At 35.7% G+C, this 144,179-nt stretch overlaps 6 protein-coding genes, 1 long non-coding RNA gene and 1 pseudogene across 8 annotated transcripts; 5 read left to right on the forward strand and 3 right to left on the reverse strand.

The window, feature by feature from the left end:
• The first annotated feature begins 1,687 nt into the window (after positions 1-1,687).
• LOC132632495 (protein PLASTID TRANSCRIPTIONALLY ACTIVE 10) lies at positions 1,688-12,049 on the forward strand. The gene is made up of 12 exons (XM_060348457.1): positions 1,688-2,518; positions 4,310-4,369; positions 4,481-4,510; positions 5,473-5,546; positions 5,860-5,941; positions 6,627-6,700; positions 7,076-7,142; positions 8,530-8,622; positions 9,200-9,376; positions 9,448-9,498; positions 10,314-10,465; positions 11,262-12,049. Exons 1-12 carry the CDS (start codon positions 1,784-1,786, stop codon positions 11,692-11,694), a joined length of 2,028 nt encoding a protein of 675 aa, XP_060204440.1. The 5' UTR covers positions 1,688-1,783; the 3' UTR covers positions 11,695-12,049.
• A 3,426-nt stretch (positions 12,050-15,475) lies between these two features.
• On the forward strand, positions 15,476-23,631 carry LOC132632497 (uncharacterized). Its single transcript, XR_009579427.1, has 5 exons — positions 15,476-15,946; positions 19,043-19,099; positions 19,189-19,295; positions 22,672-22,775; positions 22,945-23,631. It is a non-coding gene; the product is annotated as an uncharacterized LOC132632497 (long non-coding RNA).
• Positions 23,632-23,899: 268 nt separating this feature from the next.
• Positions 23,900-25,931, forward strand: LOC132631347 (3-oxoacyl-[acyl-carrier-protein] reductase, chloroplastic-like; annotated as a pseudogene).
• Positions 25,932-26,007: 76 nt separating this feature from the next.
• Positions 26,008-33,463, reverse strand: LOC132632496 (transcription factor GTE10-like). Of its 2 annotated transcripts, XM_060348458.1 has the most exons (12): positions 33,341-33,396; positions 33,113-33,185; positions 31,370-32,728; positions 31,213-31,261; positions 30,932-31,087; positions 27,823-27,896; positions 27,662-27,725; positions 27,450-27,524; positions 27,251-27,366; positions 27,081-27,147; positions 26,773-26,903; positions 26,008-26,692 (listed from the first exon to the last, which is right to left on the reverse strand). In XM_060348458.1, exons 1-12 carry the CDS (start codon positions 33,379-33,381, stop codon positions 26,414-26,416), a joined length of 2,484 nt encoding a protein of 827 aa, XP_060204441.1. In that variant the 5' UTR covers positions 33,382-33,396; the 3' UTR covers positions 26,008-26,413. The 2 variants fall into 2 exon arrangements, with proteins under 2 accessions (XP_060204441.1, XP_060204442.1); XM_060348459.1 differs by lacking the exon at positions 33,113-33,185 and having other exon boundaries at positions 33,341-33,463.
• Positions 33,464-54,520: 21,057 nt separating this feature from the next.
• Positions 54,521-56,893, forward strand: LOC132632498 (uncharacterized). The gene is made up of 3 exons (XM_060348460.1): positions 54,521-55,986; positions 56,080-56,231; positions 56,310-56,893. The coding sequence occupies exons 1-3, from the start codon at positions 55,918-55,920 to the stop codon at positions 56,686-56,688; spliced, it is 600 nt and encodes a 199-aa protein (XP_060204443.1). The 5' UTR covers positions 54,521-55,917; the 3' UTR covers positions 56,689-56,893.
• A 429-nt stretch (positions 56,894-57,322) lies between these two features.
• On the reverse strand, positions 57,323-61,516 carry LOC132632499 (monooxygenase 2-like). Its single transcript, XM_060348461.1, has 6 exons — positions 61,264-61,516; positions 59,902-60,048; positions 59,475-59,540; positions 58,699-58,864; positions 58,353-58,584; positions 57,323-58,237 (listed from the first exon to the last, which is right to left on the reverse strand). Exons 1-6 carry the CDS (start codon positions 61,335-61,337, stop codon positions 57,687-57,689), a joined length of 1,236 nt encoding a protein of 411 aa, XP_060204444.1. The 5' UTR covers positions 61,338-61,516; the 3' UTR covers positions 57,323-57,686.
• Positions 61,517-115,951: 54,435 nt separating this feature from the next.
• LOC132631348 (uncharacterized mitochondrial protein AtMg00810-like) lies at positions 115,952-116,826 on the forward strand. Its single transcript, XM_060346930.1, has 3 exons — positions 115,952-116,101; positions 116,270-116,580; positions 116,700-116,826. Exons 1-3 carry the CDS (start codon positions 115,952-115,954, stop codon positions 116,824-116,826), a joined length of 588 nt encoding a protein of 195 aa, XP_060202913.1.
• A 2,817-nt stretch (positions 116,827-119,643) lies between these two features.
• LOC132632500 (uncharacterized) lies at positions 119,644-121,145 on the reverse strand. Its single transcript, XM_060348462.1, has one exon. It carries the CDS (start codon positions 121,026-121,028, stop codon positions 120,078-120,080), a length of 951 nt encoding a protein of 316 aa, XP_060204445.1. The 5' UTR covers positions 121,029-121,145; the 3' UTR covers positions 119,644-120,077.
• Between the last annotated feature and the right edge of the window lie 23,034 nt (positions 121,146-144,179).

Raw genomic sequence — 144,179 nt, forward strand, 5'->3', positions numbered from 1 at the left:
GACAATCATATAACTTATTGAGGAGTATATACTATTCTTGAAATTTTTAGTAAGCTTTAATTAGGAGAAACAAATAAATAATTATTTTCACTTTAATTTTTTATTTCAGATACACGTACAATAAGCTCATTAAATTTTATAGACATTCGAATATCCAATCATTTAGAGATTTTTAAAATGGTTGGAGAATTTGAGATGTGGATAATTTTCACTTTCTTATACTTTTATTCTTGCACCTTCTAAGAACATACACAATTTTAATGTTGATGCAAGTTTTTTTGTTTTATTTTTTTGTTTTACAAACTCTCTCCCCACCAAAATCATTTAGTAAAGAACAAAAAAGAGAAAATGTTAACATTGAAATTACGATAAAATTTGTAGATACTATCTTCATTTTTAGAGGCTCTATTCTTTTCAAAGAAGAATTAATTCAGGTTTATTGCAACATCAATTTTAGTATTCTTCCAAGTAAAAGTTTCATTAAAAAAAAATGCAAATAAAATACATATTTGTTACACATAACCTAAGTAAAACGAGTTTTTATATAACCGCGCGATGCGCGGATTTATTTACTAGTATATAATACATAAAGTTGGTGTAAGAGTCGTTAGGAATGATAGTTGGATGTGTGTAGTAGCTGCTTCATGTATAGAATTCAAAGAGAATGGAGTATTTTCTTGGATGTAATTGCACCATTATTTCATTGTGAGCAGTTACACTCTTCCTTTTGGAGGAAAAGAGTAAACATATATTTAATAAGATCAGAAATGAGAAATTACGGCCGAGAAAATTAATCACTTTCCGTTTCTTTTTGTGACGGAATAAAGAAAGAGAAGGAAGAGGGAAGGATCTCAAAAAATGAAATAAATGTCAATAATGAGAAAAGATATTATTAATTTTTTTTGGAGGATTTTAGGACAAAAATTGAGGAAAAAATCCAAAATTATTAGAAAAAAGATAAATAGTAATGCTGGCTAATGAGACATGCCACATCACCGTGTTCATTTCCAGCTTTATAGATATATATAAATTATCTTAGGAAATATTATATTGAATATCATGCACACTCACTCTCTAAGAGTAATATAAAAAACTTGAATTATCGATGAGGCTACACATTATGCACTCTCACTCTCTAAGAGTAATATAAAAAGCTTAAAGAGTCATTGACTACAAACGAGAATAAATGTGTAACACTAGCTAGCTATATATCCCTTTCTTTTTCTACCATTCCTTTCAAACTAAAAATGCTAAAATGATCTTAGATTTAATTATTCTCTACATTTCAACAGAACCATGCTATTCATAATTGAAGCATGTGGTTGTTAAGGCTCCGCTAATTTGTATTAACATTGTGTAAGATTCACAATATTCACTTTGAAATTCCAACTACGGAGAAAGTACTCCTATAGTTTTGAAGGAGATGAAATCTAAAGAATAGAAAATTAGAGCGGAGTACCAAAAACTAACTAACATAGTTGTGGTCGGACTATTGAGGTCCCTCCATCATTAATCAAAGATTTCGGGTTCGAACTTTAGGATTGAGAAAAATCCTGCTGGAAACGCTGTCTCTAACTAAGCCCTGCAATGCGGGATTCGAATTTAATTGAACTCCCGAAATAGAAAAAAAAAAAAAAAGGGAGTACCAAAAAATAAAAGCAAAGATATGTCCTCTCCTTTGACCCCAAATAAAGAAAAAGAAAAAGAAAAAAGAATAGAACAAACCAACTTTATCTTGTATCAAAACGAAGCAAATCTTAGGCTCCCGCTGTCCCTTGGAAAAATGCAAACTCTTCAAAGTTGTTCTTCTTTCTTCTTCACATTCCCGTCATCTCCTAAAACCCTCCTTAAACCCCATTCTCTTTCTTTCTTCAACTTGAAGGCTTCTACAACTCCTTCCTCTCTTACCCTTCACTGTTTCAGTTCAGATGAATATCCAGTAGGTGATGACGACGCATTTCTCGAAGCATTTGGTCCCAAAGAGAAACAATCCGAAGAAGAAGCCCGTTACCAAAACTGGGTCGAACGTGGTTGGGCCCCATGGGAAGAAATCCTCTCACCTGAAGCTGATTTCGCAAGAAAATCACTTAATGAAGGTGAAGAAGTAGCACTTCAATCACCTGAAGCAATTGAAGCTTTTAAAATGCTTAGTCCAAATTACAGGAAAAAAAAGATTCAAGAAATGGGTATAACTGAAGATGAGTATTATGCTAAGCAATTTGAGATTAAAGGGGAAATACCTGAGCCTTTGGAAACTATGTGGGCTGGACCATTGGTGGTTCGACACGTGCCGCCTAGGGATTGGCCACCGAGGGGGTGGGTGGTTGATAAGAAGGAATTGGAGTTTATTAGGGAAGCTCATAAGATGCAGTCAGTGAGAGTTGATTATGATAAAGTGGAGGAGATGGTGAAAATGGAAACTGATGATATGAGTTTGGAAAGGTATAAGATGTTTTTGAAGCAGTATAATGAGTGGGTAGCTGCTAACAAGGATAGATTGGAAGAAGAATCATATAAGGTACAGGATAATTTTGTATCAGTTTATGCACAGGTGGAGCTAGAATTTTTGAGTTTTGGATTCTAGAAAACACAGCTTATATTAGGTGAATTTTGAAATAGAAATACATGTTTGAGCCTAACTGATAGTCAAAGTTGTAGCTCCGCCCTTGAGTTTATGTGGTTTTAATGTGATGCAGGATGTAGCCAGATGAGGAGCTAGATCATTTGCTACGTGTCCATTAACTTTTGCTTAGACCCTGGATTTGTATTAGGAAATCCATTAAATATGTATAAGTATTTAGTTGTACTCCCTCTGTTTCAATTTGTTTGTCTTAGTTTGACTTATAAGGAGTTTAAGAAGGTAAAAAAGAATTTTGAATCTTGAAGTCTTAAACTAAAGATATGTATAATGTCAAGAAGGTAAAAAAGAATTTTGAATCTTGAAGTCTTAAACTAAAGATATGTATAATGTACTAAAAAGTCCTTTAATCTTGTGGCATGCCACGTGGGATGTTGAAATTGAAGAGTTGCCAAATTAAGAAATACACATTCTTTTTAAACAGATTAAAAAGGAAAGTAAGACAAACAAATTGAAACAGAGAGAGTATCATATAGCTTTTGCTTAGAACCTGTATTTGTATTTGGAACTCTAATAAATATGTATAAATATTTTGTTGCGAACAAAGTAAACTTCAAATTCTAGCACTGCCTCTGGTCATGTAGCTTTTGTGCTGTAAAGAGTTTGGGTAGTTTTAAGCTGTTGATAATATGTTGACTGAGAAATTAAAACATTTTTTGGACTTGCAAAGATGCTTGAACTACCAAGAATTTCCTTGTCATGAAAAAGGAGGCTAGTGCAACTAGAAAAGAGTGGGTGTAACAATTGATGAAAGTAAATAGCAACTAGGACTTGTGTACCGTTTACTGGTTTCATCAACTGAGCATATTATTTTGGTTTATGCACGTTTTTTCTGGTTGAACAACCCCTATCTTTTGCGTGATTGATGCTGAGGCCTGAAATTAGTCAAGGTACGCGCAAGCTGGCCTCGACACCATAGTTAATTTAAAAAAAGAAAAAAAAATTATTTGTAGTTATTAAGGTTTAGAGGAAAACCATCCTGAGAAATATCAGATTGCAGGAGTCGTCTTTTTGTCAGTGAAGCAACTAATAAGTCTAACTCTAGAAATAATGACCTTTATTCTTAAAGGTCAGGGGTTAAGGAGTCAGACAACTATCAATTTTTCTGTTTAAATTCAAATGTTAATTCTAATACCTGAAACAAAATCAAATCCAAACCCCACTGTCGTGGAACGCGCGGTGTCCCCCCCCCCCCCCCCCCCCTCTCTTTTGCGGGAGAAGGACATGTTTGGTAGTTCAAGCACCTACAAGAGTCCAAATAATTCAAATCTCATACATGGAAATTGAAAAAGTTTAAAAACTACCGAAATCATTGACACAGCCTGATAGAAAGTAGTGATTGCACAGGATATTGAAAGTGAGGCTATTAGCTAGCAACTTCACCTTGCCTTATCAAAGAAAAAAAAAGCTACTAGTATGCAACTTAAAGTGAATGATTTGCTGCAGTATTTAATTCATGCTGTGCTATCGCAAATATTGTATCTGTAAGAAGCCTGTATTAGTGTTTAACTTCTACTTGCTTTTCTCTTTTTAAAATTGAGTCAATTTTTCAATGTAAAGATTTCCCTTTGGTTTTTCCCCTTCTCTCTTGTCAGAAAAAATGATTCCAAAAGAATGTATTTTGGGTTCATCCATAATTGTACTTACCTGCAGTTTATGATGTCTGTGCAGTATGACCAGGACTATTATCCTGGAAGGAGAAAAAGAGGAAAGGATTACCAAGATGGAATGGTACAATAGATGTTACATTTGCAGTTGCTGTTGAATATTTTTTACTGTTGTTATGTTTATATGGGCTATTGATGTTTTTGTCATAACTTTCCCTCCTTCATCTGGTTGCAGTATGAACTCCCATTTTACTACCCAGGACAAGTAAGTTGCTTTCTTTTTCCCTTTCTGTGATGACAATAAGGTCAATTTACTTTTGATTCTTACAAACTCCGTTTTCATACATCTAGAATCTAGATGGATAAATATGAGAAACTGAGCAGTGATTGAAGAGATTATGAAGTGTTCTAGCCATACTTGACTTTATAGTCTGAGCAGGATGATTTGATTCTTGTTTATTCTTACTAAACCGATAATGTTTTTCAGTTATCTTAGTATGTAGTTCTATCTTCTTCTTCTTCTTTTTTTTTTTTTTTTTTTTTTTTGTCGTTTGGATCTTTTATGTTTTCTCCCCCTAGCATGAAAGTATATCTGAAAACTCTGCCATAAACTTAAGTATTTCCATCCCACAAAAAAACTTATCATGTCTACAAGTTTACTAGCTGTGTTTCAGTTGGTTTCTAATATTATATCTTTGAGTAGTTTCTCCTACAGTTTGGCGGTAGAAATAAACATGTCTGCACTATTGTTTGGGTTATTCACAAGATTGAAGAAAAATGATAGAGCATTATTTTCTTATTTTAGCTTAAGCCCCTTCTTTATTGTTGGTATCGCATGCTAATCCTTTTTGTAAAAGTTGCATCCGGTCTTTTGTTATCTATACATGAAGTTTTTTTTTTTTTTTTTGAGAAAGTAACAAACATGCACATGCACTTCTCTTTTAATTATTAGAGCAATTTGACAATTGACATGCATGTTCAATGTCTTTGTAATGTATTCTCTGTAAATTTATGTCTTACAGAAAATCCGTGAAACTGTTAAATTAACATAGAACTAAAACGTCATCTAGGATTAGCGTAATCCACTTCATGTTATTCGGACATAAAGCTACTTTAGCTAATAGGCCTCGCATACCTCAATTCAGTTGGAACTTATGTCAGTTTATTAAACATTGCGACACATGAGTTTTGAAGAAAGGCAAGCTTATAAGGAAGTGTTTTTTGCAGATTTGTGCGGGTAAAGTTACAGCCATACATCTTTATCAAGGAGCATTTGTTGACATTGGAGGTGTTCATGATGGGTAAGCATGTTCATGTTACCTGTACAACGAAATTCTGGACATGTTACCTAACATCCATATAAAAAGTAGGAAGGTTCCTCAACAGTTTCTTATTGTGTTTTGGAGTTTATTGAATTACTAAGCTTTGCTGTTGAATTTACTAGAATCAGAATTTTAAAATGGGTCCAAGGAATCTCACTATGCTCCTTTGCTTGTTCAATGATTTTAGTGAGGCAGCCAGAGCCCTAGCAAAATAGGACAGAATCAACCAGTACTTTAGATGGTGTAAACTTCTTATTCATGTGTTTGATGATTTCTTGTCAATGCATTTCAGATGGGTTCCAATAAAACGAAATGACTGGTTTTGGATCCGCCATCACATAAAAGTTGGTATGCATGTCACAGTTGAAATTCTGGTGAGTGATGCTTAATATTATCTGAATTTCGATTCATCAAAGAACAGCATCTGAATTTCTAGCCAGTATCATATCATTTGACTACCAAGTCGCTTCTGCCATGTAGTATATCTGCATTATACTGCTGAGGGTCATGCTCTGTTATGCACTCATCATCAGTGATCTTGTTAGTTTTTGGCTTCTCAATAAAATTGAAATTAAATGTACTATTTAAGTACCAAATTACAGATTTAGCTAATCTTCATATGTATTCAGAGATTTTAAGAATCTAGGTTGATATCATCCTTTATTTAGAAAAATTTGATTAGATTTAGGGTGTAGTAGCAGCCTTTTCTCTGGGATGGCATTCAACATACACAAATATGCATACATGTATACGATTTTAGGTTACAAGATATATAGCTGCTGTCATTGTTCCAATCATTTTTTTGGTGCATTTATGCTTATCTCTTTCCTTCTTTCTATTAACCACCTTCGTGGAATTGAGATAATTTTCTGGAATTCTGTGATAAAATTGAAAAGACAAAGGGAGGACATTTCTGTATACTTAATGTAAGAGTTTACTTATGTGTATCTTTTAGTTTCATCTCTCCTTTCTGGTTCACAGCTATTTCAAATAGTTAAGAGACAATCACAATTATGGTGGATTGATGCCTTACAGATTTTTTTTAAAATTCCTTTTCAGGCTAAACGTGATCCTTACAGGTTTCGGTTCCCTATTGAGTTGCGCTTTGTTGATCCTAACATAGATCACCTAATGTATGTAGCTTCAGTGTATTTCTGATCTTTCTGAGACAATCCTTTTTCAAATTTCTTCATATTATTCTTGCAGAGGCACATAATATGCTTTTTTGGGCCTCTCTCTCTCACACACACACGCACGCGCGCGCGCGCGCACACACACACATGCACATATATATGGGAAAATTATGGTCTATGTCTATTTTTGAAATGTTTACGCCAGCCTATACTTTATGTAGAAGCATACGATTTAGTGCAAAATTTGTGTATAAACACCTTTTATACACTACTTATTATACACTTTATACAAGGTTGATCTATATAGACAATTGTTTGAAAGTCCCATATCAGTCATTAATTATTTGTCTCCGCATGTGTTTCCTATCATTGCAGCTTTAATAGATTCGATTCTGCGCCTATATTTCACCGTGAAGAGGATACAAATCTTGATGAATTGCGTGTAAGTACCATTTTATTATGGCCAACTGTTATATTTCCTTTATAGTTCAGTATCTCTATTAAAATTAGGAATTCTTATTTGAGTTCTAACTTTTTATCAACAATACATCAAATCTTGAATTCCAAAGCTAGGTTTTTTTGTAACCCAGTTTAACATTAGAAATAGATGTATTAAGTAATTTAACATTGACACGTTTTATTGATGAAACTTGATTATATATATCATATTACTGATCTCAAATGAACTTTGAATGTATTATAAGCCAACGTATTTAAGTCCATGCAACTTAGTGAAGAACAGATATAATTGAAGCGAAAAATTTGATAGAGGTAGAGGATTATTGCGATGGAGACACTTCGATAGGAAAGTAAGCAAACTAGCTTTGCTTACATTCTTGAAATGGTAGCTTCCGGTACCTTCCTGCCTACTGAAATTTATGTGATTGATAGTGACAACTCTTAAAAAGTTAAAATCCTATTTAGTCTGATTACTTGTGTAAGTGAAACAATGTGATCCTGTTGTCTTTGTATTAGGATATGTTATTTCCCGGGTATCTTTTTAGTTCAGAAATTTAGATTACTTTATGGATAGAGTGTGAGATCTAGAACTTCTAGCTTTAGAGAACCCCTAATTTAAGTGACTTATTGGTTATTGGAACAATACCGGCTCAAATACAGAAAAATATCATGCATATGATTCATATATTCGACCCCAACTAGTTTGAGATTGAGCCGTGGTAGTAGCAGTAGTTGTTGGTTTTTTTGTGAAAATGCAGTTTATGTTTCTGTATCTGCTCAATATATCGATAAATTTTAATAAACTCTTTAAACTAATGTTTTAGAGAAGAAATAATACGTACTATTAATTACATATAAAGATGTGAAAAATGAAGGCAAGTTTGACATTTTAGGTTCTTATCTATATGTAGCAGGAGACAGATGCTAAATTCTTGTGTAGCATTCAAATAATACATCAAAATATTTACAGTTCTGAAAGCCTGAAAATTCATCTGACTTGTGGAAAGTGTTCACTGATATGAATATCACTCTTTAGTATTAGTCTTCAGAGCTCAAACCCATCAGTGCTCCCATCTTAAAGAAAGTAAAAAGGTTCTCTTGTAAGTGAAAAGTAATATGCAATGTTTGTTTCAAGGTTGAGCACGAAATGCTTTTTTTTTGGGAATAACTGCCCGTTTTTGGTGTAAACAAAAGATGCTCTAAGTTTTCTGTTAGAGCTAAAACTTATCAACACTAACAGCATCCTTAAGCATACGATCTCTTGAATCTTCATCATCTACAGGGATTTGAACTTTTTAGTCGTCCTATTATATTATACATGCATTGGTTCATATTCCATAGGATGTTGTCTGACTCATTTCCCTTCATAGCGTGACTGTGGAAGACAACCTATTCCTAGAAAAGATCCTGGAGTCAAAGTTGAAGAAGAGCCACTACTATCAAATCACCCTTATGTGGACAAGGTATTCCTCTTTGCTTTAAGCATTTATACAGGTTTACATGCTGGAGCTTATTTCTGCATGGCTCTTCAAACTAGTAAAGTTTAAGTAACCATTGTTATATACCTGTATACCTATCATAGCCAAATAATTTTGCTCAAGCTTCTTTTGCACTTTAACTTAGTTGTTCGATTAAATCTGCCCTTGCAAGTTGATATGTGTTGCATGAATGTGTTTAAAAATGGGACCAAGCTAATATTAATGTCAGCCCATGTCTTGACTGATTCATGTTTTCATTTTTGTTTAACTGCTTTCGTGAAACTTTATTTATTTATCTTTTATAACCGGGGTGTCCGGAACTCCAGGCCAGCTTGCGCGCACCTTGACTAATTCCATGGGGTACCTGCTACCTCCCACCAGCAGACGTACCGGGTTCTGTCCACCAAGGCTTGGACAGATGGAAGAAATCACCTAGTGTTTTTGTCTCCGCTGGGATTTGGCTGTCCTGAAACTTTATTTCTTACCTATATGAGTAGTTAGGGTACCTTTTTAGCCATCTCAGCTAACAAATCACGATTAACATTTCTGTTTTATTCTGCAGTTATGGCAGATCCATAATGCTGAACAAATGATTCTGGATGACATGGAGGCAAATCCTGATAAATATGAAGGAAAAAAATTGACAGAGTTAGCCGATGATGAAGATTTTGATGAAGAAAATAGCATTGAGTACTCCAAAGCTTATTATAAGAAAGCTCTGCTTACCAAGATGATTACAGTGAGCAGCTTATCAAGTCTTTGTTTGCTGTTTTTTCATGCATGTATCTGACAAGATTTTAATTTTGGCAGAAAGTCAGCGTAAAAGAGCTTGACTTGGAAGCTGCACTTGCTGAGCGTAAGGTTTGAGATAATATTGATTACTTTATTGTGACTATAGCCATATATCATTATTTTCATGTTTAGCGATAAAATCGATTTTGCGATTGAAATCAGGTGCTTACAAATCTAGCCTTTGACAATAAAATAGAGATTAAAGAGAAGCTACATATGATACATGCTACAATTTGGAACCTTATCCGAACACGTTAAAGAAATTTTGAAGAATCTTAATCTAATTTTTATCTCTGACTTTGGGAAGAGAACTTTGGGACAGTTGGAAAATTCATTATGGGTATATACATGTTCTTATGGAAAGTCAACATCTTCGATCTACAAGGTGGGAAGACTGAGTTGTCTAATTCAATAACAATAAATAATCAGCTTTTACTTTTAGTAATGTAAAGTTCAACAATGATTTTTTGTGGAATAAATATTTACAAAAAATAACAATCATTATGATACTTTGGCTAAGAATACAGAATTAACTAGTTCTGCTAAAAGTATCAATTTGAAAAGAGCCTGCATTTACCGAACTTATAAAGAAAATTTTCCTTCACAGAGTTGATGTGGAGCAACAGATATACATGAGAAGTGCAAACTCATTTATATTTCTCCCTTGATGCACCTACCCTTTTGTCTTACTACACCTCTTATTTAAGATAACCACACCAAGACCTATATCAAGTTCATTCGTGGCAATATCATTGGAAAAATTCTGCTTATTGTTTACTTTAGCAATGTAAAAGGTTTTTTGTATCAAAAAGATCTCTTCTCAAGGGTATCTAATTGAGAAAATAACCTCTTTGTGCTGTTTTCTCCTTGCTGCTGTGATGCAGCACCATAATAAACTGAGAATGGAAGCAAAAGAACGAGGAGAGGTGTACAAAATTCCCAAGCTGAGACGAAATATTGAGATGGATGAATACGATTTTATCCATTGGCGTCGGTCCCTTGAGGAAAGAGAGGCTCTGTTAAGAGATATAAGCTGGTATTCACACTGGCCTTTCTCCCTTATCCTAACAGTGCCCGAAAAACCTTTCCTTTACAACCGCCACTTGAGAAAATGGAGAATAGTTTGTTTGATATACAATTGATATTCATTTATAGTACTAATTTCTCAACTGAAAGACTTGTTTACCTTTTTTTTTTTTTTTTTTTTTTTTTTCTCTTTGAAAACCTGAATTCCCTTAGTATATATAACTTGAGGGATTTTGTCTGTATCCCATTAATTTACAGGGCTTAGTGACATCACTAAATGTGAAGCATTTGGCTTTGGATATAAAGACTTTAGTGATAATTGATGCTTTTAGTATCTCAAGAATTCTTCTGATTTAGTTATGAATTCCCAATCCTCCAGAAGTCAGCTACTTTATAGTTTTGCTTTGCTCTAGTTTATCTAAGAAGACTTTAAAGCATTTAATGTTAATTTGTGGTTCTACTTTTATAAACTGAAGTTCTCCTTGAATGAAGAATATGTGACTACCTTACTACTGCCATTGGTGTCAGTATTCAATACCTTCATATGTCTTACAGCTCTTTTGCTGTTTCTCCTGCTTTTACTAGTCAAGTCATTTACATCCAAGTGGCTCAGATAAATTTCATGTTAAGCATTATTAGATTATCTGAACTCAGACCAACATGTTGCCTTTCTCCTTTCATCTGCTTAAAAACAATGCGTGTGATTTTGTGTTATTTTCATTTGAAGAGACGACTATTCCATCTAAGTTTGTGTCTCTGGATTCTGAACATTTTTCTGATTTTGTACTTGCTTGATGCTCTTGCAGTCGCCGAGCCCTTGGGCTCCCACTGGAAGAGCCTGGTAGGTATGTGGATCCAAGTGCTTTCGGAAAGGATCAGTATGATCCTGAAAGTCCCTTGTATAGATATGACTACTGGGGCGAGCCAAAGAACTCAGAGAAGAGCAAGCAGGAGCGAATGACAGATGCTCACAATAAATCTATTGTTGGCAAAGGTACTGTTTGGTATGAGATGTCATATGATGATGCCATCAAGGAGCGGATGCAGATGGAGGCCCAAGGATTTGTGCGGGAGTTGTATGATGAAGATTCTGACAGCGATACAGATGATGAAGACGATGATGAGGAAGACTTTGATTACAGCATCCTAGGCAACCCAAGCGCAAATATAGCCAACCAGCCTTATGTCAATGGGACTGAATCTTCTCGGCTATCGGATGAAGGAATGTTTGAAGATTAGGTGACAAATAAGAGACTGATTAGCAGTTCTGTATTGGTAGTTTGTACAGGTAGGTGCATTATCAAAACGGATGCAATTTTCGTAGTTTTTTTTTTTTTTTTCATTTTGGTATGTGCTAAAGGGGGTTTGATTTTGTTGCACCTGGAGAAATGTATTTGTTCTGTGCCTTGGTAGAAAAGAAACAATTTTGCAATCAATTATGCCCTGTTGGCTTTGGTGTCTTCATATTTAGGTGGAGTTTCATAATATTATGTACCTTATCAGAAAAAAGTTGTTGGTCCACTTTCTTGATGGATTATTATCCTGCAAGATAGCATGTTGCTGGTTACCATGAAAAGATACCTTTACAAGTGTTGATTATGTGTTGATTACCCTATGTCTCTCCCGTAGTACTTGTGGGGAAAACGGATGGTAGTTGGTGATTATGTGTTGATTATAGGGAGTTAAATCAGTTGACAGTCAAGGATAAATTCCCTATTCCTATAATTGAAGACTTGTTGGATGAATTGTATGGAGTTGTTTTCTTCTCTACGATTGATCTTAGAGCAGGTTATCATCAACTTAGAATGGATGAGAAGGATACACATAAGACAGTTTTCAAGACTCATGAGGGACATTATGAATTCCTTGTCATGCCCTTTGGTCTCATCAATGCACCCTCTTCCTTCCAAAGCCTCATAAATGTTGTTTTTAAGCCACTACTTAGGAAATCAGTGTTGGTTTTCTTTGATGACATCTTAATCTACAGTAGGAATGTAACAAATCACCTTGTGCATGTTCAAGCTATGTTTGATCTCATGCTTCAGTATCAGCTATATGCTAAGATGTCCAAGTGTGCTTTTGGTGTGTCTAGAGTGGAGTATTTGGGGCATTTTATTAGTGCAGAAGGTGTATCAATTGATCCTAAGAAAATAGTTATTGTACGGGATTGGCCTGTTCCTGTCAACATTAAGCAATTAAGAGGTTTCTTAGGCCTTGCTGGGTATTACAAAAGGTTTATCAAAGGGTTTGGTGCTATTTGCAAGCCTCTACATGACCTGCTTAAGAAGGAAGCATTTGTTTAGTCAGATGAGGCCATGCAGCTTTTACTCAGTTGAAGCAAGCCTTAATTTCTGCTCTTGTTTTGGCCATGCCTGATTATTCTTAACCATTTATTGTTGAGACTGATGCTAGTGGCAAAGGAATTGGTGTTGTCCTGATGCAGAAGGGGCATACCATTGCTTACATTAGTAAGTCATTGGCTCCAAAAAAACCAGGCAATGTGTGTGTGTGACAGAGAACTATTAGCTCTTTCTTTGCTGTCACTAAGTGGTCCCATTATTTGTTAGGCAAGCAATTCATTGTTAGAACTGACCAAAAGGCCTTGAAGTATTTGTTAGAGCAGCATATACATACTGATTTTTAGGTGGCTGGTATCACCAAACTAATGGCTTAAAAAAGGGTAGATAATAAAGCAGCTGATGCTCTGTCAAGGAAACCTAATGCTGAGCTTCTAGCAATCTCCTTATTGAGTCCTAATGACACCCTTTATGAGCAAATCAAAGCCACATGGTCTTCTGATCCTACAGTAAGCAGTTGTTACAAAGGTTCAAAGTCAGCCCTTCAAGTATTATACTTGGTACAACAACCAATTGAGGTGGAAAGGTAGATTGGTGGTTGGTTTAGATGAACAACTAAGGCAATCTATTATTGCTTTGTGGCACAATTCTATGCAAGGTGTTCACTCAGGCATGGATGCCACTATCAAGAGGCTACAATCACTATTTTTCTGGCCTTCTCTTGTGAAAATACCTGGGATTTCATCAGTAGGTGTGATGTTTGCCAAAGACACAAGACTGATGTAGCTGCTTATCGTGGTTTATTGCAGCCACTGCCAATCCCTGAGGGTGTGTGGACTGACATTTGTTTGGATTTTATTGATGGTCTTCCTAAATCACATGGCAGGGAAGTTATCTTGGTTGTTGTGGACAGACTAAGCAAGTATGGTCATTTCTTGGCCTCATCACATCCCTATACTGCTCATTCTGTAGCTCAGTGTTTCCTTGACAACATTTTTAAACTACATACCATGCCTACTACCATTACGAGTGACAGAGACTCAAGTCTTTTTCAGCAATTTTTGGTAGGAGTTATTCACTATGCAAGGAGTACAACAGCAAAGGTCCACAGCATATCACCCTCAGACTGATGGACAGACTGAGGTGTTGAATAGAACACTTGAAAATTATCTCAGGTGTTTCTGTTCTGATCAGCCTAAAGAATGGTGTTCTTACTTACCACTAGCTGAATGGTGGTACAACACTATCTATCATACTGCTATCAAGTATACCCCTTATGAGGTGTTGTATGGTCAACAACTACCTATTCATCTCCCTTACTTGGTTGGAGAAGCTACTACTGAGATGGTTGATAGATCTTTATATGCTAGGGAGGTTGTTATTCACTTACTTAAGTTTCATATTTCAAGAGCACAACAAAGAATGAGAGATACTGCCAATAAACACAGATCTGATAGATGCTTTGAGGTTGGTGACGGGGTTTATTTGAAACTTCAGCCCTATAGACGGATTTCTGTGGCTGAAAGACCTTTCAACATGCTTGCAGCTAAATACTATGGTCCATACCCTATTGATGCTAAGGTTGGGTCTGTGGATTACAAACTACTACTACCTGCTGATGTGATGATTCATCCTACTTTCCATGTTTCCCAATTGAAGAAGTGCAGAGAAGTCCCTACTGTTATAAACCATCCTCCAGTATTTCATCTTTCTAGTCCTTATTGTCCTATTCCTGAGGCTATATTGGAAAGGAGGCTAGTTAAGAAGAGTAATAGGGCTGTCAGTCAAGTTTTGGTGAGGTGGACTGGTATTGATCCTACTCAAGCCACTTGGGAGTATTGGACAGAATTGCATCATAGGTTTCCTTCCTTTGATCCTTGAGGTTAAGGATCTTCTTCAACAAAGCAGTATTGATACAAGAGTAGCAAGTTGTTGGCATCTGCAGAATCAATTATGCTAAGGTGGCGAGTAGTTTGAGTTAGTTACAGGTTGTTGAGGAAGTTATAGTAGTTGTAGCTAGTTGTAACCAGTTGTAGATGGTAGTTAATCCCTTCAAATTCAGTTGTAATTCAGTCATATAAATAGATGATTGTATGTGTACAAAAACTCATTCATGAGTATACAAGTTGATTCTTCCTCTCTACTTACATTTCCTCTATTTCAGCTATTATCTCGGATTAATCCCTATTTTAGCTATCATTTTCTTCGAGTTTACTCCTAGATTCACAATTTCCCATTGCAACTGGCATCAATTTCCATCGATTACACGTCTTACTAAAATTTGAAGCCATTTAAGTGGGGGGAGTGACTTAATATTGCTAAAACCACCGAGATAAATGAGATCTCGTCATCTTTAATCAAGGGTCGGAAGTTTAGATCTTGAGAATGGGGAAATTTATAACAGCACTCAGTGGATAGTAAATACTACTCCCTCCGTTCCAATTTATATGGCTCTCTTTGACTTGACACGACGTTTAAGAAATATAGGAAGACTTTTGAAATGTGTGGTTCAAGACAAGTATTATATAAAGTTAAATTGTTTCTGAGTATAGAAATGTAACATTTTCTCTCAGACAGACCAAAAAAAATGATGTCACATAAGTTGAAACAAAGAAAATAATAATAAGAAGCTACTAAATAACCTTAATACTATTTGTAGACGACCTTATCTTTAATTAATAGTCTGGAGTTCAAATCTTGAAAATAAATGCATGTCAGTAAATAAAAAGACCTGTTTATTCAAATTGCCAATTGAATACATTACATATTCATACGAAACATTTTCTCGTAACGGTAGAGTACAATTTCAATTTTTGACTAGTGACGTAACAATGGAGATTAATCGATTTCTCTGAATCTTAAATAAGTTTGGTCAACCAAATCCTTTATTTTGGTTTTTACGCCCACTAATTAGATTCTATAATAATTACTAGTATAACGTAATAACAAAGCCCCAAAATTAGCTTAGTTGGAAACAGATGATCTTCCCTTGATTTCATCGGAAAGTTTTGGCATTAAACAACACCCATTCATCTAATTTCTTCCTTACAATGCCGGTGGTCCTTTTCCTCTCCCACCCTCCATTTTGCTACATTTATGTAATGTGTTGAGGGATAATCCGGTAGTCATATAAGAGCTACTGAGCAAGCTGGTATGGCAAATCTAGAAGCTTCTACAGGAATTGGGAAAACCAGGTTGCCACGTCATCCATTCACATACTTTGTCTTTATCTACTTAAACTAGCCTTATGATTTCAGATTAAATTATTCTCGACTCCCTTTGCCCTTCAATTTGTGAGTATATTTCATAGATTAGGACTATTGACAACCACATTGATATATTGCCTGGATGTAGGCCTATTCAAAACCCTACCGCAAAATAGGTTTATTGGTTTATCTGTATAAGAAACGTTTTGGAACTTTCTTGTTAATGGTTAATCCGTTACCCCTATTATATTTACATTTCTATCACTATGTATATAAATTATCTTTAGTCTATAGAAACCCTATATTCCACTCCATTTCCTTATCATTGTATCCCTAATTTCGGTCCAAAATCAGGTAAGTTGTTGATGATTTAGTGTAGATCTTGCTGAATTTCAGTGCCGTTGTGTTGTTACTTCGCTAGCATTCCAATTTTGAATTACATTTTTTTCGGTTGTACTGTATCTTGCTCAAAATTGATATGAATTTATTGCTTTAATGCTTGTATATCAAATACAGTTGTTATGGTAAGAGGAGGTGCTAACAGGGAGATTCCATACAAGTCATTTAGCTTCCATGTTATAAGATAATTGTTAAGTTAATCTGTAAAGATATTATTGATATAACTGATGACTGCTAAACCCACACCAACCACCAATATCTTATTGCTTAGGTTAGCGAATTAATATATTTAAAAACCGATAAGTGGAACCATTAAGTGCAAATATCTAACTGAACCACCCTATAAACACCCCTACCTGGATGATTAGCTTTCTATCATACGTTACATATTTGTAAATAAGATGGCTTTACTGGAAACCCGTGATTTTGTTGTACAACAACATCAACTTTTATAAATAGAACTAATAAAGAACAGTTTTAATTTTAAGATACAGTGGTGGTTACTTAAGTTGTGTTTTTTGGGCTATAGCTCAAAAAGGAAGTATTAAAAGCAGGGGCGGATCCACTAAGGGCCGAGGGGGTGCCACGCCACCCTCGAGCTTCACGGGAAAATCTATTTATAGGTGTATATACATATAAGAAATATATAAATATCTTCAGTGCCACCCGGAATAACAAAAGTTAACGATGTGCCAGTACTGAAGGGTGAAAGATTCTTTCTGGTTGGCGGGGGATCGAACCTATTGGAAATACTTGTTTAAATGTTCTGGCTTGTGTCAAATAGACAGCACAGAGCCACAGATATAATGGTTGGAATTTTTCTTTGCTGTTAGGAAAAAAAAAAAAGGTTTGTCCCACAACTTTGTAATCTTGTGCTGCATCACATAGAGATAACAAGAAAAGATCCAGTTCATTTGTAATTTGTAACGTGAATGACTAGCTCTGTCCAATTCATTTATTTTAGTTTCTTCCTTTTTCCCCATGCCCAGTTCCTTTGACAGTTATGCTCATTGAATAAGATTTGCCAACCCACAGCTCTTACTTGTTTTCTTTAATGGAGTACTACGTTTTACTCAAGCAGTAACATAGGAAAATGTGCAAGATGAAAAGAAAATTTGGAAACTTGAGAAAGACCTAAATCTAGCGACATAGGTCTGACTTTAATATCATGGTACAAAGAATTAGTTGCTAGCTTCTATCAAATTGACAAGTACCACCTGGTTTCTCAAAATTTAATTTCTTTGTTTCTTTGTTCATGTACAATTAATGTTGAAATTGAGAAGCAGGGGTCACAAATTTTTCACTTATTATATAGTGAGTAGTGATTTGTTTCTTGGGATAGTTAGCTCGAATTCAACTAATTCCTTTTTAAATTTGATGAGGTCAGAATAATGACTTTGGTGAAGTGTTATCCAAATGAGTTTGACGAATTACAGACTCGGGATCTAAGTTACCAAATCAATACTTTCGTAAGTCGTAGTTAAGGTGTTAATAATGGATCTTGAACCTAATTCAACCCCAAAAGCTAGCTCATGAGGGAGGATTACCCAAGACCATATAAGAGGACCACCTATCCCATTAACCACCGATGTGAGACTTCTTCATACACACCCTCACGCCCAGGGCTGGACATCTGACTAACTCAACCCCAAAAGCTAGCTCATGAGGGGAGGATTTCCCTAGACCATACAAGGAGACCACCCATCCCATTAACCACTGACGTGGGACTTTTTCATAAGGTTGTAATTCCAAGTTCTCCAACTTGCAAGGAATTGGTGATTTGGCAAAAAGTATTGGCTCAGACAGATCTTGTGGAGATTTATTCACTTGTTTATTTACTTGTGAAGTTGACATTGATTTTACCTATTGCTATCACAACTGTGGAGGAGTATTCTCATTCATGAAGTAGATAAAAAATGAAGTGTGGAATAGCATTTGGTAATTATAATTTGAATAATTACTTAGTTTGTTACATAAACCGTGAAGTATCTGCAAATGTAACATTATTGACTCTTTTTAGAATATGAAAACTCGTCACGGAAAATTACAAATGAATATATATTTATTAAGATTGCTCATATTATTGGAAGTTTTATGCTCTGCGCCAAGTATAATTATTACATTTTTCTTTCGACTGGTTTTTATATATAAACTGAAAAGACGAATAACCCAAATCGAAGCCCAAAGTTGATCAAACATCCAGCCAAATGTTTACTCTAGTTGATCTGTGTAAATAACTACACGTCTATGTTCAAAGCAATATGGCACCCCGAACCTCCAAATCCTGGACGCACCTCTAATTAGAAGTACCTATATTTGTTTTTGTGCTCCCAAATTCGTTTTGGCAGTTATATGATGTAACGCGGAGTGAAACTTGGATAATTCGTCGTGGTTACTGTTAACCCTTTGCTTGAATATCTTTTTTCCGCTCTATCTTTTCCATTGCTTTCAACTTTTAGTGAGACATTTTAACCCAGCCAAGCTTACCATTTCGAATGATTATTCGTCTTTAAAGGTGGTAGAGGTGCAATTTCCTTATACACCTTGAATAATGCTTTTGGCGTGAATTGTATGTTAAGTTATATGTTCCCTTTAAAGAATATATTCTAGATCATTTATGCTACATCATTAAATCTAAGAAATCTCTCACGTACTCGTCTAACCCACTTGTTAATTTGTTGTTAGGTCCTCCTAGTGAATTATGCGAGATCTTCAAAGGAGGCAGAAGAAGTTTCCAAAGAGGTGTGTTCCTTTTTTCAGTAAATTTTTGGGGTGATTTTGTTATTTTACTAAATCCCTCCAATTCCATGTGATATATTTCTTTTGTGTAGTTGAAAGTTGAGGCCATGGAACAGTATTTCTGACTTCCGAGTGATGTTTGGAAGAGTATTCCCGCACTTCTTTCACCATTATGAGTGCTGAATGATTCATATTGAGGGTGGGTACTTCTTGTTCACTTTTTTGGTTCTTTTGGGGAAAATAAAAGTTGAGAGACCACAGTAAGCAAATTTCATCTGCTATACCAACGCAAAAGTCAATTTTATAAGTTGGATCTCTTTCTTTAGGATCTGAAACCCTCTTTCCCTAGTTGAAAGCATTCTTGTTTGTCTTCTTCATTCTTACTGCTCTTGATGGAGACCTGAGTGAAATATGAATCTCCAAGTCGTTGAGGGAAGTTCTGTGCATGTTAGGTCAGTACCAAAGCTATAATTTTGAAAAGTTGGACTCTTATCACATGACCTATGCTCAGAGGCAGGAAAGAGAATACTCCAACAACACCATAAAGTTGGAATATATGTAAGGTCTAGTTTCCGAAGTATTTCTGGCAGATGACTTGAAATTGTAACATTAGCGTTGCATGACTGCAGGAGTGCAGCTGTGCAAGACAAATACAGTAAAAATATCACGGTGCATCTTTTCAGAAAGCTTACTTTTATTTATTGTCTTTCTATTTTTGGTAACTCAAATATCATTTCAAGTAATTTGCCTAGATGATAATAAAAAATATGTACAACCGTTCATGTAGACTGCACTTGGTCTCTTACTAATTCTTAAGCTCTTCTCCCTTCCTTGAAGTATCCTCTTGGTCTTTTCTTTCCATATAGTTTTAAAAGGTGACTCACTTGCTATATCATCTCTAGCATTCTCTTTAAGAGTGCCTAATAGATGTCAAATAAGGAGGATATCATTGCCCAAAGCTGTGAAGTGGCTCTACAAGGTAACAGCAAGCTGATCTTCATCTTTGCCTCTCTTTGATTCTCTGAAAAAGGAGTTCTGCTTAGTAATGATCTTCAATTCTCCATCTTAGAATTCAACTTCTGGTAGTACTGGGTTATGTCTTCTCCATTCCCCTCTTCGCTGAAAGTTCTTGGCCATCCATTGATTCTTATTATAGAATTGTATTTCCTGTAAACATTGGTCATTGCTATCTCCTTTTTTAGCCAGGTGCTTGTGATCTTTGTCTCTGAATCACTTCGTCTGCTACAAGTAACCTTCCCAGTTGATCGTTCAATTATTTTCTTTGCATTTCATCAGCTTTTGATCTCGTTTCACTAATATCTTTTCTTTTCCTTTATCTCCAATTCAAAAAGCAAATCTGACATGGTAATTTCCACTTTACCACACATTTCTCAATCCCACCTTTTGAAAATTCTTTAATAGTTTCAACTTTATCGCCAACTTAGCGTGGTCTCCCCACCACCTCTTTCCTACAAGGCTTGACGATCTTTTTGAAGATCTCATGGTGTAGTCACATGTTTAAATCTGAAAGGAAACAGTCCCTTATACATCACCCGAAATCTAGTATGATTGGACTGTTTTGATATCGATCTTGGCAGGGTTTGCTTACATGAGCTCTATAATATCTCCTCATTCCATGGATATGTTACCTTATCCACAGGGACGCATTGTAGATCTCTGATCTGACTGGTTGCTAGAGTTTCTTTGCTCCATTGCATATCTTAGTGCATTAAGATCACCTGCTATCACCAAGGACATGATCATCTTTGTTATGTTATGCAGTTGTTTCCACGAGACCACTTTATTAGTTACGCTGTCTTTAAATATCCTCAGAAACACTTATTCAAAGTCAGTCTGTGACACCCTAATTTCAAGATACATTGCCTTTATCAACAGATAATACGACCGCCAGCGATATCCGCATACTTTTTGCACTACCTCTCATGAATATTAAATAACATAGGTCTAAATTTTTTCACCGCTCTCATTACATGGCTTTTTGTTGGGCTTCAAAGTTCCTTCACTTCCAGTAACAGGATTCTTAAATTCATTGGTTGCATGTTTGACTAACTTCCCCTCCCCTGATCTCCCTTTTCTCCCTACCCCTCCCTCATAGTTCTGATAAGACTCTAATATCCTAAACGCCAATTGCAAATCCCTCCTGCCTTTATAGCTTTTTAGCTTTTGGCATATCTCCCATATTTTGTGAATTCTCTTTCAGAGTCTTCTCAAATCGCAGCACCGATTTTATGCTGAGCGTAGCTTTTCTTCTCCAGAATAACTCTTCGCCTGTTCTGCTCACTTTTCCATTTCTGGTTCAGCATTGCCATTTTTTCCTGAAAACCTTGTATTAGAGGGGGAAGGGGTACTACCACAACTATTGCATATTCCGACATGGTTGGTGATAGCAGGGGACTTTCATGTTCCAGCTCTGTCTGTCTCTTCCGTTCTGCTCTGCTTCTCTCTAACCTCAAGTGTTGCTGATCATTTATCCTGAGCTTATCTTGTCCGTGATAGGTAACAGCACAGCATTTGGTGGGAGGTTGATATCACTATCATTTTCTTATGCTTCAGCTTCGACTTCGACTTAGTAGTATTTAATGATTTCCCCAACGAAGTGGCTTAACTCCTGATAGGTTATCCAACTTACTGGGGGTAAATACAGGCTTCATTTTGGATTGTCTAGGCCACTATCCTTTACTACTTTCTATATATCTTCAATTTACTTTGTCTGCCCCTCTGGTTGATAGACACATTGGGCATGTGACGCAGCTAATGGACCCACTGTCCAGTACCCTTTACTATTTGTCAGTTCCATTAGAAATTCAAATCAGTTCTCTATCAATTTAGAGTTTGGTATCTTTCTCCAAGTCCGTCTAAGAAATCGTTGTGTAGAAAGTCGTGCTTACTATCTAGGATCTCCTCCATCGAAGTTACTTTTTTCCTTTCCTTTTCATCTGTTAACAACCATAAAGTCTAATTTCATGTTGTAAATTGTAACTGAGAATTGCTGTGATTAGATTGTCTTACTCACTTTCTTGAGTATTCAGTGCTGTCCTGCATTGTATGATATACTTAAAGCCAAAACATATTTCTTAAACCTCTGCCGTGTCTTTCATGGTTTGATCATTGTTGCACATAAGATTTGAGTAAAAGCATCAGAATAGGGAATTAGGAGCATTCATTTGAAAGTAACAGTTTTGTTTAGATTAAGTTTTACTTGATATAGCCTTAAAGAAGCTTTTCGATAGTAAGTTTCCAGAAAGGTTTCCGGGGAATTTTTGTTGTGTGGCAACTTGTTTGTTGTTTTCCTGCCCCAACTGAAAATGATGCCATATACCACTTAGACTTACCCAAGATTTTTTAGGTTTAAAATGAGAGAACTCCACTCAAATTTGAGTCCTTACAACATGCTGTACCAAGCTGTTGCTCCTTGTATAGAGCGTTACCTCCACAACTATGCTATAAAATCATGATAGTTAGTGTAGCAATTGCTGGAAAGCAGAAAACAAGAGTAGTAATACTTCTGAAATTGCAGAAATTTAAGTAGGAAATTTTTGTTTGGACTTTTATAGGACCTGTGGCAAATGCATCATATATACTTGGATGCCTTAAAGGATACTCTCAGTTCTACATTTTCTGAAGTGAAGAGCAAGGTCTCCTATAACTCCGAAAACTGGTAAGCCATGGAAAAAGTTATTCTGCTCTGGCTTTTAGATAAAATTCAGAATTGTTCTGATGAGGAAATAGCTAACAACTAATCTGATGAGTTCATATACTGAAACCAATAGTACTGTGAGAATACCTTTTTGGAGCACTTGTACTGATTACTCTCTTTTTCATGAAAGGCTGAGTCCTAAGTAATGTGGAGATGTCTGGTGACCAGTCAAGTCATGATGCTTGTTTATTTTGTGCAGCGAGAAGATTGGCTTGTTCTTGTATGTGTTTGTATTTAGTAGCTGATGCTACTAGCAGGACTAAGTTTTTATTTTGTGCGTAATGGTTAATGCTTGTTTGACAAATAACAAAAGCTTACCAGGAGTGCCAAAAAACTCTAGTGTCTCCAATTCCTGAACACCCCACCCCCCGGCTAACCCAATGCTATTATACTATGACTTGGGTTCTCCTTACCCACATGAAAGTACCTTTCCTTACCAATTTGCCTTCATAAAGAAAAAGATTGAATGCCATGCTTCTAAAATGTGGGGGTTCAATGGGGAGAACAGATTGGCATTGTTAGCGGCACATTATCAGGAATGGATTTAATCAACAGATTCCCCGTGCTTGCTCAGGTTGGATTGTTTTGTATTAGCTGATGCTTACCAAATTTTGTAAGGTTAAGTTTCTATTTCATGCGTAATAACAGTAGACTGTCTAACAACTTGTTTGCCAAATCCTTTCATTAAGTGCTATGTAGAATGTTTAACAGTAGCTCATGGAGTGCTTGTTTCATCCGCAATCTGAGAACAGCTATAAGGTTCATCTGTAGTCCTTTTGACGTCTTCCCCTAAATTGAATTTAATTTCCTATTTTGTTGGCAGATCGAATCATATGGTGGCCAAGCTATGAATTTTGGTGGTGATATTTCACAAGAAGAAGATGTAGAATCAATGATGAAAACCGTAAGCAAACTCCTTTCCTGGTGAAATTTGTTTTAAATTTATCTTACTGCAGTTGTTTCCGGATAATTTCACCATTTAAGGATCATGTATGCAGGTGGTTGATCGATGGGGAACAGTTGATTTTCTTAATAAATAATGCACGTTCACAACAGTCATACCGTCTCGTGATTAGTTTATTATAATGAGAATGAAGAAATCTCAGTGGCAGGAGGTTATTGACTTGAATCTGACTGGAGTATTCCTCTTTTTTTTTCTTTTTTTTTTTTTAATTAATTACCACTAAGTTGTACCTAGTGGTTTACTGGAGTATTCCTCTGCACGGAGATCTATACAGTTTTCTTAATTTGAGTTGAACCTGAGTCTTTTTCAAAGAAGACATTTTTAAGAGAGATCTTTTTCCTTGTTGCAGGCTGCTGCTAAAATTATGATGAAAAAGAAAAAGGTAAGTTTGATTGGTGCCTTTTTAGTCAATTTGAAGCTGTATTTATATATACAAACCAATGGATTCTTTTGTATTGTTCCATGTACTCTAGAACTTTATCGATAAGTCTTCTTTAAATTTTTGTACGGCAGAAAAGTCAACATACCCTCTGTGGTTGGTTGGCAAATGCTGGGCAAGCCAACTATAGTACAGCAAAAGCAGGAGTGATTGGATTGACCAAAAGAGTACGCCAGCAGGAATATAACTGTAAGTGCTCCTTAATCCGAGCTATTATTCACTTGAGTGAGAGCCTTTTCTGTTAATATAAGCAACCTTGGGACATTGGAGTGTCAACTACAGAGGAATTAATTCTTCCCAACATGTGACGTTAACAAGCTACTGACTATTGATGGCATTTGGCAAGTTATTTACCCACAAACTTTGGTTTCATCAGGTTAATGCTGTGGCCTCTGGATTCATTGCATCAGATATGACTTCCAAGCTAAGTGAAGACATTGAGAAGAAAATTTTGGCAAGCCTCCCTGTAGGTCAGTGCTGATCTCCTTAGACTATGATTGACAACTGTATCTCATATGTGACACTGTCCTGCACATCAAATATGGAAACATATAGAAATTGACGTCTTAAGACAACTGATAACGTGGCAGTTGTGCGAATGATGGAAATTTTGGAAATGTTTGCAAAAATCGTTTAAACAAACACTTTCTGGAAAAATTCCAAACTCTCTCATAGATGCCACCAGAGACTCCCAAGTTGAACAAAAGGGAATAATCCAACTCACAACAGTTACTGTGCATTTATTGCAAGATCCCAAACCAACAAATATATGTTGACCTTTTAAATCTGAAGTAATTTAGTGAATCCAACTCATAAGTCACGAACTAAGATTTAAAAGATCAGATAATGTAGAATGATTGTGTTGTGATCATAAATTTGCTCCTTTTTAGTGTTAGTTTTGGAAGTTTGCCGCGATATCCATTTCTGATTGACTATGATCAGTTAAGACCACCTATTCAGAAACTTGTACTTTAAGCACCGTAACTCAGTGGCGGAGTCGGGGTTTTTTACTGAAGTTCAAAAATATAAAAGACCAAGAAACGAGGAAGCCTAGGGGGTTTTAACATCTACTATTTATACATAAAAGATAATTTTAACCTTGTCTATACATGATAATTTTTCCCTGAAGGGGATTCGGGTGAACACCCTGGCCACCACTTGGCTCTGCCCCTGCTGCAACTATTGACAAATTTTGTTGCGATGACAGGACGATACAGCCAACCAGAAGAAGTTGCTGGATTGGTAGAATTCCTGGCACTCAGTCCTCAGCAAGCTATGTTACTGGACAGGTACTGAGATCATATCCAACGCCTCTCTTTACCCTTATTTCGTTCTCGTTGACACAACGTAATAGCATGTATTTTCTTTGCAGGTTCTTACTATTGATGGTTGAATGGTTATGTAGGAATTTTCAGCATTCGCATTTGGTTTTCCTTGACTGGGACCGAAAGGTTGATTGATTATACCAATGTTGTAGGTATAGAGGAAGGAAGGTAGACTCAATAGTTAATATCATGGGAGTAGGCGGCTTCCTAATATCCTCATCCTATATTTCCTGCTTGCCTTGTTACTTTCTGTTAACCTGGGGAAGCAAATTTTTGTAAATTGCTTGGCTTTTTGCATTATCTTTGTCCTGTTCCAACAGCAAAATTCAAGTCTTGGAATGGACGTTATAAATACCATGCACTACTTATATGGGTTTAACAACTCTGAATTCTTTTTATATGGTCATTTTCTTCAAGGCCTACACCTCACCTTTTATGCTGTAACAAGATAAAGGAGAGCTACACTTTTGGACGGAAAAGCAAACTTACCTTTTTAGCAACATTTTTTCTTTTACTACAACACGGCAGCAATCTAATGCTAAACTAAGTAACAAAACTGTTTCCAACTAGCGCCTAGCCACTCCCTACGTGCTTCCACTGGACAGATAACCAGCAGCTTATACACAAGCAAAAGAATCTGGAATATAAATATAAGATGGCTGGCAATGCTGGCCAGACCTGTCAACCGAGTCCCCTCTTAACCAAGTTCAGAAAGACCCTTGCATCAGCTTAGGAGACCCAAAGTCATATAAAGGTTATGACTTCACTCATGTGGACCCTGGGACGACAAAATGAGAGTTATATTAAGGAACTATGCAAGGATTCAGAAGAAAATCCCAACTTGTCGATTGGCCAAAGTACTAAAGAGACGTCAATCAATCTCTCCTTCCTCCGGATCATTCGATATGTCAGGGTTGCTATGTGGTTCAATTTCTTCTTCGTCCTCCTCATCTTCTTCCTTCATATATAATCCGAGTTGCTCTAACGGGTTACTACTTGCCTTAAATTTGAAACTCCCAAGAACATTCTCAGATTGACCAGGACTTGTCTCCTCAATGAAGCTCTCTAACTGTTCATCTGGACCAGCTCTAAACAATTCCAGATCTTCCATAAATCGACTGTTCTCATTGATTTCAACAGTCTTCTCCATCTGTTAACATGTGATTTATTAGTTAATATAAAGTGACAATTAAAAGGATGATCCTGATAAATGCAACCCCATTGGTCTACCTTCTGGAGTGCCTGACGGGCAGCTTCTCTTTCAAGTTCCCGTTTCCTTTTGGCTTCTGCAGCAGCTTCTGCCTCGGCTCTTCTACGAGCCTCTTCAGCAGCCTTAGCTTCAGCTTGTAAACGAGCTTTCTCTGAATAAGCGATAAACAAATAAAGAGGTGGTTAAATCAGAGATGCCATTGTGGAATTCCGCACATGCTAACAAAAACTAAAGCACTTCCTCTCAATAAGCAGATAAACAAATAAAGAGGTGGTCAGGGAAGTGATTGTGGAGACTTCCACACATGCTAACAGCAGAAAACATAAACCTTCTCGCCTTCGCCTTTCAAATTCCTCTCTCTCAAGCTTTAGCTTTTCAGGGTCATGCACTTCACCCTAAAATTGTAAAAAGACTTGTTAAGCCAAACACTCGTACACCCCGGATGAATGGAACTAAAGAATCTAACTTAAAAGTGACACTAGCTAAAGTTTGGCTGACCTTTTCGATGCTCTTCTCCTGAGCTTTTAGTATGATATCCGCAAAGCGACCTCTTAACAGAGCTGCACGGTAAAGCTTCTCAGGAGAGACTTGCCTCTCAGGTTCAGCACTCTCCTCTAAAAGGTTACAGCACATGATGAGTGAGATGATGCTGCAAAACTAGTAGCAGACATTTTCTTCATCTATTACCATTGCTTACCCTCTCGATGATCATCGGGCTCACCAGAAACGGACTTTTGCTGAGAAGTCATCACTGTTGGGCCAGCCAAGGAATCTGTAGGACACAAACACTATATCAGCACACATACAGACCAAAAAAAAGCTATCAAAATCTCCCCACTACCTACAGATCTACAGAAAAAGAAAGCAGCAGTGAAAAAATCATGTCATTTGTTTCCACAGATTGACAACCTCTAGTCTCTGGAGGATCAAGCTCATCTTCCTGCTCCAATCTCCCCCCAGAAGCTGCTGTTGCCTGCGGAAGAACAAATGAATTTAGAAGGCAATAGAAATGATCAGTCATAATAATAACAATCCAAATAAGAGAACCAAATAGCTTATAATATCCACACCTTCTGAACAGTTAAGGCAACTGAATCTTTACCAGCGTCTGATTCACCACCAGATGAGCTACCGGAGTCGGTACCTGAGAAAGCAAGCGGATAACAGTTTTAGGAAGTAAAAAGGCATAGCGCCTTAAGTTCACAGTAAATATGGCAGCAAAGACAATACTAACTTTCCAACAGGCCAGACTCGCTACACATAAAAGCACAACCATCAAAGACAAGTAAGAACTATTGAACTTTCAACTCCATGCAAACCTCCTAACACGCAATTTAAAAGCATCTACGGCCATAGACGAATCTAGGATTTCACTAAAATGAATGCACCACTACTTAAAAAAAAAGGAGAGGGGGGGGGATGGGGGGTGGGGGGTGGGAGATGTATTAAGTGGGAATTGATCCCTACAACCAAGTGCACCTTTCAGCCTTGTAGCACGAGCGCCAGCAGATAATATTGTACCAATTTTAGAAAATATATACATAAAATACCTAGTTTTACAAAGAGACTATGAGTTCACGTGCCCCAAATTTAACACGTAAATCCGCCGCCGTCTATGGCTATTCGACCAAATTCTCTCAATTAATATGGCTAAAAAATCTAGCCCATTGCTGGACAGAGTAAAAAATTTGCTTGGATAAGCAAAATCTTGGACAAGTAATACATCTGATTTTTTATACTTTAGCTATCCGCCCAAATAAGAGGAAAATGAGCAAACAAGCAAATAACATGCAACACAACATCTAATCAAATATCTTTCCCAGATCTATTTGCCAAAAGGACACTAACCAATAGGTTTAGAATATGATACGAGGTATGATCCATCAACATTTGAGCACATAACAAAATTTGTTACCGCAGGAAGTGCATACACAAAAATTCAGAATAAAAGATCAAGAATCAATGTTTAGAATCTAGAGGCCATAGCGCAAACAAAGCTTGCTCAAAACCCAGCAACGGTATTGCTAACGGAAGTATGAGTGGGAAGATTCAAGGGTCAGGCTTTCATTGCCAAAGATGAACAAAAAGCACAATAAGCATTTGCAAGGTTGTCAGAGAAAAGAAGAAAATTATTTTTCACAATAACTCCCTTTACTTTTTAAATAAAGTAACTTCCAAGCAACCATAATGTATTAACTTATGAAATTTGCCTATACGATATACTTCAACTTCAACTTCTTCGGCCAAAAGAATCACACTCCTGACTTATCTCTTCATACATCCCCATCCATCGTAGTTGACAGTTCAAATAGTTACGACAGATAACTACCCAATACTGCTAATGTGATTCAATGACCACAAAGCCTCATTATCATTCATATAACATGCTAACGAGCTCTATTTTACTTAAATGTCGTATAGTTATGTCTAGTTCAGCCAAATTTATGTAGCAGGGAGACACCAAAACTCCCCCCTCCTGCCCAAGCAAAAAGAAAAAAAGAAACAACCAAAAACAAATCATCTATACCTAATTCATATCAAATTAATATCAATTATCAAGTTAAAAGTTTCTCATTACCTAGCCTACATTTTCCACGGCCTACTGACAATCATGACTGCAGCAAGGTGCTTCAGTATCAAAATGTCAAAGTACCAATACCCAGCTTTATTTCTATTCCACAAAAACGTTTGGCAACATGAAAGAGAAAGCGGGAGCACAAAAAGTTTCTACACATCACACAGCAATGACTCAAGTGTTAAGAGTTCAAAACTGATGAGCAAGATGTAAAAAAAACTATTTCCTAGAACTTTAAAAGAAGGTGCTTTCCCAAAATAGAAAAAGCAATCCAGTTATTTCTCTCCATGTTTATTTTTTTTCTTCTATCTTACTTTTGTTGCAACGTACAACACCTCAATTAAATAGTAATTCAGAAGTGAAACATCCTACAAAAGCTGCAAAAAGTTGCAACATGTCACTTTTTGGCTTTACAATGGATATGTCCTTTCCACAAAAGCTGTTATAAGCAAAAAGTGACATGTTGAGTAAAGCACTAAAGCCAAAATAAACATGTATTTGATGGGCATTTAACAAACAATTAACACCCTAATCTCCTTTAGGCTGTTCATTTTTCCACCAAAAGTTTCTGCCATCGCTTCAGCCCATCCTTGAATCCTCTTATTTCCGTCTGCTAGTAACTTCAAAGCATAGCAGTTGTGAAGGCACTCCTAAACAGCAGCTACAGAGGGACATATTTAATACAGACCACACAGTGGGGAAACATGACCAATAAATGAGGAGACCCCCCCCCCCCCCCCCGAAAAAAACCTCAGTATGCTTTTCCGAGTGAATGAGAAGGCAGCTGTTTTTGATGGTATAGTGATTACAATAGAACCTCGTGGAGGCAAAGACAAGTCTGGGGAAAGTTTGGAAGCTGCAAATGTTATATTTGCTCAGAAAAAAGAACAAGCAGGATATGAAAGAGGCAATGGTAGACCTCTTCTTGCACTTCTGGAGCATGGTAGTTCTACTAGCTTGGTGCTTGTGATAACATTTCAGAAGATAGTTCTGAAACGTCTGTCATAATGTCAGAGTAGAATGGCAGCAGTGATCATACGGAGGCAATGCTATGTTTAATGGTGGTGGAAGATCAGGACGGGATCTATTTTTTTTGGCTGCTAACACAATTCTATGGACAGCATTTCAGAATGTTGACATCGGAAAATACTCAAGAGTCAAGAATTAGCATTTATACAGATTAAGCTGGGAGGCAATTGTAAGAAATACAGTGGTTGTAGATTCTGTCATCAGGCCATTAGAAACACAAGGGCATGCATGGTCTGATAATCATGGAAAGAATGAGCAACACACAGTTCAAAACTCGGTGGATAATGGGCCTGCCCTTCTACCCTTATCCGCCCCATCCTCTCTTTAACATACGGAAACCAGCTAAAAGCATCTAAATTTCAAACCCCTATAAAATGTTTCTGAAAATGCACAAAACAAGGTCATAGCTGAAGTACTCCTCTTCTCGGATGTCCCATTATGCCACGAGACAGTGAGCATGTTCATGCATAAAAGGAACAATTAAAATGTTTGATTATTTACCATGATAAATTTATATAATGAACATGCAAGAAAATGGCTACAAAGCTACGTAAAACTTTCTTAATAGCACCAACCACTAGATGAAGAGCCAGAATCACTACTCGAACTACTTGAACTACTGCATTTATTGCTCCTGCGAGCTCTATCCTTCTCAATCTCCACAGGTGGGAAGCTTGAAACAGGTGGATCGTTCCCACCGATATCCACCTCCTCATCTGCCGGATCATTTCCTGTATACAGAATGAAAACACAGAAAAGGAAAAAGGGGGGGAAAAACAAAGGAATCAGAAACTACATACTTTAACAATCACACTATATCCAACTCAAATACTTCACATCTAATGATTAAACTCACCTTTGCCGGGTTGCATGGATGAGTTACTGAATCCAGACTCATTGTGAAGCTGTAGAACAGCAAAAAGAATATGACATCATAATTTGCATACAAGGAGTACTAATGTAATATATAACATATGAAGCAACACACCAGGCATCCACATAATGATATTTACCTCCATCTCACAAGGTTCACCTTTTGCCTGATTTTTCTGTTTTTCCAGTAGATAGTCATCCAAAAGCTTCCGTAGCTCGTACAAGACATCGTCAGAAAGAACATCAAGATCAATCTCGATCTCATCTTCATTGACTTGACTTCCATTGGAACTTTTTTCTTTCAGGAAATCAACTATATGTTCAGGTAATTCAGACAGTAAAGATTCAAGCTCGGCAGTGAGTTTATGTTTTTCAACATCACTCATGATTCGCTTTACGGGTTCTGGTTTAACCTTGTTCTCCAGTGGAGCAATTTTCTTCTTCTTTGAAGGCGGCATTGCTAAAGGAGTATGAGTTTCAGTTTCTATGATAACACTAGATTTAGAAGGTAAAGATTCCTCTATAATAACAGGAATCTTCTTTTCTATTGGTTTCCATCTAACCTCAAAAAATTTACTAAGTGTTTGAGCCATGATATGAACATCATTTCCTGGCGGATTGTATGTCATTGCATTTTTAAAAGTGAGCCTCACATCGGAAGCAAACTGCATGGGGCTCAAATATTCTCCCGAATGTAACTTTGATCTGATAGTCCCTAGGTCCATTGGTTGCTTAATAACAGTGAAGTAGTCGGGGATTTTTAACTTTACGACATCAACTGGACTATTGAAGACCCAACCATGCTGATGTGTCATCATTCTGTTTAGCAATGTCTCGCACTGTTTCATCAACATGACAATGTTTGTATCTGAGGGGACAACCTGTTGCATTGGCTTAGGCCGCTTAGCTCCAGGTCCTTTAGTAAGAGGTCCATTTCTTCCTGACGGAGCCTTTTTCTTCCCAGAAGGCACCACTGCTTCAGCCATATACCGCTGAGATATCTCTGGCCCTGACCTCCTCTGCCCATTGGTGCAATTTTGAATATCGCTAGCAGGTGAAAGAACCCCATTACCAGAGCCGACAGATGCAATTTTCTTCTGGAGTACCCTCACTAGTTCAAGTTCATTCCTCAACCTAATTCCCAACCCTTTTCTCTCGGAGTGTGACATCTTGGATAACGACATTACTTGAATAGGTACGCCAAATCGATCATAACCATCAGCATTGAAAGAAACTGATTTCCTTTTAGGTGCACAAGAGTCCTCTGAAGCAGTCCTTTCAGTATCAACCCGTCCTGAGCTCCCAAAACCCTCCGATTCCGCCATTGTCTCAACAGCATTATTACGAAAATCAGGCACAATCCCAGACATGTAACCTTTAAAAACCTTGCGCGATTTTCCCATCATATCAACTGAATCCGTTTTAAAGAACTTTTTCGATTCTCTCTGCCCAATGTAATCTATTGGAACAGTAGGTGCCATGTGAATACCTCCCCAATTCTGCACATATCAGCTATTTCTTTTCAACATTTGATCCAATCAAATTACACTTATAACTCAGCCACGTCAACAACTGTCAAGGATATCAATACCATATGACACCTTTCACCGTTTCGCACAATGCAGAAATCAATTAATTCTTCGTTCGTTCAAGATATCAAGATTTGCCTTTATCACTAACAAACGTCTGATTTTATTCTTGATTATGGATTTAACAAATTGGGAAAGAATAACAGATTTATCGAAACCCTAACCTTCAAATCAAATTCCCTTCGTTGTAAAACAAACCCTATCTATAAAAAGATCCTACCTTTATAGTTAAATTCCTAAAAAGGTTGAAGTATAATGCAAGATCAAGAAAGTAAGAAGAATCCAATTGAAAACCTGGATCTCCAAAAAGGGTTGAGATCTTATTCGGTTCGGGTCAGACCCGCCACCCCAAATCAAGGACCAAACCCTAGATGACAAAAAAAAAAAAAAAAAAAAAACCCTCTTTTCACCGCTAAATAGAGAGAGTGAATAAATAAATACAATTGAAAAGGTAAAGCTAGAGAGAGAAACAAAGAGATGAAATGAAAAATATATAAAGAGAGAGAAAGAGAGAGTACTTACGAGATTGTCTTTGTTGGGTCTCTCTTTTTGATGCCCACCATCTCTACTTAAAGGCTGTTTGAAGCCCAGCCCGCCGCTCATTCGTTAATCTTGACCGTACGTTTCTCCTCCTTAATTGATCTGACGATTTTCCTTATTTTCTGTTTAAGACCGTACGATTCAGATCTGGCGGCTGTGATTGTTGTTGGCAACTCTTTTCAGATCTGTAAAAATTCTTTTTTCCAGTTGGGTTAATTTATTAAATCCTACGCGGCAATTATTAATTAGGAAGTATAAGTAACGCGCTCCAGGGGAGAATGTGTTTACCACTTGCCGTGATTCCACAAATCTTATTTCCTCAATTCCAATTTTTTTAATTAAACTACTTATTGTTTAAAAAAAAAAATTAAAATACTTTTCTTTTCTTTTCTATATATAATAAGTGTGAAGGAAGGACGAATACAACAGTCCCTCCTTGTACCCACTTCTTTTCAAATTGTACCCGCAGTGAATATTTATACCAAAAGTTATATAATTTCTACACTTTATTTAATTATTTTTATATCCCGCGTAGACATATGTCATAATACTTAATATTTATTCTCTTCTCATGTATTAAAATATGCGCTTCAAATTTAATTCACCGACATATTTATTTCCTCCGTGCACTTTTACTTGTTCATTTTTTACTTTTCGTGTTCTAGTTGAATATTTATTCTCTTCTCATGTATAGACATATGCAGTTCAATTTTAATTCTCCTACACAAATTTATTTCCTCCATTAATAGTAATAAGTCCCTTAAAGGGACGAACACAGCTTTAAACAGTTGTACCAAAAGCTTCACAGATTGTACCCGCAATGAATGCTTATACCATAAGCTATATAACTTGTACACTTTACCCAATTATTTTCTTATCTCACGTGGACATTTATAATATGTCATAGTACTTAATATTTATCATTTCTCAAGTATATAAATATGCACTTCAATTTGAATTCTCCGACACATATATTTCCTCTATGTACTTTTACTTATTTACTTTTGACTTTTCACATTCTTGCCGAATATTTATTCTCTTCTCATATATAGGCATATACAGTTCAATTTTAATTCTCTTACACAAATTATTTCCTCTGTGCACTTTTACTTGTTCACTTTTGACTTTTCACGTTCTTTAAGAATTAGTAAATCCCACGTGGATGTATGTCATAGTACTGAATATTTATTTTCTTCCCATGTACACACACATGCACTTCAATTTTAATTCTCCGACACATATTTATTTCCTCCGTGCACTTTTACTTGTTCACTTTTGACTTTTCACGTTCTTGCTGAATATTTATTTTCTTCTCATATATACACGTATACACTTCAATTTTAATTCTCCGACACATATTTATTTTCTCTGTGCACTTTTAACTCTTGTGAGTTTACTTTTTAAGTCCTTACAGGTCCGCAGTGTCTTAATTGTCTTTTCATTTCCTTCATTTAGGATGTACTCCCTCTATCTCAACTTTAAGTGTCTACGTTTGACTAGACATGGAGTTTAAGAAATAAAGATAGACTTTCAAATCTTGTGGTTCTAAATTAAAAATTTGTATAATATAATAAAATATCCTTTGAATCTTGCGATTATAAACTTGACATATAGAACTTTTCACGTTCTTTATATTGAGTTTAAGAAATAAAGATAGATTTTCAAATTTTATGGTTCTAAATTAAAAATGTGTATAATATAATTAAATATCCTTTGAATCTTGTAATTATAAACTTGACATGTAGGATGTTTGAATTGTCAACTTACTAAATATAAAAAGAGGCGGACGTAACCAAAATAAAACATTTTTTTTAACGACAATCGCTCAAGTGAATGAATACAGCAATAATAAGTTGTACAAAAATCAACTGAAATTATAAATAAATGAAGTACTCCCTCTGTCTCATATTACTTGTCCACTTTTGACTTTTTACTTTCTTTAAGAATTAATAAATGAAGTACATATTTTATCATAATATCCATATAGGATATTTGAATTGTCCACTTACTAAATATAAAAAGAGACGGACATAACTAAAATAAGATAACTTTTTTTAACAACAAACGCCCAAATGGATGAACACATCAACAATAAGTTGTACAAAAATCAACTGAAATTGTAAATAAATAAAGTACTCCCTCCGTCCCATATTACTTGTCCACTTTTGACTTTTTACGTTCTTTAAGAATTAATAAATGAAGTATACATTTTATCATAATATCCATATTTATTAGTATGTATAATCTCAATAGCCTTAGAAAATGATTTGAAAATGAGTAATTAATGTGAAGAATAAAATAAGAAGAAGAAAAATTTCTTTCTCCTGATATGTCAACGTGGACAAGCAAAAGTGAAGGGAGGGAATGTCTTTCTGTCAATACTTTACTTATTTTACTCTCCTTTAGATTTTATGATTATTGTTTCCTTACATTTATAAAATGTATTGCTTTATATTTTTATTTTGGAATTCAAATTTGGTGATTTACTATATAACATATATTTTTCTAATTTTGATTTTTTTGTAACAATTTTTTTTTATCAATAATTGTTAATAAAAAAAATTATAATATATTTTTGAAATAATTTAATAAAAATATTTTATTAGTTTGCTTTTAAAAAATCCAATATATACAACAATGGTTCTTATGTTTGAATTTGAACAGTTAGTTAATTGAGATGGATATCAATCTGTCGGTATACATATAAGATATTAATTTCCCTTCATATTCTTACTAATTTTCTTTTTCACATCGCTAAATAACTTTCATTGTCATGACAATGAGAAAAAAGTGCGACTCTTTTCCATCATATATTTTTAATTTTTAAACTCCATCTTCTAATTATAACTAAAGTGATGGTACGTAAAATACATTTTGTATATCTTGTTATATATAATAACAATTAGAATATTTTTAAAAGTTATTTCCAAAATACAACCCTTAAAGATTGGCTAATTAAAGTGAATAAACATGTTCGGCCCGTGCGATATGGCTAGTATTATATATAAGAGCGGTGGAGGGACGAACACGGCTGTCCCTCCTTGTACCAACCGCTTCAAAAATTGTACACTTAATGAATTCTTATACTAAAAGCTATATAACTTGTACTCTTTAACCAACTACTTTTTTATCCCACATAGACATATGTCATAGTACTTAATATTTATTTTCTTTTTATGTATACACATATGCACTTATTTATTTCCTCGTGCACATTTACTTGTTCGCTTTTGACTTTTTACGGCCAACCGCTTCAAAAATTGTACACTTAATGAATTCTTATACTAAAATCTATATAACTTGTACTTTTTAACCAACTACTTTTTTATCTCACGTAGAAATATGTCATAATACTTAATATTTATTTTCTTTTTATATATACACGTATGCACTTATTTATTTTCTCGTGCACATTTACTTGTTCACTTTTGACTTTTCACGTTCTTTAGGAATTAATAAATCCCACGTAGACATATGTTATAGTACTGAATTATTATTCTCTTCTCATGTATAGACGTATGCACTTCAATTTTAATTCTTCGACACACATTTATTTCCTCCGTGCACTTTTACTTGTTTACTTTTGACTTTTCACGTTCTTGCTGAATATTTATTTTCTTCTCATGTATACATGTATGCACTTCAATTTTAATTTTTCCGAAACATATTTATTTTCTCCATGCACCTTTACTTATTTAATTTAGACTTTTCACGGTCTTTAATAATTAATAAATGAAGTACTCCCACCGTCCCTTATTACTTGGCCAATTTACTTGACTTTTCACGTTCTTTAAGAATTAATAAATGAAGTACTCCCTCCGTCCCATATTACTTGGTCACATTACTATACTCGACTTTTCACATTCTTTAAGAATTAATAAATGAAGTACTCCTTTCGTCCCATATTACTTGACTACATTACTAAAAATATATGTCTATTTTTCTATTCTATATTTTTCTTTTTTTCTATCTATTATATATAAGTGTGGTGAGTGGACGAAAATAGCATAAAATGCTTGTACCAGAAGCTTTACAAATTGTACACGCAATGAATGCTTGTATCAAGAGCTATACATATAATACACTTCAATCAACTACTTTTAATTCCATGTGGACAATAAATTGTACACTTAACATCAATTAAACAAATACGCATAATTCTTGAATGGACTATGAATTCGGATACGCAATTTCTAAATTTTATGAAAAGTAATTTATATATATATATATATATATATATATATATATATATATATATATATATATATATATATATATATATATATATATATATATATATATATAACATAAAAAATAATATAATATAAATTATAATAATTGAGAATTAAAAAAAAAACAAATAGGTAGCGGTCAAAAAAATTCTTGCTTGACTCTCAAAATTCAAACTGTATCACATAAATCGAATAAAGAAAGTATTAATTAATATAGTACATATTTTCAGCGTATTAAATTATTTAATTAATATATTGAGTTAATTTAGTGTAAATATGCAAATGAATATTTACTCATGTGACCCCTTAGAGGATGTACTTTTCCAGAAAATACGAGCGTCCTCTAATTAGGATTAGTTAGGATGATAAGAGCAATAGATAAACACATATCACATGCTGAGTGTTTAAACTAAATCAATGTACTGCCTCTCTTCTCCCTCTTATTACGTTTTTAAAAATTAATAAATAAAGTAAAATCAGTAATTAATGTGAAGGGTAAAATAAGAAGAAGAAATTTTTCTTTGTCTTGATATGTTAACATGAACAATTACTTTTATCTCCATTTTCCTTCTTTGTCAATACTTTACTTATCTTACACTTCTTTGTATTCTCTGATTATTGTTTCTTTACATTTATAAAAATGTATTATTTCATATTTTCATTGTGGAATTAAAATTTGGTGATTTACGATATATATCTTTCTAGTTTTGATTTCTCTATAACAATTCATTTTATCTATAATTGTTAATATAAAAATTATAATGTAACTAATTTTTTTGATTAATTTAATAAAAATATTTTATTAGTTTTGCTTTTAAAAAATTCAATATATACAACACAATGGTTCTTATGTTTGGATCTGAACAGTTAATTAATTGAGATAGATATTAACTTGTCGGTATACATATAACATATTAAACAATTTAAAAGAAAAAATCTAGAATCAAAATATTAATTTTCCCTCACCTTCATACTAATTTTATTTTTCACATCGACGAACAACTTTCATTGTCATGACAATCAGAAATTTTTAAAAATTATTTACAAAATACAAATCTTAAAGACTGGTTAATTAAAATGAATAAACATGTTCGGCCAGTGCATCGCACGGGCATATATGGATAGTATTTGAATAGGCATGTTATTTAAGAAATGAAGTTTAAAAAATTGGGACTTATAATTTTTAAATTGTGATACTCCCTCTATCCCAATTTAAGTGTTTTAGTTGGAGTAGATACACAGTTTAAGAAATAAAGAGAAACTTTTGAATCTTGTGATCATAAATTAAAGATGTGTATATTTAATGTTGTAAAATGTCATTTGAATTTTGTGGTATAAAATTGTCATGAAGAATGTTTGAATTGTCAACTTACTAAGTACAGAAAGAGGCACTTTGTTTTTGGACAGACTAAAAACGAAAGTAAGACACTTAATTTGGGACGGAGGGAGTAAAATTTATGTGATTATAAAAATTTTGATTTTGTTTAAACATATGTATAGTTATCTTCTCATTAAAGATAAATAGAAAGTATTCAATACGTATTAATTAATCCAACATAGAAATAGTTTTTAAACGGAGTAACAAGTAAATACTATTGCATAAACAGAAATAAAGAGAGTAACGCTTCATTTGTTTGCATTTAATTGAGGTCCAGATTTTAATTATTTATATTACAATTATTAAGTGTATTTGTTTTAAAATTAAATCTTAATTATTCAGATCTTAATCAAAAGGGTATATTTTTTAGACAAAAGTTTACAACCATTTAATGGGTCTGAATAGATTTGAATCATTATCTGTAACAAAGTATCAATATCATTAAGATCCTATTCGTTAAATGATTTTTGTAAAGATGTGATTTCACCACTACCTAATCTCATCACTTTTAATTCTAATTGTCCTAGCGAGCACCATCATTATCTATTGACAACGACTGGTACCGTCATCCTCTGCCACAATTCATCGTCGACAATCACTACAATCAGTTGTCACATCACCAGCCAACAACAACAATGTACCTAGTGTAATTCCACAAGTGGGTTCTGGGGATGAGAAGATGTACGCAGATCTTAACCCTACCTTTGTGGGGGTAGAGAGATTGTTATTTTATAGACCCTCGACTCGAAATAAAAGAAAAGAATTTGAAGCATGATACCAAATAAAATATGACAGACAATAGCAAGATACAAAGCAGATGAAATAATAGATAACTGATAATAATACACATCGAAGAAAAGAAACTATGTGACCATTACCACATGCCCACAACAATCACTAATAACTACTCGTAATCACCACCATCAGCCATCACTATACAACCGCATCTACCAATCACAATTACTACTACCACCACCATTTTTAGCTATCACCACAATCCACCACTTGTTAACCATTGATGTCAGCTAATAATCACTACAATCAGCTGTCACAATCACTAGCCACCATTTACAATTATCACCATCAATCCATCACAACAATCACCAATGACTACTGATAATTACCACCATCAGCCAACAAAATACAATAACTGGTATCAATCATCATCACCAATAATATTACCATCACTATCATTATTTATCAGCACAATCAACCACCATCTTGAACTATCGATGTCAGCCCCAATCACCGCTAACCCTTACGTATCAATAAGGCAACAACCATGCACAACCATCATCCAACACCACCACCAACCTTCACCCCTAATCGGCACCCACAACAACTATAGTTAGTCATCACCACCATATACTTTTCTAATGCATATTTTGTTAATATAGTATTAGATCAATTAGTATTTTATATAAATTTTATGCTCCCCTCTGTCCCAATTTAAGTGGTTTAGTTTGACTAGGCACATAGGTTGATAAATGAAGACAAACTTTTAAATGAATCTTGTGGTCCCAAATTAACACATGTATATAATGTACTAAAATGTCCTTTGAGTCGTGTAGTTATAAATTTGTCATGTAGGATGTTTGAATTGTCAACTTATTAAATATAGAAAGTGACACTCTTTTTAGGACAATCCTAAAATGAAAACAAGACACTTAAATTGGGACAGAGAGAATATTTATTAATTTTTAAATAAAGACAATTTTTTTAAACTAGGATATCGACAAATTAAATGCAATTTTAAATTTAGTATTCAATTTTTAATATAATAATCAGATGTATGTACAAATTTACATATCTTATCTTAATATTTGAATTTATATTTTGATTGAGCAAAATAGAAACTAAGATGGGGTTTGCAAGTTTACAAGTGACGTGGAGTCTCCCGCGTCAACGAGTTGTTGCCATTGCCATGTTTGAGAGGAGGGGATTAGCGTGTGTGTGAAACGCCGTAAAATTTCGAGACACATAGATATTTGACCTTTTACTACCATGTGACGCGATAAGTGGTTCCAATTTAGGTAGCCACTTGTGCCAATTTTTACGACAACCGACTTACTGTTGGAGTTCAAATTAGGCTGCAACATATGTCTTGGTCCTTTTATATGAGCAAAGTAAGCTTATTCAATTGAGGAAAAGCACATGATGGGCCGACCCTCAAATGTTTCTATTTTTGTCAACAAACTTTTTCAGGACCAAATCTACCAGCACGAGTAGTTACGTAAATGTTTTTGCATGTCGCTAATATTCATTTCGTAAGAAATTTAAGTTATATACTCCCTCTACACAGAGAAATTTAGTCATCTTCTATCACGGTTCTTCTCTATGATGGTTTCAACTATAGAATGTTCTCAGTATAATTTCTTAACACAATTTACTTTTAGATCACACAAGAAAGTTTGATTATAAATTCAAAATTATGATAGTGCCAAAATTTTAGAATTGATTGTTTATATGATCATTCAATTAAAATGGTATGACAAAATCACTTTTCTTTTATTATTTTATTTATTTTGTAGTAAGAAGAGCTACTCATCTATTGAAAATGGTGCAGCACAGTAAGTATCACATAAAGCGTTGAAGAAGTAGGATCTTTAGATGGTTTTGTTAGATTTTGAAAATGTTATGCCAACTCATCTATGTCTTCGATCACGTGGATTGCCACGTTTATAAACACAATAAAAACCGATCTCATTTTCCTTATAAAGCGGTATATTGTTGGATACTGAGAGCCTGTTTGGATGGGCTTATTTTAAGCAGCTTATAAGCTGTTTGCAGCTTATAAGCTAAAAAACAAATAAGTTGGGGTAGCCCAACTTATTTTTTTTTGGCTTATAAGTTATTTTCAGCTTATAAGCTGCTTTAGATAAGCTAAGTCAAATGGGCTCAATTATTTTTTTGAGCTTATTTTAAACACAAAATGACTTTAAGCTGGCCAGCCAAACACTCAAAAAAGCTGAAAACGGCTTATAAGCAACTTATAAGCCAATCCAAACGGGCTCTGATTTGGATCAAGGATCGCTCATATGGACTGAGTTGAGCCGTCTCAGTCTCTCCCAGAACTTATAAGTATTGGGGAAGTTTTATTTAGAAGTTATTGCATGAATAAAAAAAGAAGACCTGGAACAGTGAGGAGTTGATTTCTCCAAATAACCATTGTAACAACTAACTTTTCATTCCCGAAAATAATAGTCAAGACAAGAAAAATAACGACAAAGAATAATATTTGATTTCAAGAATTTATGCGGGGATTACAATCTTTATAAAAGCTTAAATAAAAATATGTAATCCTCTGATTCTTCTCCTCACGATACGACCGTCAATCAAGGGCTTTGCTTGTTCTAGAACGACAGATTACTTGTTGTTGCGATTTCACCATGAATGCAGAGCTAAGCTTTAATCACAAACGTGGACATATGGAAACTTGCGGCTCACCACTTGGAGATGAAGACTTCTAAGTATGCGGAAGACTTGCGGATCACCCTTGGAGATGAGAGCTTCTCTATGTATTTTTTTTCAAGCCCTTTGGCTTTGTAAAGACCCTTATTTATAGTTGCAGGGGATCAAAGAGCTAAGATATGTATATGATTGGTTGAGCCATGTCATTTGAACACTCGGCGACATTTGATTGGTTCTTTTATTGACTTGACATGCTGTGTTACTTATGCATGTGGCACGATTTTATTAGTCCTCGACTTGACTTGGCATGCCTCGTCACTTGATACGTGCATGGACCTTGGGCTAACAGAGTGGGCTCATCATATAAAGTCCGACAAGATCGACTAGCCCAATTGAATTGGTCTTTCAATTAAATCCATACTAATTGGACTTAAGTAATTAATCCGATTATATTAGCCTATAATATTTGTGTGGACTAATACATCTCGAATTTAGAATATAATCCAAATTAATTTGTGAATTTAAGTCCGACTAAATTTCAGTGCCTACAAATGCCCCTACTTCAAGGCTTGTTGAGGTGCATGACTTATCGAGCCTTTTAGACTTGAAGCATTCGTGAAGCAAATATTCCTTTTTTACTCCATGTAGTTGATTTCCCGCAAAATATTTGAAATTTGACAAGAAATAACTGCGCTCAAGTCCTTCGATGGTTCCGCAACTTAATCGTCGACACGTTTGTTTTAGTGGCATTATCTAATTTACAAGAGATCCACTCGACTTTTGATCATTTGGCAACTCATTTCCCACTTTGAGGTGTTCCCAGCTTACGAGAAATATACCATATGAACGCGGCTACCAGCTCAGCTTCAGTCATGGGTGGTTGCACACGCGCCGTTTCGTCTCTCCAGTGACTAGCATATTCTCGGTAGGTTTCAGTCGATTTCTGATAAATTTTCTCCAATGAGAATGAGAAGTAATCAGGCACATTTTCCACATTGAAGCGGAATCTTTCCATGAATGAACTTGCTATTTCTTCCCATGTTTTCCATTGGCTAATGTCTTGAGAGATAAACCGATCCATAGTTGTTCCTGACAGACTTCGACTAAACAACCTCATGAGCAAAGCTTCGTTTCCGCCATTTCTAACCAACTGGTCGCAGTAAGCCCTCAAGTGCGCTATGGGATTTCCTGACCCATTAAAGTGATCAAACTTGGGAATCTTGAAGCCTTCTGGTAGACCCAGGTCTGGATGTATGCATAAATCAGAGTATCTCAGCCCTTCTTTCTTTTTAGAGCTATGTTTCAGTTCAACAATTTTCTTCCCCATCTCCTTCTCGATCTTATCTATTCTTGCTTCAAAGAATATTTCCATGTTCTCCAATTCTGGCGAAGAGTCAATATGGGTGACATGGTTTTGAAAAGTGACATTTGGTTGCACGGGGTGAATCACAGGAGTTCCTGTTGCCCAAGGGGCTTGATGAGCATTTGCGTTTATAGCATGAGCGGGTGTTTGAAAAATTGGGGTTTGGTGGAAGGAATTCCCCACATGGGTAGTATTTCGGCGTAGTGGAGTTTGAAAAGTAGCCCCAGTCTGAGTTTGCGGGAAATGGTCAGAAATTGGTAAATCTAAATTTGGGAAAGTGGGTAGAGATCTCCTAGCCTCAGCATTAGTAGCATTTTCCTTTTCAGCACTCAGGCGGTCCGCTTCTTCTCTAGCTGCAACCAATTGCCTCATCAGCAGGCTAACAACCTCTTCCAAAGGCATTCCAGCTATGCCAGCTGTTGGGGTACCTTCGACTAAAGCAGTTTTGTTCGGTGGTGGAGTTTCAGGCATGTTTTCTTCTTGAGGGTTTAAGGACGTTGCGACAGCTTTTGATCGAGTAACTGGTGCCAGCGAATCGACCTCTGTCTATAAGAGAAAACAACTCAAAAGCTCCCAAGTTAGCATTAGATTTAAGCACGAAACACAAAATATCACGTTGTTTGCAGTTTATAACACATAGAGTCATACATTTTATTTCAACTCTTGATTGATTCACATTCCAAGGGTATTTTGGTTTTTTGTATTTTTGGGAATATTGATTTCTTCAGTAAGTGGTTTTTAGGGTTGATTTGCTCTTACCTATCCTATACTAAGGGGATTTAGATTTTTATTATAAAAGGACCGAGTCTTAAATAGACTGCCTACGTATCCCACCAAAGGGAAATCATGTCCATCCGTAGTTCAGGCATACACAGAAAAGGTTTTTCCTATGCTACCCGAAACTTAGTTTTTCTACCCTGACCAGGCCTTAAGTAGGCTTCCCACGTATCCCCAACAGGACATCAGGTCGGCGTGGTTCCGTTTACATAAAAAGGGAAAGTGATACTCTATCTTACTGAAAGCAGTAAATGGTACTTATGTTTTTCTACCCAATCATACTAAGAAGGTCTTCATTGTCTTCTTCATCTTCATCATTTATCCTTATCCTCCCGTGACAATCCAAAAATGGCCTTCAAGCTTGAAATTCACACATTCTTCAATGTTGTGGCCAGGGCGGCCATGGTGATACACACAAACCCTTTCTTTCAGAGATCATGGGCGACCCTGATAGGTTTGTGGCACTGCTCTTATATTTTTCACACTACATAGTAGGGAGTGGATCCTGGTGTATGACTCTTCGAATTTAGAAAAATCGCTCCTCCAGAATATAACCTTTGATATCCTTTCCGGATGGTTTCTTTCTTAGTCATGAGTCAAGAGAGAGTGGGGCCCCCACAGTTGGCTAATTCTCCCTTGGTCAATCCATTGGATAAGCTTCCTTTCCAATGCTCCGCATTCATTGGTTGTATGACCTGACTGACTTCGGTGGTAGAGGCATTTTCTGTAAATCACAGAAGGAGCGCATGGTGGCAACAGATTTGGACTTTGTGCGTACACTCCAAAGCTCCCCAAAGTCTCCAAGAGTTGTTGCTTAGACAACTTTACTGGTGTACCCCAATTGTATGATCTTGTGCCCTTAAGAACAATTGTGCATGAAACTGGAGGTTCCTCAAGCTGAGATTCGTGCGGGTGTCCATAGACTTTCAGATTGGGGATAAGTAGTTCATCATCTCCATATGGTGTAGGGTCAAGCCCTTCTTATTGATTGAGCGGGACATAACTCCCGAGCTGAGCTTTAGGTGCCTTTCCCTGTTTTACCCGATTGGCAGGGTGTTGCTTAGTTAATTCTTCAACATAGGCTGGGAGGGTTTCCGCTTCTTTCATTTTCTCATTAGCTGTTTTAGTGGTTTGTACAAACTCTTTTGTTCTAGCAGTGGCTAGGGCCATTCTATCGTCCCATTATTTATTTTTCTCACTTGTTGCTTCCGCGCTCTCGTTGTCACTGACTAGGTTGACGTGAGGTGAAGTTGCACTCATGCTGTCTGAAGTCTCCATTTCCTATTAGCAAATCAACCATTTTAAAAGTTGAGCTAAATTTGTTTTAAGGGGTTAGTTCCTTGGTTTTTCTGTTGGGTAGTGATCGGAATGTGGACCAATCAAGAGTTTCAACAATATATGTGATTTTCACACAAAGCAGTTATATCAAATAAGCATTCGAGCAATGTATAATTCTTTTTCCTATACCTCGTTGCTCCGAGGCTACTAGCGTATGAAGTAGAATTATGCCATATGTAAAACAAATGTACTGTTCCCAAAAATAAAATCCCATTGCTTTTCGTTAATGGTATTTTCCCAAGTGGGATTACAAAGATTTTTAAAGTAAATGCAATAATCAGAAAAAGTCTAACCCACGGACAGAAATCTGCTCTCCGTCATCCCGTACCTTCTTGGCCCTTCGAAGGGCAGTCTGAATGGCTACATAGGCTGGCATCAATGTTGTTCTGATCCACTGACCCCTCTGATCATCAAGCAATGACGTCTTTGTATTCATGGCTCCTCTAACAAAAGTGTCAAGCCATTCCAAGCTCTTCAATAAAGCATCTGCCTCGTCTGTCAAACTCTCAATTATCTTTTGATCATATTCTATCTTTGCTTGATGATCCATTTATCTTCCTTCTATTCGTCGTTTCATTCTTCTAACTTGAATTGCATTCCCGGCTTCCGTATCCTTGGGAAATTTGTACAGGTACGGTTCTGGAGCGGCAGTACCAGCTATCTCAGCCCTAAGCCACTCGTAGTAGTTTTCATCATGACTTGGATTGTTTGGATCTTCATCCAACTTATCTTCTTTTATCACATTCTTCCAATCTTTCCGAGCATCTTTTATACCCTCGATGCGACCTTCTTCATAATCTCGTACAAACTTTCCCATGCTATTCATATTCGGAATAACCTGTCTCATACCAAACTGCTTAAGTACTCTCAATAGTGTGTAGGGTCTGATTCCCCTAATGCCCATAAGCGATATATATGGACGCCTACGGCTCTTGATGCAAACAGCCTTGGAATGAAAATCAGGTACCCTTCGCCTGATATGTTTTTCTCTTAGTCTAGAAAAGATGTGAGCCCATCCTTTTTTATCTTGAACCCTACAAGGTATAGCAGCGACTCCCAAGTCATCCTCTCTCAGGGCTAGATCTCGACGGGTAGATGAACCGCTCTTATCCAAATACTTAAGTATCCACCATTGGACTAAGAGGTTGCAACCTTGGAAGTAGTAATAATGATTGCCGCACTTTCCCAAAGCTCGGTATATATCTGATAGGATAATGGGGATAATGTCAAAGTATTTAGTAAGCCTATTCATTGTAACTCCCCTAAGGACAGCATGGGCAACAAAGACAACCTGAGTGTCAATAGTTAGAGAGGCATTTAGGGGAAATACCATGGCCCCCAATAGACATGTGATAAAGGCTAGTGTTTGATTAGCTTCCCGAACACCGAAGGGGTAGTTATTGACTCCTACTTTTTGATCTCCAACAATTTATTTTAATTACTCAGGGTTCTCGGATATCAAACGGAGTGAAATATGCATTTATATAAGTCAAAATGATTTTTATAAAAGTAATTCGATAATATTTTGCCACTTAATTAGGCAAAATAACTTCAAATATTTTTGTAAGCCATTTAAAATAATTTACAAATATTCACCATTTATATTGAAGTATTTGTCAAAATTATTCAAATTATCAAGTCCCAGAATTGACAAGTATTCTATTCTGTTTAATTCAAAAAGTTTGATTTATTAAATAAATAACCATGTTACCTCTCAATTTTACCAAACAAGATATACTCTTCACCTTTTACACTGCTTTTTTGCATATTCGCGGTCAAATAGGTTGAAACAATGATTTTTATTGGTATTCGATTTTGAAATCTGATTTCTGATTGGTTGATACCAATCCCACATCGATGCCAAGCTAGGGTTTCTCAGACTTAAGGTTCTATATAAAGAACCCCATGATTCACTTTTTGACAGACGGGCCAAAACTGAAATATACATAAGACTCGATTAAGGAGCAAAATATACTCAGTTCAATTATCTGTTAGTTAGTGTGTTTATTTTAGTAATTTGTATGCTTTTTCTTTTAGTTCAATTATCTGTTAGTTAGTGTGCTTAGTGTAGTTTGCTTATTAGTATGCCTTATATGTTTGTTTAAGGTAATTAGTTTAGTTTAAATGGTTATGTTTATGTTTGTTTTATTTCTGATAAGGCTAGCAGTCGTTAAGTATGATTAGTTAGTAGTTTATACATGCTTAGTGTTAGCTTAAGTTAAGTATGACTTGGTTTAGAGCCCGTTTGGATTGGCTTATAAGTTGGTTTATAAGCTGTTTTCAGCTTTTTTGAGTGTTTGGCTGGTCAGCTTAAAGTCATTTTATGCTTAAAATAAGCTCAAAAAAATAATTGGACCCATTTGACTTAGTTTATCTAAAGCAGCTTATAAGCTGTTCCAAAAAAAATAAGTTGGACTACCCCAACTTATTTTTTTCAGCTTATAAGCTGCAAACAGCTTTAAGCTGTAAGCCAATCCAAACGGGCTCTTAATTATGTGAGTTTGAACTCAGTTTTAATCAGACATACTGTTTCTTAGTTTTCTCCTAGTCTCAACCAGCTTTGATAACTACCCTTTCAAGATTGCTTTCCATACCAAATATGTCTACTGTGTGTAAATATATCTGTCACTAAGTCTTGTATTGGATAAGAAGTGATAACACTGAGACCGAATATATATATATATATATATTTTAATAAAAGGATTGGTTTCAATCATTTTGAATATAAAACAGGTTAAGAGGTTGTCACTTAGGACTGATCATTGAGCTTGCATGACCCTCTACCCTAGTCCCTTCTCTGCCATGTTATTGAAGATAGACACAACATGTTATGAATCAATAGGGGTCAAATGCAGTAGGTATGATATATGTATGGTCTGATATATACTTGACATGTACTGTATTATGTCCACTTCTCTCTTCTGCCTTGTATTGAGTTGTCATTTACGCTGATATATGCGAAATGTACAATATATACGTGTCTTGTATACACTTTGTGTATATAGGAAGGTATACTTTATATGCTTATTGAATTCTTTTATGTGAGTTTGATATACAATGAACCTACATGGTGTATACATTTAGAAGCCTATAGGAAAACATGTATATTGTGTATATCAGTGAATCTAAGTGGAAATTTTAACTCAACTTTGTTTAGTATAATACTATTGGGCCTGCTCTCTCCCTTTACTGCTTTGTTATTAAAAATGGGCCTAACCCTGCCTTAGTCGATTCATATCACTGATAAAAACGGGCCTTGCTTTGTTGTGTTATTTTTGTTTTTCTTGGGCTTTTCCACTCGTTTGGGTCTTTGTTTTTCCTTGATTTATTTAATCACGTTAAACATGTTTATCCTACTCGCTCGTATATGTGAATCACACGTATTTTCTTACTTAATTCCTTTTAGTTTAATGACCAAGTATAGATACCTTCTAACCGTATTTTTCCTTTTCCTTTTCCCCTCCGCCTTTGCATGATACCACATTGCCGAGCCGTTTGGGCCCTTTTCTTATAAAACCAGTTGGCCCAACAACCTTCTTTCAATCAAGTTCGGAGGAGATAAAAAAACATAGAAGGTCCAATCATGTGTGAAAATGGCAATTGGTGGGCATAGGTAGGCCCATCAGCCTAACTTCCTCTTTCATTATATTCTTATTTGGTAAAATTAACAAAATTACTATCTTTTGGTAGTTTCCTATCATTTATGGCTATCTTTTAAAAATTACCATTTGTAGCTATGTTTTTCCAAATTAAAGTATTTTTTCGGATGTATTTGATGCTTATAAATACATAGTAACACAGTAAAAAATAAAATATATCCCTTGATTTAAGGCCATAACGGTGGGATCAATTAATTAGCTATTAATTGGTATTTTTTACCATACCCTTCCACAAAATCAGATTTTAGATTAACTTCCATAACCATTTTCTATTCCTCCATCCAATCTTCAACATTCAAACATAAAAAATCAAAAATTCAAAATTTGAAAACATTCAACAGCCAATATATTTGAAGTTTTCAATATTGATTTCGTTCTTGATTTACCCATGTATTTGATAGCATAACTAATGTATTTGAAGTTTTCAATAAAATCCCATGTATTTTATATTAAATCTCATGTATTTGTGTGATTAACAATTTGCATCACCCATGTATTTTAGCGGTAATGTATTTGAAGTTTTCAATATTGATTTCGTTTTGATTTACACATGTATTTGATAGCATAACCAATGTATTTGAAGTCACTAATCAAACCCCATGTATTTTTATATTAAATCTCATGTATTAGTGTGAGTAGCAATTTGCATCACACATGTATTTGATGGATTAATTTGAACAAAATACACAAATATATAGAAAACTTACAATGTATTTTCGCCAGTCATGTATTTGAAACTAGATGAACTGATGAAATTAATTTGAACAAATACACAAAAATATAGAAAAACTTACATAAATACACCACCAACCACAAACAATTGGTAGCTATATCATAGAACATACACAAATACATATATTTTTCATCTTCTCAAAACCCTAAAAAACCCTAGACCACCAAAAAAACCCTAGCCACAGAGCAAATGCAACTCGGTCCAAATTTATGGGCACTGGTCCACAGCCCAAAAGTCTTGGCATTTACAGCTACAACTTGCCCACAATGGGAGATAAGCCGTCAACCATAATGAATGATCATTCTAGTTGGAACATCATTCACATAAAAAAAAATGGAAAGGTTAATTGCCTTTTTATGTTTAATTTGTCCACAAAGCTTGAAATCATGGAAACCAAAAAAAAACTGAGAGAGGGGCGGCCGCCACCCGTCATGGTGGTGGTTGATAGAAGGAGAGAGAGAATTTTTTAGGGATTTGAGAAATGAAAAATCTGAAATAGGTAGTAAGTGAGAATAGAAAATGTCAAAAATTTATGAAAAAGGAGAGAGAATGATAATGTATATTAAGCGATTAATATTGTTACCATTAAAAGGGGGATATGAGATTGGGAGTGCTAAATTTTAGGTGTATTTGTGCACCAGTAATTGAAAATTACTGTGTCGCTATATTACTTAAATTCAAAAAGTATTTAGTTATTATTAGTAATTAAAACAAAAGGTAGTTAATATCACTAATTATGTACTAAAAATAGCTATAACACGTAATTTTTCCTTCTTATTTTATATGTATTGGTATATGTGTATGTAAAAAATACTTGATAATGTTGAAACCCAAATGCGATAGGAATTAGGAAATTCGCGTAGTTGCTAAATATTTTTCTCAAAAAATGAATTTTCAAAGTTAAAAGCAGCTATTATAAGTATTTGCATGAAATAAATGAATTCGGATTTTTCTTACAAAACTCGCTAAAGTACATATATATAGAATTTGGTATAAGGCCTCATTTGTTTTCATTAAGATGAAGACATCTGAATCTGAATGCACATCTGAATGATTAAAGATGTTGTCCCTAGATCTGAACACTGAATGATTCAGATAGTTTGTTTTTCGACATTTGAATGTGCATAATGAATTTATTTAAAAATAATAAATATATAATTCAAATAAGAAAGTAACTAAATATTCGAAAATAAATACAAATTTAATAAAATAAAAATACTATTTGATAAAAAAATGAAATGTTTGTAGTGGTGGTGGGTGGTGGGGTTGGTAGGTGAGGTTGGGTGGTGGTGGGAGGGAGGGGGTGGGGGGTGGATGGGTGGTGTTAATGGTAGGTGGGGGGGTAGGGTTGAGGGTGGGTGGATGGTGTGTAGGGGGTAGGGTTGGGGGTGGGTGAAGGGTGTGTAGGGGGTCAGGTTGGGGGTGGATGGCGGGTGGGTAGGTGGGGATGGGGGGTGTTGATAGTGCATGGGGGATAGGGTTTGAGGGTGGATGGGTAGGTGGGGATGAGGGGTGTTGGGGGTGTTAATAGTGCGTGGGGGGTAGGGTTAGAGGGTGGGTGGAAGGTGTGTAGGGGGTAGGGTTGGGGGTGGGGTGGAGGTGTGTAGGGGGTAGGGTTAAGGATGGATGGATGGGTTGTGAGGTAGGGTGAGAGTGGGAGTGGCGTGGGTGAGTGGTAGGTAGGTGGGGGCGAGAGGGTTGGGGTGGTGTTGGTGGTGAGTGGGGAGGGGTTAGGTGGTGGGGGGTGGGAGGTTTAGAGTGTGTACCTCTTAATGATATTAAGACTTTATTCAAGATCTTAATGATTAAGGCCTATTCGGATCAAATAAGTGCTTAGATCCTAATGTAAACAAATGCACTTAATGGCCTAAGGTCTGAATCATTCAGATTCAGACGTCCATTAAGTGCAAACAAATGAGACCTAAGTTGACTTAAATAAAAGATTGTTTTTGGGCCCGAAGCTTACTTTGAAATCAAAAACGAGAAATGGGTCGTTTTCTTGGATTCTAAATAAATGAAGATTAAGAAATGATTGGGCTTTGTTTGTAAACTAATGGACATGGGCTGATTATGTGGCAACTGGAAGCAAAAACAGATTTCTTAGAGAAACATAAGTATAACTAGTTCAGTGAAGTCCGTGCTGAGCCCGGGCTCAAGATTAAGATAATGATGTACTACATAATGTTTTTAATTAAAATAAAAAAATACGTACGTTTTTTAGGCACAACTCTTTTAAAATAATGGCTTCTTAATCATGTATTATTCATTAGTTAAATTTTTTGATCGTATAATTAGATAATTTACTAAAAGAATTGTTGTAAGAAAGCAAGTTTGCTTGGGATAAACAGATATCAAAGAGACAGATATAACTTGATGTTTAATAACATAATTTAAAGTATGCAGAATGATTTCAAATTGACTATAGTCATAAATTGAAAAGGACATTCTTATATTTTATGAATTTGTGAGCATATAATTTCTAGTTAGAGGAAGGAATGGCATGTTTTGCTATTCTTTGATTAACTACTCATAATTTCATGTAACAATGGTTTATGCTAAAACAAATATGGTAATTAAAGTCTAGGTTTAGATGAAATTCAAAATAAATTAAATTCTTTGAAACAAAGTTTAAGAATTGATTTAGTTTTGTCATTAACTCATTGATGCTTTATTCTTAAAAGAAAACTTTCTTACTCAATCAATTAAGGATTGTATGATTTCTGACAAATTAAATTGTTTGCAAGAAAAGAAAGATGCGATTATCAATATTTAATAATTATGGGATTGAGGAGTTGATCACTTGGTAAGCATCTTTTCTCTTTGATATCCCACTTAAGTAAGCAAATTGAATAAAATTAAAGATTTTTTCTTTTGTTTTCCAAGATTTTAATATGTTAATTGTTAAAAAGTTTTAAAATTTATTTTCTATTGTATAGTTGTGTGAAATCATTAAATCTAACTTTATATTTTCAGAATAATCTCTTTTTACTAAATAAGATCAAGAGAAATTTAATGGTAATTTAAGAATTACTAAAGAAAATTTGATCGATAGAGTACTCTTCCGATACCAAATGAGTTCTTCAAAGTTATTATCATCACCATTTTAGATTATCTTTGTGCATAGTTATTTTTATTAGATGACATCATCACTATTAACAAATTTTTTAGCATTTTTAAAGGGCTCAAAATTATTATATTGACTAAATTAATTGTGTCAACCTAAGTAAAAATGAAATAAAGTAGGGGCAAAATAAGACATTGAAAAAAGATATGCTATAAAAAAGGGTTTCAAAGTATCTTGATTTATTGGTATATACTTTGATACATGAAGTAATAAATAACAACTCTAAGGACAATTTGAAAGAGCAAACCAATTTGATTGGACCAACCAAATAGTTACAATATAACTAAATACTACAAAACTCATTACATTGCCCCTTATATATAGTAGTAAAATGCTTTTTCTCGAACTCATTTTAACTTAAGGTATTTTACAACTCTTTTGGGCCAAAAATCCAAACCTTAAGGCAAATATATATAAATAAAAAGAAATACACTTAAACCTTGATTTGAGGAATAAGGTGGCTTTGAAGTAGGATGTGGTTGATAATTGAGCTTCAATGAACCAAATAAAATAAGTAAACTCTTTTCTCTATTTATACTTATCAAAACCTATACTATTCTTATAAAGGAGATATACTCCATTTATTTTCTTATATACATATACAAAACTAAAAGGACTAAATCATGACATTTGGATCAAACTAGTAGTGAATCTACTTAAGAGAAAATCTTAAGTGTGTTTTGGTCCGGAAATGAAGTGAATTTAACATTTTCCAAAAGAAAACCAATCTTTTTCTTTTCCTTAAAAGGATATTTTTGCAAAAGTGGAGTTTTATGATTAGCATGACTGTTTTTTTGCAAGAAAGAAAACATTTTAGCAAATAATCACATTAATCATACATTGAAGCTCGAATGTCAACTGTATTCTATGGATCCTTAATACTAGGGTGCTTAAAACCTTCCTTAGGAAATCACCAGAACCCTCACCTCAAACTCTGGTTTAAACATGACTTTTCTTTTGTTTGAATAAACCCTTTTACCTAATTTTCCTAATTTCCATCATAAAATTAGACGGCAACTCTAAAAAAATATAAAATCCAAATAGAGTCCACAAGTTTTTAGTAATTTTTATGTACCCGAGTAAAAGTGAACCGTAACGGACAATGTAAGGCTATTTATGGTGTGTATTGCTATTAATTGAGGGACACTGAGTCATCAAATAAATTGAGATCAAATGAAGTGAAATTGAGCAAAAAGAAGTAAAAAAAGGCTGAAAGAAGAAATTTGGAGAACACACTGTCAGATGCCGCAATTGCGACCAAAGAACCGCAATTGCGGTGGTCAACATTTCAGTCTCAATGCGGCAGTCAACGGCCACAAATGTGGTAGTCTGTCAGTAATTGTTGTTCTGGTCAAAGTCGAGAATGCCGCAATGGCCGCAATTGCGGTCAATGAGGTTCAGTTCTGGACAGAGTTGGTAATTCACATTTTTCGATCCCAAACCACATAAAACTCGACCTAGCTCATTTAGAAACACATCTTTGGCAAAAACACAAGTCTTAGAGCTAGGGTTTTTACACTCTTTGGGGTTGAAGACAGTTTTTTGAATCTTTACTTCATTTCTTTATTTTCTTGTTTTGTATTGAACATCTAACTGTGTAGTATTTATTTCTTCAGTTGAATCTTGTTTATGAGAATATATGATTAATGTTTGGCTTGTTTTTCTTACGTATTCAATGATTTTTATTCTTAATTAAGTAAGTTATTGTTTCTTTAATATTCTTGTCTTTAAAGTTTCTTAAGGCAGTGCTAACCCTAGGAATCGCTCATTTATTTCAGTTTAAATTCAGAAGAGGCAAACTCGGGGTTGGAAAAAATTAATTAACAAGAATTTGGGACGTTAACCCTCATCTAATTGACCAAGATAGGCGAACCACTTGAAGCCATATTCGGGTTTTCTTAATGCTCTTAATTGCTTTAGGGATATTCAATTAGGTAGTCTTGTTATTGTTAGTCTTCGGAAGAAGTTAACTTAGAGCCATTATCTGAGGCTAATTAACATAAGCTCGCCGTTATTTATAAATTGTGAAATACATTAAATTGTTACCGAGAGTAATTTTCTTTGTCACCATGTTTGTGGCCATTGATCATTTTACTTGCTTTCTAAGTTAGTTTACATTTCCGCATTAGACGTAATTTTCTCTCTAAGCCACCTTTAAGTGTTTGGCTAGCTGTTGTTGGTGATAATTCCTACTTTACTTAATCGCCTAAATACTGTTCTCTGTGGGGTCGACTCTAATTTATGGGTGAGTTAATTATATTACATATAACCGTGCACACTTCTATTTAATGGAGTGGATTCGGACGCTATCACTCCTAATGTGGTGTCTATTCAATGGGCCCAGTTTGTTCTGTATACTAGCTAGAAGTGCTTTTTTCTCACTTTAATGCCTGACCGACCATGCATTCAAGTGGAAGACAGGAGTAGCATATTTACCATTCAGTTCGAGTTAATTCAAGGCTATGTTATTCTTTGTTTTGGCGAAGACCAGCCAATCAAATCTTATTAAGCATTTAGTTCATTTACATAATTACTAGCAGAGGAATGGGATCACAACATCAAAAGATGCATCATTCCTCGTACATATGTACTGAAGAGTCGAGAAATTGGCATGTATGTTTATTAGTTATTACCATGAAGGTTCAAAGGAATGTGCCATAAACTTCATGACTGATGTACCATGAGCTTAATGATGTACCAAAACAGGCTTCCTGGATTGTTCAGAGGATTCTCAAGGCTACTAAGTATTTTACTCTAGCTGGATACTCCATGACTGATGTTCAGGCAATGCAAAATTTCTCAACTAAACCGCTTTATGTTAAGCTCAGGGGACAGTTCCAGAAGGTGACATGGAGGAGGTTAGTCTGCAATAATCTTGAATTACCAAGATAAACTTTTGTGTTACTACTAGCTCCTCACACGAGACTCTTAACTAGAGATGGGCTCAACAAGTGGAGTGTGACCGGTGACCAACAACGCCCTTTATGTGAATCCACAGATGAAAGTATGGACCATTTGTTTTTCCTGTGTGACTTTTCATCTCAGGTTTGGGACAAGCTTCCCTCGTGGAGGGGCATCAGGAGGTTCTCTAGAAGATGGGATGAGGAGTTTACTTGGGAAGAGCAACATGTCACGGGCAAAACACCTCAGGCTGCAGTGTATCGAATGGTGCTAGCAGCTGCAATGCATTATGTGTGGAGAGGGAGGAACCAAAGGATTTTCCAGCGGAAGAAACAAATTGTCAACTTGCTCATGAAGTTGACCATCCAGGAGGTGCACCAAAGAGCAAACATCAAGCCGCATATAGCGAGATAGTTGTCCCATTTCAATCTTTACCTAGTGTAGTTATGAGTTATGGGCTGATCAGTACAGTAGGGCCTTTGCTGTATTTTGTTTTGTTGAGCTTTATTATGTACCTATGCTCGAGCTGACTACTGACTAACTGTCCAGTAGCATAGCTCTTTTGTGCTGAAACTTTTCACTTTTGGTTAATAATCAAGTTATTTACCAAAAAGAAAAATGTGCCATAAACTATTTTGTTGAAAAAGTTGTACAACATACCCAGTGTAATACCATAAGGAACCAAAGATGTTTTCATGGTATTGTAACTGCCAGCTCAAATCTCAAGGCCAGATGCCTGACTACTCTTTTTAGTTGGATTAATTTTACCCTTGCATATAACCCAGACTCTTTTTTGGATTTTATTAGCTCCTTAGTCTTATGATAGATTCTTGGATTTGTCAGCTCTCTAGACTTATGATAGTTTTTTTTGTTATCTTTGTATGAGCTGATATTTCCTTCTCTTTTGTAACTATGCACAGGGGCGGATGGAGCATTATAATTTGGGGTTCAATTGAACCCCAAACTTTCGATGCGGTGTACAAATTTATATGTAAAAATTTACTAAATTTAAAATAAATAGTAGATTGAACCCATAACTTTAAAAATATAATGGTTCAATGCTAAAAATTTAAAAGGTTGAACCCCAAGAGTTTAAATCCTAGATCCGCTTTTGACTATGCATCCCCTTGATGCCTTTGTGATTATAAAACACTTACATCATCAAAAAAAAAAAAAATCACAAGTGGGGTCTGGGGAAGGTAGTATGTACGCAGACCTTACCTCTACCTTGAGAAGGTAGAGAGGCTGTTTCCGGGAGGCCTCGGCTCATAGAGTTGAAAAGGTTGTACAAGAAGAATAAATATCATAAAAGCCAGAACAGAAATTTGGAACTTCAACAGTGTTGGTGGAACTTCAACAATGTTGGTGCTTCCTTCTTTCTTCAGTTCAATATGAGATGCATCACATACATTTCAAGAAACAGCTAGTCTTCCACAGTCGAAGTTAGCAATTCTTAGTGTAACTGATATAGTGACTCCAGCCAAAAAATGTTCTCTTAAGAAGCTGATTACCTTGCTACCACTCTCTTGTATAAATCCAGCTAAATAGGCTGCACTGATGAATAAAAAACTTCTCCATCTCCTCTCTTTAGCATACTTCTCAAGGCCTTTTCTAATCTTCATAAATTCCTCTTCTTCTTGTTCAATTCTTCCATCTGTTATCGGTTTTACCAAAGCTTCTCCGAGGCACTTTGCGATAACAACACTGTCCTCTAAGGCAGAACATCCACCTTGACCAAGATCTGGAGTCATGGGATGAAGGGCATCACCTACCACGCAAACGTTATTTCTCAAAATATTCCCCATCAAAACATTCCATGGCAATCTCAATTTCAGCTGTACACAAGATATAGAGTCTAGTGTAGTTCTCTCTATAACGGTGCAGAGTTCTTTAGACACATTACTGGCCTTGTTCAACACAAATTGCTTCAATTTCATTGGATCTTGTTCTGGATTTCCATCAACTGCAATCCAATCAACGCGAACAACTAATTAAACATGACTACTAGTAGATTGATAAATTGTAACAAGAGATTTAGGCTCATTTTGCAAAAGAACAGTATGTAGAAGCTGCCTTACAATGTACAACAGATGGCGTGAATGTGCAAAACCAATACAAACTCTTGTCATCACTAGGAAGAAAGCCAAACCGAACTCCACCTCCAAAATACGCATGGAACTTGGGCTCATAACCATGTTTGTCCGGATACTCAACAAAGCCTCTAATTGCAGACCGCCCAGAATTGACAGGTTTCTGAAGCCCAAGCCAGTTTGCCACCACAGAATTGACTCCATCACATCCAATTAAGACCTTAATTGAAGATAGTCATTTTAGACTAGCATAAGAAAATTTTATATTTGAAGAGCAATTCCAAGGTTGGGAGAAATATGCAATCTTAGACCAGGATTCCAGAGAAAGATTTACCTTGGTTCTAATAGTGGAACCATCTGCAAGATGTACCAATTTCATTGGTCCAGATTCTTCAATGGAATCAACCTTGGAAGAATATCTAATAGTGCCTCCAGGCAGTTCATTAGCTAATTTCTCCAACAGGTCTTTTCTTCTCACGCGACGACTTTCATACTCCACACTGCAACATAATATAACTGACCTTAAATGACTACCGACGAATCAGTCCATCCAGAAGTTGGAAGGACGGCACACTCAACTCAACAAATTGGTCTAACAAACAAGTTAGCTGTTGTCAACCAAGAGAAACATTGTTCAACATGAACTTAATTTCATTATTGTAATCAAAGGGATTTGGACAATAAACCCACATCACTTCACTAGTGACAATCAGACAATTCGTATGCAGCATTCTCTGAATATGCAATGCACCTTAAGACCTTTGTGACAGATGTGATTGCTCTAAAAAGATGTTGTGAGATGTGGAGGTTAAATACATTAATTGTTCTTGCTATACTAACATTACTCCGGTGTTTGTGAGAAGTCTTTTATCACGGTTAGTGATTTGTACGTCTATGTAGATTGTCGTACTTAAAAGACCTTGAATTTTAGAGAATTCCTAATTTGCCTTACAAACTAAATTATCTAGTGTTGGAATAAAATGAACCTAGCTACATACAGATTAATAGATAAAAGGACAAATACAACCAACCCCAACTAATATGAGATTAATGGCTAGTTGATTGAAAAACTACACAAATAAATCTTTCAGTTAAGTATATAATGTGTACCAATTATTCTCCACGAGTGACACCTCCTTGATAGGTGCACCTGATTCCGCTGAGAAACTTTTGAACCTGCAGCAAATGGTTGATAAAGAATAAGGTTCACATGAACGGACAATCAACTAAAGAGTAGATTTAGTTTAGTTGCTCGAATATAGCTTACAAGGGACGGATTAGGAGAGTATTTATGTGGTTGTATGCCCAGATCTAAACGAATGCAGTATGCTATAGGATAAGAAGTGGTTAGAGAGTGTTTGCAGAACCTTCTTTTTATAGGGTATTGCACCCCAAGCCAATAGAAACCAAACAGGATGGGCCTAATGCTATTACATTATGTTGAATGCAATCAGATATCTCATAAGATTGAAATATATATAAATGGAAATCGATCAATAGATTAACGAATTCAATACATAAATAGTCCAAGTGTTACCCTGTAATGAATAAGGAACGTTGTCTAAGAGAGTCCCCAATGCCCAGTGCATCCAAAGCTCTCCAGGCGTTAGTCCACAACGACAGTGCAAATCCAGTAGCTCGCAGCGAATCTGCTGATTCCAACACGATACTCCGCAGCCCCAGCCTACAAAACAACACGTTTACGCAATTTCAATGCAAATATATACTTGTTTTGTTTGATGACCTCTAGGCACAATCAGTGTAAAATAGAAGCACTTTTACATATAGCAGTGAAGTGAGTGAGTGAACGTGCAGTCCCAGCTTATATGTTAGATCTGTGATTGCCAAACAAGTACACACTTCAGAGATCATCATGTCAAACAAGTAGGGCTGTTCAAAACCAATTTGTAACCGACAACTCAACCGCAAAATTGGCTAATTGGTATCAAGTAATCGGATTAACAATTGGTGAACAGATTGCAATTTTGTAGTTAACGGTTTATCTGTGCGGGGCGGATTACTCAATTTCCGTATCAGATAAGCCGATAACCCGTTAAGAATTATTATATTTACATTTTTGGAAATGTAGCCGCTGCTTCACTGATCAAGAAACTAGCCAAGAGTGGGAAACATGTAGAGCTATGGGGTGCTCTCAAAGCCAGTAACAACCAACAAAATCAGAACAATTAGAGCTTCATTTTCATTGCTGCAGGCTTCAGCTATATAATTATATCATCAATGCTATTTTAGACTTGTAGTTGAAAACTTAAGTATGAATTACATTTCCCCAATATGATTCCAGATAAAACATTTTCAACTATTTTACGGTTGATTAATTAGGTCGTGACAGCTTTTCTAAGGGTATATTTGCTACCATTGTACATGGTCCGGTTTCGGCATAGAAATTTATGTAAAAGAACAAGAAACACTAGATAAAAAGCAAAACTCAGGATAAAAAGACTATAGTAACAAATCTTAATGTTCATTTGGCAATAGGCTACCAGCCATATAAGCAATAAATTAAAAAGGTTTGATATTAGAGGCTCTGCTAAAGAATCAGCAAATCAGATGATAGTTACGACTAAATTAAGGTTTCATACTTCATTTATGAAGAACTTGGGTCAGTTCCTAGTGGACTAACGTTATTCAACGTAAAATTGTAATAATATTTTTATTTTTTCATTTTAGGCCAGACATAGCTTCTAGCTAAGTATACTGATAAACCGATCGACAATCGACTGATAATCGCTAATCATATCGAACCAACTGATATCTTATCGTTTGGCTAGGGAATTAATACATTTAGAAATCGATAACCGATAAACCAAACGTAAATATCCAAACCTATGTGCCTAATAAACAGCCCTATAAACAAGCTAAGTGAGTACTATATTCTTACCTGTGAAGTCCCAAACAAGTAGCAAGACCAGCTATGCCAGCACCCACAATTACAATATCCTCTTCTCTCTCCATTATCTTCTTGCACTCTCTGCTTTGGTTCTGAGTCCTCAAAACTTAGTTGGTCTAAGGAATCTGCTCCTAATATAAGTGCAGCCAATCATCAAGGAATCTTACAGTGGGTCCCATCGCAAGAAGATGATTAATGACATAGGCCCATACGTCACCATTTAGACTCTCGAAATACGTAAAGTATCAAACAAATTGGGACGGAGGGGATATAAAATAATAAAACTACAACGGAATATTTGTAGAGAAAGCAAGAAGAGAGGGGGGAAAAGTAGCTTGGTCCCAAATTCACAAAGTCTAACTTTTCTTCTAAAGATAAACATCCATAATAATAAATAATATTTATAACACTCCCCCTTGAATGTTTATTTGATATATAATGTGGCTTGTTAAAATCTTACTAGAAAAAATTCAATGGGAAAAATTCTAATGCATGACAGAAAGTACACATTTCTGATAATACCCCGTATGGTACACATTTTTTATAATACGCCTTATGGTTGCCTCATTAAAAATCTTACGAGAAAAAACCCAATGGGATAAAAATCTTAAAAGGGAAAAAGAGTACAGCGCATATTAACTCCCCCCCGGATGAGAACTTCAATCCAAAAACTTGAATTTTCACATCCTAGTCTTGTGCACCATCTTCTCAAAAGTTGCGGTTGGTAGAGACTTGGTGAATAAATTAGCCATATTATCACTCGAACGAATCTATTACACGTTGTTATCACCATTTTTCTAGAGCTCATGTGAAGAAAAACTTTGTTGAAATGTGATTTGTTCTATCTACTTTATGAATCTCCCTTTAGTTAGACAGTGTATGTTGCATCTCCACTCTTCGTATGAGTTGACTGTTATGTTGAACAACATCGTACGATCGTAATCTTTCATGGAAATAGAAAACATGTCTAAATCAAACATTTCTGTCGAATAGATGAATGCTCTGTATATCCAATAAACTTGACAATATTTGTTAGGATAACACATTCATATCAAACTTGCAATTGATCTTATTTCAATATCTCCATGTAGGAGTAAAACTATAACAGGCTCATAGTTATAGCAAGATATATAAATGCATCAATTGAAGAAATATATAGTACTTCAGGACCAAAGAATTCTGCACCAACAATATGACAGATTTTGATTTCCACAAAGACGTAAGGATAAATGGACTCTTAGTCAATGAATATTCATTTACGATGATTAAATCGCATTCACCTTGCTTGATTTAATTCATATAAAAATTATGAACAAATCTAGAACCTGTGTATGCTTTAGGCATTTAAAATTCTTCAAGAATTTTCATATAAATTTTGTCAGGTGACAATATCTTTTAATATTTAAATGCGTGACAATTTCTGCTATCTGGACTGCAAGTCCAATAAGCTTGAAGCTTACCAAAATGCGTTATTTCACTTGGCAATAACCTCTACGTTAGCATGCTTTATAGATGTAGAATTCAGATCCTTACAATCATTTATAATATTGCGCTATATTGTACCAAAGATTCGTCGACGATATATTATTTGTATCGGTTCACAATATGACATAACTTATTGAGATTTCATCACTTTAATTATTTTTAGGTACCTAAACCGCTCATGAGGTTTCATGAAGTGTTATGTCTTAGGTTCTTCTACAACACACTGCCTTCTCATTATGATCATTTTCTTCCCTCTATTTCAAGGATTATTTCATTTGGAACCGATTGGTCTCCCATGCTTCGGGCATGTTATAGACTCATCCTTCAGGGAAATTAATTGTCATAGGAGCATTTTATAGCTGAAATATGAAATTAGTTTTAGGTCAGCAAATACTTCCAGCATTTGATTGAATTATCTATCTATAAATGAGGATCATATAATGATAATTGATAATATATCTCTCAGCTACTTATTCCCTCCCCCTTACGTTAGAAAAACTAACACATATCCCATCTTCTTTGGTGGAATCCATCTTTGTAAATCATGGTAGATTAATTATTCATATATCACACATGAAAACTGTTAGATGGAAATATCTGGTTCCTAACCCTGAACCAATTGTGAGGAGAGAATTTACTATAATTTATTGGTCTGAAGCATACAAGTATTGTTGTATGCAATAAAATATATCATGTTTCATATCAACATATGAAGCTTTGTTCTCATAAGCAATTGTTTAGCTATTTATCGGAGGCATTCAACGCCAAACCAACTTGGATATAAACCAGCATTAACAAGATAAATTATCTCTGATTACATAATCTCAAAATTGTGCTCTCAACTCAATTATTTTGAGCAAGTAATTTGCGTATATCAAACTGCGGGTTGACAATAAACGCACATGTGACCGTCTTATCGATGCATCTATTTAAGACATCACATAACAGGTGAACGGGCCCATACTCAGTTTTTATATTTTCCAGAATTATTTAATCCCAACATTAGCTGGTATAATCAACTTATCCTGAGAACAAACAACAAAAATAAATTCTTGAAGAGATGGAATTTGAAAAAAATCAAAAAAATTATATATATTGAATCTAATCATTAAGTAATGATTGCTTGTAATTATTACATGATGATTAGATGGAAAGTAAAATGTGCATTGTATTCAAATATTAAACTTTGGAGACAGAAAGCAGTAAAGAAAATTCTCTGAAAATCCACCCTTCCGCGACGCATAGGGAGGAGCGGCCCTCATCGCGGTAGGACTTTTTCGGGAAAAATTTCCAGTTCGATTTTTCAACGGTATTTTTGTCCAAAAACTGCAAGTATTCAATAAATAGATGGAAAACATGTTTTTAGGGGACTTTTGACCTAGGAGGCATTGGAGGAGTGTAGAAGAGGATTTGATAGCCGAATTCATTACTTTCCATCACGATTCGATTCAATATGGAAGTTTGGATAAATCGTTGGTTGTAATATTTTCTACATCTATTTCTTCAATGTTCTTTTATTCCATTGTGGAGTAGTTTTCTTATAGGGGTTTGACAGACATGATGATAAGATTCAACCTAAGGAAACTCTAAGAAGTAAACAAAAATAAAGGAAAACACAAGATAGATGAAGAATTGGGGGTTAAGGAGAATAGAGGATAGATACTTGACTCAATTAGTAATGAATCTTATAGGCAAATCTAAGTATATTAAACTTAAACCCTCCTACTGTGAATTCAACCAAAAGAACCAAAGTAATTTGAATCAAGTAGAAGACTCAATTGGAAACCACAAATGAGCAATCTAGATGAATTCAATGGATAAGCAAATTCACTTTGCAACAATAAAATTACACTTAGTGTAGTAACCTAACAATCTATCTATTAACTAAAATCTCTCAATATTTGAGTTCACACAATATCAAAGCTAAGTCTTCCAAATGGATGAAAATAACTATTTATACTAATGCCTATTACACCAAAAGGCCCTAAAGTGGCTCTTTTGCAAAAATACCCATAACATGGGTCTTCAATTGCATCCAAAGCCTCATAACTTGCAATTATGACCTCCAATTGATATTCTAACCCCATAACTTGCAAGTATGACCTCCAATTGCAGTCTTAGCCCCATAGTTGCACTTTTAGCCATTTTGCGCTTCTAGCCACTTTGCAACTCTTCCAATGCCAACTCCCAAACGTTGTAAATCCGCTAAGTCTTCTCTCCAATCTCCTCCAATGCATCCTTTTTCATGAACAAGGCTTGCAACTCTTGAATTCTCTTGCTTGACTTCTTGTGAAAGGCCTTGTGCTTGTTGGGTTCGTATTATCAGCTCCTTCTTGGAGAAGATTCGTCCTCGAATCTAAGGGCGTACCTACAACACAAGAGGAAAGATCACTCACGTTGAAAACATTATGAACATTATACTCACTTGGCAAGTCGATCTTGCAGGCATTGTCATTGATCTTTTCAAGCACTTTGAATGGCCCATCTCCTCTTGGGCTCAATTTCCCTTTTCGCATTTGCGGGAACCTTTCTTTTCAAAAGTGAACCCAAACCCAATCATCGGGTTGGAAGTCCACCTTTCTTCTCCCATGATTGTGTCTCTTGGATACCTTGGTGTTGACCTTGTCAATGCTCTCCTTTACCTTGGCATGGATTTTCATCATTTCGGTCGCCCTTTGCTTTGCATCTAAACTCATAACAACATCACTAGCCAAAGGGGTTAAGGTTAAATGAATCAAAGGATTAAAGCCATAACATACTTCAAATGGAGTCATGCCAATAGAGGAATGGAGGGACCGATTGTAAGCAAACTCAATCAAAGGTAAACGGTCCTCCCAAGAAGTGGGCTTTCCTCTAATCATACATCTAAGCATACTCCCTAGAGTCCTATTCACTACTTCAGTTTGACCATCCGTTTGAGGGTGGAAAGAAGTAGAGAACATGAGCTTGGTACCAAGTGTACCCCAAAGACTTTTCCAAAAGTGACTAAGAAACTTGGAATCCTTATCACTAACAATAGTGCGGGGAACTCCATGCAACTTAAGAACATGATTCACAAACAAGGATGCTACATGAGATGCATCATCACATTTATGGCATGGTATAAAATGAGACATTTTTGAGAACCTATCTACCACAACAAAAATGCTATCATGACCCCTTTTGGTTTTTGGAAAACCCAACACAAAATCCATAGAAATGTCTATCCAAGGACCAATAGGAGTAGGAAGGGAAGTATACATATCTTGGGGCCGAGTCTTGGACTTAGCTTGCTTGCATTCCAAACATTGACGACATAGCTTTTCAACATCATGTAGCATCTTGGGCCAATAGAATTGCTCACCCAAAATATCAAGTGTCTTGGCCACTCCAAAATGGCCCATCATTCCACCACTATGTGCTTCCTTGACGAACAACTCTCTCCATGAGATCATTGGGACACAAACTCTACCATCCTTGAATAGGAACCCATCAACAAGTTGGAACCTATCAACCCTCCTCCCTTGGGTCAACTCCTCACAAATTGCCTTGAAGTCGGGATCTTGAGAATAGCATCCCTTAAGGCTTTCAAATCCCATTATCCTAGAAGTCATAGTGTTTATCAAGACATACCTTTTAGATAATGCATCCGCCACCACATTGTCCTTCCCTTTTTTGTAATGGATCACATAAGGGAAAGCTTCAATCAATTCTACCCATTTCGCATGCCTCTTGTTGAGCTTGGATTGGCTCTTCAAATGTTTCAAGGATTCGTGATCCGATCGTATCACAAACTCCTTATGCCACAAATAATGTTGCCAATGGGTCAAGACCCTCACAAGTGCATACAACTCCTTGTCATAAGTAGAGTAATTCAATGACGCCCCTTTTAGCTTTTCACTAAAATAAGGCAATGGCTTGCCTTCTTGCATCAATACTCCACCTATGCCAACCCCGGAAGCATCACACTCAACTTCAAAAGTTTTCTCAAAATTGGGTAATTGTAACAACGGTGACGAACTCAACATGGATTTCAATTCTTGAAACGCCTTCTCTTGCTCATCTCCCCAAACAAAAGGAACATCTTTCTTGATCAATTCGGTCAAGGGAGAGGCAATTGTACTAAACCCCTTTACGAACCTTCTATAGAATCTTGCCAACCCATGGAAACTCCTCATATCGGTTGCATTTTTAGGCGTTGGCCAAGTTCTAATAGACTCCACTTTTTTTTCGTCAACCTTCACACCATTTGCACTCACCACAAAACCCAAGAATACTATTTTATCAACACAAAAAGAACATTTCTTGATATTAGCAAACAACCTCTCACACAACAAGGCATCAAATACTTTCCTCAAATGGCATACATTCTCCTCAATTGATTTGCTATACACAAGGATGTCATCAAAATAAACAACCACAAACTTGTTGATAAAATGTTTCAAGACATGGTTCATCAACCTCATAAACGTGCCAGGTGCATTGGTTAGTCCGAATGGCATGACAAGCCACACATAGAGGCCAAAATTGGTTTTGAAGGCCGTTTTCCACTCATCACAGGAATTCATTTGAATTTGGTGATAGCCACTTCTAAGATCAATCTTTGAAAACACATTTGACCCACAAAGCTCATCCAACATGTCATCAAGCCTCGGAATGGGATGGCGATAATTTACTGTGATTTTGTTGACGGCCCTACAATCAATGTACATCCTCCAAGTACCATCTTTCTTTGGAACAAGAATTACCGGAATGGCACACGGGCTAAGATTCTCCTTCACTAGCCCTTTTTTAAGAAGTTCATCCACTTGCCTTTGTAATTCTTTTGTTTCTTCCAGGTTGCTCCTATAAGCCGGTTTGTTGGGAATTTGGGAACCCGGTACAAAGTCGATTTGGTGCTCAATACCTCTCAAGGGAGGTAAGCCATCGGGCATATCCTCTGGTAACAAGGCTTCATATTTCTACAAAAGAGAAGACATACTACTAGGCAAAGTGCTAGTAGCTTGGTTAGAATTTAAGAGAAGATCCTTGTTGACAAGACACACCATGAAGTGTCTCTCGTCAACCCCTTTCAAGCAATTACTTGGTTTGGCCAACAAACATTTCTTGGAACCATCTTGAGATGTTCCCTCTTCACTTATGACTAACAAAGTCTCCTTCTCACTCTTCTCCTTTTCTTCCCTTTGATACTTCTCTCGAAGCTCCCTCATCACTCACTTGGTAAGGGGTTAATGGGTTAAGAATGTACTTCTTCCCCTTGACCACAAATGAGTACTTGTTAGTTCTCCTACTATGTTGGGCATCAACATCAAATTGCCAAGGTCTTCCAAGCAATAGATGACAAGCTTGCATGGGTACCACATCACACAAAATCTCATCTTGGTACTTGCCAATTCTAAATTTGATAATGGCTTTCTTGTTGACCCTCATTTCACCATATTCATTAAACCATTGGAGTTTATAGGGATTAGTGTGCTTGCGGGTGGGGAATTTCATACTTTCAACAAAAAATTGACTAACGGCATTCGTGCAACTCCCACCATCAATGATTAATGAGCACACCTTATCCACAATTTTGCACCGTGCATGAAACAAGTTCTCCCTTTGGTCACTCTCTTCCCTAGCTAGAGCCCCCATGGATCTTCTAGCCACAATAGCATGACTCTTCATCGGAATCACCCTCACACTCACTTCTTTCTCCCCCTTCTTCATGACCATCCCCGCCCTCATGTTCATCATCGGTTCGATACCCATCCCTCACTATTGTGATAGTCCTCCGATTGGGACACTCACTCGCAATGTGCCCTCTCCCTTGGCACTTAAAGCATTGGATGGTAGAAGGTCGATTATAGTTGGTGTTAGAATTGTTACCTCCTTTAGCCTTGTCATCACCTTTGGCTTTGTAATTGAATTTGGCTTGAGGTGATTGAGTGTTGCTCTTGGGCTTATCCCAAGTGGAAGTTTTCCACTTTTCTTTGCCTTTGTTCCAAGTTGAATACGATTTGCTTTTGTATTTATAGGACCTCTTTTCTTTTAGATCCGCCTCGACCTTGGATGCGTCATGGAATGCCTCTTCAAGACTATTATAGGTTTTGAGCCTCATCTGCTTAGAGATGTCTCGATTCAAGTTGGATACAAACCTTATAATAGTGTACTCTTCATGATCTTCTATCTTGGACTTCATCCGCAAATCCTTAAACTCATCAAAGTACGCTTCCATACTTTTCAACCCTTGCTTCAACATGTACAACCTTTTAAGTGCATCTTGGTGGTATGTGGGTAGAAGCCACCTTGTCTCCATGAGCTCAATCAAGTTGTTCCAATTTGGGAGATCATAGATGTGTTGTTGAGCTCTTTCTAACTTCTTGGATTCCCACCAAGTAGAAGCGTACCCCTCAAATTGATTGAGGGCATACTTTGCCTTCAATGCTTCAGACACATTGTTTGTGAGGAAGATGCGCTCACTTTGCAATTTCCATTTAAGGAACTCTTCCGGATTGCTACCTCCTTGGAACGTAGGAAGGTTCACCTTGATGGTGTTCAAATTCCGCTCATTATCTTGCCATCTTCCCCGGTCCTCATAACCTTGGGCCCTCCCTAAGTCTAAATGACCTTGGAATATAGGGTCTTGGCCCAGAAACCTCTCAAAACCTCCTCTTCCTCCCCTCCCCCGGTTATTCATTCCTTCACGCCGCCCTCCTTGTCGGTTATCATCCCACCACCTACCTTGTGGATAGTCATCATACTTCTCTTCATTCATGGGGTATTGGTAGTGGCGTTGGTATTGGTTTTGGTTAGGAAAGGGATTTTGTGTTTGGGCTTGGGGTGGAGCTTGGGGTGTTTGTTGTAAGGTTACTTGAGGGATTGCCTCATTCGGATTGTGTTGGTAAACTTGGGGATAGGTTTGTCGATTAGTGTTTTGGAATGTGGAGTTTTGGGATGTGAGGTTTGTTGTTTGGGGTGGTGGAGCTCTTTGGGTGGAGGTGGTTGTGGTGTTGGGATTGCACAAGGCATGTGCGTATCCCGGAGTAATGGTTGGAGTGGTATCTTGTGTTTTATCCCCATCACCTTCATTCCTAGAATGGAGAGTGCCCATTCTACTCGAACCCTCCATTTGAACTTTCTCAATACCCACCATCCGTTCATCCATACCCTTCAACTTCCCATTCACACCATTCATCTCTTCCATACCCGCTTGCATGCCCGAGATTTGATTCATGATCATAGCCAATGAACTTGCTATGGATGACATATCTATTACTTCTTGCGTCCTATCACCTTGGTTAGACATGATGACCTGCAAAACTAGCAAACAAGATTAGCAATAAAAGCCTCACTTCACTCGTATTGAACTCTCAACCTTACCACACGTTGTGCTTTTTCGAAGTTGTTGATGAATCACTCGTCCAATCGAATTCACACGTTGCTTATCATTTGTGGTAGAATGGATTCTTGTTTAGATGAATGACGGACGACTCAAAAGCAAAACGGACGAGAGCCAATAAAGTTTCAACGAAATAAAACGAAGAAAAGCTTGAAAGAAATTAGCACGAAAGAAATGCGGACACAAGAACTAGTAAACACACGTAGGAACAACTACTATGTGGCTACTAGTTGAGAGACACAAGAAATTGAAATGCTAAAATCGAAAAATAAATGAAATTTCGGGCCCAGGTAGGTGATAATTTGAAAATGGGGTCTTGAAGCCTCAATTGATCCAATGCATCAATTTGAAATAACGAATTTTTTTAAAATTCTATACTTTTTTTTTGTTTTTGTTTTTGTTCCCTACTTAAGGAATAGGGAAACAATCACTTACAATCAAAGCTCAAGAAGTTTTTGAGGAATGAATTGAGATGAAATAAAAATTTGGAATTGAAAATGTACCTCAAATTCACGGATTGGGTTGTGGAATTTATACGGTCCGTATATAATTCACGGACCGTAAAAGGTATCCGAAGAACAGGGACAGAAACTCAAAAATTTGGTACCAAATTTACGGACCAAAATCTACGGGTCGTAAAATTTTTACGGTTCGTATTTTCCCACCGTAAATCACTTACAGAATGTAACTTTTGGGCCTCCAATTTTACGGACCGTAAAATTTATACGGTCCGTATGTGGGACCATATAGTGGCTTGAGTGATTTCGTATTGAACTTGAGCTCCTCAAAATTTGGGCCGACTTTTCTTGGATCTGATGATGTCTTGGGCCCCACACAACCTAGGACTTGCCCTTTTTGGCCCAACAAACAACTTTCCACTTGTGCTTGGAAAAACCTTTGGATCAAACCCTCTTCTTTGGTCTTCTTCTCCACTATAAAGATATGAGTGTTCTTAAGAACAGCAAGAACACCCAAATGCAATCTAGGACCAAATCAACTCGTTTTTGCTCCAAATTTCAGATCTAAGCTCCTTATCTCTTAGAGAACAAAGCCCAATATTCAATTTGCCTCAATTGCTTCTCAATCACTAAACCCACTTTTGAGTCTTCAAGCTTTGATGAAGCTTCAATGGTGAAAACTTCAAAACCCACCTAAACAACTCCAAACTTCGGATTTAGATGTTTTCCACCTCAATAAACTCAAATCTAACTTCAAAAACAACAAAATCAAACCACAAAACAATTTTCGATTTTTTTTTTGGATTTTCGTTTTTTTTTTTTTTTGTGATTTTCAGATTTTGAGCCTAGGATTAGAAATTGTGGGAACAATCTCTTAGCCTATGCTCTGATACCAAATGATAAGATTCAACCTAAGGAAACTCTAAGAAGTAAACAAAAATAAAGGAAAACAAAAGATAGATGAAGAATTGGGGGTTAAGGAGAATAGAGGATAGATACTTGACCCAATTAGTAATGAATCCTATAGGCAAATATAAGTATATTAAACTTAAACCCTCCTATTGTGAATTCAACCAAAAGAACCAAAGTAATTTGAATCAAGTAGAAGACTCAATTGGAAACCACAAATGAGCAATCTAGATGAATTCAATGGATAAGCAAATTCACTTTGCAACAATAAAATCACACTTAGTGTAGTAACCTAACAATCTATCTATTAACTAAAATCTCTCAATATTTGAGTTCACACAATATCAAAGCTAAGTCGTCCAAATGGATGAAAAGAACTATTTATACTAATGCCTATTACACCAAAAGGCCCTAAAGTGGCTCTTTTGCAAAAATACCCATAACATGGGTCTTCAATTGCATCCAAAGCCTCATAACTTGCAATTATGACCTCCAATTGCCATTCTAACCCTATAACTTGCAAGTATGATCTCCAATTGCAATCTTAGTCCCATAGTTGCACTTTTAGCCATTTTTTTCTTCTAGCCACTTTGCAACTCTTCCAATGCCAACTCCCAAACGTTGTAAATCCACGAAGTTTTCTCTCCAATCTCCTCCAAAGGTATCCTTTTTCAAGAACAAGGCTTGCAACTCTTGAAGTTCTCTTACTTGACTTCTTGTGAGAGGCCTTGTGCTTGTTGGGTTTGTATCACATGACGTACTGATTGATAGTTTTAGCTTCAATTCTTGTTTTATTACATGAATTTGCTAACAAGGTTTTGAATTTAATTGCAGAGTTATTTACTATTTTATTTAATTGAAAGAAGAATAGTTTGGTACGGTGAATATATTTGCATTATTTTGTTTGGTTTTAATCGGTGATTCTTCTAAGTAATTGAAAGAGCTTCTTAAATTATTGGTTGAACCAAGAGAGGAATATTCGAGAGACGTTTTCCTTGAGACAAACTCTTAATGTTTTCTTGCATATGTTCCCAGGGCTTTTCATTAGCCTTGTATTCATGGATAGTAGTTTTACTTGATTGTTGAGATATTCTTGAATGCTTTAATCAGAAGAGAAAGTGTTTTATGAATTATCTTAATATATATCTGATTTAGCTCATGATTGAATGATTTTATTGAGTAATTGGAAAAGACTCTTGAATAATATATGTTGGGTTATAAGTTGACGGTATTCGTGAGAAGTAGTCGGAAGATCTATTTCTATCCATAGTTTTTGAACATTCTCAGGGCTTGCATTAGTTTAATTTGTGAAATCTGTATAAATAATCAGAAGATGTTTATTAGATTCTTGAGTAAACTAATTACTTATTGAATTCGAGAGACTCTATAAAATTTAGAGCAGAATGATAAAACGAACCGGAGCTAATTGCGAAATCTTACATCGGTCTTGTCAACTACCTTTACTTCTCATATTAATAAGGCTAAAGTGATGTAAACACCCCTAAACTTGACACGTTTTTGTATTTTAGTCCCTGAACTATTGCCATACTTAAAGCACCCCAAGGCTTGGCTAACTACATTTTAATTCACCCCCGCGTTGACATGCCACAGCAAGTGGAATGCACTCGCTGTCCACTTGACATTTTCGTCCTATGTGTCCTCCACTTAGATATATATTTTTTTTAAAAAAAATTGTAAAATTGATTTTTTTATAAAAAAATTGGAACAATGGATTTTTTTTTTAAATCTGGAAATTTTGATTTAAACAAAAAATAATAATAATTGGAAAACTAGATTTTTTTTTCAAATGTGGAAAACCCTTTAAAAAAAAAATAATCCCATCCAGATTTTTTAATAAAAAATCCAGTCCAAATTTTTTTTTAAAAATAATCCAAAAAATTATATTATTTTTAAAATCTAGAAAAAATAACCAGTTTCCACTTTATTCTTAAAAAAAAAATCAGTATTCTGGATTTTAAAAAAGTCCAGGTTATTTAATAAAAAAAATCAATTTTCCAGATGTTTTTAATAAAAAATCTAGTCCAGATTTATATTTAAAAATATGGGTTTTCCACATTTTAAAAAAAAAATTGTTTTTTGTAATTTTAAAAAAGTCCACTTTTTAAAGGGGGAGAGGGATAATTTAGATGTTGGAATAGGAAAAAAAAATTAAAGGCAAATGTAAAAAAAAAAAAAATTTCTTGTTTAAAAAAAAAAAAAAAAGAAGAAGCTGATGTGGCAGCGACTCACGCGCCTGTTGGAGTTTTGAGCACACTTGCTGTGCCATGTGTCAATGTGGGGATGAATTAAAATGTAGCTAGCCAAGTCTAGGGGTGTTTTTAAGTGTGAGAATAGTTCAGGGACTAAAGTACGAAAAGTGTCAATTTTAGGGGTGTTTTCATCACTTCAGCCTATTAATACTAACATTTGCTTTCGTTGTCAATTGTCTTTAATTACGTTCGTAGTCGATAATCGTGGTTTATAACTACAACAACTCAAGTTTTGATCACTTGAATAATACTAAGCAAGATTTTGTTTGAGTAATTGTTTGTGCCAATCCCTGTGAAAACGATCAAAATACTATACTATCTTTGACTAGCGAAACGCTTAAATTATACTGTGTTTGCGCTGGTTAAATTTTGACGCCGTTGCCGTTGATTGGCAACAAATAATATTCAGATAGAATCTTGTGTATTAATTCAAGATTTTTTTTAATTTATTTTTTCGGTGTAAATAATAAAATTAAAAAAAAAGTCAATAGTTATATTTTTTAGTAGTAATTTTATCTCTTTTGTTTGTTTTATTTATTTCACTTGTCTTTAAGATTTCTTTCGTAGTAGCTGACAAGTGGTAGGAAGGAAAGCTTGAAAAAAAAACATTCTTGAGGACTGAACTCGAAGTGCTTAAAAATGGAGCACAACCAGCCAAGAAAAACAGCAGCAGATTTAGCAGATGAATCTTGTCAAAAGTCTGCCATCTATTTCAAATGCAGTGGAAATCATCAATGGTTTGATTGTCAAGCAGGTAAGTATTCCTCCTATGGCTCATCTTATGAAAAGTGTCACACTTTTTCTAGTGCTCATAGGAAAGATGTTTCGTATGCGCACAATTCTAATTCTGAATGGAATGAATATCCTAATTATGATTGGAATGAGAGTGAAGTGAGACAACCACCTCAAGAGGAGAAGGGTAGCTTAGAAGAGCTTATGTATAAGTTCGTAAACGGTGTTGAAGAGAGATTTACACAGATTGATGCAACAAATATACATAATGATGCAGCCATTGAGACCTAACAACACAAATGAATCAATTAGTAAGTATGATGTCAGCAAACTTATTGTATTGAGATAGTGAATATATGGAGAAGACACCATGTAAAAATGAGCCTACCCAAGAGGATGAGCATTTAGAGAGAGAAATTGCTACTTTACAAGAGGACTCTGATTCAATTGAGATGACTAAGGATAATTAGACTTTGGTTGATTGTGAAGTAATGGGAGAATAATTGAGACTCCCATCCACCTTTCTACGTTTACAACCTTCATTGGAGGAGAATGAAAGACAAATGGTCTTGAACATAGAGGGAGAAGATTCTCATGACTTTTCTTATTTGTTTTCTTATTCTAACCTTGACCATGTAGATTTTATTTTGGGGGATTTTCAGGAAGATGCACGAATTGATCATGTGAAAGAATGCAGGAACAGGTTGAGGATAATCTTGCAGGAACAATTCACAACTCAAAATGAGGCCAAGAACGAATGAAAAGACCGGGTCTTACATATATCTTCAGAAGCATTTGGCATAATGAGATCCATAAAGAACCCGAAGGAGAGAAAACAAGGAATGAGTTCAGAATTAGGGGTTGAGTTCATAACTTCTCGGAGAAGGAAAAAATTCAAGGACATGTCCTTACCTCTTATGTTTTTCATTAGGCGTCACGGGGACATGAAATAACTTAAAGTGTGGGGTTGGAAAATGTACACATGTGTTTTGTTTTTTAATTTACTTATTTATTTATTTTGCGTAATTTTGGGTTTTAATTTTTTAATACTAACCCCTTGGTTGTTCTTTGTACCGCGGTTCTTTTCCAAGTGTTGATTTTCTTTCAACCGGGTGTAGTTACTTTTTTTTTTCAAGTAGAGAATTCAATGCTTTTGTGTGAATTAGAGAGTTCTTCCTAAATTTTGTCTATGCCATGAGAACAATGAGTGCCTTGGTTGTGACGCACAAGCTCACGTTTCAGCTCATGTATAAGTACTAATTACTTTGTCTCAATTTGTCCTAGGAGAAAGTCGGGAAATCCTATCCTGAGTGAGTCGGGTGCCAATGAGTGGGTGGGAATCTTGATTGATATTCTGTGTATGTCATCTAATGTCGAGAACTTGCCCTGAGAGTGTACAAAGCGAAATGGAAGTCTTAATTAGGCTAAGAAGTGATAGAGGTGTTTCTTTGTTGAGCCAAATATATGCCTTTATCTCCGCCAAATTATATGTATCCTAGTTAGCCCTTTTGAGCCTGTAATCCTATTTCTTTGACAACCGCATTCCATTGTCACTTGATAGCTGAGGAAATCAAGTCTTTTATCAACTAATGTTATCAAGACTTTTGAAGTATCATAATTTTGTTTGGGTCATAAACTACACAAAGGCAAAATTTGTATTTAAAAAAAATCCCTGTAGCTTCCTTTCTTTTGTTTTACCTTTGCTAGTTTAGGCTAGCTCAAGTTATGATTTTTTTTTCTTTTTCAAACAATCCATTTTTTCCAAGCTACATGTGCATATTTTCCATACTTTCCAAACTTTCCGTATTTGCATGAAATTCCTTTATAATTATTAGGAGAAACATGGACTTTCCATAAGTCTAGATTTTCTATTTATAAGCCTAAATTTTTCGTAATTTGATTCCAACTAGGACAAGGATCTCTTTGTATAGTCCATGTTGGAACCTGTTTTTGACATCTATAAATAACCCGCCTTTCCATGGTGGTTGGGCATCAATTTGTAGCATCGTTGAGGTGGTTCGAACCCATCTCTATCAGGTAATTTTCTTCTTCATATTTTCGTCACTTTCTTCACAGCTCTGCACATCTGTGGTAGAAAATTCATATCTTGATGCAGATACGTCGAAATCATGATCCGTTTGATGTTTCAGAAACTAGACTCGTAGAGCTACATCATGCGTTGAAACCACGACCATATTGCTTCTATATTTTTTCAGATATTGATCGAGAATCAGACTTTGAATTCTGGTTCACTGTTTTATCAGTTTTGCCCATTCAAATGAAAAATCTTATATATTGACTTAGGAACATCAGAATCACGAATAGTTTGCGGTGTCGAAAAGAAGAATCGTAAGGCTACGTCATACATGAAAACCACATTCAGATTGCTTCTATATTCGCTCAAGTATATTTGTCTCTTCAGCCCTCGAAATCTGATTTCCTGCTTTCTTGGCTTTGGACATGGTCTTCGAGCCTTAACTTTTCTTTTTAATTTCTTTTCTAGGTTGTCGAGCGCATCTATACGGCCTTAACTTCCTGCAAATATGATGCACTTTTGCATCCGCAATACGCCGCGTCCTCATCTAGAGATAGTGAGCGACAAACGAAATACGAACACCAAAGTCATTTCTTTGGAGATTCAACCTTCGGTGATCGTCGCCTTTTCACTTGATGGAGAGTTATATGTTGACTCGCTTCATCTTGCTCAATGGTAAAAAAAAAAAAGACTAAAGACGTCATGAGCAACTTCTCGGGGAAGGCCATTAATATGGATGTCCCTCTGTTGAAGTCCGCAATTCCGCCTTCTGTATTTGGTGAATTTCGCTACTTGAGTTTTTGACAATAGATCCAATGCACATGCCAAAGACTACAAAGCAATAGTTGCAGAGAGATTGATATTCAAGATCGGACTATTGGCCACAAGATGAAGCTTCATGATATTGGGGTCATATTCACCATGCAAACTAGATTGTCGTACTTCAATCCATATCTATCATGCCAAATTGAAGCGTCGTGCTGATGACACTGATCCGTATAGAACCAAGAGGCTTCATGCAGTTAGCGAGATTTTACTTTATTTTCAAGAATTTAAAGTTTGAATTGGGGCAGTTTCTTTAGTAGTGAGTAAATGCTTTCACTATGTTGAAAAGGTACAATATTTTATTCTCGCTCCACGATTTAATCTTTCATATATTCCAAATATTTAACATAAACAACCAAAGCAAGTTTCTCTGTTTCATATAAGTGGTAGCACTCATTTGTACTTTTGGTCTATTTGTATCGGTCTTTAATTTTTGTCCCTCAAATGGAATTTATGCCCAACAGGGAAGGTTCTTTTAGGGATCCGGCACAAGTTGTGCCAGATCTTCCATTCTAAGGGCTAAAATTAAAGATCAGTCTATTTTAAGGGCAAACCATGCAATTTCTTCCAAGTGGAAGTGCTTGATTGACATTCTTTTTGGACGTTCCTTCAAATTGAATTTTGAAAATACATTCAGAGAATGTCGTTTACATCTTTTGATAAATTAGAATAATTGGGCCAGAATGGGTTGGGCCCTCATGACTCGGCTAATGAAGCACACATATTAAAGGGAAAACATCACTGAATACCCCTAAAAATTGAAATATTTACCCACCCATGCCCCTTTCCAAACTATTTTCGCTTCTACCCCCACCGACTTGAAATTTTTACCGACATACCCCTTGGCCAAGCCCCTTTCTCCATGATACCATCGCAGTATAGGTCCTGAGGAGTGCCTCGTTGAAGGACTGAAGCAGTCCTTCATGATACCATCACAGTAAATTTATATAAGACGATGGTATCATAGAGGTTTGTTTTTAGAAAAGTGTGTAATTTTTGATAAATGAACATGATCATTCATAATACAGTCTTGGTATATTTATATACCATGATAGTATCATGAAGGACTAAGAGAAGGACTGACGCATCTTTCATGAAATCATATCAGTATATTTATATACCATATTGGTATTATAACTAGGGGGCATCTCTATTACGACCCGTTTGGTTGTTATTGCTCTTTTGATCATTTACCCTCGTTGACTCTTCCCTGAGCCTTGTTAGTATGATTTTGACCCGCGGAGGTGGGAGACATGGTTCCAGAAGTCATCAGGCGAGTCTTAGTTGATTTGAGAAATTTAAAGCTTTAAAGTGGAAAATGTTTGACTAATAGTTGATTTTTGGGTAAATGAAGCTTTTTCAAAATTCCGTCGATTCCGTGAGGTCCGAAGGGTCAATTATGACTTGGTGGGGTGTTTGGTTCGGTCCCCGAGGCGTTTGATTGCGTTTTGGGGTACTTGGTTGGAAATTTAATTTTAGCCGTTTGGGGTTGACTTTGAATTTCCATGTCATGGGTGCGCATATATGGTTTATGTCCCGGTGGCCTCGGATTGATGTCAGAATTTTGGGATAGACTTGTGAAAAACCAGAAAATCTAGTGTCTGGTGTTCTCACCATGGCGAGCCCAGTAAAGCCATAGCGGACCTGCCACGGCGGAGTCATGCGCGCTATAGCGAGTGTCAGCCCTTTTAATAAAGTTTTGCCATGACGGGTAGTTCTACCGCCTGGGAGGGACCACGATGGCGGATTGACGGGATCAGTTTCTCTTAATCCCTAATTCTGAATCATTAGTCTCATGCACCTAAGAACCTTATACTAAGAGCAATTATGGAAATTCTTGAAGAGTGTCTTGGTGGAGGCATTTTGAGGGTAAGTTCTCATCTCCATAATCTTGTAATCCCTTTTTACTTAAGCTTCTATGGTAGTTCGTGTATGAATTTGGGGAAGAAGGGTCTATAAACCCTAAGTTGATTTTAAATCTCTCTTAATCAATTAGAGTTGGGTACATTCTGATTTCTAATACTTAATCAAAGGATTATTAATTTCTAGGCTGGAATCTTCTTTGAGTTCTTTGTCACGACCCAACTAGTGGGCCATGATGGATACTCGGAGCTGGCTACCGAGCACCACCCTTCACGCTAACCATTATACCTAACCTGATCATATATACATATAAATATACTTACTACGAAGTGATTACTAAACATCTCCCCAAAGACATGCATATACATACATAGGCCCATAAGGCTACAAAAATGATGTACAATATATACACAGAAGAGATCACATAACTTCTATTACCCACACATAAGTATCTACGAGCCTCTAACTAGAACATCGTAATTATAAGGACGGGACAAGACCCCGCCATGCCTCAAATATGTACCCAAAAGAATATACCAATAAGTGGCAGCTCTAAAGTAGTGGAGTGCTCCTGTATCTCCACTGAAATAACTCTTAGGATTCCGGATCATCTCCCTATCTACCTGTGGGCATGAGCACAGCGTCCATAAAGAAACGTTAGTACGAATAGTGTACCGAATATGTAAGGGATGAATGGTAGTACCAACAATAATGAAGAAATGAAGAACTAAGGGATAGGTGAACAACCTATACTGACTGCCCCTTAAGGCGAAGCCATGCATGTTAACTTTCTTTAGCATTAGCATACATACATATATACATATCTACTGTTGCTGCGGAACGTGCAGCCCGATCCATATGTCATATTATCATTATATATATACATATATTGTGTTTCCGCGAAACGAACGGCCCGATCCATATGTCATCTCATCCTTATGTTTATACGCATTGCCGCGGAACGAACGACCCGATCCATTTATCCATATATCCTGCGTCTGGGATAATATCATAATATGCCAACTGATCAGGTGGTTATGCGTATATAATGCCTTGCCCTTTTTCCCTTATCCCACATATATATATATATATATATATATATATATATATATATATATATATATATATATATATATATATATATATATATATATATTGTTGACACCCAATTTTGTCCCTCTTTTATTTAATTTACTCGGGTTTCTAAATTTACTAACGAGCTAAATACTTTATTTTTCACGATATTTTATTGCTACTACTATTAACATCACTACTTTTATTTTCAACATTATGAGCATTACTTTATCATAAATTTTAAACAGTTAGTCATCGTTTCGTTTTCGGGTTCGGATTCGTTAAATTAATTACTAGACAACACTTTCTAATATCCTTATTTTTCTACATATTAATTATTAATTATCTTGATATAGTATATATTGTACTAGTACTTAAATTAGAAGCCCAAGAATAATTGAAATAGAGGAGGAAAATCAACAATTTTTCAGCCAAACTATTAGCCCAATCCATTACCCTTAAACTACCCAAACGAGCAGCCCATTCGTTTCTACCCAGTCCAGCCCATATCCTAAATTACCCAGCCCAATTTTATTTCCCCAAAAACCTAATTCATATCCCTCTTTCTTTTCCCTCATATCTCTCTTCACTCCCGGACCCGCCTCCTTCGTCCCTCACCTCTCTACCGCTACCCTTCCTCTTTCTTCTTTCTCCTTCTCTGCTCCCACTTCCTCTGCGCCTCCCACTTACCCCTGTTCCCCACGTGCTCTGCCACCTCCACTCACCTTGCCCCCCACGCTCTGTCCCCCACTCCCTCTCCCATACGCTCCTCTCTCTCTATTTCCTTAAAACAGAAACGAAACCCTAGCCTTCATCTCACTATAAATACATCTTGAAAATCTCAAGAAAGGGGGGAACCACGAAAATCCCACAAAACACAAGTTTTAATCAATAGAGATCAGCCAACGATTACTCTAATTTTTAGTTGGAAACTTTGTTACTTTAATCGACTTCTTCGAGTTCGAGCATAGATTCGAGACCCCGTCGACACCCACTTCCATGCAACCAACAAAGGTAACTTTCCCTCCTTTAATTACTTTATTTGGTTTCTGTTTCTTTATGTTGCTGTTGTGTTTACATTTCCGTTAAGTTCGTAGAAATAGGATGTTTTTTCCTTGTTATTATCATCAGTAGGTTTGCACGTTTGTTTATGATGTATTTATCGATTAGTCGAGTATGTAGAAAAATACTAATTCATGTAATATAGTTGTCAAATGAGCATATATAGCTTGATTGCTACTCATTCGAGTCAAATAAGATCATTAGGAATCTACGTTGAAACTAATCTGTTGGTTAGGATATGTCCATCTATAGTCATTTTTATTTAGCTCTTGGTCTGTTGCATCCTCTACAAAGGGATTGGATTATAATGTTCGATGATAATTTGTTGGTTATCTAACTGTGGTTTATTTAAGGGATTAAGAGAATATCCATTTGAACCTATAATATTATAGGACAAAGCTTTTTAAAAGATCCCTGCCCTTTTTTTTCTAAACTCCGCCTTAGCAGTGAACATGAATGCTCCCTCACATTCTTATGCTTTTGTTCGAATTATAATTATGATTGGTTTGTTGACGATCCAGTAACAGTTTAGCATGACTGAGTTTCTTTTTGTGAGTTCAGAAGTTAGTTTTTAACTATTAGTGCAACAGGTATGCAAAGCATGAATCCATTTCTCTTGTTTGTTTATACTTCAATACATTAAGATGCTCTAGACTTGCTGTTGACACCCAATTTTGTCCCGCCTCTCCTCCGAAATACCTATTTATGCTTCTAACATTTTTGGAAAATTAAAAAAAATATATATTATATTTTACTATAATTATTAGCCTTTTATCAATGCCGGTGTTTCACTATCCTATTACAATACTGATTATTATTATTATTATTATTATTATTATTATTATTATTATTATTATTATTATTATTATTATTATTATTATTATTATTATTAATATCATTATATCTCACATTTTATCATTTCAGCGCATTTTTGCCAGCTTACGCAAACGCATCGCATTTATCTTTGCATAATTAAATAATAGTGTTTATTTACTGTGGATTTTCGAAATACTATTGCATGGCTATTACAACGCCATTTTTTATCTGAGCACTAATAATTGCATATTTTATATTAAGTAATATTTTAACACAAGTTATTTAAATAGGTCTTTTATTTAAATGTAGTAGCCCAATCAACTCATACTATATTCGGACCAATGCACAAAAACGAGTCCACATTTTTAATTCACCTGACATCATTTTAATTTACCAGCCCAATTCAATTTACCCCGGCCCAACATTTTAAAACAGTCAGCCCAACATTTTAAAATAACCAGCCCATTGTTTAAACCATACCCGACCCAGTACTCATTTGACCCGACCCGTTTTCATTAAACAAAGGAAACCCTATAAGGATTTCCTTCATTTTCACACCCCCGCCGCCTCCCTCTCCCGCTCCCTTCTCTCTCCTTCTTTCCCTCTCTCTTCTCCCCTCTTCTCCGCTCCCCCCCACCCGTCCCTGTTCCCCACCACCGCCGCCTCCGCCCCGCTCCCACTTCCCTCTGTTCCCCACCTTCGTCTTGTCCCCCCGCTCCACTCTCCTTTTTCTTCAACTCAAAAGAGCCAAAACCCTATAAATGGTGGCGCGTTGAATCGTTTTGGGGAGGTTTTTGGGAAACCCCAAAAAACCCCCCTATTTTGGTAGTTTTTTTTTGAATCACAGAATCCCCTGAAAAATTAAGGTTCTGAAACAAATTTTTGAAACCCTGAAAATCTCTAAGATATAAGTTCTTTTAGTCGCCTATAATTCCTTAAAACACGATTTCTGTTAGCGGTTATAATCTCGTTTTGTTGTCGACTCAAAATACTACATCAATTTTGTTTTGTTTACCTTGGTGTTGTTGCGAATCTGAGCATCACAAGCTCGGATTTGGTGGTTTTCAAACAAGATCTTGAACCTCAAAATTCCCTAAAAACATATTAATCCTCAATAGTTGCAATATTTCTGAATATCGAGTCAAAAAAAATTAAATCATTTTTTGTTCTTTTTGCCCTTGGTATTTGTTTGATTCGAGTGTATACGAATTCGGGATTCGTGGTGTTTCGAGGTAGATCGAAGGCTCCGTACCCACTTCGCTGCACTCAAAAAAGGTAATATCCCCTTTCGTCTTAATTTTACTTGTTTAGATTAATTCAGTTAAGATTAATGTTGGTTTGCTGATTTGTAGTGTATGATTCTCTTCTTCGTCTTAACATTATGTTTATCATTTTAATTCTGTATTTCTCAATCTGTGCGGAATATTTAGTTGTAATTTTATTAAAGTTAAGTAATTAATTGGCTTTACTCTCATATGTCAAGGCTGCTTTGCTGTTTGTTCAGTTTGAACAAGTTTAGTTTTGAGATGGTATAGTGTCAAGTAACTCAAGGATAGAGATTAAGGTACAGTTTTAAGCTTACGTATTGGTTTAGTAAAGCTATTAGAATGTAAAAGCTCTAGTTTGGATAAGTGTATTCATATGAATATAGCCAAGGGCTAGGTGATTTAAGTTCCAAAATGATCACTGCTGAACCATATTTATATCCCTATAATCAAGCAGGCATGTATGTATATGTGTGTGTTATTTGAGGATTTTGAAGCCCATGATAGTGTTCTTTTCCTCTGTTTTGAAATGGTTTCTTGTGTTTTCCCTTAAAAGTTAGCGGCTAAACGACTACTTTGGTTTTAGTTTTGGGTAAGCATTAGAGTTCTCCAGTGCTGAAAATTGAAGCATTTTAGTGCTCTGTTGCTTTTTCTTGATATATACCCTTACCATTAAACGAGCTTAGGGCTGTGCGTGTTTTGTTTTGAAGCCTCACCATAAAGCTGTTTTTGTCGTGCTTGAAATGCTTTCTTGTCTCGAAAATGTCATCAGCCAAACGATTACTACTTTAGTATTAGTTTGGGTAATCATTTGAGTTATCAATGCTGAAGAAAAAATGAGATATGGGAAGAGCATTGAAAGAAATAGTCATTATTGTCGCCTTTGTGATTGTGAATTATGATCCATGAAACTAGGATATTTTGATGGGATAAAGAATATTGAAGTGAACAGGTGAATAAAAAATAAATGAAAAGAAACTGGAATTGTCTGGCTGGTTCTTTCTAAACCAGTGTGTGTCAACTTTTTCTCTTCTCTCAATCATGGTTGTAAAAAGCTTATGTTTTCCTGGAAATCTGAATCTATATGAATCTGCCCTTTTAGCAAATGTAGGGATGTTGTTCTTGTCAAGATTTGTTCCGGTCTGGCCTACTTGCTTCCCCTTCTTATTTCAAAACCAAGTTTTAAAAAAAAAATATTCAGTTAGCTCCCAGTTCGAATAAAGTAAGGGTCAAAATGAGTCTAAATAGGACCAACAGAATCTGAAAATAATTTCGGAATCAGTCTATTTTATTTGATATTTAGAATAATCAGTAGCTTTCATTGGGTTATAATATGTGCTTTAGTTTGATAGCTTAATTTGTGTAAGAAAAGGTAAATTCTTATCTTGTTCTTAACCCTGTTTAGTTTGCCGTTTATTCAAATAGCTATGGTAACCTGTTTGCTTAAAATGTGATTAGTGTCAACTTTTTTCGTTTACTGCTTTCGTAGATAGTTGTGGTAAGTTGTTGGGTTGGAATGACTAGTGCTAATGTTGCTGGTTTGCTGCTTATTTGAATAGTTATCATGAGTTGTTTAGTTAAATATGATAAAGTGTTAATCTTGTTAGTTTGCTATTTACACAGTTATCATTGTTTAGTTATTATTCATGATGATTTGGGAATCCCATAATATTAACCGGGCTAGGACTAGCTCATGGACCACCTGAAAGTCGAACTTATGCTGTGTGGTGTCTCCGCAAAATTGAATATGCTATGAGTGCCATAGCGACCTATTTGGTTGTTTAGATGGTTTCCATGATAGACTGTCGCTGTGTGGGCAGCTTCTTCTTGGGCCAGTCTTTGTGTTAATTCTTGTATAATTGGAATCCCCGTACTATATCTTTGAAAACTCGGACTGTGACTTGAAATCTCAATAATACATATGCTGTATCGGACTGTTTTTGGTGTCATGGTTTCAATGTCATTCTCAAATTCAAAGCATGGTATGTATTTTTTATTCGAAATATCAGATCGCGTCCAGATGTTTTCTGCCCATATCTAAGGCGAGCTGGCTACCTCTATATGCCACACATATTTTATATTGTTGTGTGATGCCTCGCTACATTTCTCATAATATCAGTTTGCTCTCCTTATGCCTATGCAATGCCATTGTTCTGGTACTTCCCCTGGTTGTTCTAGTTTCTACATGCTCTGTCCATTTTTTTTGACATTGTTGTCTAATTATCGTCTTCCATAGTTGTGTGTTATCTCTTAAGTTACCTATTCTGTTTAAGTGTGATAGTGAGGTTATGAATCCGAATTCTGTGACTATGTGTAAGCTTCACTTTTGATAGTTCCCTGTGATGATTGTATGAAATCTTTCCAATATTAACCTTCTATATATTCTTATGAATGTGTATACACTGAATTTTATACATAGTATATACATAATCCCCTGGTCTGTTTTAAATCTACATTGTATATGTTTAGTCATATTTATTTAGTACTGATCCTTTTCTTTCGTTTTTTTTTCCGCATGAACCTCACATACGAGTCTGAGGGACTCGTTCTTCCTCCGCATTCGATGTTGGGCTAAAGCCCAACGAAATCCTCTCGAGTTATTATTATTGGGCCTAAGCCCACACAGCAGTAGCCACAGTCCATAGCAGAAAAAAGAAGTACTGGGCCAAAGCCCAATAAGCACGGACAGCAGCAACAGCCGCAGCAGGCTAAAATATAGTTGGGCCAAAGCCCAACAGTAACAGATTTGCAGCAGTCCAAAGAAGGGGCTCAACCCATTTCAATTTGATTTATTCCTCTATTTTATTATTTATGCATTTAATTTGTATTGCATGACTAACGTTTTGTTTTGTTAATTTAGATGATCCTTAGTGAAGTTAGAGAGGTTTAGTCTTAGTAATGGGTAATAAACCAATAATTAATTACATAGGTTTCATCCTTATTTATTTTATGTTAAAATTATTTATAACGCTTATAACATTCATCTTTCATTAGAACAATTCATTTTTTTTAAATAGCATATTCAAGTAAAGGGAAGCATATTTGACTATTATAGACACTTTAAAACATCATTAATACTCAAATATGAACTCAAGTATATTTTATTAATAACTCTTTTAAGTTTGAATCAATCATATATATATTTTTAGCTAAGCATAGTTAATAAAAAATAATGAAGAGAATAAAGAAAACTTTCAATAGCTATTTTTTGTATTTTTGTTCCTAAAAATCAATGAACTTCTCACCATTTGAATTACTTTAAGTATTTTGTGAAAACGCTGTATAAACTCGCATTTTCGTCTACTCATATGTAAATTATCTTTTGCAAGTTTTATTGCAAAAACAGCACTAGTATTCAAAATCATATCAACATTCATAAGTTTATTTTAAATGGCATTTGAAATTTGCTTCTATGCAATACATCATATTTTCTACAAGTATTATTTCAAACGACATCATTATTACTTTCATATAAAGCCTTAGCAACATTTTAAACAACACTATTATACTTTCGTCTAAAACCTTAACAACATTCATAAATCGTATTTTAAAAAAATGGCATTTTAAGTCCCTTTTATACAAATTATTATATTCTCTGTAAATCTTATTTTAACTAACATTATTTTCTTTTTAAAACTTTAGCAATATCTTAAAATCATTTTCTAAATTTTAAGCATTATATTTACTCTCAATTAATTAACCTAAGTTTGGTCGGATAACCGTAAGTTAACGGATTCTAAAGGATGCCTAACCCCTTCCCTTTAGGATAATATAGAGCCCTTACCTAGAATCACACTGGTTAAGCAGACTACTAATTGAGGTTTAGTTTTAACTTTGCCTTAGTTAACATTTAGGTGTCCTAATTCACCGTTAAATCAATTAAGTGGCGACTCCTTAAAATAAAACAAATAGGAATCACCAATACGTCATACTCCCTAATTTTGACTCCGGTTAAAAGGGAGTGCGACACTTGCCTGCTGGATTCAATATCAGTTTTCCCCTGCTTATGATCACTGTCGGGTTTTGTTCATTTTTTTATCCTGGTTTAATAATGCTGAAGCAGTCAATGTAAGTCTTGTTTGGCCTGAAATATTAGAATCTGTCTTATGCTTTAACAAGAGTTACTGACAGTTCAGTTAATTAAGTCCATATTTCATATATGTACTAATATCTCTCATTTAGCTGCTCTCTTTAGAGTTTAAATTGTGATAAATGCTGGTTTAGACAATCTTTAGGTTGAATCACTGCTATGTTCCACTTTAGTAATTGTGTTATTTTATCTATTGGAATATACATCCTTCTGGATAAATATTCCAGAACAAAGAAAGTTTTAAATAGAAACCTTATACTTTCATGTTATCCAAAGGTTCCCCTACAAAAATATAGTTTCCTCGAGTGTTACTAGTTTTATTTCTCTTTCCATTGTGTACAGTTTGAATTGGTTTTTATTGTAGAATTGAAACAAAACTCCAGATCTGTCCTTGTTTGAACCTTAGGGATGGTTAATAAAAATGACTTTTGAACATAGCCTTGGGCATATCTGCTCGTCCCCCATTATGTCGTTTGTTTGCAAGTATTCTTTTGAAACAATAATCAACTAGTGTAGACTGTCCATGATTAGTCTTTTTGTAGGATTAGGTGCTGTCATACTTAAATAACTTCCAAGATTATTCCTTTGAATGCATTTGAGTGTTTGGCAGTCTTGACACTAATGTTACTTGATTAGATATTGAAAGCTGTTGTCTGGTCCCTTAGAATAATGCCTCCCTTTCCCTTTGGTAAATTTATGCCTAGGTTAAAGAACTGGCTGTCTTGAAGTGTGATTCGTTAATGCTGATCCCATGCAGTTAAGGTTCCTGTATAAAAATGGTTTAAGTGCCCAGTTTAGTTGTTGATCTCAGGTTTTTTTTTTTCAAAGAACTTACAGATCTGCTTGTTGTGTGTCTTGGCATAACTGTGTGCTATGAGTTGAAGATTTTAATTGATCTCTTGTTCGATTACATATTGGATTCTCCTTTTGACTTGTTTAATCATGATTCAATATTTTTGCTCCATGAAAGAATTGGCAGTGAGCATACTTGAAATCTCTAACTAAAATGATGTTTGCTTCAAAATATTTGATTGCTTTTGTATATCCCTATTATTAAAACTTGATGACAAGTTGTACATAGGTTGCATAAGTCTATCTGAACCTAAAGCTATGCCCAGTGGAGATTAAATGACATGTGATCTATAAATTGACCCGTCCCCGTTCCATTCAATATCTTTCTGTTCATGCTTTATTATTACGCCCTACTTGTTTTGGAAGTTAATAGGTGAAGTCATGTTGGTACTAGTTGAAGGATTGTGTCCTATGTGTGCCCTGTACCTGATTTTTTGTTTTTTTTAGAATAAAGCATTGTTGGTCTTACTCATAATTATGAAATGCGTCTAGGGTGATCATCTGTTGACATCAACAGGTTGTGAACTCAATTGGAATCAAGCAAGATCTATGTGTAATCTGATACATGTTTAACATATCATACGTCACGTTCCTTACTGCGTTGTCTTGTGAAACTATTGAATAAATCTATACATTGGATACCCTCTATACATATTTATAAATGTGTATACATGAGATATACTTGAATATACACATTATATACATAATCTACTGATTTGTTCTGAGTATATATGATATGTGTTTAATCTTATTCATCGATTATATACTAATCCTTTCTTTTCATTTTGTATGCATGAACATCGCATACGAGTCCAAGGGGACTCGTCTCCTCCTCCGCACTCAATATTGGGCTAAAAACCCAATAAAATTCTCCTCTCGAGTCAGCCCATTTGCAGCCATGGAATTCTGGGCCAAAGCCCACTAACAAAACAGACTGTAGCAGCAGTCCATGAAAAAAAAATGGATTAAACCCATTTAATTTTATTGTGTGCTTCAGCTTTATTTTATGCTTAACTTGTATTGTTTTGACTAACACTTTATCTTACTCTTATTTCTATTTAGCTTAGATGAATTATAAGAGAATTAGCATAGATAGTTTTGGGAATAACGGGTAGTTAATTTAAAGAATACCAATAGTTAATTCCTTAAGATTTCATTCTCTTTTTGTTAGATTATTCATAATATCTACAATATCTACTTTATTAGAATAATAGATTTTCAAATAACATGACTACATATTTGAGTTAGAAGAATCAAGATTCACCTTTACTACTTTAGAAATTTAAAACATTACATATTTGATACTAATGCTAACTCGTTTACGAAATAAAAAGGTAAACTAACTCAACGAATGACTCTTTCAATTTAGTTTACTTCCAACACTTAGAATTGCATATTTGTCTAGAACAACCTTTAAAACTTTTGTTAAATAACTCTTTCGAATTTTAGTCATTTCCTTCCAATTTAAACATTACATGCCTATTTTTCAAACTAAATTCTTTATGCAACTATTATTTTTCTTAAAATCTTATTTTACGCGAATTACTATGTTTTCCTACAAGTATTATTTTAAACAACACTATTATACTTTCGTTTAAAGTCTTAACAATATTTATAGGTCGTATTTCGAAATAGCATTAAAAGTACTCTTTTATACAAATTATTATTTTCTACAAGTTTTATTTTAAATAGTATTCTTACATGTCTATCTATAACTTTAGTCATACTTACAAAGCTACTTTCTTTTTTCTATAATACCATATTTACACTTAGCCTAATTAAATTTTAGTCCGGTCGGTTAACCATTGTTAATGGGTCTTAAAGGATGCCTAATACCTTCCCTTTAGACTAATTGAACCCTTACCTAGAATCTTAAGTTTCGCAGACCTTAAACAGAGCTAACTTTAGAAAATAACTTTAATAAACTTTAGGTGTCCTAATTCATCGTAAATAATTAGGTGGCGACTCCTTAAAACAAACAAAAAATAAGAATCACCAATATGTCGTACTTCAACACTAATCCGGTTAAAAAGGGGTATGACATATATATATATATACTCATGTATCCATATACACATATATCATATACTATAGATAACATACATGAGAGCTCAAGCAAGAGACGGCTCTATCCAAGTAACGTAAGGTCGGTAGGCTCCGATTATGTTATGGGATACTCATCATCACTATGTCTCACCCTGGAGGAACTAGGGTCATGAGGTGAGATAGCAAACAATGAATAGCATCAAGGAAATCATATCATAGGAGCATCATAATCATATAACCTATCTCATCTCTTTCTCATAAGGAGCTATTAAGACTCATTAGCTTTCGACATATTGGGATGTAAGAAAGTCATGGAAATCTATATAGGATCGCAATATAGGAGTCATGCCTTTGAAAGAAAGGAGACAGCCTTACATACCTTTACGTCTTCTCAACAACCAAACGTTCTCCTTCCAAGCTCACGACTCTACATTTAAGAGAATTCATACTAAAGTAACTAAGTGGAAGCTTACTTAAGTCTAAATTAAAGCGACTAAAGGCTAACGAAAATTTGGGCAGCATAACCTTTGTTTCTACAACTTTATCCATATAGTAAACAACTCTCAAACGTAAATAACAATATCCATAATATCATAACCAATAGACCTCTTCAAGTTAAACATTGTTCAATTCTCAAAATTCCCTTTCAAAGTCATCCATGACCATAACTACAACATAACGTCATATTAATTCTCATATAATACTTCTTTAACATCATTTGTATTATCCAAATCAAGATTATACTCATGATATATCAAGAATCATGATTCATGTCAAGTTACTATTCAAGAATACCACTATTTCCACATTTGAGCTTCATATTCTACTTTCTTCCTTAATCCAAGTCATTCGATCACTCAATACTCTTAATAATATAAAATGAATATAAAACTCACCTTTAATGATATAGAAACGAGCTTTGGATGAAGATACTTCACTTGAAGAAAAACCCAACTTCAATATTAAGGAAATTCTCCTAGCTTCTATCAACCTTAGTGAGCATCCATACACTTAATACACTTGATTCTTGGTGATTGATCCTTGATTTCTCTTGGATATGTGTTTATATGGTGTATGGGATATTCTAGAGGCTTCAAGAGTGGTGGAGAAGATGAAAAATGAGAAAATTAGAACTTGGGTCATCTATTTATAGGTGGAGAAAATCTGACCCGATTGTGTTATATGGACACTTATACGGTCCGTATAAGTGATCGTATAATACTACTAGGAACTGACCTTCCCTGTTCAGGTTATATGGACCCTTATACGGACCGTATAAAGTTATTCGGACCGTATAAATGGTCGTATAACTGCATTTTTTTCGAAGTTGCTCTTGTCGATTCGTTTGGGCTCCAATCCTTATGGAACCTTATTGGCACTTGTTTAACACTTCATCAACAATCTAAGTATCCTTATAACTCATCCTCAATGCCTTTCTAAATAATCATTAGTTCGATAATTATAAAACCTTTCCCAAACACAACTTATACTTTGCTTTCCTTTGACGAACTCTCTTCCCTTGCCTCAAATGTCTTTGGAATCTTAAATAGAATTTTTAAATACCCATTCTTACTTGTAGGGAATTCATGTAAACCTTAACTTGCGTTAGTCTAATTACCGCATGATAACGCGAAATGTCCGAGGTGTAACATTCTCTCCCCCTTAAGAACATTCGTCCTCGAATGTTAAGTTCTCGGAATTCTACAGAAATTTCGCCAGAGGTTTCCCTATAATATAGCACTACCATCCTATCACAGCAACCCAAAATAACATCGCCACACAAGGCTACAACATCAACAGCAAGAAACATGGCCACACACGACCCAAAATAATCAAAAAAGCAATACATACCTGGGAACAATGACGTCTCTTCTTAGACCTCTTCTAGGGGTGGAAATAAATGCAGATATTTAGTCTTCATATCCTCTTCTGCTTTCCAAGTCATCTCCTCTCTATTATTATTCCTCCATAGAACCTTAACTGAGGCTACATCTTTAGTTCTGAGTTTATTCACTTGCCTATCTAGTATGGCAATGGGTACTTCTTCATAAGTCAACTTCTCAGTAATTTGAACATCATCCACAGGTACGATTCTGGAAGGATCCCCAACACACTTACGGAGCATCGACACATGAAAAACTGAATGGACTGATTCAAGTTCTGGAGGTAGATCTAATTCATAAGCCATTTGGCCTTCCTTGCGCACAATCTTGTAAGGTCCAATATATCGAGGACTGAGCTTGCCCTTTTTACCAAATCTCATCATGCCTATATTTTCAGAAATACCCAATCATTAACCTGAAATTTCAAATCTTGTCGACGATTGTTTGCATAAGATTTTTGGCAAATCTGGGCTGCCAACAATCCGTTTCGGATAATCTTAATCTTTTTTACCGCTTGCTGAATCAATTCTGGACCTATTAGTTGTGTTTTTCCGACTTCGAACCATCCAATTGGCGATCTACACTTCCTTCCATATAAAGCTTTATACGGAGCCATCTGAATACTAAAATGATAACTGTTATTATATGCAAATTCAATAAGTGGCAAATGATCATCCCAATTTCATCCGAAGTCTAGCACACATGCTCACAATATATCTTCTAGGGTCTGCATTGTGCGTTCAGCTTGCCCATCAGTCTGTGGGTGAAATGTTGTACTAAGTTTCAGTTGAGTGCCCAAACCTTCCTGAAAGGCCTCCAAAATTTGGTTGTAAAATGCGCTCCTCTATTAGTGATGATAGACACAGGGACACCATGAAGTCGCACTATTTCTTTAAGATACAGCTTTGCATAATCTTCTGCTGAGTATGTAGTTCGGACTGGTAGAAAATGTGCTGACTTCGTGAGTCTGTCAACAATTACCTATATGTAGTCATATTTTCACCAAGAACGAAGTAATCCTACAATGAAATCCGTGTTGATTACTTCCCATTTCTAAGTTGGAATTTCCATAGCTTGCAATAATCCTCCTGGCTTTTGATGTTCAATTTTCACTTGTTGACAATTTGGACATTGAGCCACGAACTCTGCTATATCTTTCTTCATTCCATCCCACTAATACATTAGCTTGAGATCATGATACATCGTTGTCGCTCCTGGATGAATAGAATAACAAGAGTAATGAACTTCTTCCAGAATCTGATGGCGTAACCCCGCAACATCTGGAACACATAATCTACTTCAGTACCTGAGAACACCATATGCGGAAATCTCAAATGGTGACTTCCCTTTCTGGGGTAGTGTGTCTCTGTAATGACTCAACTTGGGATCTTAATATTGACGCTTCTTCACTTCCATGTCTAGGGATGAAACGGTTGGATTGTGAACAACAACTTCTACATTGTCCGAGTCCATTAAGCGGACTCCTAGGCTAGGTAGTTGGTGGAGCTCACAGACTAATTCTTTCTTCTCTGGCTGAACATCACATAGGCTGCCCATAGATTTACGGCTAAGTGCATCGGCCACCACGTTCGCCTTTCAGGGATGGTGTAAGATACTCACATCATAGTCTTTCAATAACTCCAACCATCACCTCTGCCGTAGATTCAAATCCCTTTGCTTGAAAATATATTGGAGACTCTTGTGATCTGTACAGATATCAACATGAACACCGTATAGATAATGCCTCCATATCTTTAATGCATGAATAACCGCAGCTAATTCAAGATCATGGGTCGGATAGTTCTTCTCATGTTTTCGCAGTTGCCTGGAAGCGTAGGCAATAACCTTACCATGCCGCATTAACACACAACCTAACCCAACACCGGAGGAATCACAATAAACAACATAACCTTTCGATCCTTCTTGAAGTGTCAGGACTGGGGCTGAAGTCAGTATATCTTTTAATTCTTGGAAACTATGTTCACAAGCATCAGTCCACTAAAATTTTGCTGACTTCTGAGTTAACTTCGTCAGCGGTGCAGAAATAGAAGAAAATCCTTCCACGAATCTTTTATAATATCCTGCCAAACCCATAAAGCTACGGACCTCCGTCGGTGTTGTAGGCCTTGGCCAAGCCTTCACAACATCAATTTTCTGAGTATCTACTCGAATACCATCAGCTGAGATGATATGGCCCAGAAAAGTCACAGAATTCAGCCAAAATTCGCATTTCAAAAATTTGGCATATAATTCAGGAGCCCGAAGAATTCTAAGGACCGTATGTTAATGATCTGCATGTTCTGATTCTGATCGGGAACATACCAAAATATCATCAATGAACACAATCACAAATAGATCTAAGAAGGGCCTGAACACATTATTCATCAAATTCATAAACACCGCCGGGGCATTAGTAAACCCGAATGACATCACCCGATATTCATAATGACCATATCTGGTCCTGAAAGCTATTTTCGGAATATCTTTTTCGCTAACTCTCACTTGATGGTATCCTGATCTCAAGTCAATCTTGGAAAACCACTTAGCACACTGTAATTGGTCAAACAAATCATCCATTCTAGGAAACGGATATTTATTCTTTATTGTAACCTTGTTCAACTGCCTGTAATCAATGCACATTCGCAAAGAACCATCTTTCTTTCTCATGAACAAGACAGGTGCTCCCCATGGCGATGAACTGGGACTAATAAATCCATTCTCGAGCAAATCCTTCAATTGAGTCTTCAGCTCTTTGAATTCTGCAGGAGCCATTATGTAAGGAGGAATAGATATGAGTTTAGTGTCCGGCAATACACCAATGGTAAAGTCAATCTCTCATTCTGGTAGAAGACCTGGAAGCTTGTCTGGGAATACGTCCGGAAACTCATTTACTACCGGGTCAGATTGAAGAGTCGGTGGCTTCGCTTCGGTGTCATGAACCTGGACTAGATGATAAATATAGCCTTTTGCAATCATTTTCCTTGCCTTGAGATAGGAAATAAACCTACCTCTTGGAGATGTTGTATTACCTTTCCATTCAAGCACTGGTTCTCCCGGAAATTGGAACCGAACCACTTTTGTTCTAGAATCAACATTAGCATAATAAGAAGCCAACCAATAAATGCCCATAATAACATCAAAGTCTAACATTTCCAGCTCAATCAAATCAGCAACAGTGTGGCGATCACATACCATAATCACATAATTTTTGTATACTTGTCTAGCTAATGGGAGTAGACACCTCAAAAGTCTTGATTGGCTCAGGTTTCAACCTAATAGGACCAACAATATAAGGAGTAATATACGACAAGGTAGAACCCGGATCAATTAATGCATAAACATCATAGAAGAATATGGATAATATACCTGTGACAACGTTAGGGGAGGACTCAAGATCCTGTCGCCCGGCTAATGCATAAATACGGGGCTGAGGGTCACTCGAACTGGATGCTCCCCCTCTGCCCCTACCACGACCTGTTGAAGTTTAAGGAGTCTACCCATGAGGGAGTACGGACGAAGAAGAACCGATTGATGATCCCCTGAGTTGTGCCTTATCCCGGCCAGTTCTCAATGGACAATCACGCATCATATGACCAATCCGACGGCATGCATAACAAGCACCTGAGCCTAAGCGGCATTGTTCAGAATGTGGTCTACCACACTAAGCACACCGTGGTGAAGGCAGTCGTATCTGGCTGGAATCACCTCCGTACTGGGAACCCGAAGCTCTCGAACTCTGACTCGGTCCAGAATAAATGGAGCGGTCAAATCTCCTGCCCGCAAAAAGGAGGCGCACTAGTCGCAGACTGACCTGAGTATCTGGAATATGACTGCCTCTGACCCCCTCTGTACTCACTATTAGCACCGGCAGATCTGGCCCTCTTACTATGCTCTCTATCAATATCACGCTCATCCTTGTGCGGTTGCTGCTGCTCTTCTAAATTCTGAGCATGGGCTTGAATACGGGAGATATCCATCCCCTCCTAGAGTGAAACTGTCAAGCAGTCTTTGATCAAATGTGGCTCTAAGCCACTCACAAATCGATGTACTCCGCCCCCCATATCGGCTACCATGGCCGGAGCATATCTAGCCAACGAATTAAAACGAGAGACTATACTCCCGAGCACTCATATTCCCTTGCTTTAAATTTAAACAACAGGTCAGCTCAGGTCCGACGGACTTCTGGTGGAAAATAATGATGTGTAAAAGCATCCGCGAACTCCTGCCAAATCGGGGGAGGTGCATCTTCCCCTCTTAAAGAAATCCAGTTATTGTACCAAAGAACAGCGACATCCTGCAATCTATAGGACACCAACTCCACTGACTCATTATCTGAAGCATGTATGATCCTCAGCGTTATCAACATCTCATCTATAAAACCTTGCGGGTCTTCATCCGACTTTGACCCGAAAAATTCTGGAGGATTCAAACTCATAAAATCAAGGGCCCTTGCACTAACCGCTCTATCACCTGAACCCGTACTTTGTCGTTGAGCCTGAGAAGCAACTAGCTGGGTCAATAATTGAATAGCCCCGGTCATTTGCTGGCCCGAAGCACCCGGTGAAGGAACTGGAGGCATTGGAGTTGGAGTGGAAATCCCTTCATGCTCCTCTATAATAGGCGGAGTGTGAGAAGTATGAGACGGAGCCTCATTATGGGATTCAACCTCTTTTCACATTTACCGATGGCTCCCGTTCAGTCCGTCTTTCTGTTTTGGCCTTGCCCTTCTAGGCGGCTGTTGCTTTCCTCTTTACGGGCATCGCTGAAATTATAACGCATAATTAGAAAAAGGAGAAATCTTATATTATAGTTCTACTGCACGATCTATGAAGAAGAAAGATGGCCATTATTGTTAAATGCCCTGCAGCCTCTTGTTTATAAGTATGGCGCACTTCACATCCATAAACAAGACTCTACTGAACACGGCTCGTAGACACACCCTAGGACGGAATCGCTCTGATACCACTTCTGTCATGACCCAAATAGTGGGCCATGATGAATACCCGGAGCTGGCTACCGAGCACCGCCCTTCACGCTAACCATTATACCCAACCTCATCATATATACATATAATTCTCTCAAAATATACTTACTACGAAATGATTACTAAACATCTCCCCAAAGACAGCCATATACATACACAGGCCCATAAGGCCTACAAAAATGATGTACAGTATATACACAGAAAGAGATTACATAACTTCTATTACCCACACATAAGTATCTACGAGCCTCTAACTGGAACATCATAATTATAAGGACGAGACAAGACCCCGTCATGCTCCAAATATGTACCCAAAAGAATATACCAATAAGTGGCAGCTCCGAAGTAGTGGAGTACTCCTGTATCTCCGCTGAAATAGCTCCTAGGATTCCGGATCATCTCTCTGTCTACCTGTGGGCATGAGCACTGTGTCCATAAAGAAAGGATGTTAGTAAGAATAGTGTACCGAGTATGTAAGGCATGAATAGTAGTACTAACAATAATGAAGAAATGAAGAAATAAGGGACAAGTGAACAACCTGTACTGACTGCCCCTTAAGGCGAAACCATGCATGTTAACTTTCTTTAGCATTAGTATACATACATATATACATATCTACTGTTGCTGCCGAACGTGCAGCTCGATCCATATATCATATTATCATTATATATATACATATATTGTGTTGCCGCGGAAAGAACGACCCGATCCATATGTCATCTCATCCTATGTGTATACGCATTACCGCGGAACGAACGACCCGATCTATTTATCCATATATCCTGCGTCCGGGCATCCCGCGTCCGGGATGATATCATAATATGCCAACTGATCAGGTGATTATGCGTATATAACGCCTTTCCCTTTTCCCCTTATAACATATATACATACTCATGTATCTATATGCACATATATCATATACTATAGATAACATGCATGAGAGCTCAAGCAAGAGTTACGGCTTTATCGGAGTGACGTAAGGTCTGTAGCCTGTCAGTATGTTATGGGATACTCATCATTACTATGTCTCACCTTGGAGGAACTAGGGTCATGAGGTGAGATGGCCAACAATGAATAACATCACGGAAATCATGTCATAGGAGCATCATTATCATATAACCTATCTCATCACACCCCACCTTTGGTAAGGCATGATTGGCACCTTACGAAAACCGAGCGAACCAACTTATAACTTACATCCTTCGTGTCTCAAATGGAAACAATAGGATCAAGAGGCTAAATATGAACATAATATCATGTATAAGTATATGTACAATGGACTCATGATGTCGACATGTCTATCGTCACACTATGACTAAGCTATACACAGGAACTATCTGCAAAGCCTCTATAAACATGATTGAAGTATACAAGTCGGGACAGGGCCCCTGATATACCCTGAAAATATATATATACATATATATCCAGACTCGGCAGTGCTCCAGGAAGAAGTGGAGCTTACCAATCAGAACTGGTACCTGAAGGCAGCCTACTATGGAAGATCCTTGTCTCGTCTATCTACACCTGCGGGCATGAACGCAGCATCCACAAGAAGGGACGTCAGGACGAACAATGTACTGAGTATGTAAGGCATGAATAATAACATGATATAAGAATGGAGATGACATAAGGTAAAGTGAGTAACTATACCTCGTACACTTTCTGAGATCTTTGTCATGTAAACTACTCGTCAATAGGAAAAACATTTCATACACATCCATACACAATATACACACATTTGCATTCACATATATTTACTATACATATATATGTTATATCTGTACCCGGCCCTTTCGGGACTCGGTGTTATCCGTACCTGGCCGTTTCGAGACTCGGTGTTATCCATACCCGGCCCTTTCGAGACTCGGTGTCATCCGTACCCGGCCCTTTCAGGACTCGGTGTAATACCCAACTGATCCGTGGGAGTGCAACGCATACATACATACATATATAAACATAAAAAAAATACATAAATGAAATCAACATCGCAATTAACATTATCATTATCACTATATCATTCCTTGAAGGGTCAACCATCGTAAGATGAAATCGATAATTGATAACGTCCAAATCCACTCCTCAAAGAGAAAGTGTACACGGTCGTCGCAATATAATTTACCCAACTATGAGTCGAGGTCGATCCCACAGGGAACAATATACTAGGCGATTTAAACAAGTAAGGAATTATCACCAACTACGCTAAGCCAAACACTTTTTCAATATTTGATTTTAAAAAAATTATAACTAATGCGAAAATATAAACTAATCTAGAAAGCAAGTAAAGTGATCGATGACCACAAGCACAGATACAAGAGAAATTACTCTCAAGTAATGATCCAATGTATTTTACAATTTTACAACTATGAACGAAGTTATGTTAATAGATAATGATTTCTAAAATCTCATTGAAAGTCTCTCAACCAAATCAATGAATTTCACTCTAAGCTTTCTCAAGCCTTAGAGTGTGATGTTAAATACAATCAATTCAACCTCAAGTTAACTATCCTATCTCTAGCTCAAGTTATTAGATGGATTTAATGACCCAAATCCTTGCTATCTAACTCTTTTCCTAACTTTCACTTTTTTTCTCAAGCAAATTAAAAGTACTTAGGCACAAATAATGTTTGCAACCATTAAGAGACATTTAAGCATGAAGAGTTGATAGAAAAACATTAACCCACTTCATTAGAAATAAAAATTGTTCAATACATAAGCAAAGTAAGAGATTTAATTCAACACTTGATAATGGATATTCTCATAAACAAGATGCAAGTGAGAGAATAAAATACAACACACTTAAATATTCAATACATAACAAGGAATTGAAGAAAGGATTAAGAGTTTTATCATTCAAGAGCTCCAATCTTTTCCTCCAATGTTGTGCTTGATGATGAACCCTAGCTCTAAGATTGAAATGTGGCCAAAGATGATAAATAATGCCTTCAAGCTTGCTCTTGTAGTCCCAAAATTTTCCCACTCAAAATTAGACCAAAACAGCCCCTGATTTTTGTTTTTGCAAATCTGTCCCGTTTTTGCAAAACTGTCCAGTTTTGACAGTTTTGCAAAACTGTCCAATTTGACCTCTTTTGGACTTTATTTTCACGTGGTTTCTTCCGATCACTTCTAAATCACATAAAACCTGTAAAATAGATGTAAACGATATTAAATGCATTATTTTATCAATCAAACATAGCAAAAATATAAGATTAAAGAAGAGATAAATTGGTAAAATACCAACTTATCAATAATGTCATGAGAGTATCGAGAACCATGAACTTAGATAACATTAGAAATAGAATCGTCATCGCTATATCTCACCTTGAAATAACAAGTATTATGAGCTAAGATCAATCACAAAGTATAGTCTCAAGATCATGAATAAGCACAATAATATCGTAAGGATCATGAGATTCATAGACTTCTAGCATTTGTGGAAGAAAGGATATTATGGATATGGCACAAAAGTTTATAACAAAAGAATCATGCCTTTAGAAAGAAAGAGTTTAGCCTTAACATACCTTTCGGCCTCCATAGCGATTCAACGTTTATCCTTCCAAGCTTGCGAGTCTACATATAAACCATCCATATTATCATTAGGCTCAATATCATACACTTGTCTCAAGCATACAAATGAAATCCTTTTAGAATCTGCCGAAATTCGGGCAGCATCTCCCCTGTTTATATGCCTAGCTCGAAATCATAATCTAGCAACCAACAGCAATAACAACAATACCAACATCAACCACAATATTATCAATACCAATATATTCCATAAAATATCTCGCACTACATTTGTCCAATTTTTCCACCAACAAATCCACTATACAATTATTCAACAACTCTACTTCCGTAAATAAACTTATATCCATATCAATAAGGAGAGATTCTTACCTTAGTCTCTCTAGTACCGCGATATCTTCAATATTTTCCTTGAATTCCAACCAAGATTCACCGCAATACGATAGTATAATCGCAACTACGCGCTGTCCGAACCTAAATCCAGAGATTATACTTAATTCACGTTAAAATTTAGTGGAGGGAAGGTTGGGAGAACTCTCTAGAAAGTTTGTGATATTTTGAGAGGTGTTGGGAACTTATTCGAATTGCGCAGTTTATTCTTCTCAATCTTCTTTTTATTCAGAAACTCTTGTTTTCTTCGATCTCTACATATCCTTCTTATATTACACCGATATTTCGTACCTTCGTCTCTTTGAAGTTTAATTTATTCTTATTCTTCCCCTTTTAGATATTCTCAAGACTAGTCATATTGTAGTATCATTTGCTTTCCATAGCAGTTGAATTAAACTTTGCGGCATTAGCTTAACGGCGAAATTTTTCGCTTAATTCCTCTTTCCCTTATTTGGACTTCCTGTATTTGTGCTTGCTGACGGTAGTTCTTGTACTTATATCAAACATCCCAAATCTATTCCTTAATGATTCCTTTCCTTCAACTTACCCTTAAAGTTTCTGATTCCTTAGTTCGGCTAATAAATTAGGGATGAACTCTTAACTAAGGGTCTTTGTCCTGCAACGAATTCCAATCGCTTCGTTCTTTCCTTGTATGCAACCTCCATTCCTGTCCCCCCCCCCCCCCCCCTCCCTTTTTAAGGGAAGCCATTATTTTACTTGTTCCACGAGGGTTTATTGTCACCAGCATATTTCGACCAAACGCAATATCCTTTGATCATTTCCTTTGGGGTTCTCTCTTTATTTTTTACCTTTGCCCAACTCTTACTTGATAAGTCTAACACACTTGTATGTTATTTCAGTTTATCAGTCAAGTGGATCTCTTAATTCCTTAAATGTCCATCTCCTTTATTTATATCCTTGAATCCTTTTCTTGTGATCTTATCTCTGTCAATTTTAATGGCTTCTCCTTGCATTTCCTTAGCTCATCTTGCTTCATAGCCCCCTATTACTTTTCGATTGCCCCCTTATCGGGTGTTATAATTCCTCCAATACCTTATCTAGTCAATCCTTGTCTTAGTCATGAAATACCTATAAAGTGCATCATGTCATTCACTTCTCATTTCCCTTTACGATACCCCAGTTTGCTCGTATGTATGTTTATTCCTCATATTTTCGTCCTGTTTCCTTTGTAATCATATCTCTATTCCAAGTCCACTGTCTTATGCCATCACTGTCTACCTTTTTCCAACCTTTATAATTTATTAAACTTCCTCTTATCGTCGACGGTCATATAACTTCCTTTAATCAATTCGTAACCACACTTTCTCGTACTTCTGTCTTTAAGGTCCTCCTTGATTTCTTTTGCTCTTAAAGTGCTTTTTTCCGTCTGCCACTTAATAACATCTACTTGGAAGTCTGTAAAACATTCCTCTATGAGTACAAACCCATCTTGATCTCGTATAGATATATATATATATATATATATATATATATATATATATATATATATATATATATACTTCTAGGGTGAAACTTCTCCATACTCGGTAACTTCCTTCTCCATATCAGTATTTCTTTGTTACCTCTTACTAACCAATCTAATCTATAAATTGTAATACCGTATTTGAGTTCCTGATGCCCACTTTCCTTATATTTCCAATAGGTCTCAATCCCCCGAAATCCCGGATGTAACTCATTCCAGTTTCTTTAACTGCTAATCATTTTCCCCTCTGAGGTTCCTCCTTTAAATTAAATTAAAATCATTCTAAAACCTCTATTTGAAATCGTCACATAGTTGTTCCTTCAATCAAGACTTACCAAACGGCTGATGGTCATATATTTCCTTTACTCTTTCTCTATAGACATGCAAACAATTCAATTTGTAACAATTTCGGCAGAATTTCCTCTATAATTCTTACTACCTCATTCCTGTACAAAGCCCAGAAAACACATCCAATGCCCCACAGGGCAATAAAAAATACCCATAATATCTTGCTCAAATTTTTATATCGACGTCTATCCATATTAAATAAACAGAAAACATACCTTTCGAATGAAAAACTTCTCAACAATTGCATCGTACCTGCATAATCAACTGATTATCCACCATCAAAACATTTAGGATTAGAATCAGGGACATCACATCTCATAATTTAGCTCTACGACATGATCTAAGATGAGAAAGAAGGGTCAATCATTCCTAAATGTCTTGCAGCCTCATGTTCATCATCATATAACCTATCTCATCTCTTTATCATAAGGAGCTATTAAGACTCATTAGCTTTTGACATATTGGGATGTAAGAAAGTCATGGAAATCTATGTAGGATCCTAATATACGAGTCATGCCTTTGAAAGAAAGGAGATAGCGTTACATACCTTTACGTCTTCTCAACGACCAAACGTTCTCCTTCCAAGCTCAAGACTCTACATTCAAGAGAATTCATACTAAATTAGCTAATTGGAAGCTTACTTAAGTTTAAATTAAAGCGACTAAGGGCTAATCCTTGATTTCTCTTGTATATGTCAAGGAAATTCCTAGCTTCCATCAACCCTAGTGAGCATCCATACACTTAATACACTTGATTCTTGGTGATTAATCCTTGATTTCTCTTGTATATGTGTTTATATGGTGTATGGAATATTCTAGAGGCTTCAAGAGTGGTGGAGAAGGTGAAAAATGAAAAATTAGAACTTGGGCCATATATTTATAGGTGGAGAAAATCTGACCTGATTGTGTTATACGGACACTTATACGGTCCGTATAAGTGACAGTATAATACTACCAGGAACTGGCCTTCTCTGGTCAGGTTATACGGACCCTTTTACGGACCGTATAAAGTTATACGGACCGTATAAGTGGTCGTATAACTCCATTTTTTTCCGAAGTTGTTCTTGTCGATTTGTTTGGTCTCCAATCCTTATGGAACCTTCTTGGCACTTGTTTAACACTTCATCAACAATCTAAGTATCCTTATAACTCATCTTTAAGACCTTGCTAAATAATCGTTAGCTCAATAATTACAAAACCTTTCCCAAACTGAACTTATACTTTGCTTTCCTTTGACGAACTCTCTTCTCTTGCCTCAAATGTCTTTGGAATCTTAAATAGAATTGTTAAATACCCTTTATTAGTTGTAGGGACTTCATGTACACCTTAACTTGCGTTAGTCTAATCATCGTACGATAACGCGAAATGTCCGAGGTGTAACATTCTTCAATCAAATCCTAGAAATTAGGGTTCTTACTAACTTGGAGTTTTTATTTAATTGGTTGAAATTGAGATACCATTTGGGACAAGTACTTTAAGTGATTAAGTATAATGACTAATGCGACTATGGATAAAGTACTTTCACCCTTAATTTCCCGTTTTGCCTCGTGACTCGTTAGGGGTATTTTAGGTAGTTTGAGTAACTTTTCCTGAATTGATTCCTCGTTCGATTAGTTGGTTGTTGTGGTCATTTACTTACTTAGCGGTGTTATTTACTAAAATACCATCATTCTGAGATGTGCCAGAAACAGAAGGCTAGTGTTGAGTAGTTCGTGGCTCCTGTTCTGTATTCGATGTAGGTTACAACTTACCTTAGTTAAACTTTGATTAGCAAACGTATTGTTACAGCCCGGAAAATTTCGGGTTACCAAGATTGCAGACGAATTAAGTATGGGCTCAAGGGAGAGTAAAGATATACAAGGATTAGGGATGAAGATTTTGTTATATATGTATAAGAATAACATATAAATGACATTGGAGGCCATATGGTGTAAGTTGGGTTATCAGGCAGGTCAAGATCGGTCACTCGTCATGACCCTAGGTTGGATCGTGAGAAAAGTGGTATTAGAGCAGTTCATTCCTCGGCATGTCCGCAGACGGTGTCTAGTAGAGTCTTGTCTATTGGTGTATTGTGCACCGTAGCTATAAACAGGAGGCTACGCGACATTGATAGGGTGTCATTCCTTCTTTCATGTTATAGATCGTGCGAATAGAGTTGTGTCATAAGTGAAGTCCTTAATCTAATAATCTTGTATGATATCAGCGATGTCTAGGAAGAGTAAAGCGATAGCAGCCCAGAAGGGAAAATCAGTTGAGGGTGAGGCATCTAGCCAATCCCCAGGTCTATCGGAGCTCAGACTCATACAGGGATACATATTCAGCCCTAGAGTTCTCCTACTTCCCAACCTCCGGAGGAGCTCAGAGGGGCACCTGATCCAGCCCCAGCTCTAGCACCAGTACCTGTATCTCCAATCCCCCAGCCGGATGCTTATGGTTAGGAGATGAGAGAGATGAGAGATGTTATCCATTTGTTGACTCAGATACTTGCTACCTAAGTTGGGCGGCAGGATAGGGGTCATGAGTATCCAGATAGGGCTGTTAGTGGTAGCGCCCGAGATTTTCTTACATTAGATCCCCCAGAGTTCAAGGGCACAGACCCTAATGCTGATCCTCAGGAGTTCATAGATATTATGCAGCGTACTTTAGATGTAATGAAACCGTCAGCTACATAATCTGTTGAGTTAGCTGCTTATAAATTGCAGGGTATAGCGATTAATTGGTTTCAGTCACGGAGATTATCGAAGGGTAAGGATGCTCCTCCGTCGACTTGGCAGGAATTGTCAGATACCTTCTTGCGCCATTATATGCCACCCGAGTTGAGGCGGGCAATGGCTGATAGGTTCTTTAGTCTACAGTAGGGTAGTATGTCTTTTAGAGAGTATAGTGTTGAGTTTGATTCTTTAGCCATATATGCCCCTTCTATTGTACAGGAAATGGAAGATAGAGTTCACCGATACGTGATGGGATTAGAGCCAGGGTTGCAAGAGGCTTGTATGGCAGTAGCGATACAACCAGGTATGGATATAGCTCGTATTCAGGCTTATGCTCAGGGGTCAGAGGATCGTAGGCGCCAGCGAGAGGCTAGCTCAGAGTAGAGTAATCAGTCCAAGAGGGCTTGGTCAGAGGGTCAGTATAGAGGTTCCACTAGCGAGAGCAGACCCCATCATAGTGCACCTCCGTAGTTTTGAGAATCTCAACAGGGCAGGGAGACTTCCCTTAGGCAGAGACAGAGTTCTTATGCATCGGGTTCTCAGTAGCAGGTGGGGTCAGGGTAGGAGGTGATGCCTCTTCCTCGATGTGCGACTTGTGGGAATTGCCATGTAGGATGGTGTCGTCAGGGTGTATGCTATACTTGTGGTGATTCGGGACACTATGCTAGAGATTTTCCACACAGAGTGGGTAGTATTGTTCCTAAGAATTCGGTAGCAGCATCGTCACCCTCATTGAAAGCCCCAGAGATAGGACCCCAGACTTCTTCCGGTCGAGGTAGGGGCAGAGGTTGAGCATCTAGCTCCAGTACTGGGTCGCATCGTATCTATGCTCTAGGTGGGAGGCCAGGTCCAGAGACACCGCAGGATGCACCATCAGGTATACCCTTCTTCAGATTATTTATTTATAGATTTAAACTACATACGAACTATCCTTTACCACTATGACATGGTGCATTACAACATAAGTTAGAATACAAGCATAGGAGTTAATGGGGTAAATCGAGACAAAAGACTTAGTTGAAAACTTAAGGGGGTAAGTGCCCATAGCATAGCAAGACCATAGCTATAAATTAGAACTAAGGTAAACGATTAGAAGACTACCCTTGATTTGTAACCTTTTAGTTATTATAACATGATATTGGCGGGATTAGATACGATTAGTTTGACCTTAAATATTACCGTCATGCTTTACTCTATTGTTTAACTATCCATAAAACTTCTATAAGTTACATATTTCCAACATTCGAGCATGAATGTTCCTAAGGAGGGAAGAATGTTACACCCTAAAAAATTTCGCATTACCAAGATTGCAGACGACTTAAGTATGGGCTCAGGGGAGAGTAAAGATATACAAGGATCACGGATGAAGATTATGTTATATATGTATAAGAATAACATATAGATGACACCGGAGGCCATATGGTGTAAGTTGGGTTATCGGGCAGGTCAAGCTCGGTCAATCGTCATGGCCCTAGGTTGGGTCGTGACACATATATATTGTGTAGAATTGACGGGAAAAAGCATGATTAGTTCTTCGGACATGATGTCTGGTTGGATATTACCTAGGTAGGTATGACTTCTGACTATGTGGGCTTGTCGCCGTTATTTACGCATTGTGATAGTGTATTTGTATTCGTACTGTGGTGATTCATGATGAATTATATTCTCGTTGTGTTATGGAAATGGTAGTTGATACATTTCATCGAATTCTTGATATCTTGTGAAAGTGATTTGGCTTATGATATAGTGATTCTTATAGTACGTTTACATTGCATTGCATCATATGATTACTCATTCATGACATATACATATCATGCATGAAGGAAAGAGGTTCGAAAATGATTGATGAAAGACTTATGCTGAATATGAAAGGTTTTGACATACTTTTGATGAGATATGATAAAGAACCTCCATCGGCAAAGATCCGGAGACTCGTTACCTTTGGGCAAAGATCCGGAACGAGTGGTACATGGACACCATGGGTCCCCCGAATGTCATGACTATTGTGCAAACAATGCCTTTAGCATGTGTGTACATGTTACTTGCATTGGCCACTGCATCTCATTCCATCGCATACATTCATTGCATTGCATATGTTATTATCTATTGATTTTGTTGTGATGGTATTGTGTTAGTTCGAGAGTTATTGAGACTTGAAAGATTGGTGGTTTAGAAGCTTCACCTTACGCTATGATTCGGTTGGTGATATTCTGTAACTTGAGTGATTATTATGTGCCTATCTGCTTATCTTGTTGATTTTATGCTTATATGCGTGAACTAATTTTAGTCGGCTTATGATGCTTACTCAGTACGTGTTGTTTGTACTGATGCTACCTTACTACACTCCTTTTTGGGGTATAGGGTTTGAGACGGGATCCATGCCAGGCCTTCGTGAGTGACCCCCGAGGCAGTTTCATTGGAGACTTATAAGGGCGAGCCACTGCCAGATCTGCAGCCCGAGTTTCCATTCTTCATTGTATCTATTTTTTACTTTCGGGACAGTATTTCTTATCATGTATGAGTCTTGTATGGCAATAATCAGATATTTGTACTTATTGATTTAGACTTGTGTATCGAGTAGTAGCACTTGTATTGATATAAACCAGATCCTTGGGGTGTCACTTGTATTTCCTCACTTAGTAATTATCTATGATATTGAGATTGCGTTTATTACTTCGTATCCACATGTGATAAATAAAAATGGTTAAATAAAGGGAAGGGTTCGCCTACCAGATGGGATGGAGTAAGTGCCCGCACGATTCGTAATTTGGGTCGTGACAATCTCGATTAAATATTTTTAATATTTTCTGGAGGTACGAAAGTAATGGGGGTATGAACGGGTATTTTTTTTTATTTGAGAGGGCATGCTTGATCTTTTCCCCAGATTAAACTGCATCAAATAGAAGAAAGAGCCTATGAAAATATTGGATAATGATACTGGCCCTCACTATAGTCCATAAAAATATAATTTTTCCAATATATTTAAATTCTTGTGTATTAATTCCTTCTTCATTAACTTAGCTCATTGTAAGTGGCCGAATTTAACTCATGTAAAAGTTGAGCTAATATGTAGCATAAATTGACTTATTTATTAACTCACGGAAAATGTTTTAAAATATTTTAATTTTTTAATTTAATATGTTATATATAAACATAATTAAGAATTTATTGGATATTAAACATGTAGAAAACAAACAAAGTGCAAACTTGGTAAAAGTTGGTGAGTAATTGAGCTATTGTTTAGTTCATTTTGACACAACCAGTTTAAGTCTAAGAAACCTTTGATGGGTAAAAGATTCATCCATTTTAACAGACCCAAATTCAATTTTACTTGCCCATTCGATACCCCTAATCATAATTTAGATGCATTCTTTGAATGAAGACGAAACACAAAAAAGTACGTAATTTTTGAATTTTTTATCTAAAACAAATTTAAATATTTTTATGACTATAAATCATCTCATTAAGAGAAATATATTTTTTATAATTTAATTAATTTGAAATATGGAAAATTATAGTTTTTTTTTAGATGACCTAGAGAATATTCGCGTAATTTAGAAGAGATGGAATATACAACAGATATTCGATAGGCGACACATAGCCCAAACAAAATATTAGCTTGCCCTCTGAACACAACACATACCAATTACCTCCATGCTGTCTCTCATTACGCCCACGCCGCAACCAAGCACATGCTACACCCCATTGCGTGATACACGTACTCACCTCTCAAGTACACTCATCGCCATATATAGCCTTCTTGACCGCAACATATGACCAGTGTCCTCCCTCTTTTTTTTAGGTCTTGAGGTGCCATTACAAAATGTGCCAATACCGTAATAGGAACATGTATATAGCGGCACATGCATGCAACACGTGCCAATGAACGACACTTGCAAAAGAATGGCTCACCCTGTCGCTATACTTTGGAATCCGCCATTGCTACGTCTATCACCTTCTTACCAAATTAGGAAGTCAAGCATATAGCCTTAGAGTCAAAGCCGTGGCCTATCAGGACAGGGTTAATGAACATGACATTTGGCCAAAGTAGGTCAGTTTTTGCCAACTATATTTCCATAGGAAGTGTGTAAAAGAGAAAAAGTTCCATCGAAAGCCGAATTTTGGAAATTGTGATTAATTCTAACCGCTGCTTATATCTTACTACTTGTAATGCTAATTGATGCGACACGTTATGATAATCATCAACTCTGCCCTCATTCCATTGATATTTCACACTGTCTATACATATAATATAAATAGGAAGACATCGTTATTTTCTTTAAAAATCTTTCGAAGATGTCGATAACATAAAATAAAAATATAATTTCTTTTCTGAATCAGCATCTTCTCATGATTGGGTAGGTGTGAAGTGTTTTGAAGTTAAAGTACAATACCGAGCTAGAGATGTGAGAAGATGCATAATCAAAGAGTGCGGGAACTGCTTGAATTCGTTCTTAGGTTGAAAGACAAAGGTCACGAGATTATAATCCAATGAACAATAAATAAATTGAGATATGATCTTCACTTAGATGTCACACCCCTATAAATTATGTGCGAAAATAAAAGGCAAAGATATGTCTTTACATCAAAATTATTGAATTGGCATGCAAATGACATCTCATTAGTCTTTTACACGTTGGTACGTCGGATCCCAACAGAGAAACACCATTTAATTCGAACTTCAAAATAAAATCCCACACGATGGCCTATATATCTTGAACAAATGAAATTAATTTCGATGATTACAATGAGTCCCATTTCGATAACATGTATCTTGCAGAAACATAGCCTGCTTGGTGCCTTTAACTACCAATACTTTGAGAAATTAACGACGTGAACGCCTAACCAATTTCTCTTTCCACCCAACATGTATATAAAGCGTATCGTCCACTAGAGAAAAAAATATATACCACAATATTTCAAACCACGGTAATTCGGGAGAACGAGAATTGCCCTAAGCAAAACAGTCAATGGGGACACTTGATCACTGGAAAAGCATAGACTGAATAAAATTCTCTCATTGGGAATTTCAATTGCAAAAGAGAAGCATGTAGAGAGATACTCCATATTTAATCTATCGCCTCCTAAATAATACATAATTCGACTAATTTGGTGTAAAGATTCCCAAAAGTTGACATGTTTCATTCATCAATCTTACTTACCTCCTTTATTTGTTTAATAATCGTTACACTTCAAATACTAACTAATTCTAGTTACCCATATATTTAACTTTTCTATAATTCAAATAATTTCAAAGGACGTTTGATGCGCGAGCGTGTACTATATCAACTACATCATATTAATCTGATGTGTTAAAAAATAATCTAAAACACTATTTGCCTTTATGTTTAGTCATTCAAAAGAGCTATTTTCTTGTCTCTAGTATCATTTTCTTTTATTATTTTCTTTCGAGGGATTAAAGATCATAAAAGAATTAAGTATAAGAGTAATTAAAATCAATTATTAGTTAAAGAAGTGATGACTAAAAATCCAAGTACAAAGAGTAATTAGGACCACAATATAATTCAAGGGACTGAACAAAATGCGTCCCACTTTAGAAAAATCTTTTGGTAGTCTGTCGTACGTTGATCAATATTATTAAACCACAGAAATTCCACTTCGCTTCAATTGGAAATTTGGAATAGATTTCTTTACCAAAGGTCATTAACATACGTTTTCTTACCAGGAACAACCCGTTCATTTTGCTCTCTGGTCTCCTCATCGTCATATTAGGCTTTTTTTCCCGTTCTATTGTAGTAATCTTGATCGCTGTTCATTTTTTTTTTTTTTAAATTATTTGGAAACATTTTTGGAGTCGATGAACTTCAAAAGTCTTTATTTTAAGCATAATAAAAAGGTTTTATGGTCACAACCCAGACCAATTAATGTTACCACATGTTCGAGACAACGAATTTTCTTCAAAAGTTCTGTAAGCTCACCCAAATGATGGCTAATTATTAGACCATGGTATTTGATTTGCCAAATACATCATTATTGTATACTCTTTCATATATATCACGCAACCCAATTTTGTTGTTTACCTTTTTTTTTTTTAGAAATGGAAATACCTAACTAACCTTAATATAATAAGAATTTCCCCCCTTGATAGTGGTATATGTTGTATATGTAAATCCTAGATGTGAAAATATATTGCATTTGAAAAAGAGTCAGAAGAAATGGTTTGAGCCTCTTATTTTGATTTCTCAAACCGAGAGATCCATGAATCGGGAAGTATAAGAAAACATGGAATTAGCGACGGACAAAATTTCATAGCTAACAGCAAAATTCCATGCTAATCTCATTTAGCTATGGATTAGAGACGGATTGTAAGAAAATCTAATTAGCGAGGAACTATTTAGCGACGGATTAGTTGGGAATTACAGACAAATGCCGTAGCTAATTCCATGTTAGATCATTTATGTTTTATAGTTGACATGGAGTCTTAGCTATATACCAAATAAATTAAATTGGAACGAGTCAAACCATAAACAAACAAATTGAAACTATTCAAGACTACTGATTGTGCAAAAGTGTTGAAGATAATGATCAATGTATTCTTGATAATTATGTTAGTAGTCTTGATAAGGACTCAATCACTTACTACTAGTTTAGAAGGAGTGAAACACTTGTATAAGATTATCTTGGAGAGTTAGAGTATATCTTGTATACCTAGAATATAGGTGTACATCTCATGTATAAACAGGAGTATATCGTGTACTCCAAAACACACAAAAATACAAACTTCTTTTTCTCTTCTTAAACGTGTTTTCTCATGGTATTAGGAGCATTCCGAATTTTATTCCGCTGCTAAAATCCAATTTCTCTTTTCTACACACAAATAATCCTACTCACATGGCCTCAAACACCTTTTCAACATCCTCTCTTCATCACCTCATTGCTTCATGTCCTGTTAAGTTGAAACCTTCTAACTATTTGATATGGAGAACACAAATGATGCAACTCATTCAAGTGATGAGACTTGCCTATCTCATTGAGGATAAGGCAGAAATCATTAGTAAGAAAGGCATCGGTGAAAGCAGTGATAATGACAGTGACAAAAGCAATGACAAGCAGAAGGATTCTGCTGATGATTGGGCTGAAAAAGATGTCTTGTTAAGGAGTTGGATATCTGGCATAATGTCAGAGGAGAGTATGTATCTCATTGTGGGATGCACAACTGCTAAACAGATGTGGGAATGTCTTGAGGACACTTATCTGCAGGCAACTAAAGATAAGGAATCCAGTTGAAGCAACAACTTCAAACCATCAAACTTGGCAGTAGAACCATTGATGAATACTTGAAGGAGTTTAAGAGCATTTGTGATGGCTTGTCTGCCATACACAAGCTTGTAGATGATGACAGTAAGTAATTAACTTTGCTAGAGGCTTGGGTCCTAAATACAGAACCTTTAGGACTGTGATGCTTGGAAAAGCACCTTATCCAACACTGAGTCAACTGGTGACTGCCTTAAGAGGTTTTGATCTCAGAGAGGATGAAGGAGATGATTCACAACAACTGAATCACAACATGGCTTTTACAGCACATAAGACTTACAATAATAGAGGAAGAGGAAACTTCTCAAACAAGAGAGGTAACTATAGCTCAAGGGGGAAAGGTTTTAGACCTGCAGGACAAGGCAATAATCAAACTACTCAGAATAATCAAGGTTCTAGTTCTAGAAATGCTTCAAAAGGACAGGAAAGTTCAGCATGTCAAATCTGTGGTAGAAACAATCATACTGCACTTAAATGTTTCTACAGATGGGACTTCTCCTACCAGGCACCAGAAGATCTGCCTCAAGCACTGTCTGCACTCAACATAAACAATCAAAATGGTGGTGACAATGCTCACTATATGGACTCAGGTGCAAGCACACATATGACCAACACTACAGGTAATCTGACTAATCTTAGACCTTATAATGAAAGACATAAAATTGTAGTTAGAAATGGAGAAAAACTTAATAGCACACATGTTGGAAAAGGAACTATCTTTGGTCTAAAAATGAGTGAAGTGCTTGTAGTTCCTAAACTCAAGAAAAACCTGTTATTAGTAAGTAAGATTACTTGAGATAATTGTTGCAGTATTGAGTTTGATGAATCATCTTTTGTTGTAAAGGACAAGAAGACAGGGAAGAAAATGGCCAAGGGTGCTAAAAGGGGAGATATCTATGTTTTGAAAGTTGACAACCTGCTTGCTTTGAGTACCACACAAACAAGAAGGAGCTCTAGTGACATTTGGCATGCCAGACTTGGACATCCAAATTCTAGGTCTTTAGAAGTACTTAGCAAAAATAAGTGTATCAATATCATGTTGGAATAAAACTCCTACTGTTTGTGTTAGTTGCCAAATGGGAAAAGGTTGTAAGTTGCCTTTCAAATTGAGAAATAAAGTTGAAAATGAGCCTTTGTTGAAAATTCATTGTGACTGATGGGGTCCTGCTCCTGTTGAATCCTCCCAACATATGAAGTATTATGCTCTTTTTGTTGATGATTATAGTAGATACACTTGGTTATACCCATTAAAAAGAAAACCTGATTTCTTTGAAACATTTGTAAAGTTTCATAAAATGGTTGAGAAAAATTTTCAAAGAATATTAAGATTTTTCAGTGTGATGGTGGTGGTGAATTCTTAAGTTCAGAGTTTGTGAGGTACTTAGAGAACTGTGGCATTGTGAGACACATTTCATGTCCTCATACTCCTGAACAAAATGGACTTGCAGAAAGGAAACATAGACATTTAGTAGAAACAGGATTAACACTTCTACTTCATGCCAAGTTTCCTTTGTATTTATGGACTGAAGCTTTTCTTACAGCTGTGTTCTTAATAAATAGATTTCCATACACCATTTCACAAGTTACATGGATAACATCCTGACTACAGCAGCTTAAAAGTGTTTGGCTACATATGTTTTCCTTATTTGAAAAGAAAACATAAGTTTTCTCCCAAGTCCTATCCATGTGTGTTTATTGGTTACAGCAGCTTGCATAAGGGATATAGGTATCAAGACATGTTGTGTTTGATGAACTAACTCTTCTTTATGTGCAGGACACAAAAACGGATAGTGTACTCACAGATGCCAGTCATATGGCTACATTTTTTGAGTTTCCCTCAGAATCACAGGCTGAATCTGGTTCATCACATCATACTTCTCCAGGGGAAGTACTAGAGGATGATCTTGTCACTGACAATGCTACTATTGACCCTTCTTCACTAACTACAGCAACACAGGATCATCAGGACCAAAGCCTTGAAACAGATGAGCAGAATTCAGACTCAGAAGAACTGAATTCAGTCTCAAACTCAGATGGGGTGCAAGAGTTACAACAAACTGTTGACCATGCAGTCTCTTCAAGTCAGCATTCTAATAAATTCAGCAGATCCAAATGGCATACAACTTGAGGTGGATCTCTCCAAATTCTTCAATAATCAGGATGGATTACCCTCCACAACACCATGCAACACAACTCAAGATGAGATTGCATCTGACACTCAGAATCATCACATGGTTTCAAGACTCAAAGCTAAGTCACTTACTATCACTCACACCTCATTAGCTGTTACAAAAACTGATGTAGCAGAACCTAAGTCTATAAAAGAAGCTCTTAGTTCTCCTCACTGGCTGACAGTAATGCAAGAAGAGTTAACAGCTTTACATCAAAATGATACTTGGATCTTAGTACCTAGAACTCCAAACATGAATGTAGTAGGATCTAAGCGGGTGTTTAAGAAAAAAATGAAACCATATGGATCCATAGAGAGACACAAAACAAGGCTAGTTGCTAAAGGGTACTCACAACTTGAGGGTATAGACTTTGAGGAAACCTTCAGTCCAGTAGTGAAAGCTACTACCATAAGAGTCATTTTGTCTGTTGCAATTACCTTAAACTGGCCCATTAGACAGTTAGATGTTAAGAATGCATTATTGCATGGTCATTTACAAGAACAAGTCTATATGAGTCAGCCTCCAGGTTTCATTGATACTCAACATCCAAATCATGTCTGTTTTCTAAAGAAAGCTCTTTATGGACTCAAACAAGCTCCTAGAGCTTGGTTTGAGAGGTTCAGTTTATTCCTCCTTCACCTTGGGTTCAAATATAGTAGGGCATATTCTTCTCTATTCACACTTCATAACTCAGCAGGGACAATATTACTGTTGTTGTATGTGGATGATATAATTGTGACATGAAGCAACTCAAGGCAGATAGGGGAAGTAATGCAGAAGTTGGAAAGTGAATTTGCTATGAAGGATCTTGGACCCTTGAGTTACTTCTTAGGTATTGAAGTGAAGTACTTTCCTGGAGGGATTCACCTAACCCAAAGCAAATATGCAAGTGATATGCTCAAAAGGGTGAATATGGCAGAAGTAAAAGAAGTGCATACTCCATTAGCTCAGAAGCATTGATTGCAAGAAGCAGTTGGTAGTCCAGTTGATCCCTCAGTTTACAGAAGTATTGTGGGAAGCTTGCAGTATCTTACTCTCACCAGGACAAATATCACTCATGCTGTAAATCTTACAAGTTAATTTATGCAGAATCCAAACAGTGTGCATCTTCAGGCTGTTAAAAGAATGGTGAGGTATGTCAAGGGAACAATTGATCATGGACTAAGAATCATATCACATTCCTCCTTTAGGCTATATGGTTTTTCAGATGTAGATTGGGCAGGCTGTACTATTACAAGAAGATCCACAACTGGATATAGTGTGTATCTTGGTGCAAACTGTGTGTCCTGGTCATCAAGAAAGCAAAACACTGTTGCAAGATCGAGTGCTGAAGCTGAGTATAGGGCATTGGCAGCAACTGCAGCTGAAATCACATGGATATACATACTACAAGATATTGAGTATACATCAGAACTGCCCCCACTCTATTTTGTGACAACTTAAGTGTTTTGTACATGACTACAAATCCAGTTATGCATGCTAGAACTAAGCATGTGGAACTAGATTATCATTTTGTCAGGGAAAAGGTGGCTCGAGGACAACTGGTTACTCAGTTTGTTAGATCAAAAGATCAGTTAGCAAATATGCACACCAAAGCTCTTGGCAAGGATCTGTTCAAATTTTTCAGAGAAAGCTATGTGTCGTGAACTCACCTCCAACAAGCTTGAGGGGAAGTGTTGAAGATAATGATCAATGTATTCTTGATAATTATGTTAGTAGTCTTGATAAGGACTCAATCACTTAGTACTAGTTTAGGAGTGAAACACTTGTATAAGATTATCTTGGAGAGTTAAAAGTATATCTTGTATACCTAGAATATAGGTGAACATCTCATGTATAAATAGGAGTATATCGTGTACTCCAAAACACACAGAAATACAAACTTCTTCTTCTCTTCTTAAACGGGTGTTTTCTCAAAAAGAACTAAAGAAATCCAGCTAAACAAAGATCAAAAAGATAATTAAGTTAGAAACACAGATGAGCACATAGCCCAGGCCACTATGAACGCCTAACCAATCTCTTTCCACCCAACATGTATAGAAAGCGTATCGTCCACTAGAGAAAAAAAAAATATACCACAATATTTCAAACCACAGTAATTCGGGAGAACGAGAATTGCACTAAGCCAAACAGTCAAAGGGGACACTTGGACTGGAAAAGCATAAACTGACTAAAATCGCTCTCTCATTGGGAATTCTTCAATTGCAAAAGAAAAACAGGTAGAAAGGTACTCCATATTCAATCTATCCTCTCCTAATAATATACGTAATTACACTAATTAGGTGTAAAAGATTCCCTAAATTTGACATGTTTTATTCATCAATCTTAATTACCTCATGTATTTTTTCTTTAATAATCGTTACACTTCAAATAATACATAACTAGTTCTACTTACCCCATAATTAGGTTTTCCATAATTCAAATAATTTCAAATAACCTTTGATGTGTGAGCTTGTTAATGATAACTAGTTCTACTTACTGTAGACACTGAAATTTAGTCGGACTTAAATCCACAAATTAATTTGGATCATATTCTAAATTCGAGATGTATTAGTCCAAACAAATATTATGGGCTAACATAATCGAATTTATTGCTTAAGTCCAACATGTATGTATTTAATTGAAAGACCAATTCAATTGAGCTAGTCTACCTTGTCGGACTTCACATGATGAGCCCGCTCTATTAGCCCAAGGTTCATGCCACATATCAAATGATGTGGGGCGCCAAGTCAAGTCAAGGGCCAATAAATTCGCGCCACGTGCACAAGTGACGCAGCATGTCAAGTCAATAGAAGAACCAATCAAATGTTGTCAAGTGTTCAAATGACATGGTTCAACCAATCATATACATACCCTAGCTTTCCCCTGCAACTATAAATAGGGGTCTTCATAAAGCCAAAAGGATCAAGAAAAATACATAGAGAAGCTCTCATCCGCAAGTCTTCCCCATACTAAGAAGTATTCGCTCCAAGTGGTGAGCCGCAAGTTTTCATACCTCTACGTTTGTGATTAAAGCTTGACTCCGCATTTGTAGTGAAATCTCAACAAGAAATAATCCGTTCATTCAAGAACAAGCAAAGCCCTTGATTGACGGCCATATCATAAGGAGATGAATCAGAGGATTATATCTTTTTATTTAAGATTTCATAAAGATTGTAACCCCCACACAAATTCTTGAAATCAAATATATTCTTTGTCGCTATTTTTCTTGTCTTGATTATTATTTTCAGGAACGAAAAATTAGTCTACTTACCCCTATAATTAGGTTTTCTATAATTCATATAATTTCAAATAACCTTTGATGTGTGAGCGTGTACAATAACAATTAATTAATCTGATAAGTTAAATCTACAACGCTGTTTGCTTTTATTTTTAGTCATTCAAACAACTATTTCATTGTCTCATTAAAATATAGTATCATTTTTTAAAATTATTTTTCTTTCGAGGGATTAACGATTATTTGCTTTTATTTTTAGTCATTCAACCAACTATTTCATTGTCTCATTAAAATATAGCATCATTTTTTAAAACTATTTTTCTTTCGAGGGATTAACGATTATAGAAAAATTATGTATATGAGTCATTTGAATGATATATTATTTGAAGGAGTAATTAAGAGCCCGTTTGGATTGGCTTATAAGTTGTTTTCAATTTTTTTAGTGTTTGACTGGCCAGCTTAAAGTCATTTTGTGCTTAAAATAAGCTCAAAAAAATAATTGGACCCATTTGACTTAGCTTATCTAAAACAACTTATAAGCTGTAAGCCAAAAACAAAAATTAGACTGCCCAACTTATTTTTTTTAGCTTATAAGCTGCAAACAGCTTATAGGCTTATTAAGACCATCCAAACAGACTCTAAGACCAAAATATAAGCCCATCCAAACAGACTCTAGGACCAAAATATAACTCAAAGAGTGTGAACACAATGCGTCAACTTTAGAGAAATCTTTTGTGTTCCGCCGTACGCTGATCAATATTTGTTGAACATCAGAAATTCCACTTCGCTTCAATTGGAATACATTTCTTTACCAAAGGTCTCATTAACATACGTTCATTTTGCTCTCTGGTCTCCACTACCTTTATCCTCATCGTCATATTAGGCTTTTTTTTCCCGTTCTATGGTAGTAATTCTTGATCACTGTCCCTTCTTTTTTTAATTTGGAAACATTTTTGGAGTCAATTAACTTCAAAAGTCTATATTTTAAGCATGATAAAAAGGTTTTATCGTCACAACCCAGACCAATTGATGTTACCACATGTTCGAGACAACGAATTTTCTTCAAAAGTTCTGTAATCTCACCAAAATGATGGCTGGCATATGAAGATCATTTATGTTTTATAGTTGACATCGAGTCTTAGATATATACCAAATAAATTAAATTGGAACGAGTCAAACGATACACAAACAAATTGAAACAATTCAAGCCCCTACTGATTGTGCAAAAGAACTCTAGAAATCCAGCTAAACAAAGATCAAAAAGATATTTAAGTTAGAAACACAGCTTAGCACAAAGCCCAGGACAGTTTAGTTACAAGATCACTTGCTTCCACGGTTCAAATTAATATCACTAGCTCTATTTCAACAAATCCCTAATCAACATCCCCTCCGAAGAACGAGAGTTGCTTCAACAGTTCCATAAACCACACAGCTAGCATAAGTAAATCTGCCACCAAACCACCTTGAAAAAACAAGAGAAACAAAAACTACAACCCCATTCACCCACCTAAAAAAAAAAGAAAAAAAAATGGTAGTTCTAAAGATATTCACAATTTTCTTTCGACAGAGAAGCATGCAGTGCATGCTCTGTACGTATACAAGCAGAAGGTGGCAGTATTATTAGTGGCTGTCTCATAGATTTACTTCTTTACCCTTTGGATTGAGTCCATATTACTTTACCTACCGGCCCAAGGAGAGAGCTGCATTTGTATCCAACCTCCATGCATATCCTCCACCATCCATTCTCCACACATCACAAGGCAGTATCAACGAGTTTTTCTCCTTCTCACATCTCACCACCCTCACACGGCAAGTAAACGCCGCCGTGGTTTTGTTATCCGGCAGCCGTACATCATCTTTCATCACCAACCAAACGACCACTTCCCCTGCACCTCCATCACCAACCATCTCTTTGTACGCCTTGTTGGCCCACCTAACTCTGTTTAAACTGTCTGATACAAACCCTGGACAGGTGTCTCGTTCAAGATTTACCAGTTTTTCCTCATTAGAACGTCCTAGACCATACCCTTCCACCCACGCGTCAGTAACGCTTTCCACTTTTACCCATGACCCCACAACCCTTACTGGCTGAGGAAACATACCACCAACGCCTCCGTACCCTTGCTGAAACTGACCATTAATATCATCATTATTATTATTATTATTATTCCCTTGGTTACCGCCAAAACTCAACCAGATCGGAGCAGATTTTTCAGCTTTTTTCACTGAATGATCTCTTGGGGAACCCTTTCTTTCAGGAGTCTCAGATAACAAAGGCAGCGTCACGACAGTTTCCGTACCACCAGACACAGTTTTGCCACTGGACTCATTTTCTTCAGGCGACGGTGCTTTCCTTTTCCTACTAGTAGGACTACGACCTCCACTACTAGATCTCTTGTTAGAACTACTAGTAGTGTTTTTATTATTATCTTTAATGTACTTTCGCTTCAACCGTCCAGTACGAACAGGAACCTCACTTTTTTGTGGCGGAGTAGAAGCGCCAGAAACAGAACCATCAGCTGTTGGTTTTGGAGCGATAGGTCTGAATCTGAGCATTATCCTGTCCATCTTTGACATATCGTACGCACCCCCTGCGTACCTAGCAATACAACACCCTCCTCTACCATCCATTTGTTCTTTTCTTCACAGGAGAAAAATAGTTATATATATCTGTTGATTTGGGATTTCTTGTTATTAATGTTTCAAACAGAGAAGAAAGGTGAAAACTTTGAATGCAATGAAGAGGTAAAGGAGAGGTGGTGATTTTATAAGTGGGAAGAAAGAAGAGAGGACGCGTGTGAGGGGTGAATAACACGTGGGAGAAGAGAGGTGAAACAGCACAGAGAGCTGATTGGTTAATGTTATAACGTGGCGCTATGTTAAGGTGAGCCCCACGTGAAAGAACCTATCGGTTTGAGGGTTTGGGTTGGGCCCCATGTTGTAGCCAATGAGAATGGAGAGAGTGTTAAGTATGGCATCAAAACAGGGGCACGTAGGCCTTTGGGGGTGTCTTGTAGGACGTGTATGGTAGAGGGTTTTCCAGAAGGAACAAGAATACGTGGTCCAATTGTTATAAAATCGCCTTAGACACTCACTAACGATTGCACCACGTGGATGGTAGATACGACTAGCAATATTGATGGTTTCAAAGGTCTGATAGTTTGACGACAGACATGGACCAATGTTAGGAAAATACTAATGGGGTCTTTGTTTGAGTTATTTTGGTATTAAAATATCGGTTGCTTTATACTTTCTCCGTTTCAATTTATGTGAATTCATTTGACTGGATACGACATTTAAGAAAGAGGGAAGACTTTTAAAACTTGTGGTTCAAAATAAGTCTTGAATATTTATGTGGCTGTAAATCATTTGATAAAGTGAATTTGTTTTCAAATTAAAAAAAATATCATTTATTTTGACACGAATTAAAAAAGAAATAGGTTCACATGAATTAAAACAATATTTGATATTTGGTATTAAAAGTTTACTTAAGTTATGGAGATTTAGAATATTGAAAACCAATCGTTGTATAATGTATATAACTAATAAGAATACAAGTTATATGAATATTTATGTATTTATTTTATATAGAATAAAAGATGAATAAGTAATATGTCTATTAGCATTCCATGAATGAGAATATTTAAAGATAAAAATGTATTTTTAATAGGTAGCTCCTAAGAATAATTTTCGTACTATTTATTCTCCGCATAACAATCCTCATATTAATAATTTCTAAACAAATAATTCACGTAGCATTACAATTCCCTTATTACTAACACGTCAAATCAAATGACCACTAAAGATCCTCTCAAAGTGAACAAGTTATTTCCGAATTAATAATTAATTATAATATAAATAAAATTACTAATAATGACCTGATAGTGAAAAAAAAATTGTTAATGTGGCTTCTACTGATCAAACAGACTGAATATTTGATTTACTGGGCGTATTGAATTGACAACACAACGGACGAATACACAATGTCCTTTGGCACATAACTCAAATATGATGTGACCTACCATCATACATTTTGTCTCTTTCCAAAAATTGCAGAGATTCTGTCTACTACTTGAGCTTTGATATTTCAAACAACACAGATCTTATTCAAATTTGATTAGTCGTTTTGTTGGCTTACGATTGTGTATTATGAGAGAGTTTTATTTGTAAGGTGCAACCTGTGGCCGATGCCTCGTATTTGTTTAGGGCAGGCAGCGCGAATCTAATTCAATTCGGGTATTTAATCTTGTTACTGAGATGATCAATTGACTCTTTTATCTTGATAGGAAAATGACTTATTTATGCATAAATGGATGGAACTTGAGATGAACAATGCGAATGTGTGTAAGCTTGCTGCTCAGAAACACCAAGTGTTAAACGCATTAAAAGACATGAAGGTGAAGAGAATGCCATTTGGCGAAGTGTCACTAAGAATCTATAGTGTGATATATGGAAAGAAAGATCACGATGATATCATTTATATATGTTTGTACTATGTACAACTCCTTGTAAATTAGATCACCTGTCTGATCAAGTCTTTGATAATAGGGCCAGTTGAACCATGAGCAAGGGGCAAGAGCTTTCCGATAAATTAGTCGTTAAGGCAGGAGTCTAAAATGAAGGAGACGACCCTAGTCTTTGTGTTGGCTTTGCCAAGAAACACTGGGGCCAAAGATCTATGGTAGATATACAGTACATTTTATATGGCAATGCAAGATCTATATAATATGGTAATACTACTAATTCTTTTTAGTAGTAGTAGTGGTTAATTTAGATATTTTAGACGGTCTTCTAAATACGTTGTTTTACCGCATAGAAAAAAGATCTTTTTTTGATGAATAATTAGGAGCAATTGACGTATACCATACTACGTAATCGATGCTTAATTAATAACTATACTTATCCTGTTTTATTTATATCATATATTATTCTTTTTTGAACCTGTTATAAAAACTACAATAACTCTGTATCTGATTAGCTTCAACTTTTATATTTTCTCTTATTGCATGACTTTTTGGAATCTCAATTGATATAAAAGCTTATTTTTATCAGATGAGAGCGAGAATGATAAAAGGCTATGTGAAAGTTCTTAACATTTCTTATTTAATTGTTTGTGGTAAGGACAATTTTGATACTTTTACATATTTTTAGCTGACGTGCTAAAACTTTTGCTATGTTCTGTCTTAACAGCTTATATTAGTCAAATCCCGCTATAAAATGAATCAAGTAATAATACTACGTAGATATTGTAGTTGGTAATTTAGAATGTATTGCAACATCCTGATCAATACTCTTTCATACTTTATACTCCTTCCGTTTTAATTTATATGAACTCATTTGACTGGACACGATATTTAAGAAAGAGAGAAGACTTTTGAAACTTGTGGTTCAAAATAAGCCTTGAAAATTTGTGTGGCTATAAATCATTCATAAAGTGAATTTGTTTCCAAATTAGGAAAGAGATCATTCATTTTGATACGGACTAAAAAGAAAATAGGTTCAAACAAATTGAAAGAGAGGAAGTATAATACAGAGAAACGATCTATCAAACGATCTATCTACAAATTGGGGACAAGGACATTTACCAAATTCAAGTAAATATTATCCGTTTTCGGTTGTCACGGTATTGCAATATATATATATATATATATATATATATATATATATATATATATATATATATATATATATAGTATCTTCGTAGTGAAGTCATCCGTCAAATGTCATGAGGTGTGAGTCTGTGAGATGTTCCTCTGACTATATGCAATCTACATCCAATATCTACATTAATCATGTATATATTGTATTTTGAAGAGGTCATAGAAGAACATTTTTTTTTAAATATATAAGGGATTATATATTACAGTTATATAGAGTTAAACATTTTAAGTGGGCATTTGGCCATGAATACCAAATATTTTTCACTTTATTTGGAATTCTAAAGTTGGAGTTGTGTTTGGTTATAGTTTTTGCAAAGAATATTTGGTTGTTTGAATGTACTGAGGCCTCATTTGTTTTCATTAAGATTAAAACGTCTGAATCTGAATGTACATTTGAATGATTAAGATGTTGTCTTTAGGTCTGAACACTGAATGATTAAGACTGTTTGTTTTTCAATATCTAAATGTGCATAATATATTTATTTAAACATAATAAATATACAATTCAAATTAAAAAGTAACTAAATAGTAGAAAATAAATACAAATTTAACAAAATAAAATACTATTTGATAAAAACAAATGAAACATTTATGTTCACTAGTAATGGTGGAGATGTTTTATAGTCGTGGTGGGAGGTGAGTGGGGGTGGAGGGGTGAGTGGGTGGTGGGTGGTTGGGGTGAGGGGTGGGAGGTAGTGGGGTGGGGAGTGGGGGTGGGGTTGGTGGTGGGAAATAGGGGTAGTGGGGAGTGGGGGAGGGTGGTGTGGGGTGGGTGTAACACCTCAGACCTTTAACTTAAGTTTTGACCATGATTCTAGACTTAGAAAACCAGATAAAGAATGTGGGAATTGAAAATTTCTCTTCAATTGTTAGATGGGGATTTACGCCCCAAAATACAGATCGTATTTCAGTATACGACCCGTATTCCAAATCGTAACTTGCGCCCGTATTTGATGGTCGTATTTGGTAAAGAGTTGTACAATGTTTTTGTCTGCTGAACATGCTTAATTATGGTCCAGGTTTGCGGACCATAATTCAGAATACAAATCGTATTTTGGTCTGTATTTCTCAGCCCGCACTAGAACCTATAAATACCTGGTTCCAGTTCTAATTTTATTTTTACCAGTTCCTAAAACCCTAGCATGACTTGTTTTTCCTCTCCAACCCCAAGAACTCTAAGGTAAGCAAGTTCTACCTATCCCAATCAAATTCTATCATGTATTTAGATAATCTAAGATAGGATTCATTGTTCTTAACCTAGGGTTTTCATGAAAACCCACAGATAAGGTTTGAGACACTCACTTTTGGGTTCTTCTCAGATTTCAGACTTTTGGATTGAGGATTGTGAAGCAAATAAGGTGTGTGAGGCTAACTATCTACGTTAGGGAATGTTCATGATTCTCCCTACGTCTCATTCTTCATACAGATTGACTCAGAATACAGTTTAGCCCTAGTGTCTTAAATAGTTGCAGAACTATTATTTTCTAGGCTTATATTTTCAGAATTCGTTCATGGTGATTAATTTGAATATCATGAACTTAGTGCGTAATCAATATAGACTTGTGAATTGTATCTCATGAGTCTCAGTATAAATACTTAGAATTATTATGAACAGTTACCAGTTTTATCTTCATAATCAGTAATCAGTATCATGTTATCAATTATATCTCAGTCTTAGTGCTTGTTATTGAATACCTGTATTAGGGCATCGGGCCCATAGATATGGACCTAAGGTTACAGATTATGTATACGTATACTTAGACATTCCGCCACAGATTTTGCATGCATATTATTATTATTGGACCTAGGGTCACAGAGAGTAAACAGGTTATTTATTTTTCAGGACAGAGAGTATCCATATATATATTTACTTCTTTGTTTCAATCCAGTTATCAGCATTTCAGCACCGTTTCAGTTCAACTTGTTATTTCATTCAGTTGCTTCACATACCAGTATAATTCCAGTGTAGTGACGTCCCATTTGCTCGGGGCCTGCATCTCATGATGCAGATACCAATATACAGATTGCAGATGCAACTCGCTAGGAGGCTTTCAGATTCAGCTAGTCAGTGGTGAGCTTCAGTTCTCCGAGGCCCTACCTTTATCCTTATATTCAGTCAGTTAGCAGACAGTATTTCAGTATTAAGGTATGCCGGGGGCCTTGTCCCGATAGTCAGTCAGTATTTCCTTATTCAGTAGAGGCTTCATAGATTACAATCAGTCAGATATTTCAGTATTTGTTGGAGTATTGAGTTAGCCCTTTTGGCTACTACTTATTCAGTATTGCAGACTTTTAGTATTTCTTCTGCACAGATATATTTCAATCAGTTATTTCTCACTCGATTAGCATGTGTTTATCATACTTAGATATCAGTATACCACATGTTGATCCAGCCAGCCAGTTGATTCGCTTGGTCACATACAGACAAGCACCGGGTGCCGTGTTACGTCCAGGCCATGGTTCGGGGCGAGACAGTGGGATTGGGGTTGGTGCTAGGGAGTGAGGGGTTGGAGTAGAGTGTGGGTGGGTAGTGGTGTGGGGTTGAGGTGGATGGGTGGTTGGAGTGGAGAGTGGGTGGGGGTGGGGTTGAGGTAGAGGGTTGGTGCTAGGGTTAAAACTGGTGATAAAAAAGTTTCATACAAAAATACCTTTTAATGATATTAAGACTTGATTCAAGATCTTAATGATAGAGACCTATTCAGACCCAATAAGTGCTTAGATCTTAATTCAAACAAATGCACTTAATGGTTTAAGGCCTGAACCATTCAGATTCAGACCTCCAATAAGTGCAAACAAATGAGGCTTGAAAGTGAAAAAAAATGAAAAGAGGTTTTTTCCAAATTCTATTTGAAATCTTCATGCCAAACGTTGATTTTCAAATAAAGTGAAAACATTTTCCGAAAAAAAGTAAAAAATTCTAATGGCCAAACGGGACCCAAGACTTTTCAAATACTTTTACCTGATTATGATTAATAGGATGGGGCTCCTCTCCTAATAAAGAAGGAAAAGTGAGAAAAAATTAAATATATATTTATGAATGAGATAATATTTTAGTTAGAATTGTGGGATTGTCAATTTTTTTTACAGTAAATAGGAAATAATTATTATTCTGACCATGATTAAGATTTTATTTTCGACAATTAAATTCTAACCTTTAATTCTTAACTATGACACGTATCTCTCATCTAAGTAGAAATTTGGGGAAAATGAAGAGAGTGAAAACGGAGAAGAGCCACATCCTGTTTAATACTCCTGGTACCTTTTGTGCAATTTGTAATCAAGAGTGAATCAAGCCTTAAATTTGGCAACAGGTTCATTCAATCGATATTTTCGACACTGAGCTTAATATATGTGTTAAAACCTTCTAACTTTCTATAAATAAATTTTCATTTTCTGATTTTTTAAATATAAAAAGCACATCTTAACTTATTAAAGGTCAAAATCATCAAGTTAAAATCCTGAATTCATTATGAAAAAAACTACGACTTGCGATAAGATACAAGATTATATTAGTTGCATGAATAGGAGGATATGATATGAACCATACACGAGTGAGTTGATTGGACCAATTAACAACTAATATTTCCTTGTTAAAGTAACAATAATGGTGTTTTTTTTTTCTTTTCAGAAAACTATTTGATGCCAATAGTAAGGTGCTAATAATTCTTTTAATTTTTTTTCCCAGTGAACAGCTTACAGCAAAGATGATTAGATTCTTCTTTAACAGCACATAAAATAAAAGATAAAAGAAGAACCAGTACACTTCATGTTCATGATTTACATGATTGCAGCGCCGAATTTCAGTCACTTTACGTTGGTAACTTCAATTAGTTGGGTAGTTCCATTATCTAGCATTTGTGATAATCACTTGAAAATAAAACAAGACAATACACATAGACTTTTTCACTTTTTAAAAAAAAATTATTTTACTTTATTTAAAAATAAATGTTTAGTCATGAAAATTTTAAATACAACTTTAAGTGGTATTTAAAATTAAAAAATATTAAAAAATTTATTTTCACTTTTAATATATTTAAATAATCAAATATTCTTTGCAAAAACTATAACCAAACACAATTCTATCTTTAATTTCAACTTTAAAATTTCAAATAAAATGAAAAGTATTTGGTTTTCATGGCCAAACGCCTAATTAGTAGTTAGTACGTTGCTTGATCGGCTAAAAGTATCTTTTACTTGTTTTTTGCAATTTGTGGGAAACATAATATGTGAAAGGCCAACAGTAACTACTCCAATAGTTTAATCTTTAAATAAATGAGAAAAACAGCATGAGACAGATCCGAGTCTCACTTGTCACTTTAAAAAGAAAAAGATGAAAAAATAATTTTGTTTTTCATTTTTTTTTTTTGGTAAAAAGAAATAAGAAAAAAACAAATAAATACAAGGTCTGTTAGTTTTGCGGGCAAAAGTGAGCTAGAAGAGTGAGCGGTGGAGTATTATTAGCAAAATAAATAAATATATAGTACATTTAGAATTTTTGAGATAGTCCACAACATTTTTGGCCATTTTCCGATCTTTAGATTACTGCTTTCTCCAAAAAAGAATGAACGGATTCGATGTATGAAATATACTGCATCTAATATTTGGTGCAAATTCGAACACAGACTTTTTAAAAATAAAGATATACACTAATTTAATTACTGCATCTAACTCTTTTTGATTCTATAACAGATATACAATATAATAGTGGTGTCAGTTGGCGAGTTGCGTATGGTGAAGAAAGTTTAATTAAATTCACTATGTCGAAAAATTTGCGTTGCATGCATATGTTAAATTTTAATGTATATATAACTTTTTAATGCAAAATAAAAATTGAACAAAAATATCCCTAGTTAAAAACACGGAACAACTCCAGAACCTAAAGTGCAGACACTACAGGAAAGTGTAGAAATGACAATAAAAAATTTAATATTTGACAACAATTTAGTTTTATTGTTGGCAAATGAATTTTTTTGTTGCCAAAGAATTCAATTTTGTTGTCATAGTATTGATTATTGTTGTAAAAAGTACTTTTGGCAACAACAAAAAAAGTTGTCACGCGTTGTTGCAATAACAGCCGCTGGGAAAAGTCTATGTAACAAAATTATTATTTTTTGTTGCCAAAAGTACTTTTTGCAACAATAATCAATCTATGGCAACAAAAAATAATTTTATTGTCAAATATATTTTTTCTTGTAGTGAGAATTGACATGTAAAACTCTAGCACAATGTCCTTGAGTTCGAAGTTTTTTTGAAGCTTTAAACTCCAAGAACGATTCATGCAGTTCCAGCTTTTATTTGCAACTATTCATGCAGTTCCTACTTTTATGGACTCTAAGAACGATTCATGGAGTTTAAACTTTTAAAGATTCAACCCCTAGAATTTTTTTTGAAATTTGAAATAGGCATCATGAGTGAAATAATGACAAAACATGTCAGTTTTTAAATGAGTATCATGAGTGAAATGGAGTTTGAACGGCATATTTCAAATTCCAAGGACATTTATTGGAGTTCTTGTATTTCAAATTGGAGCAAAATTTTAAATGTATTGTATTTTAATTTAAGGATATGATCGTCCAAATGATATTTTCGCATTAAAAAGTGAAAAATTTGATTTAATTAATTTTAAAATATCGATTAATATTTGATTAGCGGTTCAAAAAGTAGATATTTACACACTTCTTCCTAATTTATTTAATTATAATTTGAAGAAGACTCTAGAAAAGGAACACGACAATAGAATCCAATGGATAAAGAGTGGATGTTTTAATTGAAATGTGGTATTCTATGAATGAGCAAACTTGTCAACATTTAGTACAAGATTTAACGATCAATAACGAGGTACATTAGCGGGGAAAAAAAAAAGCAAAAAAATAAAAAAACTAATAAGGTACATCATGTGGTCCTAAGCAATACCTTCATGACCAATACAATCATTCCTAGCTTACACAGAATAAAGGTGAACCAATGTGATTGGAGGAATTGTACTTCAACTCAATGTGATTGGCAGCTTGAAAAAATAGATAGAAAGATGATGGAAACGTAGTAATTTGCTAATTGCAATAGCTTTTCCCTTTGGTAAGGATTCACTAACCAACAAGAGAGCAACCAAATCAAGTCAGTTTGACAAATAATAGTAGTTTTTGTTTTTGTTTGATTAGATTAATTAACTTATATAGGCGGACAATTAGTGGCGAATTCAGAATTTAAAATTTATTTTATATATATATATATATATATAATAAATTTCCCCACATTGTGAGATTCACTGGATATGTTGTCGTTGTTGTTATATAATAAATTTCTCAACAAATATATACAACGTTTGGATCAAATTTACCGTATTCTATCGAACTCGTACTTCTTATGCTAGCTCTGGCCTTATTAACACTTTTATCGTATTCTATCGAACTCATACTTCTTATACTAGCTCTGGCCTTATTAACACACAAATATTTAACACTATCAATTATTTTAACTAACTGTAACAAATTATTTACTTTAGTTTTCAAGCAAGCGAATTCAAAGCTTTTATGGGCGACTAGATTTTACCAGTCAATTAACTTGACGGTAGTATAGGGTTGTTGGGTTAGCAAATAAGTCATATTGGGATTATAATACAAAAATAAATAAATAAAAGATTATTTATACTTTTTTTTAAATGTTTGATTCTTTAGATTAAAAATGAGATATACATATAGCTTGGTTTTGCAATATATACGTTTAAGTAAATTTTTATTTTCAACTTTAATGTTGAGCTTCTTAAAGGACTTTAGAAAAAGAGTTAGCATGAACAAGGATAATTATGTCAATTGATATTGATCCTCAAATACCGAATGGTAGGATTGTTATTCCATATTGGATATGATATAACCCTTGCGCAGCAAAAATCGAAAAAATAGTCCAAATCTTTTACAAACCAAAACAATGTCAAAATTATCTCATAATTAATCTTGAAATTGCTCATATCGAAAATAAAGGTACAATCAAATTTGTGTCATATATTTTAATTTTTTTTTAATCTTATGAACCAAACGATTCCTAATTTTGCAAAGCGACAAAAAGGGGTGGACCTCGGGAAAGCAGGGCTCAACGCGTGGGCAGTGGGGGCCATATTAGTCGTTGAGAAATGAAAACAACTTGAACCATCCTTATAACCAAAAAAAAGAAAACTATCTAGCCAAAAAAAAAAAAAAAAGAAGAAGAAAGAAAGAAAACTAAAGAAATTGAGCCATCCTTTTGTTGTGCTGCGGTGCTGCGGTTGGTGGTGTCCATGGTTTTTGTGCAATAACATCTCTAGCTTTTGGTTAGTCATCAGCTACAATATCTGCTTTTTTATGGCTATGTAGAGCCAAACTAAACAGAGAAATCAAAAGCTATATGTGCAGATGGACCAATTAATCCCAACAAAATAAGGGACCTCTTATGCTGTCTCTACAAACCTCTCCTTATCTGACATGTAACCTCATTCTCATCAATTGTTCTGACTCTCACTTATTCTTTCTATTTTTTAGTGCGAAACCAACAACTAAAATGATTTGAAAAGCAACCAGTTAGAGAGAAAAAAGATGGCTCCACTAATTTGCTATAGTATTTTTTTTATATATATAAAAAGTAGGAAAACAATTAATCTCCCGTTCTAGGGACACCATTTCGTCTGTGACGGAGTCAAAATTTTATATAATATGATTTTTCGATGAACCCTTCAGTTTCTCTAGCAACACCCTTGCTTTTCCGCAAGACTTTTAATTTCTTGATCAAAACTAAAGAGTGGGACGCACGAGGTATAACTAGGAAGGAGGAAGAAGAGAATGGGAAGGAAAATGCATCATTGTGTTATAGATCAAAATTCGAAATTAGAATGTACATTTGGTGAAAAAGATAATTAAGTTAGATAGATTGCCAAATACATTATGTGTATCAGTGAGTCAAAAACTCTCAGTTAGTCTCGATCTCAACCTGTCACACATGGCACATCAAAATCATTATTCTTCCGTCTATATTTATGTGATGCACTCTTTTAGGTACAATTTTTTTTTTATTTTTTTTTTATAACTTGTGATCTAAAACAAATTATAAATATATATATATATATATATAATTTTTAAATTTTTTTTTTTTTAAAATAGATTAAAAAATGCATCACATAAATTGCTACTATTACTATTACGTATGAAATAACTTTTAATTCAAACTCGCCATTGGCACTTGGCAGTATAGATATGGTGGAGTGGACAAAGAAATAGTCATTTGAGTCCTTTATTTCCTTCATTCACATGGCTCCAATTAGCACATTAATTAACGGTTAAAATAGTCATAGGGAAAGCGAAAGGTTAATAAATGTCATGCTTGACAAAGTTGGAGCTAAATATCAACTATACATCAATGCAAAATCTTGCTTACACATATCTAAGTGGTAGGCAGGATTTTCTGATAGCTACTCTTAGATAGAGTATATATAATCACTATTATCTTTAATTTCAGTTACCACTTCTGCAAGTTGCTTACGGGGCCAGTAATTGTGACTGTAAATATCATTCATTACATTCACTATTGTCACCATAATTACATGTTTCTCCTCGACCAATCACCAATGCTTCATATGATAATGAAGAATAAATTGCTTGGATTAAATTCTTGGACATTATTTTTTTCGACTAATAATCTTCTCTTTTCCCATTTTATTAAGATAAAGCTTCTATTGTTTGTGTTTTGAATTTCGGAAGTTTTGAGACTGCCACATTTAGGGAAAAGTATAGCTAAATACCATTCGGCAATCTAGTTTACAAAGTATGTACACAGTGTACAGGTAGTGTATAAATTATTACTAAATATACATATACTACCCACAGTTATACATATAATATACATACATATACACTACCTATGCAGCCGAAGTGTATAGTGTATACTTCGGCCATGTTTGGTAAACTAGATGATCGAAGTATACATTTAGGTAAGTTTTCACGAATATATCTCTTATACTAAGACGAATAATAAACTCGCATCGAAATTGTACTAAAATATCAATTAAATTAGTCCCTACAGAGTTGAATAAGACGATTTAGGATGGATGGAGCGTCCGTCACCTATTATATTATTTAATGTACCTTTTATTTATTTATTGCAATCCCCTCAATTTAATCGCAGCTAACTGAATGTTAATTTTGGCCCGGGAGAATGAACAATATGAATTTTGAATGCTGTGTACAAAATACGATTCGGTTATTGAAAATTAAAGGACCATTGTTTTCTCAACCAGCTAACCGCCCTTTCTTGTATAAATTAAGGAGCTGCATATATATATATATATATATATATATATATATATATATATATATATATATATATATATATATATATATATATATAAACTGATGATTACTGAGTTTGAAATAAAGAACAGAAAGTAAGATAAGCAGCCTCAGAATAAGGAAACAATTGGACCTTCGGCTTTGTGAATAGGATTTTAAGGTGCTTTCAAAACTAAAGCAATATGATAAGATTGTTATTTAAATTCCAAAATTAACTGATATGCTGGTTGAAGTCGATTGGCACCTGTGATAAAGTGATCACGACTCGGGTAGCTTTCTGGCAGACAGGAGTACTATCTATACGATTTAATTAACTTTACTAATCATGTCTATACACCATCAATATAATATAATTAAAAATTACATTTATTATTTTTACCATATTATCAACTAATAATATTTATAACAGAAATTTTCATAACTTAATTACAAACGGCTTTATTAGTAATATATATATATATTACCCTATCAATTACTTCAAATTAAAATCCTATCTATATATGGTGGCGGAACTAGGATTTTGACCTAGGGGATTCAAAAATGAAGAATTAAATATACGAAGAAATCAAGGAGGTTAAACATCTACTACATGCACATAAGAAAATAATTTTAAACCTATATATACAATATAATTTTTGCCCGAGAGGTTTCATCCGAACACCTTGGAACTTACCTAGCTCCGCCCCTATCTATATATTTGCACACGCTTTAGATAATTTCCATTGTTCACAGGGCTAAAGCAACCACCAAAGTGTAGGGACCTCACCTTTAATCAAAAGTTTCAAATTCGAGTTCTCAACATGGAAAAAGTTTGAATAGGAACCGTTTTCTGCTTTACTGTACATTACACAGCAAATTTGAGAGTCGAGACCCCGAAATAAGTAACTAGACTCCGGATAGGAACTAAAAAGGAGAGGCTAAAGTTAGACTTAATATTAATCACGTTTTACTTTTTCTACGGAAGGGGATTGCCGAAAGAAAAAGATGATCAAGAATGCTCCTTCCATTCACATTTACTTGTCACATTTCACTTCACGAGAGTCAATTTGACTAATCTTTGAAGCTAATTTAAATTAAATTAGATTAAATTAATATTTTATAATTTAAAAGATTTTCAAAAATTATACAAAAAATACTACAAATTGCAGCTCTTCTCATTTTAATATGTGAAAAAATACATTTTAAAATATTGTTCAATTCCATATAATTTGACTTTTGATTAGCGAAGTAAATGTAAACAGAGGGAGTAGTTTGGTGAACATCAAATCCTAATTTAACGATTAACGTATGTTGCGCCTTAGAGACGTAAGTGTTGAGTTTCTAAATCGATCGATCCTCCAATGCCCGTTTCACACTTTTTATCCAAAAAACAATCTAATTCTGTTCTTCATCCTTCGTTTTATTTAATTCTTCTACTTTTAATTTCTTTTGCAATTTCTTGTCCACGAATAAAATATTTGATAGTATTTGTTAGCGCGGAAACGATAAAAACACAATAATGAACATGGTTCGGATCGATGTGATCCTAGTCCACGTAGAACGGCCGGCACTTTTATTAATATCAAGGGAGAAAGTAAGTTATAAGATTGAATACTCTTAGGTTCTATGTTCTGTCTTACTTAATAAATCCTAGCTATTATGTATTTATACTACTAGGTCTAATCCTTTCCTAGAAAGGATCTAAATCCATTAACACTTGATAACCAACAAAGAAAAAAGTTTCCTTTTAATTCTTTCCGCATTTGAGTAGAAATTGGCTTAAATATCTTCTCAACTTCACAATCTCCACCTTGAAACTTCCATATGAACGTCATTCAGTCAAATGTCTCTAAGCCTACGTGAGCTAACTCGGTGTAGGAAATAAGAGACACTAATCGAAACTTTGTACATACTAGTAGCTCGACCTTGCCTTGTCGTTCTCCATCCTGACGCATCAGTTGATGTGAACTCCTGCCAAATTCATACAATGAATGAACTTGACAAGAGGAACCATCTTGGTCAACATATCCGCTGCGTTGTCCTTTGTGTCACCTTCAAGATCTTAACTTTGCCTTGTTCAATAACATCACGAATAAAATGGAATCTGATATCAATGTGTTTGGTGCGATCATGAAATCTCTAATTTTGTATCAAGTGAATAGCACTCTGGCTATCATATTTTAGAGTTGGTTCATGTTGAATCCTACCCAATTCTGACACCAAACCTTTCAACCATATAGCCTCCTTTACTGCTTCTGTTGCTGCCATATATTAAGCTTCTATTGTGGACAAAGCAACTATAGACTGGAGAGTTGCCTTCTAACTTATGTCACTACTTGCAAGAGTAAAGATATAGCCTGTTGTTGATCTCTTTCTATCAAGATCACCTGCAAAATCAGAATCCACATAACCAAGGACCGAGAAGCCTTCATTTCTCATCCTACAAAAAGTTAGACCAATATTCAAAGAACCTTTAAGATATCTCAATATCTACTTAATTGCTTCCCAATGTGTCTTACCCGGATTAGACATGAATCGACTTACCACACTCACTGCTTGAGCAATATCAGGCCGAGTGCAAATCATAGCATACATAATGCTACTAACTGCACTAGAATAAGGAACTTTTGACATTTTCTCCATCTCTTCCTTTGATGCGGTGCCATCAAAGAAGAAAGTCTGAAATGTTGTGCTAACGATAAAGTAACGGGTCTACATTTATTCATGCCAAACCTCTGAACTACCTTGTCAATATATTTTTCTGTGAGAGATGTACCTCACCGTTCTTCCTGTGAATCTCCATTCCAAGGATTTTCTTAGCTTCACCTAAATCTTTCATGTCAAACTCCTTGCTTAGTAGTTTCTTCAAATCATTTATCTCTGTCATACTATTAGCAACAATAAGCATATCATCAACATATAACAGTAAATAAATATTTGAATTACCAAATACCGTCATGTGATACACGCAACTATCAAATGCACTTCTCGAGAAACCTTTAGTAATCACGACCTCATCAAATATCTTGTACCACTATCGTGGTGACTGTTTCAAACCATACAAAGATTTCTTCAATTGACAAATCTATTCTTCTTTTCCTTCAATAAGGAAACCTCGGGCTAATTCATGAAGATCACCTCTTCAAGTTCACCATGTAAAAATGCAGTCTTGACATCAAGCTGATAAAGCTTCAAGTCATAATGGCAACCAAAGCTAGTAACAAACGAATTGAGCTATGCTTCATGATTGGTGAGAAAATGTCATTGTAGTCGATTCCCTCCTTTTGACAAAAGCCCTTAACAAACAATCTCACTTTGTATCTAGCATCTTCTACACTCGGAATGCCATCCTTTTTTCTGAAGATCCATTTGCAACCAAAAATTCTCTTCCCCTTTAGTAGACTCACCAAATTCCATGTATGGTTCTTGCACAGAGACACCATCTCTTCGTTCATGGCTACGCCATTGATAAGCTTCACCACCCATAGTAGCTTCTGTATAGCTTGAGGGTTCCAAATCCTTTACTTTCTCCTCGGCAGTAGCTAATGGATAGGTCATAAGATTCGCTTGCGAAGGCTGAGGATAATATTTTGGATTAGGTTTCGGAGTTCGTTTGTCCCTTTCAATGGTTATACTGTATAGTTCACCTTCGGGTCTCCTGTGTGAGCTTTTTTATTATCTGATTCCACCAGAGTTACTTGATCCTCTTACTCGATCAGTTTCACATTTTCCTCCACCGTTCCTGTTGTAAGAACTTTCTGCCTTGCAAGCTCAATAGAAGTCTTTCCGGGATCAAGCATAGATGCCTCATCAAAAGTAACATCTCTACTGATTAAAAACTTAAGAGGATCTAAAATCCATATTCTATATCCTTTTACCTCTTCAGCATATCCCATAAATAACCTTTCGAGCTCTAGGTCCTAGTTTTCCATCACTTACATGATAACACGCGGAACATCCAAAGATTCTTAAGTAAGAGTAATCAGACAGTTTACCTGAACATACCTCATTTGGAATTTTGAAGTCATCGCTGACACTGGAGAACAATTAACAACATAACAGGCAGTATTTACTGCTTCCGCCCCGAACTTCTTAAGTACCTTAGCATTAGAGAGCATATATCGTGCTTTCTCAAGAAGAGTGTGGTTCATCCTTTCAGCTACTCCATTCTGTTGTGGTGTATGCCTAATAGTCCTATGTCTCATGGGAAGAGCGTATCTGTCATCATTGTGGGATTAGAGGCCACATTAAGAGGGAATGTAGAAAGTGGCTACGTGAGATGGCTGCTATGAATACCCAAAAGAATGATTCGCCTACTTCTGCATCTGCTAAAAATTTGCCTGTTGGTAATGCTAACAATAATAATCAGAATGCTCGTAATAACGGCAAAGGAAAGAAAGTTGCTAATACTTCTGGCGGAGAGACAACTCGACTTTATGGGTTGACTCATACGAAAATGCTGAGGCTTCTGACGTTGTGGTTACATGTATCCTTACCATCTGTTCTCACGATGCTTACTCATTAATTGATCCGCGTTCAGATTTATCCTATGTGACTCCTTATTTTAGTGATATGGGTATGAAACCCGAACCATTGTTGGAACCCTTTGTTGTTGATACGCTTTCAGGATGGTGGATTTTGATGTAATTATGGGGATGGACTGGTTGTCCGCGTGTTATGCTAATATGGATTGTCGCCATAAGTTAGTTCGTTTTGCCTTTCCTGATGAGCCTGTTATCGTGTGGCAGGGTGAAATCGCTAAGCCAAGGGGTAGATTTATTTCTTATCTTAAGGCTCATAAGATGATTACTAAGGGGTGTATTTACCATTTTGTTGTTGTTAATGATACAAAAGCCGTAGAACCTAAATTTGCATCTGTTCCCATAGTTAGTGATTATCCCAAAGTGTTTCCTGAAGATCTCCCTGGCATCCCTCCTGATAGAGTCATTGATTTTGGCATTGATGTTATTCCTGACACCCTTTATTTCTATTCCACCTTATCGTATGGCTCCAGCGGAGCTAAGGGAATTAAAAGATCAGTTGAAAGACTTGTTGGATAAAGGTTTCATCCGACCAAGTTCCTCATCTTGGGGTGCTCCAACATTGTTTGTTAGAAAGAAGGATGGTTCCTTTAGGATATGTGTTGATTACCGTCAACTTAATAAAGTGACCATTAAGAATGAGTATCCCTTGCCTAGGATAGATGATTTGTTTGACCAACTTCAAGATGCTAAGTTTTTTTCGAAGATTGACCTGAGGTTTGGATATCATCAATTGAATATAAAGGAGGAGGATATCCCGAAATCTGCTTACCGTACTAGTTATGGGCACTTTGAGTTTCTAGTGATATCCTTTGGGTTGACTAATGTGTCTGCTGCATTCCTGGATTTGATGAACCGGGTGTTTAAGACGTATCTAGTCCGCTTCATTATTGTGTTTATTGATGACATTTTGGTGTACTTTAAGAATCGTGAGGATCATGCTAATCATTTGAGGATAACTTTGACAACACTTTAGGAGAACCAGCTTTATGCAAAATTATCTAAGTGTGAATTCTAGCTTGAGTCTGTGTCTTTGTTGGGTCATGTGGTGACTGGTGGTTAAGGATTGACCTACACCAACTAGTGCGATGGAAATTCGTAGATTCTTGGGTTTGGCAAATTATTACAGAAAGTTTGTGGAAGGTTTCTCGTCCATAGCATCGCCATTAACTAGTTGGTGTAGATCATAATCCAACTTAAATGGCATATTTGAAGGTTGGAACTTGACAAGGACTTTATAACTTGTTTTGATAATTGTCTTTCATTGTGATAAACAAGCTGAATAACGGTTTCCATATTGTGTCACACTATCCTCAGAACTGATTTCTTTATATGTTATTACACTTTATTTTCATATCACTTGTTGTCCTCGAGGCACTCACTGAGTACGAAGTACTCAGGCATACCATTGTTGTTTTTGATGGTATGTTAGGTAACGGAGAAGAGCAGGTTCTTGATACTTCAGGCGCTTAGGAAGGACTTGTTGTTGCTGTTGATTTGATGAGCCCACACGTTCATTCGTGGGACACCCTATTTAATTGTCCATTTATTTATATTAGTTTCCGGGCTGCGTCCCGATGAGTTAGACGTTTATTCCTTATTCTTAGAAGCTCCTTAGTATACATTCGAATGTGGGTAGAAGAAGAGTTGTTGTTTAACTCTTTCGGGCACACTATCATGTTTTGGTTGAATTGTTTAAATTATAAATACTTCCGCTGATTTTATTCTTACATCATGTCTTGTAACAATTAATCTTATAAGTTGTTGTCGGTGATTATTGAACCTGGCTGGTTCAAGTGTCATTGTGCATCTTTTAGGTTCTTCCGATATTGTTCATGATGTCAGATGTCGGTCACGTCTAGGGTGGATTTTGCGGCGTGACAGGTAGAGATCTTCAAGTTTCTTCCACAAACTCGCAGCTGTTTTCTCAGTACTGACTTTACATAACACGTTGTCTGATAAGGATAATTGAATTGTACTAAACGCATCCATCTCAATCTTCTGCTTCTCGACCTCTTTCGTGTTTTCGGGATACGAGTCATCCAAAGCATAGACTGATCCTTCTCTCTGTAACAACGCCATGATCGTGATCTTCCAGATGTTGAAGTTATTACTTCGCCTATCAAAATTCGCTACCTCAAACTTCATAGATGCCATAGTCTCCTAGGTCTCACGACCTGTAGGCTTCTGATACCAATTGGTAGCACGAAAACGATAAAAATACAGTAATTAACGTGGTTCGGATCGATGTGATCCTAGTCCATGGAGAACAACCGAAATTTTTACTAATATCAAGGGAGAAAGTAAGTAACAAGATTGAATACTCTTAGGTTCTATGTTCTGTCCTACTTAATAAATCCTAGCTAACATGTATTTATACTACTAGGTCTAATCCTTTCCTAGAAAGGATCTAAAGTCCAATCACACTCGAAAACCAACAAAGAAAAAAGTTTTCTTTTATTTCTTTCCGCTTTTGAGTAGGAATTGACTGGAATATTTTCTCAACTTCACAGTCTCTAATTATGTCAGGGTCAGGATAGACAGGTAGAAAGCACAAACTAACTTTCTTGTATTGCCAAGTGTTAAACTACTCCATTTTCGGTAAATGAACATCACTAATACAAATCCTACAACATTAATGATCTTTTTTTTTGGCATATTTCAACCCTTCTAGAAAAGGTTTATTAGATTAATCAAGGTTATTTTGGCATTTTAACGGGCAGACAAAATGGTCTCGAGTTAAATAGTTAATTCAGAACTTCTTTTTTCTCTCTCTTTCAAAATGCCGCCTTGGAGTGGTGGGAGGTTTGACTTTAGCCCCTATTAAGTAAATTAAAATCTTAAAAGTAAACTAAATACACAGGACAGAGATATAAATTAAACCTGCCCTCCACAAAATTCATATGTGAATTGATACATCCAATAATCCAATACAAAGTGAAATTCAGAACGCATGAATCATCAATATCAGTTTGCTTAATGCTGTTAAGGTTAGAAAAATAAGCGTCAACTCATGAAAAGAATAAGAACTTAATAATTAAACAAAATTGAACTTCATATTAACCCCTTTCTCAACGTTATATATATCATTACGAGTGGAGAAAATATACTTTTCCATACATTTTTCCAAAGCATAATGTATACACTACAAAAAAAAAAGGGTAATTTGCGGAGGATGAAAGTTGCAATTCGCGGAGGTTTTAGCCTCCTTTAGCAAATAGCGGAGGTTAAACCTCCGCGAATTGCAACTTTTAACCTCCACAAATTACCCATTTTTTTTCTAGTGATAGAAGCAGAATAACAAAAGTATAGAACTTAAATCACGATAACAATGTTATTCCACTTTTAGCATTCAGATATTCCTATTCAGGATGATATACCAGTACCTACCTGCAAAATTATATACTATCATATATTTTAATGCTATTCTTTTTTAATAGTTCACAATTATGGGGTGTGGGTCAATTTTCAAAATCATCAACCAAGCGAAACGTAATCTTCAATCTTGACAAAGACATGGAAGAAAGACTGTGGAGATTAACATATCTTAATTCGTTTTTGGCTTGGAAAATTATCGGTTGAGTTCATTATCGAAGGATCTTCAAAAATCAACATCAAATGCTTGATTAATTATGCCCTTATCCTCTTTACTTCTCTCCTCTTTATTTATTTTATTTTAATGTTTTGTCGTTTTATATTCATGCATTTAATTATTATCACACCATATCAATTATAATACTCCTTGTTAGGGCTTTAAGGACTGCCAGCGTAGAAGTGTAACATTGATTATGTCCCTAATCTCTCCATTAATTTAAAAATACAGCTCTGTTTTATGTTGCGTTTTTTAAATAATAATTCTTTCTCCTTAGCTTGCTAAAAGTAGATAGCAATCTGGCATATCCTAGATTTGAAAAATGGCAAACCAACTATAATTGAACACATAAAAGGTAATTCAGCAAATACAGGAAAAGGTTATGTCTCTATTCTATTAAAAAAATAAATTGGATGTTTAGCTTAAGTTGGAAACCAGCATCTGCATGTCGACACGTGGTGACGTGGGCCCCTTGGAAACCAGCATCTGCATGTCGACACGTGGTGACGTGGGCTCCTTGGAAACCAGCATCTGCATCTCGACACGTGGTGACGTGGGCTCCTGCTGGATTAGGTTTCAATTTTCAACTTTGAAAGTCTTCTCCGAATCCAAGGAACAAGTACTAAATTCGCAGAATAGTTGCTGCTTTTAGGGTTACAAAATTTAAAGAAGATACTTTTGATGACTAATGACCGCTACTTCCAACCAAAAAGGAACACATCCACCTCATTCCTTTCCTATAATAGTACTAGTGGGAAAAAGCCCGTTTATTCATAAATCTAATATTTTTAAGCTGTATTCATTAAATGATTTTGAAATTTATGATCCAAAATAAATAATAAATTTATGTAGTAATAAATCATCTCATTAAGATATAAATGAATGATAAATATTACTAATATTGGTAAAAATATTATCAAGAACAACAAGAGTTTTAGTCAATGCAAATTTAGCAACATAATATTGTTAGTCCTTTATTTCACTAAATTAGAAAATAAAATTAAAGGTAATATGTTTATTCTTCTTCACTCAAAAATCAGTATAAATACATAAAAATCACTTTTAATTCATTTTGTATCTTCAGCAATTAAAATGCTCTCACGACGTAATGGAAAATCATGTCAAATTGAGACTTCCAATCGCATGGGGAGGAAGCATAGATTTCAGATGCTACAAAGCCACCATGTGGCATTCAAATTGAAGTGGGCCCGAGGTGTACATCTGATAAGGCTATGAAGTACAATGCCGTTAAAACATATATATATAAATGTGAATTTTAGAAAATGTCCTCCGCATCAAGCAGCCCTGTCAACTTGATCTGTACCATTGTCTCTTCTTATGTAGGAGAACTCCAAGGGAGTGTCTCCAACGGTCCCAAAAATTGACATCGGATTTAGATAGTCAAATTGTTTAATTTTAATACATGAGTTCAGAGATGAACTATTTAAATCTATTGAAATAAAATTTACATATTTGGAAACTTAATAAATATTATTATTCATTCCGTTCATTTTTACTTGTCCATCATATTAAAAATATACATCCATTTTTACATGTTCAGTTTGGAAACCCAAGAGACAATTTACCATTTCAAACTCATTTTGCCTTTATCATTAATTATTGGGTTGAAAACTTTAAGGAACTGTTAATTACTGAATAACTTTAAAGTATGTTTGATTGATTTCACTTATTTAGATACTTTATACTCCAATAATTAGGGGTGCTATTGTAAAATTGTCATTCATTTATAGATCCTTAAGGGTGCAAAGTCAAATATGGACAAGTAAAAATGGACGGAGGGAGTATCAGTTACAATGATTGACAATCAAAATATTTAAAATGCATATAGTTAGTTAAAATAAAAAAGGAAAGTGTATTGCTCCCTCTGTCTCATATTAATTGTCCTATTTTCGCTTTTCGCGAGTCAAGCTGACCAATCATCGGAGTTAAATTGCTATAAATCAATTCAATATTTAAAAATTATAATTTAGATATTAAAAAATTACAGGAAAAGTACCACATGTTGCAATTCTTCTCATATCGATATGGTGAAAAAATATTTATCAAAATGTTGGTTAAAGTTTGTATATAGTTTGATTTATCAAAAAAGAAAATGGATAAGTAACATGGGACGGAGTGGGGGTCGTTTGGTAGGAGGATAAGTTATCCCATGTAGATGAGATTGGGTGGGATAAGATGGGATTACTAATCTCACTCTTTATGTGAGATTACTAATTCCACCTTATCCCACCTTTTATCCCATCTACATGGGATTGAATGGGATATAAAAAACGTTATCCCACCAATCAAACATAGGATTAATTTCAATCCCACTAGATTAATAATCCAACTCATTCTATCCCTCCTACCAAACGACCCTGAGTACTTTTAATATCATACGTAGCCCTACAATATGCCGCTTTGGACGGAGCAGCTCCAGCTTTTATGGGAAAGTTACTAAATAGGGAATAAGCATTTTATCTTTCTTTAAGTATAATAATCTGTCTGTACTCTTTTCCCAAAATAAAGAAATTGATTTAAAAAAGATTAAAGTGCGTGAATGCTGATATCTTTTTCTGTGGACTGCATAATGGTGATGACTGTTGAGTTGATTCGTGTAACTTTCTTTTCGTGGTTCAGTGGGAAAACTAGAAGAGCTGCTTGAAATATACTATAATTAGTGAATATATCCTCGCTTC

The sequence above is a fragment of the Lycium barbarum genome, chromosome 3 (genome assembly GCF_019175385.1).
Source record: "Lycium barbarum isolate Lr01 chromosome 3, ASM1917538v2, whole genome shotgun sequence".
Classification (NCBI taxonomy): Eukaryota; Viridiplantae; Streptophyta; class Magnoliopsida; order Solanales; family Solanaceae; genus Lycium; species Lycium barbarum.

Bases quoted from the DNA above. Each gene is read 5' to 3' on its own strand.
- LOC132632495 (XM_060348457.1), top strand. From the start codon at position 1,784: ATGCAAACTCTTCAAAGTTGTTCTTCTTTCTTCTTCACATTCCCGTCA. The intron at 5,547-5,859 runs GTAAGCATGTTC...AATGCATTTCAG, and splicing joins ATTGGAGGTGTTCATGATGG to ATGGGTTCCAATAAAACGAA. The intron at 6,701-7,075 runs GTATGTAGCTTC...CTATCATTGCAG, and splicing joins CCTAACATAGATCACCTAAT to CTTTAATAGATTCGATTCTG.
- LOC132632496 (XM_060348458.1), bottom strand. From the start codon at position 33,381: ATGGTGGGCATCAAAAAGAGAGACCCAACAAAGACAATCTC. The intron at 33,186-33,340 runs GTAAGTACTCTC...TTTGTCATCTAG, and splicing joins GACCCAACAAAGACAATCTC to GGTTTGGTCCTTGATTTGGG. The intron at 32,729-33,112 runs GTTTTCAATTGG...TGATATGTGCAG, and splicing joins AACCCTTTTTGGAGATCCAG to AATTGGGGAGGTATTCACAT.
- LOC132632498 (XM_060348460.1), top strand. From the start codon at position 55,918: ATGGGATCACAACATCAAAAGATGCATCATTCCTCGTACATATGTACT. The intron at 55,987-56,079 runs GTATGTTTATTA...GTACCAAAACAG, and splicing joins AAGAGTCGAGAAATTGGCAT to GCTTCCTGGATTGTTCAGAG. The intron at 56,232-56,309 runs GTTAGTCTGCAA...ACTCTTAACTAG, and splicing joins CAGAAGGTGACATGGAGGAG to AGATGGGCTCAACAAGTGGA.
- LOC132632499 (XM_060348461.1), bottom strand. From the start codon at position 61,337: ATGGAGAGAGAAGAGGATATTGTAATTGTGGGTGCTGGCATAGCTGGT. The intron at 58,865-59,474 runs GTACACATTATA...ATTATGTTGCAG, and splicing joins TCACTCGTGGAGAATAATTG to TGTGGAGTATGAAAGTCGTC. The intron at 58,585-58,698 runs GTAAATCTTTCT...TCTTCAATTAAG, and splicing joins GTTCCACTATTAGAACCAAG to GTCTTAATTGGATGTGATGG.
- LOC132631348 (XM_060346930.1), top strand. From the start codon at position 115,952: ATGCAGAAGTTGGAAAGTGAATTTGCTATGAAGGATCTTGGACCCTTG. The intron at 116,102-116,269 runs GTAAAAGAAGTG...TAATTTATGCAG, and splicing joins AAAGGGTGAATATGGCAGAA to AATCCAAACAGTGTGCATCT. The intron at 116,581-116,699 runs GTATACATCAGA...TCATTTTGTCAG, and splicing joins TACATACTACAAGATATTGA to GGAAAAGGTGGCTCGAGGAC.
- LOC132632500 (XM_060348462.1), bottom strand. From the start codon at position 121,028: ATGGATGGTAGAGGAGGGTGTTGTATTGCTAGGTACGCAGGGGGTGCG.